This window comes from Sceloporus undulatus, chromosome 3 (genome assembly GCF_019175285.1).
Source record: "Sceloporus undulatus isolate JIND9_A2432 ecotype Alabama chromosome 3, SceUnd_v1.1, whole genome shotgun sequence".
NCBI lineage: Eukaryota > Metazoa > Chordata > Lepidosauria > Squamata > Phrynosomatidae > Sceloporus > Sceloporus undulatus.
The window spans coordinates 162,885,443-163,029,621 of NC_056524.1; positions in this window are offsets into that span (position 1 = coordinate 162,885,443).

The following is a 144,179-nucleotide window of genomic DNA, read 5'->3' on the forward strand; positions in this document are numbered from 1 at the left end:
TCTTTTAAAGGGCCTCAGCATCTCTCAGCTGAAACCTATTAGCTCTCCTCTTGGCTTGTAGCCTGGAAGAACACCTCAAAGACTCCTTGACCTGTCTTCGTTCCACAGGTCCTAGCACCTGCAGTCTAGAGTCTATAGAGTCCGTTTCTCCCTTTGTAACTTCCTGAACTGCTGCTTCCTGAGCTGTAACGTCCTGAGCCTCCTCTGGGACTGCGGATCCAGGCAACCACAGATCTGCCCCTGCCTCCTCCATGTCTTCAGAGTCCGATTCTTCTGATTGTGTCTAAGTCAGGCCCAGGGCAATTCATGACACACATCAAGATTAAAGAGCCATTATGTCAGGAATAAACAGGCAATAAACAGCAAGATATCATTCATGGGATTTCCCCGTGAATGATTTGTTGCTGTTTATTGCCTATTTACTCCTAGGATAATGTCACTTTCATTGCACCGTCATGTGAAAATGTTAATCATGACTGTGTGATTTTCATGGGATAATTGCTGTTTAAACCCCTGATTTTCCCCGTGTGACAAAGTCCTATGTTAGAATTCTTGAGAATTTTTTTTATTTTATTTATTTAAACAAACGATCCCTCATTTAAAAACATTTAAAAAATCAACAAATACAATCAAATCAATCCAAAACACAAATGTTTTAACACACTCAAACCTTCCTTCACCCACATTCTTTAGCCATCTTACGTCTATCCTTCTTTGCTCCTCCCTTCATTTTCTCTCTGTTCTCCCTACTCTACACTTTTTCCTTGTACCATCTTAAACCTTACTCTTACCTTCTATATTTACTCTTACTTTCTGTCACCTAACTGCACTCCTTCTATCTATCTTTTTTTACCTACCACTAACAATCTTCAATCTTCAATTTTCTTTCATACTGTCATTACTTCCTTTCTCCCTAATATTTTTCTGTTTCAATATATCCCTTTTTTTAAAAAACAACTTTGATCTTTTCGGTACACCTGCTATCTTCATATTCTAAGTCATATTAACCTGTCATCTATCACTGATAATTTATTCCTCATTACTACTACAAAAACATACCTTGCTTTGAGCAATCATTCCCAAATATTCCTAAATCTTAATCATATTCTTAATCTGTTACAATTACATTCTCCTATTGCTCCTTCAAAAATTCAAAAACCAACTGCCAATCATTCTCAAATTTATCTGTAAGTTTATTATTTAAAATTGGTGTCAATTTGTCCATTGTTATTATCTCCATCAGCTTCATTGACCATTCTTCTAAAGTTGGGATGTCATTCGATTTCCATGTCTTTGCGAATAATATTCTTGCTGTAGCTGTCATGTAAAATAACATCTTTCCATGCTTCTTTTCTAATTCATGTTCAAACATTCCTAGAAGAAAGCTCTCAGGTCTAACTTGTAATTCTATACCTAATATTTTACAAATTGTTAATTGTATTAATTTCCAATATTTTTGGCATGTTTACAATTCCACCAACAGTGTATATATGTCCTGACTGCTTTCCCACATTTCCAACACTTATTGTTTTTATTTTTGTTAATTTTTGCTAATTTTTCTGGGGTTAAGTGCCATTGGTAGAACATTTTATACCAGTTTTCTCTTATAGCTTGAGAAGCTGTATATCTTGTTCCCTTATTCCACATCCATTCCCACTGCTCAGACTGAATATTACATCCTATAAGTCTCACCCATTTGACCATGGTATATTTCACTATTTTGTCTTCCATTTCCATCTCTAGCAATTTCTTATATAATTTCCCTATCAAATTTGTGCTCCTCTCTTCACATAGAATTTTTTCCAAGTCTATTTGTTTCCTTAATTTCTAAATAGTTTAAAATTGAGCATTGTTCTTTCACACATTTGCCTATAAGCAAACCAAAGTCAAATCCAAGTTGTTGTAATTCCCCTTGTGTTTTGATTTGTATTTTCCCCATACTTTTTTTTTTTTTTTTGTAATTTCACTATATTTAAACCATTTTTCTCTATACATTTCTTTTCTGTATAGAGCCTCCTGAGGCAATACTGACATAGGAAATTTATATATTATTCTGTTTTGTATTTCTTCCAAACTCGTAAAAGATTTTTCTTCACACAGTGATTATTTATCATCTGGTTCACTTTATCTTTCTCGTAAACTAAATACGCATGTAGCCCAAACCTTATTCCCTCTCCCTCCAATTCGAATAGTTTTCTTTTCCTCAAATGCATCCAGTCAGTAATCCACATAAGGCTACATGCTTCAGAGTATATTTGTAAATGTAAATAAACTGATTTGGTTGTCTTAACTCACCAGAGGAAAACTTGTAAGGGAATACTGTTTCGTTTCATTTCTAAATAATTTTATTTTTTAAATATTTGAACATCTTGGGAGAATCATAGCTTGAATCCTACTATTAATCTAAACTAGATTCCTCCCACTCAGTCAGCATAATTTACTTTAGTGGTGGCTGTCCAAGGTATAATTGATACACAGGGTCTACTCTGGCTAGGACTAATAGGATTTAGGCTCATGTCTCTCTCCCCCCACTGTCCTTTTGTACTCTAATAGATAAATATAAATGTAAAAATAAGTGTCCAAATACAGTAGTTCCATGGTATATGCACAGTGCTATATGTTCAGGGGAAGCAGGGAAATAGAATGGTGCGCATACAGTACTATATTGTTTGGGTTGCTGTTAAAATTGTGATTAATAATTTTTGCTTGCTTCTTCAGCTATATGTGTAACACTGAAGAAGGTGCTGGAATGCAGGCTTCATTTGCACTAGAATAGAGGTAGGCAACCTGGCACCTTATAGCTGTTTAGGACTCTGACTCGCATAAATCCTAATCAGCAAGATCAATGGATAGCGATTATGGGACCTCTAATCCAAAATATCCAAAATATCTGAAGAACATCAGCTTGCTTGCCATGTTTTAGATTATCCATATGTCCTACCTTATGGAAGATACTCTTATTTGAACGACTGTCAGAAGACATTCATATATTTAGAGGTATTCTCCATTTGATGGTCCATCAGAAGTCAAGAGACTAGACACTCTAATGTTGCTCATCAGCTGTAGCAGTAGGATATTAGAGTGAAGTATTTCTATATAGAGTCACCCCTCCATAACCATGAATTCTTCAACCATCCATGGTTTGAAAATATTTTTTAAAGAAAATAAATTCCAAAAGGCAAACATTGATTTTGCCATTCTGTATAAGGATCACTATTTTACCATGTCATTAATGAGACTTGACCATCCATGGGTTTTGGTATTGGTGGTGGTGATGGGGCCTTCCTGGAACCAAACCCCAGCAGATACCAAGGGCCCACTGTATTCCTCTTCATCCAGAAACAATGTGATACATGTGGAAGCACCTTACCCAGAAATAGGATGTTAGAGATTAATCAGAAATGATGGAAGATGGTAGCTATCAGACAACCAATAAACAATTTTTCACATGTTGTACATATATTAACCTAAAAAGACTACTTGACACACAGTTTTGTATGTTTTTTTTAACCGAAAGCTGTGCCACTGTGTTCAAAGAAGTATAAAAACAAAATCTCTATATTCACTTGGAAGGTGTGGTTTGTTTGTTATTATAATTGTTGTTGTTTTAAAAAGGCCAATCAAAATACTTCATTATCCCTAATTAGAAGGTTTGTTGGGGGAGATGCCCATGCCACAAGAGATACTACGCCGTTATTCTCCCATTGTGGATCTGAGCTGTGAGAAAGATGAGACACATGGGATGGAGTCACTGAGATGGGATAGCCATGAAAGTCATGGAGTTCTGGGAGTTGTCCAAAAACTGTACACACAGAGAGAGAAAGAGAGAGAGATCTGGTTAAAGCAATCCTTTGTTAAAGGAAGACATGGCTCAAAGCTACTTTTCTTGGTTTCTCAACCCAACAGCTTCCAACCAGTAATACTGTTTCAAGGCAGTGTTTCTAGAGAGGTGTCTAATATTACAGTTTCTGGGATGTATAGCCAAGACTAAAAACCTCAAGATTGATTAGTGGCAGTCAGTCCACTAGGATGGATGTACCATGTGTATTGCTTTTGTTACAAAGTATTACCATAGAAGGAACGGCATTTGTAAAATTTACAGGGCTGTCATTTGTCAGGAAGATGTTTATTTCACACTTAACTGTGTGGCAGTCCATAATTCATATTTGCTCATATGAAGGCACAGACCTGTGCACAAAAACACATGTGTACAGTGGAAGAAGCTGCATAAAAATTGTACTGGAAAAAAGTATCCTTATATTCCACCATGCTAACACTTCTAAATCCATGAAACATTCTCATTTCCTAACCATCAGCCTGCCATTACTCACTTGTCAAAGAAATTATATCCATATGTTGTCACTTTCTGGAACTTTGTTCAATATTCTCTCTATAATTCTCTCTTATGGCAGAATATGTTTGGACTGTTCCTCACTTTTCATTATTTTTAAAGTAACTTTTTCACACCCAGGGTGTTGTTGTTGTTTAAAGTATCACAACACTCAGGAAGAGACATTTTTCTCTCTGAAGGTGTCAGTCACAGATACAGGAGAAACATCAGAAATAAATTCTTCCAGAGCATGGCCACATAGCTCGGAAAACCTATCAAAAACTATAGAGATATTTTTGTTGTCTTGTAAAATGGATTTTCCTACCCCTGTTCCATAATTGCAGTGTGTAATGGTTTGTAGAACACTGGACTGAAATAAGCAGTTTTCAGTCTCATCTAGCTCTGATATGCAGACTCTGGGTATCTTTTGATGACCAGCATCCTGATATTAGTTGCTCTAGGGCAGCACATTCTCATTTTATTAATAAGCCATGGGAATGAGGAGACCAAGGAGATTACACTCAGGCTGTATCTGCACTCCAGCAATAATCCAGTTTGATACTATTTTAACAATCATGGCTCAATGCTATGGAATTCTGGGAATTGTAGTTGGCTGTGGCACCAAAACTCTCTGACAGAGAAGGCTAAACTCTTCACACAATTATAATTCCCAGAATTCCAAAGCATTGAACCATGGCAATTAAAGTGGTGTCAAACTGGATTATTTCTGCAGTGCTGATGCAGCCTTGGTGCCTCTGAGGATGAACATCAGCAAAAAGACTAGTCTAGGCTCATACATCAGCTGAAGAAGAAGCAGCTGCAAGGAGCTTTCTTTTCCCCTTTTCTTCCAGAACAAATGAGGCTTATCGCACAGGCCTTGGAACGGGTCTGTCGTGTTCCAAACGGGGGCATGATGGGAATGGGTGGTGGCATGGAACTCTATTTACCACACAGGAGAACGCCAATGCTGAAAGTTCCCATCACGTTCCAGATGCCTCCTAGAGGGGGCGGTTTTCAGGAACGCTTCTAAACTGTTCATGAAAAGTGCCCCCTGGGGAAGGCATTCAGAACGCAATGGGAACTTCCAGCGGTGGCAGCAGCGATCTCCTCTGTGGTAAACATCGTTCTATGCTGCCTCCCGTTCCCATCATGCCCCCTTTTGTAAGGCAACAGACCCATTCCAGGGCCTGTGCAATAAACTCCAATATCCTGTACAACTGAAACCAATTTGGCCCATCTACAAGCCATAGAAAGTGATGCATTTGCTGTACACTTCCCTCCACATATATTTTTGCTTTTGTAACAAATCTATTGGAGTGTGAGATTGGAGACAGGGATTGTATTGTCTTTCAATACCTTACAGTGCTTAAAACACTTGAGATACTTTCTAAGTATTAGCAACAACAACCAACAATACATGCTGAAATGTTCCACAAGTATCACAGGCAAAAGGGGTTTATAACAATTCTGGATAGGAACACAAATAGTTTGTGTCTGTAAAAGCTGAAACATGGGTAGCATGTGTAGCAAAATATGCACAAGGGAGGCACTAACTTATATTATGGTGTGTACCTAAGCCCTATTTGTCTTCAGAGCTGATTCCTCCTGTAATACAGAAAGCATTGTCAGTTTAATATTTTCTTTTATATTCCACTAGCTATCTGTCTTACATGGAGAAAAAGAATGCAGTGGCCCTTGTTGTGCACTGGGCTTTGGTTCCAGGAACCCCCCCCCCCCCCCCCATGGATAACAAAATCCATGGATGCTCAAGTCCTATTAAAGACAATGGCATAGCAAAATGATGTTCTTTATATGAAATGACAAAATCAAGGTATGCTATTTGGAATTTATACTTTGTTTGAATATTTTCAAACCATGGATGCTTGAATCCATGGATAAAAAATCCATGGATGAGGAAGGCCGATTGTAATTTTTTATTATGCCCAACTGAATTTAGTTCATCTGAGAAGAGTCAGGTTTATCATCATAAGTCTAAACCAGATTAAGAGGATGAAAGCAAAGTGCACATATTCAACAGAGGTGAATCAAACGAAAGTGTTCAAAATGGGTGCCCATCTGAACTCAGTGTCTCATTTTGAAATATTTGTTATCAAAGCAAATTATGGGTTTCTTAAGTTTCTTTTTAAAATTTACACTCTCAACCAGTGCCAGTCTTATAATGCCATGTTTCAGAAAGATGGTTTGATCTGTAGATTTCAGAGCTATCAGGGTTTAAGGCTCTGAGGTTGCATTCAGATTGTCAGTTTGATGCTGAGAAGGGAATACAGTCCAAATCACCTGCTGGGATACATTATTGTTTACATTGGACTTACTGTGTTTTCACACAGTGCTTGTACTTCTTTTAAGCATCACCAGCTATTTCTCCAGCTATTATTTTGCTCCAGTTAAACCATCACTACTGAAAAATTTCTTTCCTTTTAACTTGAATAAAATAGCAACAATTGTGGATATAACTTCATCTGCTTTGGTTGTGTGGGTGGTAAGAGGTAAAGTAAGCTGCTTTATGAATGCAGGAAGATAGATATCTATTTTTACATCTTTTAAATTGTTCCACTAATCAGTTATCATGTAGTGTATTAAAAACAAAAAGCAGCTCTGACCAAAATCCTGCCATCAGGAGATGTATCTTTGGCTAGTAGTTATAATACTGTATGTTTTCTCATGCAACTTCCTCAAAATCCACATTTGCTCAGCTGCAGATTTCCCCTTAAAATGTCCATTTCCATGTCAGTGGGGAGTAGATGGAGTAACAGAGATGCACCTGACTATTTTCTTCTATCTGGACACTCTGTAGTAGTCATCCTTAGGGATCGCTAAGGGTCTTCAAGAAATCTATGAGTATGACATTATTGTTGTGTGTCCAGCTAGTGGCAAATAATTGGACACATTACGGCTGTTTCCCCTGGTCTCCCCCAGCATAGAAATGACTGTCTTGGGAGAAATCTTTCAGCAGACAAAGAGTGGGTTCAGGTAGATTTGGGCTGTTTTTTGACCGCAAAGGTCAAAAAAGTGGGTGACAGTGGTGTAAACTGGATTTACATTACTGTAACTCACTAAAGGAATGCTGGCCAGCGAAGACGTAAAACAACAACTAAACAACTGTCTATAAACAAAGCAAATTCTCCCTTTAGACCTGCCCTGGGCAATGCTTACTTCTTGCACTACATGAATAGGACTTGACATTGTCCCTTGCTCACTACAATCGTCCCTCGACATTTGCTGCTTTGACACTCATGGTTTCAATTATTCATGAGGTCAAGGCTGCTGCACATACACTCCTCTTGGCTTTTCCCTTGGGGAGAGAAAAAGCCCAGGATGGAGAATCCGGGAAAGGTGCATGTGTCAATCCCGTCCCTTTCCAGGACAGAGAGCTGCCTCTTTCCCTAAGCAGCTTTCTGCCTTGGGAAGAGGCTTGGGGAAAATGAACGCACCCTCCTGTCTGCTGTTTCAAGGCTTCAGGAAGCTCCCTGGATCTCCCTGAAGCCTTGGAAGGGAAGGAGGGAGCCACAAATGTGTGCTCCCCTGCCCTTCCAGTACCCCAGAGAGTTTGCTAGAACTGTTTACGGTTTCATAAGGGTGATGGTGGCATGCACACATGCACTGTTCTCACCCTCCCACACTTTATTCATGAATTTTGACTTTCACGGGGGTCTTGTACCCCTAACCCCCAGGAATGTCAAAGGTTGACTGTACATGCAAGCAAGGACACCAGGAGGAAGATCATAGTATTATTTCATCCCCTCTCTGTGATGTAAGTTTGTTGAATTCAGGCAATACTCCTGTGCAGAGGTGGCATTCATCATCCTCCAGCATTGATTACCTTGGCCTTTCAAAGCTGATTAACTACATGGAAAAGATGCCTAACCCCCCCCCCCCCCCAATGCTGATGGTTGAGCTGTGCAAAGCATGCAAAGTATGCATGGCATACTGTGCAAAGTATGCCATGGGTCATCGCAGAGGTGAGTCTTACACTGTCAAAAACATGTCATTTTTTCAGGTGTGGTTTTTAAGGCAGAGGTTGTTGGTAAGCAGAAGGGAAGTGAAATGATGGTGGCCTTGGTTTTGTTGGTGAGTTTCCTGTGCCTCATGGTTTCAGGAACAAGGATGGAAAGAATAATAAAACAATGTTCAGGGGAAAATGGTCAAAAGCATTCTACCCCCTTCCCCCTTAAGTATCAAGAAACCTGATGAGAAAAATCCCGGACTTAGGAGGACTTTCTCAATTCCAAACTTATCCTATGGAAAATTCATATGTGAGTGCTTTACACTGAAACCAGAATTTTCTGTACAGGGAAAAACTTTTTATGAAGATAAAATAGTAGTTCTATAATGAAATGGTTTTTTTATGGACAGAAAATTATTTCTTGTGTAGATAATTGGAGACGTAACCTGTGGAAAATGCATGTTTGCATGATTTGCATACATAACAGCTTTTCATCTGTATGGAACAGGTTTTTCTGCAAACGAATATTGTTTTCTGCAGAAAAATTCTGCTTTCTTTTTATTGATTGATTTACTGATTGAATTTATATCTCCACCTTTCTCCCAATATGCAAAACAACCAATTCAGGACAGAATAAATCCTGAATTGATATTAGACTTCAGAAACACTGATTTTGAAGACTTTCTCACAGCAGGAAGAAAATTGCTAAAACTGCTTCCTTTGAGAAGGAATGTACTGAAAAGTTATTAATTCCCTATTCATGAGTTTGCTGAATTGTGTGATATGTAGTGATAAATGCTCACAAAATTTCTGGCTTTCACTAAGTGAGGCTATCTTGATGTACAGAGACATCAACTGCAAAAATCAGCAGCCTCCACGAGAATTCTCACCTTGAGCATGAGACCAAATAAGAGAGGCTTTTTGACAAGGTTCTTGTAATTTGTGCAGAAATGTTCCTTTCATAGAATCATAGAATCATAGAGATGGAAGAGACTGCAAGGGCTATCCAGTTCAACCCCCTGCCATGCAATCAAAGCATCTCTGACAGATCGCCATCCAGCCTCTGTTTGAAAACCTCTAAGGAAGGAGATTCCACTACACTCCGAGGGAGTTTGTTCCACTGTCGAACAGCCATTACTGAAACAAAGCACACACAGAGGAAACACTGAAGGAATGGCATTAAACAGAGTAGGAAGATGCAAATAGGTCATCCATACTACAAAGAAGCACCTACTACAGTTTAGTTGTGCAGTTTGCACAATAGATGCCACATGCACACTACTTGTGCAAAAAATTGTTCTTGCAAATGTGAAGACTTTCTTGAAACTGAAATGGAATATCTTTTACAGACAAGGAGAAAAAATGATGGGTTATCATTTTCCTGTGCATATGGAACAATGGGTCAATGAGGCTTTATATCCTTAATATGAAAAACAAGTGTATATTCTTATAACCTGTTCTGTAAAAAATCTTACCAAGAAAATGCCATGAGTAGGCCAGAAACAACTTGAAGGCACAGAACAACAACAACAACAACAACAAATATTCTTATAGTTGTGATTCTTAATTTGATAGTTTCTCAACAATACTCAGTTTCTGAAAGATGAAACAATAGCCATTCATTCTTCACTAGCCTCCTCTTTTTATCAACAAATGTTTTAAAACCTATAAGGTAAAAGGAGAATGAGAAGGAAAGTCAAATAGAAACATTTCAGGTCAACTTCAAGAGAAAGGCAGAGGTTTAAATCCGAGCTGAATCCCACAGTCTGCCAGGGAAACTGTGTTATGACTGCTGCTTGATTCCAATGCCTTTCAGCGGGTGTGACATTATCTTGCCTGACATTACACCACTGGGCACACAATGCAAGATGACATCACGTTGCATGTAATAAGAGAATATTGGATGAAAAAGCTGGAGCAAAATTGACAAAGCCCAGCCATCTGAGAATAACTACCCCACACACTAAGAAATAAAATCTTTAAAATTTCCAAACAAACAGGGCAGTGGGGAGAACTGGAAAGGAAGACTTTTTTGAAAGGTGCATTTGGGGTCATACAATTCATCTTCATTACTGCAAAGATGAGTTATAGTTTGGGGGGAATCAGACAGACAGCTATGCCTCACCATTCTCCTCCCTTTGCCTTCTACAAGTTCACATATAACCAATTTTTTTTTTTTGTTTTAGCACAGAGGCTTTTAATGTTTAATGATGATTACAGAAACTCCCAGATAGTTCAAGTAAAATGAGGCGATCCTTTTGATTAGGAATGCTGTGAAGATCCCAGGATTTCTATCTGTAAAGTATATAAAAATATTTGCTGTTCCACATAGGTTCCCCCATACAAGCAGCAAGCATGTTATTTTATTTATACCATGTCTACAAATGGGTGCATTATAATTAGGAAAAAAACATGTGTGCCCCCAGCCAGGAATGCATAACACAGAGAGAGAAAAGGGGAAATAGAAGGGAGAAGAATTAATAAGCTCAGCAAAACACCAGTCAAGAGTGTGAGGGGAGAGAATCAGTCTGAAAAAAGAAATCAGCCTTAAGAAGTCATTTGAAAGCAAATAGTGAAGCAGCTAAATGTGTACTGATTAAGAATGAGGGAACAAATTCACCGAATTTGCATTTCCATACAGAAATATCCAATTTTGAACCTCCTGAGATGTCATGGAACACATCTTCACCTAAAAAAAAATTGACACCTTTGTATGATATGTTTTAGAGAAAAATGCACCCACAATTATTTCACAAGGGGGAAGCATCTTGCATTCTGATATGGGAATGGAATGGGACAGGGATGCTAGTGAGGAATTCAGAAATTCAAGAACTGAAACTTTTTTATTACTTCCAACTAGAATAGGCCCATTTAAGCAACTGTTGAATGGTGAGTCAAAGGAGGTAAATCCCATTGATTGAGTTGGTTTACTCTACTTGGGAGAAAGAATAGGATTCAAACTTTTGTGAGATTTTTCAGATGACCTGAGTAATGTCAAAAGGCTAATATCAGTAGGAAGAAGAATGGAAGGCTATGGTAGTGGGTGATCTTGTCTGAACAGAAAAAAGCAGGGGCAGAATACCAGGTAGTGAATGTAGGAATATTTGGTATTTGTATTAAGCCAAGTACAGCAGGGCTAGTGCAACATGAGCTTGTGGCAGAAACAGGAGAAATCACTCAGGATATTCTTCTAAGGTAAAAACAAAACAAAACTATTGTCTTGGGAAAGTCATTTTAGGGTAGGAATGAAGATAGACAAAAGACATTGACCTATGCTTGTTTAGAAGAGTCCCTAAAAACTTGCTGTTATCTGTGGGTGTTTCTTGTATCATAGCCTGTACATGATAACACTTATACACTATCAATTTCTCCTTTCTGTTATTGTTGGTATGAGGACTCTATAGAGTACTGATGTAAGATTGTATGTTAGGTTATCAGACAGAATTACCACTAATTTAAAGTTAACAAAATTTTCCAAGTAAAGACTTTCTACACTTATTCCTTTTCCCGTTGTGTATAATATCCACATATCAGTGTAGTCTTGTATATCATCATCTTACATTTCGACACTTTCAGGTATCTGTCTACTTTGATCCTGGGAAAAGCGGTCAATAAATAAACAATTTATTATTATTACTTCTTCTTACCAGTTGTCTACTTCTATAACATATAATTTCCTGCATATACACATGTGTAAAAATATTGATTATTACTATTTTATATTACCACACCTCTTATATAATTTGCTACTAGAAAGTTCCATGATAGGATTTTCCATCTTTTATTTTAATTACAAGCTTTCGCAGAGTGCACATGGGAACATGATCAAGGAAGTGGTACTGAAAGGAAGCACTCATTATTTAATTGAACTCGCACACCTCACAAACACACATCCAGAAAGCTGCTATTAGACAGAACATTGAAAATTTGACCATGCTTCATAGCCATGTTGACTAGGGCTGCTCCCACACTGCAGAATGAATGCAATTTAACACCACTTTAATTATTATGGTTTCATCCTATGGAATCCTGGGATTTGTAATTTGTTGTGGCACCAAAGCTCTCCAACACAGAAGGCTAAATAGCTCACAACACTACAAATCCCAGAATTTCATAGCACTGAGCCATGGCAGTTAAAGTCATGTCAAACTGCACTAATCCTGCAGTAGATGCAGCCTAGAACCTATCATGCTGTTCTCAATGCACTCTCTGACTGGGAGAGTGCTATAAACATCACTTCCCAGTGCCACAGTCTGTAGCACATCAGAAACCCTTCAGTTGTGGCACTGGCAGGTTGGAAAGGTTAGTTCTTAGGAATTGGCATCATCTGATGCAACTACGATGATGGCAATCTAGCAGCACAGTTGTGTCTGACAATACAAGATCTCAGCTGATGTTTTTGCACAAACAGTTTTTTAAAAAAGTAAAAGAATCGTGAAGTGCAAAACACCATCATTATATGTAACCCCCTCCCAAAAAAGTCACATCACACCACCTCTCATAATCTTACCCAGTGCAGAGAAAATATTTCATATGATTCATTCTTACATGCAAGAATGGAATAAGCACAGGGTTACACCCCAAAATTGAGAACACTTTTCCATCAACCCTGTGTGATAGAAAGGCACCAGCTTGTATTCTTCTCAGGCAGTGAAATGCCCTAGAATTGACCTGCTAAGTAGAAGAAACAAATAGAACATTTTAAAAAACTTTTCCCCCTTAAATTAAGGCTAATAGATGTTTTGGGGGAAGCAATTTAAATTGGGGGATACTGCAGGGAAAGTTGTTATTGTTGTTGCTTCTGCTGCTGCTGTTACCCATTTAACCTTCCTCCCTAATCCAAGTTTCTGTCACCAGTTGTGAAATACAGTTTGTCCCTCAACTTTTTGAGACAATATCCAGTTATGGTTGGACCTGTATTACACCACACACAAATATAGTGCTTTCAAATGATACACACTAAAGTAGATACAATTAAGAGGGGAAGTTTAAAAACAGGTAGGATGGGGAGAATGTTGTACATTTAGCCCATGGATATTTTTTTTATCCATGGCTTGAAAATACTTTAAAAAAAATATAAATTCCAATAACGAAACCTTGATTTTGCCATTTTATTTAAAGAAAAGCATTTTACTATGCCATTATATTTAATGAGAGTTCGGCATCCAAGGAATTTGGTCTCCATGGGGTGGATATCAAAATTTGTGGATGTTGACATCCCATTAAATTACAGTGGCATAGTAAAATGTTGTCCCTGGAACCAAGACCCAGCAGATGCCAAGGGCCCACTGTATTTTCCTTCCTTAGCTATATCGCATAAAAGATAGGGGAAAATGGGAAAAGAGCAGCCAAAAATATGTAGAAAATATTCTGTCTTTTGGAACAATGAATGCAATGATTTTAAAAGAATGTTTCAAAGCAGCATTTCTGTGGCCAGTTCACACTCCTGTAAAACCACTTAAGCTCCAAGAGAATAAAGGGAGTTGTGTTTACTTAAACTCAGGTCTGATGAAACATAAAATGTAGCATTGTGCATGATTTGTAAAGGAAAAAGTTTCATTCGCATAGCATCTGCCTAAAGCACTTTTCTCCCAACAGAGTTCACTTCAGGTACCAGAGCTCATCTAAGAAAAAAAGCATCTTAAAACATCTGAAAGCATCAGATGCTAGTGGTTCTAAAGTCAATTGGACTATATCCTTAAAGAAGATTCAGGTAGCTCCTTTAAAGTGCCAGCAAAAACCTGGTCTGACATTTGAGGAAAAGAAGGAGAGGAAACATTGAGAAAGTAAGTCTCTACAATGAGACTGACAATAATGCAGATGTGTCCTAGAGTGCCATCCAATATTCACACACTTCTGTAAAAAACTTACACCTTAGCTTGTCTTTTTATTACATGTATATGCTGCCTTTCCTCCAATAAGTTTATTTTTTTTATAAAGAACTTTACTGCATTAAAAAAACTAACATACATAAACTCCTCCAATGGGTTTAAATGGTATGCATGGTCTCCATCCCATTTTGTCATCACAACAAACCTGTAAGGTAGGTCAGGCTGAAAGAGTTATATGGTTTGTTCAATTACCCCGAACTAATACTTAAAGACATAATCAGCCACAATACCAGCCTATTACCAGTCATGCTGGCTCATTCAGATAGTCGTTGGTGAGAAAAACCTGAGGGTGAGAAAGAAGCAAGAGCAGAAGTTATGTACAACATAGGCAATACTATTGCTGCTTAGTGGAGTTTCCACAGTATAAAAGCTGACAGCCTTTCAACTGCATCCAGCTTCCAGAATGAAATGTTTTTTAAAGGCTGCTCTGTCCATCAAGTAAAATGGGACAGCATTTTAAAATATGCATGTGCTTTCCCCTGAACTCTGCTTTCATAGCCTCTGCAGGTGTTTGGCAATTAAAGTCTGGTCTACCCTTAGGTTGTCTTACTTAAGCTATCTGAGGCCACTTTGTTCAATAACAACAGTGATTTGTGCCAGCAATAAGAAACAGCAGTGATGCTCTCAATTGCAGGTCTCAGCTGGGTTAGAAATTCCAAAATGCACATTGTATACCCCATCTCCATTTTGCTCCATTTTCTTGTGACTGCTCCCAGTTTTTGGATAATGGACAATCCCAGCAACTCACTTTTATTTCTAGTACATTGATCCCAAAGCTAATCCCTTCTCAAAGTCCGCCGCTCTAATCTTCCTACCCCTGTTACATGTTTTCCAAATGCAATTTAAGCCATTAGGGCATATCTACACTCCCTGTTTAAACCGCTTTCTATTTTAGTGCTATTCATGGAATCCAGGGAATTGTAGTTGAACCACTTCTGTTTCCAAGCATTTCAGAAAAGGGAAATGCAACCTGTAATTTATTTATTTATTCATTCATTTTACATGTGAAATTGTTTTAAAATGATCAATTTTTTATTGCATGATTCTCTGGGGTCCTTGGATTTAAATAAATAAATAACTTCTATAAATTAAATCTGTGCTGTGTATAAGGAGTGAGAAGTGGGAGGGTGGAAATTATCCCATTCTGATTTTCATGGATTGTGATCAGTTATAATCTTCCAGATCCAAAACACAACAGGACTCAATTTGTGTGTGTTTTTTAAAATATATATATGTATTTCCAAGTTTTTGATTCTACAAAAAGAAAAAAAAGCATTCAACAATATGCAGACCTTTGGGGGGAAATCAAAGGAAACTTTATGCAATTCTAAAATACATACAAATTGGTCTTCATTTAATGAAGGAATGCACACAATAATATGTACCTTTAGAAAATAAACACGAAGAATTATATGCATTTGAAAAAAAACCACAACTAAACATTCATATATTTCTGTGCAAAGAAAAAACAGTGCCTGTACAGGGCAGATATGGACTGAATGTAAAGATAGAAAAATTAAAAACTCAATGAAAAGTCACATGTCCCTAATGAAGAACTGTTTCATTTCACCTATGCTGAAATTTCCAGCATTCTGTTTAAGGGGTGAAACAGACTGCCCTACATGCCGCAGCCCCAATCCACCCCGCAGCTAGCCCAAATAGGAACAGAAAAGATCCGCTCCTATTTGGGATGGTAAACAGCCACCTTAGGATGCCCCTCTGCAACAACAAGGCAGCTTCAAGACACTCCGAGGGCATATTGCATCAAAACGCCACACCCCCAGAGCAGCTTGAAGCCACCTCCATCTAAATGTCTGGGCGGCTTCCTTGCAACTTTGGGGTGTGCATCATCAAAATGCATGGCCCAAGCCACCAGGCAGCCAACTTTTCCAAGCCGTCTATTCAGCCTCTAAATGACCCTGAATTCCAATTTTAAGAGAATATGAGGGGGGGAAATCTCCCTCCGTCCCTTAGTCCCTCCCTCCCTTCCCCATCATTTCCCAATTCCCAAGTCTTTATACTCAAAGTATCTTGGAAAAATTAAAACAGCTACAATTAAAAGCTATTTTTATTCACAATATCATTTTCTCTCTTTTTGCCTTCCAAGCTAAAAAGACGCAAATGTTGCTTTTTGTTGTAAGGAAGGCCCCATACAGACAGGCCAAAATAAAGCTACTGTGGATGACTTTGGAGGTATGCTGTTTAAATAACGCATGCGTACTAAGAGCCCAGAAGCTGCACCAAAGTCACGATCCAGTCCTAAGGACTGGTGCACAGCTTTGGTGCAGTTACCGGACTCTTAGGGCACATGCATCATGTAAACAGCATACCTCCAAAGTGACCTGAAGCAGCTTTATTTTGGCCTGTCTGTATAGGGCCGAAGTTTCCTTAGCTTTCCCTTTCTGCACCTTCTGATGCTGTGTAATATCCCTATTAAAATTTGTCAACAAGAACTGTATACACTTTTCCAAATATGATCATTCCATGGACGAAGACATGAAGAGCTTATATCGGCAAATTCAGTTTTTTTACTCCTTTTCCAATTGCTTTAAGTGCAAAAAATATGTACATTCCATGCATACTTATTTGGAAGTAGGTTCCACTCTATTCAGTATTCCCAGGTAAGTCTGCATAGAATTACAGTTTGATATTTCACATTTCTATTCAAAATAAGCCCTGCTGAACTTGCTCAGATGTTCTCTCAGCTTTGCTTGAACAGGATTGCAGCCTGAGACGTCTTTCAATGAAGCCAATGTAGCTTCCTAAACCATTTCCACTTCCATGCCCTTTAATAATAATAATAATAATAATAAGATTTATTTGTATACCGCTTTTCTAAAATGAATTAATCAAAGCGGTTTACAGCAATTCGCAAACAATAACATAATACAGTACAGCATATCTCAAAAACATCATAACATCATAACATCAATGGCAATACATCTCAATACAAAGGCAACAATATAATTCACAGTGCATATCACAAAACAGCCAATGTTACATAACAACAATAACAATATCCAAACAGCAATTAGCCCTCCAACCCCCAAAGTTACCACAAAAACAAAAGACTCCAGATTGCCCAGATGGTATCAGGGCACAAGCCACAGTTCTTCCGGCCGCGCTAGCAGCAGCGGCAGTGGGGACACCCCAAACAGGCGCAGGCAAGTCCTCTGGCCTCTCTCCCCGATGGCGTGGGGTGTGTGGAGGCGTCCTCCGTCGGAGCCGGCGAGCCGGGATTTTATAGAGGCCACTGCCACCGGCCTCCTCCCAGTGGAGGGAAACGCCCCAAACAGGCGCAGGCAAATTTCTCTGGCCTCTCTCCCCGATGGTGTGGGGGGTGTGGAGGCGTCCTCCGTCGGGGCCGGCGAGCCGGGATTTTAGATCAGGTGGCAAGTATATGCTGCCCTCCATATATTGCTGGTCTGCCAGTCTCATCAGCCCAAAGTAGTACCAAAAATAGTCAGGCATAATGGCAACCACAATCCATTATCAGGAAGGCCATATATCCCTTGGCCCTGCTTCAGCTCATGTACCCATTACCCAGTGAAAAGCAGATACAATGATCAGGTGGCAAATTGTTCCATAGGCATTGCCCACTGGATGGTAAGATGGGAACTACTGTGGCAGCACAGTGCAATGGATGCACAGCAAAGCAGCCAACCTAGTAATTTCTGCAGGATACCCTAAATTTAGCTGAGATTCTCCCTTTCATATACGTTTTAATTGCAGGTGGTGGGAGGAATCTGATGTAATCTTGTTAGCTTTCAGACCAGGGTTTCTCTCATACACCTCTCTCTTTCTTTGCAACCTTTCAGTTTGGCATTTAATTCATTCACCTATTCTTATGACTTTTTTATTTTTAAAAGTTGCTTCTCCAGTTTTTCAGGTAATGTTTGTTCAACTTACAAAAGGGAAAGAAATAATCTTATTTCTTTCATCAAGCAGGATGAGGAAAAAATAACATGACTGTAGAGCAATGTTGAATAAAAGAGATTTCCCCTTTCTGAAATGTTTTCACAAAGCTTGGTTATTAATACTTTCAGAAGAGATTGGACAAACCTCTTCAAAGTACTGATGGAGTAAACATTTGTAAATATTGAGAGTTTTGCCTTGTTTTTAACAACTGAGAGACAGACTTCCTTCTAACACTGCATTAAGGTGGTGTTTTCCTCAGTTAACATGAGTTTGATAGAAGAGGCCTGACCTGCTTTAGAACTCAAAATGATCCCTGTAAAGGAAAAGTTTTATGAGACACCATATGTGTGTTCATCAGTTATGTATAAAAATCTTACTTTGCTACTTGCCATGGTGAAACCCACTCTTTTACCTTCCTCTTGCCCCCTCCTTGGTGAGGAAAACAGATTGCAAACTCAGTCTCAATTAATTCCATCCTGTCAGACATTTGCCCATTTTTGGTGCTTCGTTTGAGGTCAAGCTGATGCAAAATTCAGACATGCCAACTGTCCTGCATGAGAACTGTCAGAATGATTTAAGTTTCCAGTCCTGATGAAACTACTATTTTGTCAAGAATGAGAAACACTGTGTTGAAAATGCTGCCCCAGCTGATGTGCCCATAGGGAGAGAAGATTGGCACTTGGCCACAGTTGATCCCATTGGCTTTCCATTTTAACACTCTTATGCCCTCTTTTTAAAAATGCAATATAAGCAGCTGTTTCTCATGCGGTGACTGGGTTTAATTAAATCCACAACTTTCCCTGTCTCACTTCATGCATGTGAGCCAAGGCAAAAAATAGAAAACTGTGTTGAATGTGACCAGACAACACATAGTTCCTGAAGTGTCAACAAGGATCTGATGAACTTGTCACCCTCTGCAGCTTGCATGAAACAAATATGTTTTTAGAGCAATTTTTTTTAATTATAAGATAGACTGGATCAGTTTCTGCAGCCCAAACAGTGGCTATGCAAGTAACAAGTTAGCATTCTTATCTTAACATCCTCAATTCCTTCATGATTTTCCTCACATTTTTCCATTAGAAAGTAAAAAGACAAGATCTCTTACTAAAGACCTGTCAGCTTCGATGGGGAGACCAAAGGATGGATGGTGAGTAATGATGAACAAACGTGACAGTTTTACTTTCACAAAACTTCAATATCAGTTTCTTTCTGATTAATTTTTTAAAATGTATTTTCAAATGTTACACTTTTGGTGGTCCCCCCCCCCTTTTCTTTTAATGAATGTTTCCATCACTTATGCTGGTCACATGGAAGAATTACAGCTATTTTCTGTTTGTGGTTCTAAGATGTAGCTTCTGCGACATTTCTTTTTTCTTTTTTCACTTTTATTGGTTGTACAGAATGTGGGTACAACACATTGTTTATTTATTGGAAACAGTAGATGTATTGATTTTGACCAGTGCAGACACTTGGGAATTTTATTTGGAACATCTTTATAAGAAAATGTATAAGAAATTTAATGTTTTTTGGGCGGTGGAAGTGGGTAAGGAAACAGAACATTTGAGACATCAAAATGACAGATTTACTATGCCACTATGACACATATACCTATTTCTATGGCCTGCCCAGCTGTCTTGACAGTGAATGTTGTTCCTATGAGTTCTAACCAGCTTTTACAAGATTCCAAACATCTTACAATATCCCCTGAGAATTATTATTATTCGCTTTATTTATAAAGTGCCGTAAATGTACATGGCGCTGTACAAAACCAAGTAAAATCAAGAATATATAAAAAGCCTGCCTGTGGCGCACAATCTAAAAGTTAAAACAACAAATTCAAACATCATAAGAAACAAGTTAAAACAGCAAATATTCAGTATTGAGTCAAGCATCAGAACAACCAGGACACAATCACAGACTCCCTGGGAACGCTTCCCTAAACAATATGGTCTTTAACTCGGCTTTGAAGCTGGTTAGAGACATGTTGAGTCGTGCTTGTAAGGGGAGGAGGTTCCAGGAGTGAGGGGCAGCAAGCGAGAAGGGACAAGAACTAAGCCTGGAAGGTCTTGTCATGCCTGGCCATCAGTAGATCAGAGTATTGTAGCTCCTGGACTAGCAGGGAGTTTTCCAGGCAGCTGGGGGAAGGATTGCTGGTTCTGGCTCATGTGATGCAAAAGCCCCTCAGATGTAGTTGGGGGGAGCACAGCTATTAATAGCAAAAAAAGGTCAGTCTTTTATTTGACAAAACAACCTCATCTGCACACAAAAGAGAAATGCAGCCATCCGACTTACTAGGCCGGCCTTGTTGCAGCTGGGGGGGTGGGGGAGACCCACTGGCTAGAAGCATGAATAATCTACATTTGGTTCCAGGCCCCAACTATTTTCTAATATAGGATTTTTTAAATGGGATACTCTTCTAGGTGGAGAAAGACCTTCCTTACCCAATGGTTCCAAAATCTGGAAACTAGTAGCAGGCTTTGTTCCCCTCTCTGCACTTTCTTAGATTGTACCTTATTCTTATTCTGACTCTTATTTATATCCCGCCTTTCTCCCAGTAAAGGGAACCATCATAGGATGTTAAAAGCCAATTGATTTTAATCAATGTGGATACTACTCTGTTTGTATGATTAAACTGTACTTCACATAAAACGCATTGCATATAAGAATTCAGTGAGTGCTGCTGAAAAACAAGCTGGTTCTATCTGCATACCTCTGCCTTTTGTTATGTTTTCATATTAGGGTGCAACAGGCTGTTGAAGACAGAAAGGCATAATGTTCATGCCTGAAATAGACAGGCAGACACTACTTATGAGCCATTCTTTGAGCTATGGGACATCTAAGGGACAGAATTCATACCCAATATGAGTGGTTGCACTTTTTCCAAGGTCATCCAGCAATGATGAGAGAAGACAGACAAAAGCTGCCAGTTCTGCATGGCCCATGTATCCAATATTTTATTCATAGCCCTTTCCCACCTGCTGCCATTACCTATGCTCAAGTAGTTATATGAGAGTGTAATGCTTCACTTATAATATCTCTATGGTAATATTTTTTCTGTAAAGAAAATGCTGTGTTCTGCACAAAAATGTTGTTTTCTATGCAAAAAAACTATGCACAAATTATGCCTAGAATACTTCCTCAACTGTGAAAATTCTCATTAGACTAGCATTCTTCTCATCAGGTCTTCCTGTAACTTAAGACAGACATTTTAACCCCTTACAAAATATTTTCAAAGATTTTTTCCATCCCTATGACACTTTCCCCAAGCTTTGAATAAGACTGGTTATTTATTCTAAACTTGCACAATGTGGAATAGACATTTACACAAACCAACAAATTCTATATACATAAAGGCCTTTTCAATGTCTTTAGCAAAGGAATATGTTCTTCCAAAAAGCATAAGGCCAAAGAATTTTGCCCATTCAAAACTATTCCCCGTTTTCCCCATTCAACTATACTCTGAAATGGTACTTCTGTTTGCATTCACATGATCGTCTTTATCCTCTTCATCGTCTGCTAAACATTAACTTTCAAAGGTGATGTATCATTGCTGGGAAAGAATGAAATGTTTCCAGCTGCCAATGAAATTCCCTTGGTTAATCTCCTCAGCTGCTTCATTTGTTTTATATGGATTCAGTTTTAAATCTCATTTGATGGTGAATGTTTCAGAGAATTTTTAAAAAGTATTTTTTAGTCTAACCTTAAACCACAATATATTAAGTGTGCATAATAAGATTTATTCACTTATCTAGTATGACTAGCTGGAAATAATTGTTTGGTTCAGCACTGGAAGGCTTGTAAGCGGCAAAGAAACCAGACAGAGCAAAAGGAATCCTCAGACCAGGTAATGTTTGTAAACGAGAGCAAATGCCATCAAAGGGATGCAAATCCTGGTTAAGATCTTTCCTAAGTGAACAAGACATGTATAACTCAGGTTCCAATTGATTCATTTGTGTGCATACAAACCCAAAGGCCTAATCAAATCAAGGCACAATGAGTTCCTTTGCTTCAGTCTCACAACTTCCAGACAACTCTTCTGGATTCCTGAAAATGCCCAGTGTCACAGCATGTCAAGAGCACAGAAGTTAGTGCTTTTCGAAATGCATTCTGGTGTATCATGGGATTCCACATAAGTTTTAGAAACAGTTTTCCAACGGGGAAAAATTAATGGCAGACTAACTTTTCTGCGCAAACAATTTCCTATTATTATTATCATCATCATCATCATCGTTATTTGTATCTCGCTCTTTTCCCAGAAATGGGACTCAGAGCAGCTTCACAACATTAAAAATAGCACAATTAAAACCATAGAAAGAAGTACATTAAATGGGAATTATTACAGTCAGTATTAAAACAGATAGTTATTAAAAGAATAAAACATTTAAAAATAAAACTATATATAAAAAACTATATCAATTTTTTTAAAAAAATTTAAAAATCCAATATACAGTTGTTTAGAGTTGCATTAAAGTGTACTCACAGTTCACACATGGAAATGATGAAGCAGTCAGGCAGGTCTGTCTCATGTCCCTTGTGAATCTTGTATAGTCTAGAATGGTGTGGGCAAAGTGTGGAACTGTGGCTATATGAAACTCTTAAGACAGTTTTGGTGGCCCTCAGTCTCTCTAGGCTTCTTAGAAATGCTCAGTTTATGGGTAAATCAAAAGGGGGAATACCTCCCTAATTTTTTTTGTGGGAGTGGTGGCCATTTCTGGCAGTCCATGGGGCCTCTGAAAGATCTCAAGAGCAGACAAAATAGATCCTGGGCCTACCAAAGATTCTTAACCCATGTTCTACCATATGTGCAATAATTCTGTTCAGAGGATTCAGGGCAGATGATCAGTGGTTCCTCAGAAAATTTCAGTGTGGAAATGGTTCTTTGAAAATAAAACAGAATGAAAATTTCTGGATTATTGGTCAGTACATCCATCCATCCCAAGCATTGGGGGGAACACTTTTGGTCCAGTTTTGCACTCCATTGGGTGCAGATACCATTTGATCCCAGTATCAAAGTCCAGGGAGGTAATAGAAAATTTGAAATGTTGTCTGGAAGAAGGTTTGGGGGTGGATAAACACAAACCAGCTAAAGCTACATCTTGACAGGACTGAAGTTCCTATAGGTTGGAAAAGTGGCCAATTCTACTGGAAATATGAAACCTATTAGATAGAACTGTGCTTTCTTTGAAGACCCATGTGCACAGTTTTGAAGTTATCCTGGATTCATTAATCTCAACAAAGTCATGAGTAGCATCAGTGGCTAAAAATGTTCCAGCTGGTTTCCTCACTTTCTCCTGCTCTGATTATCTCTCAGCTAAATGAGTATTTTTATTTTTCTATTTAATTAATTTTTACCCAATCTTTCTCCCTCCAAGGGACCCAAGGAAGCTTACAAGTTTAAAGAAAAACTTGAGCTTAAAATATTCTATTATAAATGTTTAAAAACCCAGACATCCATTTTATTACAATCATATACTTAAACACTTTAAAATATATTGAAAACATAAAAACAAAACCAGATGACACCATTTTGAACACTGCTTTTTCCATATGATTAAAATCAGTCAAAAGACTGTCTAAATAAAAAGGTTCTATAAATGCTGGTGGAAATGAAGCATGATGAGGTAACCAGACTTCACATGGAATGGAGTAGCCACTAAGCTCTCTCTCATGTCCTCAGCAACTATGCCTACAAATATGATACAAGAGAGAGAAAGCCCTATGCCAATGAGAATAGAACATGGGCTGGCTTGTATGGAGAGATCTAGTGTGGGATGTGTCTACAGATGGTTGAGAAACTGCCAGCTGCTGTGTCAAGTTTGGGAAATGTAACAGGATGTGCTTATACTGCATCAGTTCCCTCGTCTTCATGTTTGGTTCCAAAGCTCAGTTTAAAAGTGGTATTGTTAACATGGGAATCCTAACATAGGTTAGGATTTGGCTACCTGAAGGGATGCCTGTATCTACAGAAGCCTACCTGTGCATTATGATACATGAAATAAATTAGTTTTTTACAATCACAGTATGAAGCACTTTTTTTTTGAGTCTTCAACAATAAGATGTCAGTTGGTATCAAGAGCAGAACTTTATCAATTGTGACTCCATATTTGTGGAATTCAGTGCCCCATGCAAGATTGGTATCATTCTAGAATTTGATTGTTGTTGTGTGCCTTCAAGGCATTTCTGGCTTAAGGCAAAGCTAAGGGGATATAGAAGGCCAAACATATTACAGCGTTTTCTTGGCAAGATTCGTTTGGGGGGGGGCTTTGCCTTCCTCTGAGGCTGAGAGAGTGTGACTTGCCCAAAGTCTTCCAGTGGGTCTCCATGGCTAAGCAGGGCTTTGAAACCGGTTCTCATAGTCCAGTATTCAGATCATTACACCACACTGCTTCTGATTTATTCAAAAAGCTCTCAAGGTTTTTTATTTCAAACTGAATGTTTTTAGTTTCATAAATTGCAAGTCCTATGGATTGTATTGTTGTCAATATATTTGAAAGAGTGAATATTTTAAATTTATGCTATTGTTCTGTTTCAATTGGTGTCTTTCACACAGGTCCTGAACAGATAGGCCAAAATAAAGCTGCTTCAGGTCACTTTGGAGACATGCTGTTTAAATGACACACACAGCTTAAGAGGCCAAAGCAGCACTCCCGTATTTAGGACTGGAGCGTGGCTTTGGCATGGCTTCCAGTCTCTTAGGATGCATGCATGCCTCCAAAGTGATCCGAAACAGCTTTATTTTGGCCTGTCTGTTTGGGTCCATAGTTTAGAAATGTATTATTTCCTTTTACTTATTGATCAGTTGATCAGTCTAATACCAGGCAATTGCCTTTTTCATTCTGTTTAAATCCAATATTTTGAAGAAGGGATCATTCTGTGGTTTTAATGCAGCTGTTCTATTAGCTTGATAAATGTTTTCAATATGAATTATCTGCCACTTGGCATACTATTTTTGTTTGTTTGTTTGTTTGTTTTTCTCTTTTATCATTGTTAGAATGTTCTTTTACAAAACTGTGACAGTAATTATCTTGTGGTTGTAAATCATTTTATGTTCAGTAAGTCTGCATTTGCACTGTGGAATGAGTGCAGTTTGACACTGCTTTAACTGCAATGGCTCAATGCTATGGAATTCTGGGAATTATAGTTTTGTGAGACATTTTGTCTTCTCTGTTACTGAGTTCTGATGCCACAACTACAGTTTCCAGTATTCCATAGCATTAAGCCATGGCAGTTAAAGTGGTGTCAACCTGGGTTGTTTCTTCAGTGTGGATGCAGCTTTAGTCACACCAAGGATATGGTTATGTGAACAAGATGCCCAACAGATGGCTGCATTCTGGTGCCATTATTCATTGTCCAATACAGGACAGTTATTCATTAGTATGATGCAAGGGTGTCATGGCACACTAGGAGATGGGGAATGGGGAGCTGGTATTTAAGATAGCTCCATCCCTGGCCCTGACATCTCCACACTGTGCTTGGCATATACACTCTCTCTACTAAACAGTGGAAGAACTGGCTGGTTGTTTTGTGGCTGAGTAGTAATTTTGTCTCTCATCCTGACAATGTTTGGATGGGGTTCACCACCTTGTACTGTGTTATGCAAGAAATCATGGGGTACTTGGCATGTATAATATCATTAAATACTTGTTACAGTGTCGTGTGACTGAGTTCAGAGAACCACCATTTAGTCAAGCTCTCCTTTGGACCATAGGGCTTTAAGATGGATCAGGTCCTTATTTTAAATAAAAGGATTTTGGGGATCCCTGGTATGAGGAGGCCTTCCGAGCACATTGGTCAGCCAGGTTCAAACCAGGATGGCTTGCTCATGAAACGGATGGTCCACGAAGATGCTACCCTTGTCTTACCACCAATTTTTTAGTCCCTGTTTTTAGTTTCTGCCCCAGATATATATAAATAGTTAACAAAGTGCAGCCCTAGGCAGTCTATTTCTTGTCTCTGCCGCTTTCATCCACATGGCTTTGTGATGATGGCAGCTGGTGGGCAAATGATAAATAAAGTAAATAAATAAATAATGTCTATTTTATTCCAATAGCAGTAGTTTTGTTATAAGTGTAGGAGTGTTAAAGTCCTGTTATTTGCGTATAATCTCATCTGAATTCAAAGCCTAATTTATTCAGCCCATTTAACACGTTCTCATTTTGTTCACAAATTGCCATTGAACAGAAGGCTAATGTTCATGGACATGTTATTCAGAATTATGACACTAATGTGTCATAGAAGCATAAAGTTATGAATTGCTCCTAAGCAATTCACTGTAATCCATGTATCAGGTAATTGCTCTTCATATGAAGTATGTGCGGTTTGCAAATATGTTTTAGGACTGATTATTTATGGCACATACTATTGCTTCCCCTTCTTAATAAGACACAAGCTTTCAAGGAAAGGAAAAGCTTGAACAAGCTTTGGCATTGCAGCTATACCAGTTCAATATAATTCTACTTGGTTTTAAGATGGATAGACTTTTGTCTAGAAACTTCGTTTCACAAAGTCAGTGGGAATTTTAGATTTAAGCGTCCCCCCCCCCAAAAAAAGGGGGACTAATTTCAGCAGCCAAAGGGAAAGCTACATTTCCCATGAGCCCCAAGCTTTTTCATTCCACTACATCAACCACCTTTTATCCTATAAATCTATTAAAACGGGAGGATAGACATTTTTGAAGAGACTATTACAAATTGTTTTGAAGGATGGGAGATGATAGAGAGACTCAGTAAAAAAAATTGATTTTGAGAAGAATTTGAAAGTTTTAAAAGTATTCATCTGGATGAATTTCACCAGCATACCTATGCAGAACTGAATCCTGGGAGGATCCTAAGCTGGGAATTTTTTTGTCATCTCTCCGCCATCCATGTGTGCCATCGCACAAACATACCATCAGTGACCGTCTGCTGCCTAGATGCAATCCTGTTGGATGGCCGTCCCTTTGATCAGCCATATAGTCACACCTGTGATCCCCAACCGGTACAGGGCATTAGAGCATCAGTGTGCCCAGTAAAACACTGGCAAAGCACTATCATGGAGACCCCCACTACATACCCCCTTCACCTCCCTTCATTTCATGTCTCCTCTTGGACTGACAGGTTTGTGTATGTTGTAATTATATCCATTGGAGGTGTCACACTTTCACTTTTTTGCATTGCGTTCTGACCTCTTGGGTATAGTGGCTCGGTCCTTTTTAAATGTGCACCTGCATCACTGCATTTATGTGCAGCTTTAGTATTAGGTTTAGGATGGATCACTCCTTTAAGAACTGCTCTGGTGTTAGAGCATTTATATGCAATGTTGAAGGTGCACATTTCTGGGCTAAATCGAAATACTCCAGGTTCTTTTTGCTCCTTTTTTAGCACCAGAGTGCAGCTTCAATCTGGTTTCTGCATCATCTAAATGCCCCACCTTCAAAGCACCTTGAATCCACTTTATTTTGCTAATGTGTTTCATCCCATGGATATGAAACCATAGCGGACTGAAAAATAAACTAACCATCCTAGGCAAAGCAATCCATCTCTAAAACTACAGAATTAAACACTGTAAACCACTTAGGGAGTGCTGATTCATTCATAAGTGGTATAGAAATGTACTTGATATTGCTATATTGCTGTTAAAACATTTTGACACCATTTTAATGGTCATGGCTCCATGATATGGAATCCTGGGATTTGTAGTTTGATGTGGCACCAGAGCTTTCTGACAGAGAAGGCTAAATATCTCACAAAATTTAAAGTAGAATCATAACACAATAATCATGGAGTATGAAAAAAGGCCCTGGTGATCAATATTGTAACTTCAGGATTGGCTCTGTTATTGGACAGTTACTGTGTGTGTGTGTGTGTGTGTGTGTGTGTGTGTGTGTGTGAAATACACTCTTCCTGCTACAAGATATTTTTCAATAAGAATGTAATTCTTCTAGAATTTAGATCTTGGAGGAATCGATGAGGAAATGTAACAGGATGAGGAAATTTTAGAAATTTTCCTGTTATGAGAAATACTTTGAAAACTGCACAGTTTTTGAAGACTGATAGTTATTTAGGACTTATTCTGCACAATTTTTACACATTTTGTGTGCAGTAAATAATGTATAATGTTTTCTGCACCAAAACTGTTGTATTTCAGAACTTTTTTTTTCTGTGAAAAAATGTATGGTTTTTTTGTGTGTGTGTGTGTGAAGAAAGCAGAATTTTGCACAAATAATTTAACATAGTTTTCAGCACAAAAATGTGAAATTTGCACAAAATAAGTTCTGAACTGCAAAGGTTCTTGTTAGTTCAGAATTTCCTTCATTATGTTTCCCTGACACTCAATAACCATTTTTTGAACATATGTGAATATTTTCAAATATTCTTTCTATTCCTATTGCAGAGGGTAGAGGTTTATGCAACAAGCCAGTCTATTTCTCTAACACAGTGTTGTTTATTCTGTTGTTGTTGTTAACTGCCCTTGAGTCAATCTCGACCCATGGCAACCCTGCTGATGAGACATCTCCAAGACCCTCTATCCTCCACTGCTCTGTTCCATTTCTGCAAACTCATACTCATGATCTCTTTAATAGAGTCCATTCATCTTGCATGCGGCCTTCCCTTCTTTCTACTTCCCTCCACCTTTCTCAGCATTACTGTTTTTTCCAATGATTCACGCCTTCTCATGATGTGTCCAAAATAAAAAAACTGAGTTTTGGTATCTTGGCTTCTAGGGAGATTTCTGGCTTGATCTGCTCCAGGACCCATTTGTTTGTCTTTTTAGCTGTCCGTGGAATCCTTAGCATTCTTCTCCAGCACCACATTTCAAATGAGTTGATTTTCCTCCTATCCTCCTTCTTAACTGTCCAGCTCTCAGATCCATACATGGCAATAGGGGGGGGGGTGGCTTGTATGATTCTAACTTTTGTGCTCAGTTGTATATCGTTGCATTTTAGGATCTTCTCTAGTTCTTTCATAGCTGTCCTTCCCATTCTTAATCTTCTTCTGATTTCCTTGCTGCAGTCTCCATTTCTATCAATGTTTGGTCCCAGGTATGAGAATTCTTTTACTATTTCTATTTCTTTGTAGTCTCCAGATTCCTAGGCAGAAGTATTTTATATAAGCTGTTTACCTCAATTTTTCACTGTAGAAAACCTAGGGACAAAATATGGAAAATTATTTATACGTAGCAAATTGTATACCACTAAATTATCATCGCTTTCCAGAGAAACATGTAGAAATCACTGCAGCTTCTAAGTGTGGTGGGTGATGGTTTCCAGTTTCTGGGGTTATGAATCCATTCTGGGTTTTGAATTGAACTTTAAAGTTCAGATTTTGAAAGTTTTAAAATCAAAGTGCTGAACCTTATCTCCAAAATGTGTTAAGCCTCTTAGAAAGCTAAAGGGCTAAAATCTCTCTCTCTTTCTCTTTCTCTCTCTCTCTCTCTCTCTCTCACACACACACACACAGAGCAATCTCAGTGCCCCATTTTTAACACTTACAGTGGACACTTGTTATACGCTGGGGTTTGGTTCCAACATCCCCCGTGTATAACAAAATCCATGGATGCTCAAGTCCCATTAAATACAATGGCATAGCAAAATGGTGTCCCTTATATAAAATGGAAAAATCAAGGTTTGATACTTGAAATTTATACTTTTTTTGAATATTTTCAAACCATAGATGCTTGAATCCGTGTATAAAAAAATCTGTGTATAAGAAGGGCCGACTGTATTTATTCTTGCAGGAACTAATAAGCTTAGTCTGCAAGACTGGAAGAGACTTTTCAACAAGCTAAACATTAACACATAATTGCATTGGGAGAAGGTGCATGGTAATGTCATTAAGAACCAATCCCTCATTCAGGAAACCTGTTGGTGCGTGGGATCGATGACACAAGAGCAAGATGTGGGCAAGATGCAGAGCTCTGTGTCAAGGAAAAAAAGGTATTCTAATGACTATGATGAAGGCCTGTCTGCCAAGGGAGCTCTCATCCTTGAAACACTATTATGTAATGAGTAATCAGAACAGCAGTGTTGTAATGATGGCACATTCATTTACACCAGAAAGGCTTTATGTTTATGGGCCTGAGAATTTTGGAACAGAAAATGGAGTCTAGTTTTCAAGCTCTTATTTTCTAGGGCTACAAACATAAGTCCCTCTCTTATCCTTTGTGGGTGACTATTTTCTGGTGGCAGTATAAAACCATCACAAATGAAATAAGGTATGAAGTATCATGGTACATTTTCTCTTCCTTGCTTTGAAGCATTTGATTTCCAAAAGGGGGTTAGTTGGAATTAAGGAGGGCCCTCCCCTGCATTTTTATTTTTTTGGTTGAACTAAAAAGGAGGGGGAGAGAGAGGGACAATGCTGCAACCTTCCACAAGCTGCCACTTAACCAAGATTTAGTGTGTGTTCACACTTCACAATTATAGCACTTTGATACCACTTTAACTACTGTGGTTTATTCCTATGGAATCCTGAAATGTTGTAGTTTGGTGAGATAGTTTTAATTCTCTGCTAGACAGATCTAGTGTTTTATGTAGGGGTTTCATAAAGTTTTAATTATCACCTTTAAAAAATGTTGACAGAAAGTTTGTTTTGATTTGTAGTTGTTAACTTTTCTCTACATAGTCACCATCCAGATTTACACATTTTCCCAGCGTTTCTTGACCCTCTGAATACCATTATTGTAGAAGTCTGCAGATTGTGCCTTAAACCACTCTTCCACCTCATGAATGACATCATTTGTGTTGTCAAATCGGTGATCCCACAATAGATTTTTCATTTCTGGGAACAAGAAAAAGTCACTTGGTGAGAGGTCGGGAGAATAAGGCAGATGCTGCAAAATCTCAGTCACATGCCCTTGCTTTGTTAACTGCAACTTGAGATGAGTGAGCTGGTGGATTGTCGGCTAGGAGACAAATACCTCAGGAGAACACAGTGCAGTGTTTCTTTTTCAGAACATCTCACAACTTGTCCAGAAGATTACTGTAGTATGTGCCAGTGATGGTTTGTCCCTTTGCAAGGTAATTGTGAGAATGTCTCCATGACAGTCCCAAAAAGTGAGAGCATGACCTTCCCTGCTGATGTTTGCCTTTTAGGGGGAGAGGAATGGGCATTCTTTCACTCCATGCTCATGGTTTTGGTCTCTGGATCATACTGATAGATCTATGATTCATCCATGGTTACTAGATGACCAAAAAATAAATCTTCTTCATCCTGTTCCAACAGCATCAACATGTGTCTTGAAAGGCCACACTGTGTTCCTTTCTGAAAAGGGGTTAGCAAATGTGGAACCCAATGTGCAGACACCTTAGACATGTGCAGTTCATTATCCACACATTACCATAACTGAGACCAGTTTCATTCCATCATTTGGATGGTTCTTCATCTGTCTTCCAGGATTAAACACTCCACTTTCTTCACTGTGGCTGCATTGTCTATCAGTTATGGTCTTCCAGATCTTACCTCGTCTGTGAGGGACATGTGACCAGTTTGGAAATTCCTTTTCCACCTCACGATAGTGTCATAAGATGGGTAACTGTTTCCATATACTACCATTATCTCATCATGAATTTGCCAGGAACTATTACCCTTCAAATGCAGAAACTTGGCTGCGAGCCTCAGTCTTCTCCATCTTACACTTTAGTCACTTCTGGCACAACCTGTAACAAAAACAATGATCTGATTTTTGTCAACATCATGCTCTTAGGGATCAATGATGACACTGACAAAATTTCATCAATATACCACAATAACTTCCAGGCGATCATTATTACTTTATGATATCTCCTCGTAGTTCAAGGGGTGTACTTTAGCTCTTTAGCAGAGACATCTGAATCCCTTGCCACACTACAAATCCCAAGATTGTATATGGTATAGCACAGTAATTAATATGTGGCCAGGTGCGGAGAGATTTATGTTCCTCCAAACAGCTACTTCTGAAGCCTTCCTGCTCAGCTAAAGTAGGACAAATGTTGTAGACTTTATGTTATACCCTTTCTCCTATCCTCAGACAGTGGTTTGTGAAATGTAGAGCAAGAAATGGGGAGTGAAAGTACATCACTGGGATCAAGATGTTTAGCAATTGAAAGCTCCAGTAAGTGACTTGACAGAGAGCCAGGATGGTCAAGAAGTGCCTAAAAATTTCCCTGTTTTCCTGGAATTGCCCCATATCTTCTGATTTCTCACACTAGTTTCTACCAATCACCTTTTTAAAGAATTAATGCTTTCCCCTTTTTATCCTTAAGGCAGCCACTATGGTGTAGTAGCTTGAGTGTTGAGCTAGCATGCTGGGAGGCCAGAATCTGAATCTTCACTCCACAAAAAAACATGATTTTGGGGAGTCATAGTCTCTCAGGCTAAGAGGATGGCAGTGGTAACCCTGCTGCCCCACCCCCACCCCCAATAAATCTTTATACAAAGGTGTCTTGTAATACCTTTGAGACTAACTGAAGAGACAAATTGGTAGCATGAGCATCTGAGGAGGTAGGCACAAGTCTGTGAAAGCTTATGCTAGCAACTTCTTTCTTTCAGTTAGGTCCAAAGTGCTGCATGTTCCCTTTGCATACTGATTTTCCAGACTAACAGACTAGATTAAATAAAATTTGTTTAGGAAACCTTAGTATACAGTCTCTTCTAGTCAGATTTGCACTGAAGGCATAGAACAACAATGATCAACTCATCCTTAATGTTTTTGCATTATTAACTAAAGATATAAAAATTTGCCCTTGTTGTCCTTAAAAAGAACTAAGAACCAAGGGGAATAGAATCCAAATAAAATTGGTTTATTTTGTGAGACAAACTGGTCCCCTGCTCTCCCAAAATGCCAATTTCTCTCACTTGGCAGTGTGGCAGCAGTAAAAGCAGAGCTGGAATGATGGGTGGAAGGTATTACTTTGATCTTGTCACTTCTCTGTTCTTTTGTCTTGGACAGAGACCTCTATCCTCACAATTTTGTTGCCATTTTCTGATTTCCACCTGAGGTTTTGTCCCATACTTCTTTTGGAATTGTGAGACTTTGTTTTTAATTCCTGTATGGAAGTTTGGATATCTTTGGTCTTGATTTTAGTGGTAGTCTCAACTAGAATACACTCACTGAAGCCATTGCTGAAAGGTAAGTCAACACTTATGTAAATCTCATTGGTTCAATGGATTAACTCTGGTTGAGACTAAAAATTGGACTATGGACTTTGCATGTGTTTTTCTTATCGGCTATAGAATGTTTGTATTTTTAGTTGTACATATTTTAATGCCTCACATTTTTAAAACATATGTTTAGTTTTGTGTAGTTTTTATTTCACAAGCCTCATAAATGATTGAATTTTTGAAGCAATCTCTAGAGAGAATTCATTTTATCCATAGTACTGAGATATCTAGTTTACAAGTGCACCTGGGCACTGTGTCCTGTGGAAGGTGGAGCATTAAGGTTTTCTGTCACCACTGTCCCCCACTCATCTTTGAGGCCCTTCAGAAGAGTCACAAGCTATGATCTTATCAGTCTGGGAGTTTCATAGGTATGAAGTCCATAGGTGCATCTTAGAATATAAAGGGGTTTACATTTCAAAGCCAGCATTTTTTATTGTGTTTGGAATGGGCCTATCTATTTCAAATTCATCAACATGTATTCCATGTGATTTGTACTGGGTAATAATTTATTTGCTTACTTTTGATTAAAAGCAAAATCTCCATCGAAATGACTTATTAGCTTCATAAGAAAATTTTAAATTTGTTAGACAATTTGAAAATCTAAATTAATTAGCATCCCTTTGCTGTTTGTATTTGTACAAACCATCAGAGAAGATTGTCATTACAGTATCCAAACCTATTTAAGATGGTAGCACTCATCTGAAATAATATGGTGTACTATATGAGGCCTTTTGTGGGACGGGGGTCAGGGGGTATCTTCTACTGCAAATGGATGAATTGATATCTTCATAAGAGGCTAAAATATTCTGCCCAAAACCTTAGCCTAGAGTTCAGCAGATTTTAGATACTTTAAAAAAATATTCACAAGGTTTCCAAACTGCTAGTTGACAATCCTTGCTTCAAAGCTTAAAGAGAAGTAGATGATCTACTTGATGTCTTCTGATGTTATGATCATCCCAGTGGAGGCAGGCAACATGTTACAGTCACAGAGCATTTGTTTATGTTCATGTATCTCTCTAGCCTAGACAGCCCCCTGTTGATGATAATGTTTGTATTTCCTTAGGTACTTGACTAGGATCGGTTCAACTGCACTGTTTTACCTGACGTTCAATCATTTCTCCTGATATTTAAAAGAATTGCTTGTATTCATGAAGTTTAAAAAGTAACAGCAGGAAGGCCAAAGAAGCTGGAATGACCTTTAGATGTAAGGTGGAACCCAGCTGTGCATCACATTCAAGACTATCCATGAAATGCCAAACTGTGGAGAAAACTGCTTGTTTCTCTCAGGCACACACAATATTCTCTCATTAAAGATGCCTTTGTCCTAATCATTTTTGATATAATCATCCATAATATCAAATTGGTAATTCTGCTAAAATGACTTAGAGTCACCACAGATCTTAAGTACTGATATCGGCCTCATTTGCTACCCAGGTCTATAAGGCAGGAAAATTCAGTTACTTCATCCAAAGACGCAAATGTCTAACTTGGGAAAGTTTACTTTAGAGTTGAATACACCAAATATAGAGGCATGAGAAAAAAAATTCTAAAATTTCAGCATATAATTATATACAATTACACATAAAAATGATTAGAAGAAGTAACAACACCTATTTTCATGCTGCATATCATTTTCTCCTGGCTAAAACCTTCATAAAGGTGAATAATAAAATTTCTCTGGCTGCGTTTGCACTGCAGAAATAATACAGTTTGACACCACTTTAATTGCATGGTTCAATGCTATGGAATTCCAGGAATTGTAATTTATTGTGGCACCAGAGCTCTCTGACACTATAATAGAGAGACACCAGCAAGTGTGTCTGATGTGCATTAGTGTGTGATGAACATCTGTAGTGAACATTGAGGTGCATTGTGCACTGATGTGTATTGAGGATTTTGCTGGTTCTGCTATGTAGTAACATAACAGCAGGCCTCTGTTGGATTTGGATGTTACACAACTGCACAATTCTAATTCCCACAGATGTAACTCCACTTACAAAGATGTAAGGCTCCAGTAGGATTCCACCAGCACATATATACACTGGTTTTACTCAGTGGCATCACTAGAGAGGTGCAGGGGATGTGGACTGCATCAGGTGACACCATAAGGGGGTTGACATGACTGCCCCCCGGACACCTGCCCCTTGGCAGAAATGGGCTGTGGAATTTGCCTGTGTCCCTTTGAAATGCTGAAGAGAAGGTGTGAGTGGGGTGAAGCTTAGTGGGAGGAGAAAGTAGAGGCTACAGATTTTGAATTTTAAAATTTAAAATCTAATTTTAAAAATAACTATTTTTTAAAAAAAAATTAAAAAATAAACATCACATTTTATCAATTTTTTTACTTCAACCACACGAAACTATGTCTATACATATGCAAATACATTTGTTGTTATGTGCCTTCAAGTCATTTCTGAATTATGGTGACCCTTAGGAGATCCTGTCACGAGGTTTTCTTGAATTGTTTATTCAGAGGAGCTGTGCCATTGCCTTCCATTGAGTTTGAGACAGTGTGACTTCCCCAAAGTCACTGAGTGAGTTTCCATGGCTGAGATGGGATTTGAACCATGTTCTCCCAGTATTCCAGTCCAACACTCAAGCCATTAGACCACACTGACAGTGCATATAATATTGTAATTTAAAGGTATCATTTTAATTTTGCTAGTTGTTTATGTCACAACTATTACCATTACATTCAGTAATATACAGGAATTATGATTAATGAGTAACATTTGTACAAAAAGACATTACTAATGAGTAACATTAGCACAAATGGGAGGATGACTGCACCAGGTGACACCAAACCTAGTAACGTTGTTGGTTTTACCAATATTGGTTTTACATATCTAGAGAAATATTTTCTGTGTTTTATTATTATTTATTATTATTACACACACACGTACACACACTGTGTTGGTGTGTGTGTGTGTATGTGTAAAACATAAAATCCACAATAATAAAATACTGAATAGAGAAAAGATATCCAATGATATATAAAATCAAAACTAGATCACACTTTAGTGAAAGCCTGAATATTCATAGCAGAATCACACTTCAGGGAAAGCCTGACCAAAAAAATAAATCTTATTCAAGTGCTAAAAGTAAAAACTGTAGGTGTCTATTGATATTAAGAGGGAGATAATATTCAGATAAATTTGTGGAATACTGCAAGTTGGACGTGTAAATTGCAGGTATTACAAAATATTTGCTATACACAAAATCCTATATTATTGGTTTCCATGAGATGTGGGTACTAGAGGCTAGGGCCCTTTCACACTACACAATTATAGAACTACAATTCCACATTAAGTGCCACAGCTGCAATCTATGGTATCTTGGGACTGATAGTTTGAGGAGGCACTTGAGTTCTTTGGCAGAGAATTTGAAAGACCTAATCAAATCTTAGGCTTCCATAGGGTGGAACTATGGCAGTTAATGTGGCATTATGGTGTTATAATTGTTATAACTGTGTGGTGTTAAAGGGACTTAGACTGACTTCAGATCAGAGTAATTAAACAATTGATCTAAAACCAGGATTACAAAAGTGTGTGTGTGTGTGTGTGTTAAAGGAGAAGTGGTTGGCATCTTATAGTGCTAAGGTTGACTGGCTCACAGGCAGCTGTTGTTCTGGATATGATCATAAGTCAGAGCACTTATAGCTAGCAATGACTACTGTTTACTCTAACTGGCAGTGGACAGAAGTAGACCATAGTCCACACAGACTGTGGAGCTTACCCTGAAAAGGATGAATTGCTTGCTTCTCAGCCTAAAAGACACTTGTGGCTTTCCTCAGACCAGGTGGCTGAAGTGGTTTCCAGAAGAGATAAAACTTGGGACCTCCCATATAAAACACTTGTTTTGTCATGGAGCTATAGACTGATATAGGTATTCAGTGCATGGGCTTGAAATTCAGAAAGTTAATTGTCTTCCAAAACAGGTGCTGCTACGCATGAGTTAGTTATTGATCACGCTTATATACCACCTTTCTCCAAAAAATGGGGTGTAGAGGGGCTTACAATAATTTTCAAATATCCAACTAAAACACTGATTTACAAAAGTTTAAATGCAATTAAGCATTCACATTATTAAAACGTGTTTCTATTATTTTATCATTAATGATGTATTATTGTTTTTCGTTGCTGGGCCCCTCTTATTAATTTTACTATGTTGTTCTGTTTGTGTTTTTTGTGCCTTGACCTTTTTATACTGTTTTTGTATTTACTGATTGGGTCTATTTTATATTTTGACGGCTTTTAGCTTATAACAATAAACTTCTGTATTATTATTAAAACATAATTAAAACAGCTCAAACAATGAGACAGATAAAATATATTTTAAAAATTCACTTTCTCTCTCTTCACCCCTCCACTCCAACACTCTGGATGGTCCCTCCCAGCAGGTTCGTGTGTATATTAATGTTTATGTCATAACTATTCCCGTTACATTCAGTGATACACTGGAATTATGATTTATGAGTAACAGTAGTGAGATTATGACTGGGTGATAGCAACCCTAGTGACACCATAGCTGAAGTGCAGTGTCATCAATATGCAGATGACACCCAGCAATATTACTCCTTTCTACACCAATCTAAGGATGCTGTCTTGGTCCTAAACTAATGTCTGTCATTAGTAATGGCCTGGATGTGGGTGAACAAACTGATACTTAATCCAGAAAAGAAAGACTTGCTTCTGGCCAGTTGTAAAACAGATCAGGGAAGAGGGCTTCAGCCTGTGTTAGATGGGATTACATTCCCTCTGGAGATGCTGGTTTGACCTTTAGGTGTATTTCTGGGCTCAGCTTTGAACCTGGAGGCTCAGATTTCTGTCGTAGCCAGGAGTGTTCTTGTATATTTAAAGCTTGCGCTCTGACCATTCCTGTTCCTTGAAATGTCAAATTTGGCCATGGTAGAACATGCCATAGTGTTGCAGATTAATTTAAAACCAGAATTTTAACCAGGGAAACCAGGAGCCATTTGGAAAGGAAACATAGGTGGGTTACAGACCGTCATTTGGGACGTCCTTAGGGTGTTCCAGTTTAAAAAAGGGGCATCTCTTCTAGACGCCTCTACTCCTGTTATGGACTCTGTCCGTAACAATGGCAGCGGCCGTTCCACACGGCTGGCGCCATTTTGACGTCTTGGACGCCTAGTGTCCAAGCGTGTCGTAAGTGACGCCGCGAAAGCACGCCTTGCGCTTTGCGGCGCCACTTCCGGGGCCCAGGAAGGAGCACAATTTCCGCGCTCCTTCCTCGCAGCGTCTGGGAGTCCAGTGGTTTAGAAGCTGCAGTTCCCAGACGCTGCAAGCCGCGGCGGAGCCAGACCGCTGCTTTTCAGCGGTCTATAACCCGCCATAGTTTATTTTTGCTGCAGTGTCCCCAGAGGTAAACACTTCCAAATTCCAGGGCCCCAATCCCAAAGAAAACTACAAATCACATTTCATTGATTACATATAGAATAAACATATACACCACTTTACATTTCATTGGATGTTCAAGTATTACACCTAAGATATGTCTCTAACCCTTGTGGGGTATCCATCAATCAAACTATTATCTGTATGTTTAGTTTCACTGACCCTAAACTGTCTCTTCAGTGACTTTTATTATTTGGGTTAGCAACTTAAGTTAGGAGCCATTTCCAAACTGCTTTACATTCCAGACAGAGGATTTGCCATGGTCTGAATTCCATCATCCTGGCAACCTTTGTTCTCAATACATTTCAGTACTATAATTTTCAACTCCAGAACATAAATAAAATTCCAGTTCAAATCTACCTTCTACAAGAGTAATATCCTGTTTGGACTACTGTGACATGATCCATATGGGGCTGTCTTTGAAGAATGTTTGGAAACTTGCTAGTTCAAAAAGCTGCAGCCAGAGTGTTAACTGGGCAGGCAATAGGGACCCCTGTTAAAACATTTCCATTGGCTACCAGTTTGTTTCAGGAGTCAGTTCAATGGTGATTATGACCTATAAAGCCCTATATGCTCAGGTCCAAGCTCTCTTCACATTAGCCATCTCAGGGCCTGAGATCACCAAGAGAGGCACTTTTTTCAGTCCCATCACCATCACAAACACAGTTGATGGGGACTCAGGAAAAAGACTTCTCAGTTCCCAGCCATTCAGATCAGATTTGCTGGGTGCATAGGAGAAGGTAGAAGGAGGGAGGAGAGTAATTGATTCTGGTGGAAGCTGTGGGATCCAGCTTAAGTTCCCAACTAGATCCTGGTCCCTGTTTTGACATCCACTCCTTTTTTGCATTTTTTAATATAACAAATCCTGGACAGAATTTATATGGAACTCAGGCATCTAATGATTGGCTCTAGGGATGAACAGAATTCAAATGATTATAATTTTTGATATTATTTCTCATGAACACATTTCCACCAAACACATTGAGCACAATCTTCACACCGCTTGTCGCCATTGTGTTCAGCTGCCCAGGTATATTTGCAAAGGTGTAAACATTTTAATTTTGTCCATGTGCCAGAAGGCCATTTCGATGAGCTGATGCAGACTCATCAGTGAAGAAAGGAAACCTATCCTGATGAATTTGCACTTAATAAATAAGGACATCACCCTTTAATTTCCTGGATATTTTTCTGGAGATAATCTGTTTCTGTCTATTTTTGCTATATAATGAGACCTCTTGCAGTACTTTTTTTTTAAAAAAAATGCAGAGGCCAAGTCTATTCTTTGTTTTGAATAAATATATTTATTGTTTCTTGAAGAACACAGTGATTAATCATCATTAAAAAAAAGATTGTCTAATAAGATGGAAAGAGAAAAGAAAGAGATAAACAAGTCTACTCTGAGGTCAAAAAAGATTTTTCTATCCGTCCCCAACAGTTTATGTATTTGAGTTAAATACTGATGAACTTCCTGTAATTCTTTATCTTTTAAAAAACAAAATCTATAAATGTGAAGTTGAAGGCTTTCAAGGCTGGTATCCATAGTTTTGTGTGGGTTTTTTGGGCTATGTGGCCATGTTCTAGAAGAGTTTCTTCCTGACGTTTTGCCAGCATCTGTGGCTGGCATCTTCAGCCAAAGAATGTCTCATCTGATCCGAGAAATTCAGTGAAATACCACCCTGAACACAAAAAGGGTAGAAAATTTTAGGAATCCATTTTCACCTACAAATGCATAAATTCTTGGTAGACGAATTTGTTATCCTTTTCTATCCTGCATCCAATGTGAAACAATGCTGCTTGGTGTTGGTCAATTCAAACTGAATAACTAACAAAGTTGGTCAATTCTCTGCTGTATGTGATCTTCCTGTGAATTTCTGCTTCAACACTTGCCCGTCTGGCAATACCCTCCAACTGCCCTGATTTGACACAGACAGTCTTGATAAACCCTTTGTCCCACTTTTTCAGCTATATTCCAGTTTCTTTCTCTTCCACTAAATTTTCCCCTTTTGACCTCGGCTTACTTCATTTTCTGCATTGCAAACTGGATTCAAAATGCAAAAATAGTTTGCAGGGAAGAGAGGAGAGGGGAAGGGAGGATGAGGTCTTGCCCTTTTTAGTAAACTCAGACAAAATGGAAACGCTGTCTCTCCTAATACTGGAACATAATATCCTGTGTTATGTGACTACAAAATGATACTTGAAGTAAGCAAATGGAATAAACACATTTTGTAAAAGTCAGAGGACACCACTGTCCATTAAAAAGAACTTTTCTTGAGGAGAGCTCTTTAAAATGACAACACCTAAAGAGTTGTGCACTGGGCACTCTAACAATCCTTCATTGTTACAGACATGGAGAAGATTATAACATGTGGCTTTTAAATTGCAATTAAAGTCTGAAAACATTGTCTTTGGGAATGCTTATTGCACAACGTTGTCTCAGCCTTGTTGCTGCTGTGTCTCTGAAGTGTTGTTAGAGTGCACCATTTAACTGCTATGGGAAACCCATCAATAAGCTCACAATCATGCTGCTGTGCCAGATAAAATATGGCAGTTCTGACATTGGGCAGTCATGTCGTATCAGTCTTCTCCTCCCCCTCACTATGCCTGAGCAGGCTGGCTTTCTTTTATTTCCCTCCCCACATCTTTTCTGTGTTTCCATCATTGTTTTACTACATCACATTGCGATAATTGCTAAATAGTATTATAAATAAAAATAAAGGCATGTGGGGTAGGACATAGGTCAGTATCACACACACTTTTCCAGCAGCTACAATACGCTTTGAATGACAGCATCCTGGGCCTTCTTATCCCACCGCTGTTTCCGAAATAAAATAGACCCTTTTAAAAACTCTGTGTTTCAAAAAGTAATGCGGTTGTGATTCACACTGCAGACAAGCTTTTAATTAAAATAGAATCAAAACTTTATTGAACAGGTGTTTCAAATAGATATTACTTGAATAGGTTTAAAATAAATAATTGTTGGTTCAGGCACTTGTGTTTTCTTAGTCCAGTTGGTAAGATTACTTTCTTAAGGTTAATTTTGGCCCGGTACACAGGGGCAGGAGGCAGTGTGGCGGCGCCAATTCTAGGGTTCCAGAGCACACAGCAATTGCACACTCCATACCCCTAGACTGTACGGATGATGGCATCATGGCAACCTCCCTTCCACACAGGGGCTGCCATGATGATGACGCTGCCGTACAGCAATCAGATATCGCTGGCAGGAACTGGCATCATGATAGTGCCTAATGGAAAGAGATCTTGCCCAACAGAAGATGTTTTCTTCTATATTGGTGGAGCCTCCTTCTTTCCAAGTGATTTCAGGGATCCTGGCTTCCCATCCACCAGGACAGTTTTCATTCAGGCTCTTTACCAGACACCTCTGGGTTCCATTGGAAAGTCCTCACCTTCTCTTCTGACACTATCATTCTAAAAGGCCAGTTGAACAATGAAAGAATCTTAGAACTGGAAGAGATGCCATCAGCCACCTAGTTCAACAACCTTCCATGGAGAAATATAACCACCTAAATAATTCCTGAAGATTGTCCATCCCACCTCGGTTGAAAGACCTCAAAAAACAGAAACACCAGCACCTCTGAAAACAATTGATTTCATTAAGAGATACCAGTAGGTCTTCAGCTGATAGGATGGGGCACCCTGAAAATGTAGGACACTTACAAATGTAGGACTTTATACATTCACACCAGCTCACCAGGGTTTAGGGTTAGGGTTTAGGGTTAAGGGTTTAGGGTCTAAGGTTAGGTTTAGGGTTTGGGTTATTGTTATGGTTAGGGTTTGAGTTTAGAGTTAGGGTTAAGGTTATGGTTAGGATCTAGGGTTAGGGGTAGGGTTAAGGTTACAGTTACAGTTTAGGATTTAGGGTTTAGGATTTAGGGTTAGGGTTTCAGGTTTCGGGTCAGGGTTAGGTTTTAAGGTTTAAGGTTAGGGTTAGAGTTTAGGGTTAGGGTTAGGATTCTTGTTAGGGTTAAGGTTAGGAATAGCGTTAGGGTTAAGGTTAGGGTTAGGTTTAGGATTTAGGGTTAGATGTTAGGGTTAGGATCAGGGTTGAAAGACCTCCATAAATGGAAACACCAGCAACGTGTAAGTTAGTGGTTCCCAACCTTCCTAATGCTGTGACCCTTTAATACAGTTCCTGATGTTGTGGTGACCCCCAACCATAAAATTATTTTCATTGTTACTTCATAACTCCAATTTTGCTCCTGTTATTAATCATAATGTAAATATCTGATTAATTAATTAATATTTAATTATTATCAACAACCAATTATTATTAACTGCTAATTAATTAGTGTTAATGACTAATTATTAATAATTATTGATTATTAATATTAATACTATTAATTCCATCCTCCACTGCTGCCACTCTGCTCTTTCTTGGGAGACGGCCAAGCAGTGGAGGAGCCTTGAGCAGAGAGACCAGATGTCATAACCAGAATGGAGGGAAAGAAACCACAAAATGTAGGACATTCAAGAAAAATGTAGGTGACATTACAAAATAAAAGCTAAAAACAATAATATAAATTCACAAAATATATAAATATAAATGCACAAAAATTTGCCTTCCTTTGAGTTTGAGAGTGTGTGACTTGTTTAAGGTCACCCAGTGGGTTTCCACGGTTGAGCAGGGATTTGAAACTTGGTCTCCAGAGTCCTAGTCCAAGCTTCTACACTATGCTGGATTTTGTATTCATGTTAGGAGGCAGGATATACTGTATCATTTTACTGCACGCCCCATTCATGATTGTATTTTGTAAAGGTCTTACGTTACTGTTATATATTGCTGGTCCTCACTGTTGTTGTTGTTGTGTATTTTGATATTCGTTCCAACTTATGACGACCCTAAAGCATATCTGTCTTGGGTTTTTCTTGGAGAGTTTCTTCAGAGGGTGTTTGTCATTGCCATCCTCTGAAGCTGCGAGAGTGTGACTTGCCCAGGGTTACTCAATGGATTTCATGGCTGAGTGGGGATTCTAACTCCAGTCATAGTCCAATGCTCAAACCACCACACCATGCTGCTCCTCATGTACAGCCTTGTAATTTCAAGGCAAAGGTGAATTTTTCACATTCATCTTTCTCAGTGCAATTTCTGAAGCTAGAAACAGAAATAAACATTACAGCAGAAGCATGAAGTTATCATCTGTGATGTTTGCAACATCCTGAGGCCAAGCCTGAAAGATCCACCTACGATTCATGCATTCATTTTCCAGATGTTCCAGCTTGCAAAGCTGATGGGGACATTGCCTTAAGATACTTGATGGGCTGTTTGGTGAATCAAGATTTAATTTCTTGCCAGAAGCACCTTTAACTATCCTTTGGGATATTTGTGCAGTGTTCATCTCTAGCAGAAAGAGAGATAAATAAATAACTCCACCTTCTTGGCTTCTGCCTTATTTCCCTGTGCTTAAATGTGTATGATTTCAGTTGGATTGTCAAGCACAGTTTAAATTATAGCAAGTTAGAATCCAGGTATAATATGTATTGGTTCAGGCCAGGGACCACTCATAGAGACACAATGGCTTTCAAACAACTGGATTTATTATACAAAATCCAAGCAGCTCAGACAGCAACATTTCTAATGGAATCAGTTTGCAGAATGCTCTTACCTGTTTTCGAAGGAAGTATCATTTGGTCGGGGGGGAAAACAAGCATGTGTGTGGCCCATGCCTTGTGCTTTCCCCACTTATGATGTATCACTATTCTGAGACACTGCTCTGAAAAATGTTTTTAATATGTCACAAAGTATCAAAATATATGCAACAATAGCAACCATGGCAATCTGTTAGGGCCATCCTTAAACTACCAGGATCCTATCGTCCAAGACAAGGGACCATTTCAACAGGCAAAAAGAAGCCCTTAAAGTAAACAAAGGCTCCATACAGACTGCCAAAATAAAGCTGCTTCGGGTCCCTTTGAAGATATGCTGTTTAACTGATGCGTGCTTCCTAAGAGTCTGGAAGCTGCACCAAAGCTGCACTCCAGTCCTTAGTTTGGCTACCAGTCCTGAAAAACACCAAACTCAGGACCCAGCAAATGCAAATGAAAACCACCCAGGGTGAGGGGGATACCCAGTACACAATGGATCATTAAGAAAATGGACAACTGTAGGCCTTGCTGTTCAACAACAGAACAATGCACAGATTAACATGCAAATCACCTCCTCTCAACCAACAGTATATATACCCCACTCCCTTCCTTTCCAGCATTCTCTGAAGATGCCAGCCACAGCTGCTGGTGAAATGTCAGGAATAAACTTTTCTGGAACATGGCCTCATAGCCTGAAAAACCCACCAAAAAAACCTATAAAAAGTTATCTTTTTGAACAATGCTCACAGTATATATAGATGAAAGGACATGGCATTCTGGAATGAAATCCACAAGCATCCCGTGACTCCCCCCACCAATTTTATTTCCAAAGCATTCCCCCCTCAAGCCTTCTAAAATGGTAGCTAAGGGTGCTGTCAACCCATTAGCACAATTTTTAGATCTATAAGGCAGCTTTTTGAAGTACCTTATTATGCCTGAGAGCCATTCTCTTTAAAGATATTTGAAGACACTTTTTCTTTTCACTTCCTATAAATTTTCAGTTTAATAATCACATTTTTTTTAAAAAAAATGAGAAATCTAAATATAAAGTATACCCTCATTATGCCTGATTTATTTTCTCTTGGATAGTTCTCAGAAGAATGCCACGAACATACTGCCACCTCAAGGTTGCTTTATATGAAAGATGTATTGAGTTAAATATGCACAATCTAGAAGATAAATAATTTTGAACATAAGACTAGGTCATATGTCTGATCACTGTAATCAAATATTATATGGGAGTAATGCTTACTTTCAAACGAATATGTGCAAGAAACTCCCTTCTTGCATGAGCATTTTCTTCTCATTAAACTCAATAAAAATGAACTTCAAGGTGAGCCCTGACATACAGAACCTCATTTGCTTTATTAAATAAGCTTGCCAGCTTCAAACAATAAGAAATTCCAATCTACGTTCATCTATAATCATAAGTAGCCATGAGGCACCCATTATTTCTACTTTTATTGTGACTTGTGCCTGTCTGTATGTGATCTCTCTGGAAAAGCAGGACAGAAATAAAGATATTATTATTATTAGTAGTAGTATTAGTAGTATTATTATTATATGTTGGTAATGTAGAAAAAGAAGGAAAATTGAGGAGATTGAACCCTTGAGTCTAAATCAGACCTGGGGAATCAATCTGGTACCAATCCAGATCTCCACTGGATCACTGCTGACTCTTCACTGTGGCTTGAATGACACTACAGAGCATGGACACACATTCCTCAACATCAGGGAAGTAGCCATGCATCCTGATGTCACTGAATGCCCAGCTGAAATGCCCAAGAAGACAGGTTAGGGACTTCCATGTTTGTGATGTGGTTAACTTGTTCTAATTCCATTTCAAATTTTAAAGGAGTTACCCAGACGTGTTCTAAAAATACATTCAGCACCTTGAATCGCTTCTTTAAGGACTGATATTAAACCCAGCACAGATTCTCCACACCACTGAAATGGAAGCCATCAGTTATTTTTCTGACTAGGGATAGAAAATGGAGTCCCTCAGGTGGCACTTTCATATTCTGCTACAAAGATGGGCAGCTTTGTAAGGTCTGGGGGCATTTTAATATCAAAGGGATCCTCCAAGAGCTGTCATGTGTACAGTATTTATGATATTGTGGGATACAGGTGTAGCAAGAATGCTGGCATCTGCTGCCACTACTGGGTGCATTTGAATGTGTGCCTAGTTACCAAAAAATAACTCTCCCTCTCTCCCTCCCGCCCTCCCTTCCCACGCTGAGTTGCCATATTGCTTGGTTAGCCAGGGTTTGTGCAAACATGGGGCCCAATATCCAGACTGCACCCAGGGCACTTTCATAATCAGCATTTTCCAGCACAGTTTCCAGTACTTCCTTCGGCAAAAATCCGACCCCTATTTTATCACAAGGGAGTAAAATAATCTGTAGGGCTTGGCCCATGTAAATTCTCTTGCTCAAATGAGTCTAAAGGAAAACAAAGCCACCAATTATGCAGTTTATAGCTTTACTGATTATAGATGATGCAACAGATATAAAAGCAAGAAAATGTTATAATGTCTGTTCAGCCAAATACAGGAATATCCTTATGTGCAAGTGATCCCCAAATGTGCATAAGGATGTCATGCTTAACTCCAGTGATTTACAGACAATGATTTACAGTGCTGGAATTATCTTTTCTGGGACTATGACAAAAGAACTTTATGTACTTTAACAGGTTATATACTTTAACTGGACTGGCTTTATAGAAGCTACAGTGATACTCATGGGTTGGGGAGGGGTGCTCTGCCTTCTCCCTTTTGTCTGGGAGAAGGAAAGGATTCCTGTTCTCAGGGAGAAGTGTCTGCATCAGTACCAAGACTGGCAAGGTCTAACAACTGCACAACTATTTGAAATTGGCAATCATTGGCATATTTTGCCATTGGCAGCATCTAAGTTTATCTCCAGATGTGTCAGTAAAGAGGCTTCTCAAGGAATTCACTGTATTCTGCCTACAAAGTGGCTTGTATTCTCAAAGGAACTGCTTTTGTTCCTAACAATAAGAAAAAAAAATAATTTTTTTTTTTTTTTAATAGTTTTTTTGTTTTTTTTTGGTTTTGGGGGGGGGGGTGGGCTATGTGGCCATGTTCTAGCAGAGTTTATTCCCGACGTTTTCCCAGCATCTGTGGGTGATATATTCAGATAATGCTGGTACAGAAGTGAATGGGGTGTGTGTATATGTATGTATGTGTATATATATATACACACACACACACACACACACACACACACACTGTGTGACTCTAGGTTGGGAGGAGTGATTTACATGTTAAGCTGTGTATTGTTCTGTTGTTGAATGGTAAGGCCTCAGGGTGCGAGGATATGCATAGCGGATTTGTTTCTGCTTAATTGGTGGTCGATTGTCTGCTGAGAAAAAACCCTGATCCTGAGTGGTTTTCATTTGCATTTTGCTGGGTCTTAATTTGGTGTTTTTCAGGACTGGTAGCCAAACTTTGTTTACTTTAAGGGTTTTTTTCTTTCCTGTTCAAGTTGTCCACGTGTTTGTGGATTTCAATGGCTTCCCTGTGCATTCTTACCTGATAATTGTTGGCATGGTCCAGAATTTCAATGTTTTCAAATAGCATTTTATGCCCAATATGTTCTGCTACTGCTGATTTTTCTGGCTTACTCAGTCTGCAGTGTCACTCATGTTCCTTGATTCATGTTTGGACACAGCATTTGGTGGTCCCTATGTAAACTTGTCCACAGCTGCATGGTATGACTGAATCCTGCAGCATAGTGGAGGCTCTCCTTGCAAAACATATCACTTTCCATAGATGAAGAAGACTAATATGTGTAGGATGTTCTCTAACTCACTGCCTTCCTCAATTACTTGTTTTAGGTAAACTACTGAACACCTAAAGAGGCTGCTCCCCCTCCCCAATATCTCATCCTATCTGGATTTGGCCTTATCTATGATACTTTAGCCCCTCTGCAAAATGCTTACTACATCCTTCCCCTTCTCTGTACACTATCATGTAGCCTCATGTATTAACAACTACTTGATTCACTTATTTTCATCACCCATTTTGTTTTTCAAAGAGATTCATCCCCACTCCTAAGCACTTTCTAGTTTTGAGAGAATTTTTGCTATTCATTTTCAGCATTCCAGCTGACCTGGTCAAGGTTTCTCAAGATGCAATGGATGATAATCTAGGACTCTAAAAAAATCAAGAACCTCATAGAATTTCAGATTTGTTCATGGAATCCAACCAAACCTATGTACTACTTTCAATACACCGAAAGGTCCCTTTCAAGACAGTGAGAATCCCAGGGTGAATACTCATTTGGGATCCCCATTGTCCCAACCACACCTTCTATCAATGTCAGCTCTAATTCAGAACTACAAGCATGCGAGATACATAGAAATTCAAAACCAGGCTTTTAAGAATTTAAGAGCCATCTTGCCTGGATGTGTGAATCTGACAGATTTATTTTTCCTTGCATTCACTTTTTAAAAACTGAAGTTCTTTCTGATAAATTTACATGGGAATCTGTGAACACCAGAAAGTTCTTCTCTAAAGTCTCACCCATCCTTACATACTAAATAGTGTATTTTTTATCTCCTAAGTAAAATTGTAAGAACTTCCCATGGGTGAAAGCTTCCTCTTTTGTTCCAAGAGCACAAATAACTTGTTTTTGAAGTAACTTTTTTGGGATTAAGAGGGAGGTTGTGGAGTGACACACAGTAGGGAGAAAGGATAGAGAAAGATGAACATCGTCAAATATCTTTTTATCAGGAGTATCCCTTTTAACACAATATGAGAGTCTTTCGTAATTGTGTTTTATCTCAGAAATATGTGGAAGAGGGGTTTTTTTATTGTTGTATTCATTTAGTGATCATTACAAGAAAATTACACCTCCTGGCAATCAAATGAGATTTATCTGTTCCCTCTATGTCAGTTAAAAACATTTTATATATACCTCATCCCAAATTGGCACAACTTCTTTTAATTTCCCTTCCAATGGAGGGGAATAATCAATACTCCATAGCTGCATATGGTGTCCTTTCAGAATGTAAATGCTAATGGTGCTATCTGGCAACATTTGCTCTGTTAGACTATAAAAGATAACTGCAAATTGGAAATTATTTGAACTTTCAGATTTGCTTTAGACCATTACACTTCTTATTCCTGGAACTATGTGCCTTTCTAAGTGATTCCTTTGTATTTTATCTGTAGCAGGATTACCAAATGCAATGTAGGAAACCATTATAAAGATTGAGGCTACTCTCTCTCTCTCTCTCTCTCTCTCTCTCTCTCTCTCTCTCTGTGCCTTCAAGTGACCTATCAACTTATGTCGACTTATGTGTGTGACTGCCAGACCCTTATATGGCACATTTCCTTAGAAAATGAGAAGGACTTCAAATCAGTTTGATGGGGATTCAGTCCAGTTGTAGAAAATAAAACTCTAAATTCCTGATTGATACCCAAAAGCTCTTTCTATGACTAGAAGGATCTCTTTGGAGCCCAACTTTTTCCCCCCAAGACACTGATTTCCAGTACTTTCCTTTTGCCATGAGATTTTTGATGAACAAGAAATCACAAGCTGATATAGTCCAAAACTGAACATCTTCATAGTAAGCAAATATGTTTGTTTTTTTAAAAAAAGTTTAATGTGGCTTCACTTGTCATCAGGGATGAATATTGAACATAATTCAGCTGAAGTGGCCAGGTGGCAGATGTGTTGATCCCAGGTGTGCTTTTTACACAGCAGGCTGGAGCATATTGGATGCAGTAACAGTAGTCTGAAATAATTTAGACTACTTTCCTTTTGGGTAATATTATACTTCTGCATGGATAAAGTTTATTACCCTGGGAATTTTCTGTTATCTATATGGGGTGTCCAGATCATCTACATTCATATTAGATGGTTGCAGTTAGTTATGTTTGATTTGGGAAGGTGATGAGGGAATAATGGCATTTGTTTCACCAAATAATGTTACAACCGGTGACATGTTGTTGCTCAGTGACATCTCACTGTTTTTTGAATAAATGTGCTCCTCCCAAAAAGTAGCATTAACTACATCTTTTAAAAATATTCTTGGGGGGGGGGATCTTTAAGTTCGCCACAATATTAAGGGCAGTTTCTTCCTTGTTTAGATGGAATAAAAAGAAGCAAGGATCTCACTGAATAATAGACTCCAGTAAATCTCTGGAGTAAACTTAAGGAATGAGAAATAATGAGATGAAAAACTTTAAAATAATACTATGAGAAATGGTAATGGAGGAAAATTGAATATGGAGGAATTGTAACAGTTCTTTAAATGTAACTTTTGAAGCTCTGGAGCTTTGGGGATTTGGTAGAGACTGTCAGAAGCAGAACAGAAGAGGTAACATTCTGAATTGCTAATATATCTCTATGGGTCTATGGGGCCAGCTTTAATTGAATATTGCAAACGCAGCCACAGTTTAAGTCCAGTCTGCATATACAACATTACAACAAATATGCACTGTCACAAAATTTCCAAGCATCCACTGAGGCATCAGTGCAGGACCTCTGCTGCTCAGTTGTATTTCAGCATTTGAAGGCAAATGGGTGGCTTCATGACATTCCAGCAGCACGACATTTACATGCTGCACGCCAGTCATGAAGCTGGCTTCTGGCCATGGCGCAAGCAGCAAAGCCAGCTTTTTGCCAGCCAAAAAGGAAGCAGGTCTTTGCCACTCCTTTTTTGGGCAGCTTCATGGCAGATTGGGGCTGTGTGTTCAGGAGAAGAAAACAATTATTACACTAACAAGAAACTAAAAATAAGAAATTATATAGATGAAATTCATAGGAATAATGGAAACAAATGGATTTCAATGTGATATGGTTTACTCACATTGGAACTGGTGGACTTTGGCAGATGCTCTATACACATAATCACCATTGGAGAAGAATTCAGAGCAACAGTTGTAGTTTTCAGAGTGTCTTCTCTCCACTTCACACCAGTGTCTCTAACTGGGTATTGCAGCATGGCAGCATCAAACAAATCCAATGGCACATATATCTTGCTGTCATTATGATGTCACAATGATCATTTTTCTTCATGTAGCAGCAGTATGATATCAAACAATGGATAATCACTTTCTTTTGAGGCATGCAATTAACAATAAGTATGAAGCCTCAATGACCAGTTTCTCTCCTTCAGGCAGATCATATCAACACAAAGTCAGAATGACAAGTTTTGCTTCTTCAGTAGGAAGCCACAGACTTTCTTTATGGGGTCAGGCAAGACAAGCATATATTACAATGGACGTCTCAACTTCAAGCAGGCAGCATCAGCGTGACGTCAAGGTGAGCCATTTTGCGTGCTATCATCATGGAGTGCAATATCAGCATAAAGTCAAAATGGCCACTCTCTGACAGGCAGAAAACATATGTATGAAGTTACAATGGACAAACTCTTTCAGAAAACAATATCACTTTAAAGTCAAAATAGCCATTTTCTCCTTCACACAGGCAACAAGATACAGTGTCTCAGTATCCTGTCTCTCTTCTTTGGATAGGTTGTATAACCAATCTTCTCCTTCAAGCTGTCTGCATCAGCAAGAGATAACAATGAGGGCAGATAGGATCAGATTGAGATCACAATGGCCAGGCTTTCTCCTCAAGGTAAGCATCATCATCACAAGGACAGGCTCTCTCCCATTCAGTAGGTAGCATCACAATGGAAGCTTCTGTTCCAAGCTCAGAGCATCAGCACTAAACTGCATTGAAAATCTCTCTCTTTAAGGTGGATAGCATTAACATGATCTCACAATAGACATTCTTTCTCTTAGGCAGGCAGAATCAGGGCAAGGAAACATTAGTTATTCTGTCTCTTTTATCAAAACAAGAAGCAGAAATATGCCAACCTAGTGTTTCTTACTTTCACAGGCAGTCATGGGAGTGCAGAGATAGTCTTAATCTATTCAAGGTGGGCATAGTCTCTCCCATTATCCTACTGAACTGGGTAACAGCAGTGTTCCTTTCCCCATAACTAAGGTATGACTTTGTTGTTAGCAGCCTTCGAGTTGACTTTGACTCATGGCTACCCTGTGAATGAGGCATCTCCATGACCCTCTTTACTCTCCAATCTTGTAGGTTCAGACCAGTGACCTCCCTGATTGAGTCTAGCCATCTGGCATGCAGTCTTCCTCCTGTTCTACTGCTCTCTACATTGTATTATAGTCAATGTGGGATAAGTACATTCCCTCTGAGTTGCAACTATAAAGCTAACCTTTAATTTTGTTTGATAAGTAACCTAAAAGTAACTTTTATAATTAACGAAGAAAGAATATTGCATGGCTGAAGTCTTGGCTGGTGCTCCTAACTCAAGCTGTGCTGAATGTGTTGAGGCAACAGTGAGGTGAATGGGTAAAAAATGTTTCATACCAAAGGATAGTGGTTTGTGGCAGGCATTTTTTAAAAAACAATCTGAAATTAATTACAGGTTTAGACTCCCTTATTTTAAATGCTTGGGACCAGCAGTATTTGGAATTTTGGATTTCAGGATATCTATATTTGCATGTAAGTACACAGTATCTTGGAGATGGGACCTAAGTCTAAACACAAAATTCATCTGAGTTTCATATACACCTTATAATTTTATACAATATTTTAATAATTTTGTACATGAAACAAAGTTTGTGTATATTAAACCATCAGAAAGGAATGGTATCACTATGCCAGCCACCCTTGAAAAAGGTTTTGGGTTTTGGAATATTTCAGATTTTGGAATGGCAGATAAAGGGAGACTCAACTTGTAAGTAGTTGAATTTCAGACTTTTTTGGGTGGTGATGTTTCTGGTAGCAAACTAGTTTTGAATGCCTTGGCACTGTGTTTGTAACTAATTAATCTTGCAAGGTACTTTTCCAAGCTCTGAGACAACCCTATGATCTTCAGTGCTGAGTGGGGATCTGAAATAGCATTTGTCTAGTCCAAATCCACATCTGAAGACTACAGCACACCCTCTCTCAAAAGCTGATCACATATTTATTATAAATTGTTATCCCAGTGTGGCATCTCTTGCCAAAAGCCACTTTATATGATTATCCCAAAAGCCATCAACCAACCTGAGTCAAACTTAACACGGCTTTGAATCTGGTTCCCTGAATCTCAGAAACTTGACTGAGAACCGATTTTCCTGGGGCTGGGGGCTGGAGAGTTAGACATTAAAGAAGAGATTAGTAATTTCATCAAAAAAAAAAAAAGACATGGAAGTCTACAAATGTGCTTGTAATATTGTGAAGACTCTAAAATCTTAGCCTTTGTGTTTGCAAAATGCCAGGCTTGATGACCAAACCACACATTCACTGGTGAAAGGTGTGTTATGAAGAGAAATTCATAATACCTGAATTATATTAGCAAGTCTCTTAATTGTTTTGATGAGCTGAGTGTAAAGCATTGATTAATGTTCTCAGCATGTTTGATCACAATACTAAAGAACATCTGTTTGATCATATTTGGCATTTTTATTTCAAATAAAAATGAACAAAGCTGGAGTGACAAACCTGAGAGTCAGAGAAAGGAGGCACAGTCACGGCTCATGTTTAATAAGGTAGAATTGCCTCACATAATTAAATTGATGAACTAGGATATCAGAGAGTTTGAACATCAGCTGATGTTTCAAACATTCAATGAGCGGGACATTTTAGGAACTGAACTTCTGGGTGATCTTGGAATGATGGGAAATGTGACATAAAGGGGCAACACAATAATGATTGAAGCACTTTCTGTATGAAGTTTAGGGGAGGTTAGTTTAGAGAACAATAACGTGCAATCATGGGATATATCTACAATAATAAAAGATGCATCTGTATGTGTCTGCCAGAGCCATTTGTTTAGAAACTGAAGACTGAATATATCACAATATGCTTTCCCACTTCCCATAGCATCTTCTCTAGTCATTATCCATTGGCAATGAATAATGTTTCAATTGTCCATATTGCAAAAATTCTCAGTAACAGAGGGATCGAGGCATCTGGAGATGGTGTTGAAAAACATAGGCATAAAAAATCAATAGAAAAGGGAACTTTCCTTCACCCTAGAGGATAAGGCTATCAATAACTATTAGTCACAATCACTATATATAACTTCCAGGATAAGAGGCAGTAAGCCTCCGAATACCAGTTGCTGGAGAACATGAGCAAAAGGCTGCTATTAAGGATGGAAAGAATTTTCATTGAACTAATCTTTCATTTCATTGAATCACTGAACAGTTTTGATGAAAATAAAGTTTTTGTACCTCATGATGCATATTGCAAGAGAATGCACCCCTCAGTAGGGATGTACTTCTTCACTAATTTTGTTCTTGAAGGAAGGAATGAGTAATTTTAGCAATTTTCTTCCTATTATGATAAAGTCTTTGAAAATTTTGCAACCTGTTTGCAATTTGGGACTTATTCTCAACAGATGTTTCATGTTACATTTTTGTGCAAAAAGCAACATTTTCTGTTCCAGAAACAGCATTTTCTGCAGAGAAAATAATAGTTTCCTATGAAGAAAATGTTGTTCTCGGCACAGAAAAGTCTTATTTCTACACAAACACAAAAAGCCCTATGTTCAGTTTTGCACAGAATAAGTCCTAAACTGCAAAGATCCTCATCACTCCAAGATTCTTCACATCAGGATTTCTCCAGAAACACATTTTTGACCCTTCCCCCCCACCACCACAATATTTCCATATATTCACCTCTTTACTTTTTCATGCCTTTCATGGAACCTTTGGTGGACAATAACTGGGTAATAGTAACATTATTTTTTCTGCAACTACTGATGGTTGACAATGACCAACTGATGTCTGCCCACATTCCCTGCTCTGCCTCCATTGGCTCAGACATTTGCCAGAAGAATGGAGTGGGGGGGGGGGAGTCAGTGCTCCTTTGTGACTGTTAGCAATCTTCACCATTTGGGCATTCACAGTAATAGCTCTCTTTCCAATACTGACAACAAGAATCGACACTTTATGACCATCCAGATGTTTTGGGACTGCAATAGCTAGCAGTCCACATCAGTATTATCCAACGGTTAGGGCCTATGAGTTGAAGTCTGCAAATGCTGGTTCACATAAGCTGGAATACTCAGCCAGTATTATTCAGCACTAGTGATGTCAGTCACAGGATGTTATTACAGTAAATATAGAAGACCAACATCTATTCCTAGAGAAAACGTAAAGAAAACAGTACCCAAGGGTAGGACAAGTGTTCCTCTAGTTGCTCAATATGCATAGGCAAAGAAAAGGGGTTTCACCCAGGCCTTTGGGGGGAAAAACAGAACTATTGATCTGAACTGCAGAGGGCACACAAATGTTAAAAATAAAGCCGTACTCTTTTCTTCCATCTGAAGAAAGAAATAATGTGTTCCTTCCCTCCGCAGCAAATCAAAAGAATGAGCAATTTATTAGCCAGCATAATAGAACTGGCTTCTAATGTGCCTAATTCGTCACTTGCTAAGGGTCTCTATACCAGACCTGTCATTAATAAAGGAGGACATGATTGATCTGTGATTCAGCTGGCACCAAAAAATGCAGCAAGATATTTAGATGAGGATGCTATCTGACAAAGGGCTACCTGAATTCATGCTATTGTCAAGGAACTTGAAGCCCTTTCTATGCTTATGTGGCAAGAATGCTGGAGATTTTGAGTATGAGAAAATTGGGGCTTCACTATGCAAAAGGGCAAATCCCATGTGGCATTTTAAGAGACTAAGGTGTAGCCTTTTTCAGTTTTGGAAGAACATATTATCAAATTGACTGTTAAAAATAGACATCTAGATTACTGTTCTATGCAATCAGTTGAGACAACATTCCCACATGATTACCTACCTAAGAATCCAAGACTGAATTAGCTAAAGCAATGTTGATCTAAAGTTGAATAAGCTGTAATAACATTGATTTAAAACCCACTTTCAAAATTAGCAAAAGAGAAAATATTTCATAGGAGTCTTCCTACACCATTCCTCCTCCAAAATTTCTAGTTTCCTTTCCAACAGGTCCAATATTTTGACACTGAAAATATGTCATACGATCTTTTCCCCACCCCAGTTTCCTACATTCCCAATACTTTCATTTCAGATAAAGATGTGGTGGTCACAAAGAAAAAACTGGAGGAAATACTTTCCTTTTCCTAAATTTTCCCATTTCCCCCCTGGACCTTTAAACCACTGCATATGTCATTCTTAGCAGGATCTTGACCCAGATTTTAGTCCAAACTTTCCTACAGTGGAGATAGAAGCACACGTAGCTCTCCAGGTATTGTTAGATTGCAAATCCCACCACCATCTAGCTGGTGTCACCAATACTGAGACCTACAGTCCAACAACATCCAGATTATGGAAGCTGTGATAGCTGAAGGTGCGTGCATGGACACCACACACATATGCTGGATGGTCTTTGGAGGTCCCTTTCAGCTCTAGCATTCTATATATTTCTGCATGGCAGAAGGGGTTGGATTTGACGGCCCTTCATGGTCCCTTCCAACTCTTGGATTCTATATAAATGCAAGCAGTGCTCTCTAGGACTCAACTCTTTGCCCCTCTGGTGCTACAAGGCCAGATATCTGCCTACAGGGGTTGCAGAGGTAATAGTCTGTGTGCGAGTTCAAGAAGCCCATGAATGTATGGGGAACCTGTCAATTGCCTAGGGTTTTCTTAAGTGAGGAATCCTCCAAGGTGATTTTGCCAGTTCCTTCCTCTGAAAGCTAGCCTACATCACCTAGTATTTTTTCCTGATGGTCTCCCATCCAAGTACTAACCAGGGCATACTGACTCTGCATAGCTTCCAAGGTCTGGATGTTGTTGGATTGCAGCTCCCAGCATTCCTCAGCATTGGCCGCCCGAGCTAGGGACTGCTGGACCTTGCAGTCCAACAATAGCTAAACTCCATAACTCAGTTTAGTGCAGTGTATGTGCTGAAAAGGCAGGGTACAGAAAGAAAATTAGAGCTTGGAAAAAGAACTTTGGATTACAGCTTCCATAGTCCCCCTTTCAGCTATAGGACTTGTTGTCAAAACTGATCCCAGCTTGTCTTCTTTACTTTGTCTCTCTCAGAAACCAGACTTCACTCCCATCCTCCTTTGTGTGACCTTTTCTGTTTGAGCTTTGACAAATGGGAATCCAGTCATTGCAAAAACAACATCTCACTGGCAAGATGGCTTTGTATGTGACATGAGTGTGAAAATTAACACATTCTTGCATTTATGGCAATGATGCCATAAAATAATGAAACAATTTGGAACAATGAAATTCAAAAGGAATTTCCCCATCCCTTACTTCATTTTCATTTGAATTAGGTGAAAGTGCTCACACCTATGTGATCATGTGGCAAATTTCTAGGCTTGTACGTAAACGGGGCTGAGAAATCAGCAATTTAAATCTTTAGCGTACCATGATGAATAATCATCACATCGCTAGCCAGGAGTGCTTTTGCTCAACTTTGACTGGTGTACCAGATGTGCCCTTTTTGGGGGAAGGCAGTGATTCATGACTTAGCTACCTCTCAGACTACTGTACATGGGCTGCCCTTGAGAAGTGTTAGAAAGCTATAGCTAATGCAAAATGCAACAGTCAGATTGGTGTCAGGTGTGCATTGTAGAGATGATATAAGATTTGTGCTGCAAGAACTACACTGGCTTCCAATTTGCTTCTGAGCTCAATTCAAGGTGCTAATGTGAAACTACTAAGCCCTAAATGACTTGGGGCCAAGATCTCCAAAAGGCCACCTCCTCCCCTATGAATCTGCCAGAAATTTGAACTCTGTAGAAAAGCCTCTGTTGCAAGTTCCAACACCTCATAAAGTCAGGCTGGTGGGTACATGTATCAGGACTTTCTCTGTGGCAGCACCTCAGCTGTGGAACTCTGTACTCAAGGAAATTAGGCAGGTTCGGTGTCGTTTAAGCTTCTGTTGGGCAGCCAAAACTGTTATGCATAGAATTCAGCGTTTGAAACTGGTGTTTTAAATGTTTCAAAAGTGGATTCTGGGATTGTTTTTAGACTGCTTTTAGGGGGTTTTTAAGAGTGTTTTTATCTTTGTATTGTTTTAATTGGTTTTTATTTGTTCATCACTTCAGGACTCCTTGTAAGCTAGGTGATGATACTGAAATACTATAAATAAATATGCTTTTCAACATATACATGAAGCCGTTGGGAGAGATCATCCAGAGGCATTGGGGTGGGGTGTTATCAGTACGCTGATGACACCCAGATATATTTCTCCATGTCTCGGTCATCAACTTTGACTTCAGATGGCGTCTCTCCTCTCAATGACTATCTTAAAGCAGTAATGGATTGGATGAAGGAAACAAATTGAAGCTGAATCCAGACAAAACGGAGGTACCTACAGTATCAGCTCCGAACCCAGGTATCGGGATGCAACCTCCAGTCCTAGAAGGGGTCACACACTCCTCAAAGCACTGTGTTCACCTTCTGGGGGTGTTCCTAGATTCGTTGCTTCACATGACAAATAGGGTGAATGTGACAGTCAGGTGTGCCTGTTATCAGCTTCGGCTGATACGCCAGCTGCACCCTTCCTGGAAGTCAGGGACCTTGAGACCGTAGTACATGGCACTAGTAACCTCACACCTTGATTTCTGCAATGCACTCTACATGGGGTTACCCTCGTGCTTGGTCCGGAAATTTCAATTAGTTCAGAACATGGCAGCTAGACTGGTCTCTGGTACATCCAGAAGAGACCATATAACACAGATCTTAAGATCACTCCACTGGCTACCCATTAGTTTCCGGGCCCAGTACAAGGTGTTGGTTGTTGGTTACCTTTAAAGCCCTAAATGGCTTGGGTCCAACCTATCTTCAGGACTGCCTCCTTCCATATAATCCTCCCCGCACACTTAGATCTTCAGGGAGGAATTTGTTACAGCCTTATAAAACAAGGCTATTCATGACCTCCCAGAAGACTTTCTCAGCTATTGTGTCCAGATTGTGGAATGGCCTGCCAGACGAGATCTGTCATATTACCACCCTAAACAGCTTTTAAAAAGCTATAAAGAAAGATCTCTTCTGGCAGGCCTTTCCTGAACAGTTCCCCGGCCACTAGAAGAAATCTAACTGCTGAACTCCGACCTCATCTTAGTCACGATTTATTGTTTATTATATCATTTTAAAGTATGTTTTAATTCTTATATTGTATTGGGTATTGAGAGTTTGGGATTGTATATTTTAATCTTTGTAAGCCACCCCAATTGCATTTTGTAGAGGGGTGGGATATAAATTATTATTATTATTATTATTATTATTATTATTATTATTATTATTAATAATAATAAATAAAATAATTATGTTGAGTGGAAGAGACTGGGAATAGCTGGTGACGACTGCTGAGTATTGCCATGTGCATATTCATCTCTTGCAAAGGGAGAGAGAGGGCATTTTGGATGTCCTCCTGGACAGGAGGGAGAAATGGAGGATGTGCCTTGGAAAAGGAGGGCATAGAATCAGACAGGCTTATGAAACCAGCCTCTTTCTCTCTCGTGTATGTGAGTGTTTGTGTGTGGCTTTAGGAGTTTGCAAAGGGCAACTTCATTCTGCCTTTCTCTGAAACACCTTTTGGGGCTTCTGTGGCAAAGAGGATTCCCCTCCCCTCCTCTCTCCTCCCTTCCCTTCCCTGGAGCATGTATGTGTGTGTGCACTTGTGGAAATGACAGTTTGGAGCATGCTCAGAGAAGGTATTTCTAAGCAGGCAATGAGGATTTGTCTGTCTCCTTTTGATAGTCAAATTTGCATTGGGCCCACCTTAATGTGCTTTTAACCCCTTGTTGTGCTCTGTGTGTGATAACCAATAGCAAATGGGATTGCTTTTTTGGGATGCCACCACTTTAACCATTTTTAGGATGGAAGCACATAGGACCTACGTGTGATAAGGTCTTGACCTGATCCTCCCAGTAAGGCAGGATTGGGTGGGTTTTATGATCTGCTCTCTAGGTCACACATTCTAAACTGCAAATTTCAGTCCCAATTAATTTATTTTATTTTCCTAGAATTTAGTACCCAAAATGGTATTTTCATATCTGATAAAATCTTCATAATCAAACTGACTTGGAAGACAAAATCTCTTCTATATCTGGTTCTTTCATACTGAAATATTTTGAGAAGAGATTTCCATCCACAGCTGCTTACTGGTCTGAAGAATGTGAGAGGAATTCATCCTGCTGGTCTGTCAATAGTCTGTAAAATTCACTTTAAAAGATGAAAGATGTCATATTTATATAGGTGGTTTTCTGATGTGGATGAAGCAACAATGAATGTATGAAGCTTTAAAAGAAGCCTCTACACACAGAGAAAGACAAGTCAATACAACTTTCCATTATAGTTTCATCATGGTTTGAATGCAGAACAGATAATAATCCTCACCACGAGTGAAAGGTTATTCATACTCTTCTTTTAAGTGGTTGGTTTCTGCCTTTCTGTCTGTCTCTTTCTCTTTTCTCAAGCACTCACGATCCTTGTATAATTCAGAAGAGGAGGGCTGTGAGCAATGTTTGTTGCTTCTCACATATAGCTAATAATGATGGCTCAAAGCTTGTTCACAGACTGGGAAGCAAGGAGTAAACAGATATAATCCTGGATGGTGTGTTTATTTTGCTTTATGTTTTATTGAACCTAACAGAGATTACATCCAGTACAAGATGCATTATGAATGAATTCAGCTTCAGTACACTGATATGACTCCATCTTGTGAGTCTTAATACAGAGTAGGAATGGAAAGAATATCCAGGTTGAAAAACATGGTTCAGTTGAGAAAGCTGATCAGGAAGAATAATAGACCAGTGAGAATCTTGCAAAATTTTCTCCCCTTCTTTGAATGTTCCAAAATGTTCCAGAAGAATTCTTCTCTTTAGAAAAATACATTTTTTTCTTTTACAAAAATGTGTTTTGTTTGCAAACCCCCACTGGGCAGAAAAACTGTTCCCTGCACAGGAAACATTTTTCTGTGCAAAAAACAGTGCCGTGTCCACATGGACAAGAATACTCTGATTCATTCTTGCATGCGAGGATGAAGACTGAGTGTTATCACCCCAGAGTTGCCTCAACACCTCCCCTATTACCTGGGCTGTTTGTGTGCCAGATAGCTGTTTGCATGTGTGTCTTGCTGTGCTGCCTTGTGCTGCCACTGCTGGCACCTATCACTCACTTTGAGCTCAAAACAAGGCAGACAGCATTGATTACATTGCTGGACAATCTCAGAGAAGCCATGATAGTGCCAGGTGACCCAGTGGAATACATTGTAAACTGCTGTTCAGTGTTACAACTGAGGCTTCTAGATCTTCTGGAATTTTGGTCTTATTTTGATCTGTATACAGTATCAATGTTATTCTGGGAAGATCCAGAACAATTGGTGGTGGGGGGAGGGTTGTGTGTTTGCGCTATTTTAAGGAGGAGCATGTGGTGACAGTGCTGAACTGACCAAATGTCATCCAAGAAGTTTGCACTTTAATTGGGGATTGGGTCCTGTGTCATCAGAAGTACTCACCATGAGAATAGGAGGAGTACATTTTGTTTGGCCTGTGCAGGCAGCCCCCCCCCCCTTTTTTTTCCCACCCACCATTTTTTTTTCTATGGAGGACCCAGGCAGCCAATAGATGAAGATCTCCACTGCCCAGCAGAGACTGGGAAATGTGGTTCCCAGCGGGCAGGCGGAGGTCTCACCTCTTCCACTGAAGCTGGCCAATCATGGGCCCACCTGCACCCACAAAGCATGCTGAGGCGCAGCTGGGCCTGCAGTACCCTGCAGAGCAGCACCATCGCCCTAGCAGCAACAAGACTGGCCCAGTGAGTTGGGTGGCCTCATTTCTGCCATGACATTTAATGAATGGGTCCTTCTGCTAGTAGATTCTCTGGCAGATATGGTCCAAGCACTATCTATTATGGACAGGGGAAGTGATTTCAGACCGGAAACAAGCCAAAGGCCATATAGAGTCATTGAAGTAGGTGTTTTATAATAAAACTGATTCAGATTTTTCTTAAGGGACAGGGCAGGGATGACGGATGACCTGTGACCTGCTTGATACAGTATCTCTGTCTGTAGCAGATATAGGCTAGTTTCCTGCTTGGCCAAAGCATAGCCTAAATTCCTGCTCACTGTAACAACCTCCTGAGGGTTTGGTTCTGGACACTGCCTAAACTAGATCTATGCATGGCATAGTGGTTTGAGCATTGGACTAAGACTCTGGAGACCAGAGTTATAATACCTACTTGGTCTTGGAAACCCACTGGGTGATCTTTGGCAAGTTATACACTCTCGGCTTCAAAAAAAACCCCTCTGATAGGGTTGTCTTGGGGTTTTCATGTGTCAGAGGTGACCTGAAGTCACACAACAGCAACAACAACCAGACACATTTAAACTCTTAAAAAAATCATATGTTAATTTTGACAATGTCATTTATTTTTAGCCCCCAAGACCATTTTTGCACGTAACTCCCAAGACCATTTTTGTGGGCCCCACTGCCCCCATTTTCTGCTTTAACTGTAACCATACCTCAAAAGTTGTGGCTTTCTGACTGAGAAGGTTAAATAGCTCACAAATCTACAAATCTCAGAATTCCATAGTATCGAGTCATGATGCTTAAATTAGTGTCAAACTCCGTTAATTCTGCAATCTAGATGAAGCCATAATCGCTTTTGCCACTCCTTCTAATTTGCCATTCTAATGACTATCTCAACTCACTGGCTTACATACTTCATTTCTGAAGGAACACTTTAGAAGACCAATGAAACCATGTTGGGATATCTAATGCACCACACATAATTTAGGTGTTATTAACAAAATGCCTTGCTGACCAATTTCCAAACTTCTGTAGTTGCTTCCTGCATGCCGTGCAGATCCTGCATTGCATGGGAGATCAGACTGAAAGGCTTCTCACACTAGTCTGCCAAGTTTTGACCATTTAATGGGAAAGGCAACTGCTTTGAAGATCTGAATGGGAAAAAGAGATAACTCTGTCTTCAGTGACTGGTGAAGTGCCTTGTTTTTCTTACTGGATGACAAGTTGAGAAAACTTGCAATATTATTCATACCTAGTTTTCATATTTATTATTATTATTATTATTATTATTATTATTATTATTATGCTTTATTTATATGGCGCTGTAGATTTGCACTAGAACACATTTTTCTTGTGTTCTAGTTATCCATCATTATCACCACCACCACCAATTTTAATCCTTTATATCCCACTTTTCTCACAACATAGGGACTCAGGGTGGCTAACAGCAAATTTATTTACAACAGTACAAGTGGTAGCTGATGGTTTCCATGCCACTGAACTTATTTTTGATCTATTGGGGGGATATTATGGAATAGGGTTCATTATACTGAATAGCTCATTGAGATTCAAACCTGGAGTGGATTCACCAGGCTACTGACATAAAAGCCGCCAGGCACAATTGAGCATTGTCCACTCCCACAAGAACCTTGGTAAGCAAATTCTTAGCTATCAGAGGACTTTCTAGGAATGTTGACTGTTTCAGGCTCGTCTGTGGCTATATGTTTTAATTTATAGAAGACATGACTATATTTGGAGGACCATTAGAGGACAGTATATCAGGTGAAGGACTATCTGGTCCAAGTCAGTTTTATGACAAATAAACCTAAGAAAGGAGAGTAGGAGTGGGGAGTTAGCACCTGAACTGGAGTCTGAGCAGCAGGAATGGATGTCACCCATTTACAATCTCTCCTAGTCCCACTATATTGAGGTGAATTTTTATGTAAACCATATTAACATTTCCACATTTGCATTCATACAGTCAATGCAAGTCTATGTCCTTTTATGTCCTCTTTCCTTGTGAAACATTTTCATTTCTTTGGCAATATATCTGTGCAGTGCTTACTTCTGTACCTCTTCCTCTGACCCCTGCTGCTGAAACTTTGATGTCATAGGAACTTTTGGTTCTTTTTTTCTCTTTGCAAATGCAAACTCCACCATGACATGTCACAATGTGCTTCTGAAACTCCCTTCTGTTTCAAAAGACAAGTGCTGTGTCTGTTTTTGGGGAGCAGAGTGCAGGTGTGGAGGAGGTCAGATCAACACAGAGAGAGAGAGATTGAGAGAGAGAGAGAGTGTTCTCTTGATTGAAAGGAATAAATTATGGAACAAATGAATTATGTAGTTCTTTGGATCTAGACCAGAGTCATTTACCTACTGAGACAAATCAGGAGGACACAGACATTTTCGGTATGAAGTGTGGATGTGGGATATGTAGAACAACACTGCTGATGATCAAACAAGCAAAGTCACCATTTCAAAGGAAGCAGAATCCAATCTAATTACATTGAAGGCCAAGCAGGGAAAAGGATGAGCATGACTTCCATCTCTATTTCCCATGGCCAAGGAACCCAGTGCTACATTTGAAAGGAGGGGATGCCAGAGCTCTTTTTTCTTCAATATGAACTCTTCAGATAAATCAGAATCCTTTATAAGGGTATATTCTGTGCCGCCTGTGGAGTGACATGTGAAACTGTCACATCTTCTCCAGCTCTCTTGCTTGGTGAGAAGTTCACAGCACAAAAGGTAGCCCCAAACAGCATGGATTTACTTAGACTAAGTTGGAATGCTGAGCACAAAAACAGGAAATGCTTGTTCTCTGGAATGTTAATGATGAGTAGGGGCAGAAAGAGAGAATTGGGATGGTAGAAAAATATCTATGCTACTGTTATATCCCTAATAGCAGAGACCTTGACCACCTAGTCTGTTGCCTCCTTGTTGTTAAACTGTCATCAGAACATATAGTAGATCTGAGACAGGCTTAGTGATAACACAAAGCCAAAGTAGAAAGGAAAATATGGGTTCTTTCACAGTCAGAATGCAGTTCTCTTTGTGTCAGTGATTACCAAACATTTACTTAGGAGCCCACATTAATGGGATAGTGAATGTTAAAACGATTGAAGCTTTAACCGTAAGCTGCTCAGGGTGGGAATTATCTGCTATGCTTATGTGTGTGTGTGTCTGCCTTCAAGATGCCTGTTGCCTTATGGAAACCTGATAAATTTCATAGGGCTTTCTTGGCCAAGGAATACTCAGTGGTGGTTTTCCCAGTTCCTTATGCTACTCTATAAAAAAAACACACCAAGATATTTTCACAAGGAAGATGTGAGAAGACTGGAAGAGGAGAATCCAAGTAATAGAGAAAGCAGAGGAATATTGTTCAAGATTGCAAGTTTGACTAGAACTGGAAAGGCCACAGCTTAGAACCTGCAGAGAGGTCAGAGCAGCTCATAGGACAAAGGTAAAATTATCAGTCTTGCAAACAGGCCTTGTACTCATCTTGGTTTTTCTTATAAGCAAGGATTTCTGCACATATCTCATCTGAAAGATATGATTTTTTACAACACTCATCCACCTGGTAAATCTCTCCCTCCTCCTTCCCAGCTTTTCCACCTATGAAGTGTTCAAGATAGATTATATATGTTTGGTCTAAATCCAATCTGAATGAAAAATGTGAGTAAACTATTCCTCTGACTGAAAGTCCATAAAGCAGAAGAGAGCAACATGCAATCCATGGAATGCATGTAGCCCTTCCTGACTCTCTGTTTGCCCCCCCCCCCCCATGGGCTGTTGGGAGTGAGATTTGGGCCCGTACAGACAGGCCAAAATAAAGCTGTTTCGGGTCACTTTGGAGCTATGCTGTTTAAATGAAACACACATCTTAAGAGGCCAGAAGCTGTGCCAAAGCTGCGCTCCAGTCCTTAGGACTGTATTGTGGCTTTGGCACAACTTCTGGCCTCTTAGGATGCATGCATCATTTAAACAGCATACCTCCAAAGTGACCCAAAGCAGCTTTATTTGGGCCTGTCTGTATGGGCTGCTATGTCTGGCAGGTAGTGCACTTGCTCTCCACATGCTTGGATACCCATCAAAATCTCTCAGGTTTTCTAGGTATATTTAGTGGTGGTGACAATGTTGGCAGGGAAGGATACACTCCTGAATGATTCTGGGTCTGTGAAGTCTATCAAAACCAAAAAGTCCTTACCTATCTCATAATCATTTGCTGGAAAACCAGTGCATAGTATGATCTACAAATTCTCAGTACTTTAAACAGCAAGAACACAAAAATGTCTGCTCTTATTTCCTTATTTGCTACAATAGAACACTATATATGCTTCTCATCTTCAGTTTCAATTGTCTAATCATTGACAAAAGTGTCCCTTTAAATGCAACCTTGAACTTTGCATTGTTCATAGAATGGGAGACCCAGATACAGTTATGGAAAGAGCCATGGTGCAAGATTTTCCCTCCGTATCAGCCTTAAAGTCAGATGTTTTCCAGTTAAGTAGCACTCAGATCCACTAGTTATACTCTCATTGTTGCATTATCTCTCTAAAAACAACTTTGTTGCTCCATTCTCTCTCCCTCCCTCTCTCTTTCTTTCTTATTTTCGTGTCTGTCTCTCTTTGTTTGTCTGTCCCCCCCTTTCTCTTTCTTGAGAAAAATTGTCATGGGGTAAGAAAAAGTCATGGAAGGTAGGTAAGAAGGAAGTTCTTCATGAGTGTCTGCAGCTAGTCATTCTTGCTACAACAACCTGGAGGCTTGTGGACATGTGGTTCTGATCTATAGGCTGCAATGTGAGTCAAAACTTTATGTAAAACCCTTTCCCAAACACTGTCCGCCTCTGATTTCCTCCTTACATTCCCTCTAGAATTTCTGTGTCCTGATGCTCAGAGACTGACACGCACAAGAAGCAGATTGAAGGATCACTGCACATGTGTCAATAGAATTATGCAAAGCCCAATATGAGCCCAGACATAGCCACACAAACAGCAAAATTTAGCAGACATGACTTGGGGAAATTCATGCATCTCCAATGATTCCAATCTGGCTGTCTCATGGGCTATTTTTATTCTCCCACTCCATCCTTCCCTCTCACTCCCCTGTCAGAATGTCAGAAACAATCTCGCATTCTTGTCATCATCATGGCTGTGGGCTCTCAAATTAGGAACCAACACACCCTTCTCCACCCTCCCCAAAACAAATCTAGTTTTACTTTGCTTTCTCCATCCTAGAGAGTGGCAGTGGTGGCCTGGATGATTCTCCAAGACATGAAAGCACCAACGCCCACTGCTGTCAATGGGAACTGCAAGCGCATGGCCAAGAGGGAGAATGTGGGCAGCTGAACAGAGAAAGGCAACATCAACTAGACAACCAGCTTGATTAAAATATTGCAGTACAATTTATCTGTTGCATTTTGCCTGGCCTATAAACCTCAGGGGGCAGACTTAGCCTTGGATGGGTCACTCAGTCCTAATGGCACTGAAATCTCAGAAGCATATTTCAAATTGCCCACCACATCTTTTGCCCTTTTCTTGATTGTACAAGACTAAATCAGAATTTCTATTAGTAGCTGAGAGGGGATAACTTTCAAAAGTAAAGCAAAAAACAGAGTTAATATTTTCTGTGACAAAACAAGAGTCCAGAGATGCATAGATTTTCTTCCCCCAGAGGAATAAGGCCAGTTTTGGCAACTGCACTGAAATTGCCCTCATGTTCTGCTTCAGTGGAAATGTGGCAGCAGCTCCAGGTAAGCCTCATTAAATAAAGATACAGTCATAGAGTAAATGATTTTAAAGGGGGGGGATCACACCCCTTAAGAAAATCTATTCCAGGGATTTCTTTGCAAAATTTGTTTGCAAATTATTTCCTTTTAAGTTGAGAGGGTGTGACCTGCCCTAGGTAATCCAGTTGGCTTCCATTCTGTTTTAATAGCTGGTCTTGTTTTGTGCTTCAGTTTTTTCTTTTTATTACATATTACAATAAGTTGACTTTAGTCAATTTATTTTGGTAGAATGGCAAGATGTGTATCCAGTAAGTAAGTAAATAATCATATAACCACCTATTTCAGAGTAAGCCTGATGAGAGGTCAGTGGGAGTTACTTAGCAAGTCATGTATTACCAACAGGCCAAATGGATTACCTTAAGCATGCAACTCAGAATAAAACAAGCAAGGCAAATCAAGAGGTCTAGAGCAAGGATGGAAACTCGATAGCTCTCCAGGTATTGTTGGACTGCAATGTCCAGCAGACCTAGTCAGAATAATCAGTAGCAAATATGCTAGAAGCTGTGGCCAAATCCATCTAGAAGACTACATTATTCCCACCTGGTGAGAGTGGTGTAAAGAAGTGAGTTATAATTCTTCACTACTGGTGTAAAGAAGTGAATTATAATTCTTCACTATCATCTGTTACAGACTGCCAAAATAAAGCTGCTTCGGGTCTCTTTGGAGGTATGCTATTTAAATGATGCATGGGTCCTAAGAGTCCGGAGGTCACACCAAAGTCACACTCCATTCCTAAGCACTGGAGTGCAGCTTTGGTGCAGCTTCCGGATTCTTAGGATGCATGCATCATTTAAACAGCATACCTCCAAAGAGACCTGAAGCAGGTTTATTTTTGCAGTCTGTAACAGGCCAAAGTTACTTCTCATGCATATTTTTTTTTCTCTCTCTCTCCCTCCCTCCCTCCCCCTCCCTTCTTTTGTGTGTCTGTGTGTGTGACTTTCTTTTCTATGCCACATGTGAATTCCAGAATAAGTCCTGAACTGTGAAGATTCTTATCAGTCCAAGATTCTTCTCAGAGGGTTTTTTAAAAATCAAAACCCATGTTTTTAACAATTTTTCAAATAGTTTTGAATAGTCTTTCCATCCCTAGAAACTTAAGCTCCGATGATAATACACCTCACTTGTTGCCACATGTTGTTAGCTTTTGATGTCTCAGTGTCCAGTCACAGCTAGAACAATTCAATAAACTCCCTTAGACTGCTAATCTGGCTAAGAAATTGAAACTGAGAGGAGCCTGTGGTTATTGTCTCTCCTACCCCTGCAGTTTGCAAGAACAGAGGAGCAACAATGGGCTTGTCTACACTGGTGGAAAACCTCTTATTTATCTTGTAGCAGCTACAACCTCAGTATAGGATGTTCCTCAGAATTCACAGGCAATGTGGGGCTGTGCTCTAAAAAATCCAGAGAAAAAAAGAATTGCTTTTCACCTCACATTTGCCTGGAAAATCCAGGTAAATGGTGAGGACATGGTGGTGTGGTCTGAAATATTGTGCTCTATAGGACACATGATAGTGCTATAGGATCTCCCATTCCTTCCGAGTTACTCCAATCTCTCCATGGTGACTGTGGTGTTATCAGAATCACTGTGGACTGGGAATCTCTGCTGCTGCTATGGAGGTGAGTAGCAGATTTCCTGCCGGTGTGCATAAGACCCGAGTCTGTTTGTTAGACTGAGGGAAAGTGCCTCTGTTGTCTGTCACCTCCTCCTGCTCCACAGTAGCAGAAAAGAGGAAGAGTAGACAGGAAATGTGGTATTAGGCATGATATATCCTGGGTGTGTGTGTGTGTGTGGGGGGTAAATGTTGCTGGTGGTGCTAGGAGTTGTCAGCAAATAATCTGGTATTATGGAAACACTGGGGCTAAACAGACCAGCATTAAATGCCAGCATCATGCTGGAGTGGGGACATGGTAACTGCATTTTGGATGCCCCAACTCCTCCCTGATGCCAACATCACACCGTCTGCTGACCCACAGTGTGGGCAGCATCACGTCCCTTCTTCAACACAGCATTTAGATGCGCTGGGCTGAAGAACTACTGAAAAGCTGCTGCTGCAGCGACAAAGACAGCTTTTCACCTCTTTAAGAAAGAGGCATTTTGCTGGCCCTTTTTGAGCCAGCAAAGCGCCAGATTGGGGCCGCTGCATGTGGTTGCTGTAGCCCCAATCCAGCGCTAAAAGGGGGGTTGGGATGCCACTCCTTTGGAGATGTCTGGTTACTTATGACAAAACTAAGAACTACAGCTACAAATACTCCAGCCTCCAACAAAAATTGTCTAGCCTGGGGTAGATTTAATTTTTATTAATAAATCAAGGTCTCTTCCAAATATTTGGTGAGGTAGGACATAGATTTCAGAGAAGCTGTAGACTGCTCTCTCCTATTCTCACAAAAGCCTTCTGCTTTGGGAGTTAAAAGGAAGAAGAATCCGTGGATTCCTCCTGCACCCCACTCCCAAAGCTGGAGGTTGTTGTGTCAATGGCAGACAGCAGCCTTCCTCACACTCCCTCCCTGATTCTCCTGCCTGTTTCTCCCTCTCTCACTGATGGGTCCAGGCCATACCAGGAGGATGGAGGAACCCAGAAAGTCCTGCCCTGTCTCTTCCTCTTCTCCCAGAGAATGATTGAAGAAAATTCACACACACCCTCCCCACCAAGGGCTGACCAACTAAAAATCTTTATCTTGAAAGAACATATTCACATTCACAGTAAATGTTGAAAAGCCATTATTCAAAAGTGTGTACAGACATTGTGTGTGTGTGTGTGTGTGTGTGTGTGTGGAGAGAGAGAGAGAGAGAGAGAGAGAGTTCAGAATCACATTAGAATATAATTATATTCTGTTTTTAATCTATAATTAGTCATGCTTTGGTTGATTCATTATTATTTTCTTTGAAATTCACCCATTTTACAATGGCTCTGAAACACAATAAGTAAATCATAATGCTACTGAGAAAGAGTAGAATTTTTGCAACATAGGCAGACCCACAGCCTTCTTCCAGGCCCCAGTAATTTGTGCTGGTTCCTCCTTCCACCACTGAGCCCTGAAGGTGGTCAAGATTTTTTTAAAAAAGCATTAATGGGGGTGTCAGGATCATTTCAGAAATGTGGAAAATTCAATTGAAGCAATTTGGTTGATCACATCATGCCAGAAGTGGGTAATTTTGGAACAGTATAACCACATATGGATATAGGTCCCTAAGACTAGACAACCTCTCCAAAACAAAGGTGGTATAGATTTTATCATCTGTGATTTCCTAACAGGGGTCCAGATACCATTTGTGTACTAGCTTTAGAAAGTTCTCTCTGGTTAAAGCTGATCTTAACTTCAACACAGAAGATGACCAAATAGCACACCAGTCTGATTCTGGAATTGGTATATTTAGTTCACTTCCCCACAATGTTTTGATACATACGGTAAAAGATTTTTTTATTTCCTGTCTGATACTGACTCTATGGTAACTTGCAAGACTTCTCTTTTTGCCTGGCAGCAAGGAAAATTTGGGCAAGACATATTGCTGATATTGCTGTTGATTGCAGTATTCTTGTTTAAGTGCTTTAACTGTATTGAATTTTTCAAAAATTATATGCAAGATTTATAGACTATTTATATTAGGTAATACTTTTATACTGTTGCTCTTCCATGTAGTATTGTATTTTATCACATTGTATGTGAATGGCCTATGGTCTAAGCATTAAGAAATGAATGCTGATGCTGATTCTCTACCCCTCTCTTAAACTGGTATAAACAAACTTACCTTTTGCTCTGAATTTTGTAGGAAAACTTGGATCACACTGGAGCAATGCTGGGCTGCTGTCTCCACACATTTCCAACTGTGTTGCCTGGTACCAGTGCTGCTGCTGCGAGTCACTCCTTCTGAGGAGACAGTGGGGCACCCAGCCATGTAACTGATGCTAGGTTCCACATTTCTGACTTCAGAGGAAGCAATTCATGCCAGCAGCAGTATTGCTGAACACAGTGGGGATGTATGTGTAGACATCCACTGAGCATTGCTACAGAGTATGGAGGTAATGGGGGAAATCTGGGACAGCTCCGAGGTCAGCATATATTAAGAGCAGCTTGGAGTATTCTGGCCGGTATAGATGAGTCCCTAGTTGGTGCGATTTTGTATGCTAATATAATGACATTATTTTATTAATAAGGAAGAGTCCAGCTTTCTGCAGTTTCACAAGTAGAGACATTAGATTTTGACCATATTTTGAATGTAAGCTTCTGCTGGTTGCATATAAGTTATATCCATGTCAGATTCTATTATTAAACTTCCTCTTCCATTTTTCCACTCCTGCTTTGACATCACCCCAGACTGACATCTGCATCTATTTGATGTGTATTAAATTGGATTCTGAGAAAGCCACTCTTCTAAACCAAGTAAAGATGGGCTGATTGAGGATAATTTCAATAGTGCCTCCTCACTGAAACCTCAGGTGACATGACTCAGAAATCAATGCTAAAGGCAATTATGTTGATAACAGTTCAAGCTTGCAGCTATTGATGCTGTCAGTGCTTTAAATGTATCCATACTGAAGGCCAGAGAAATGTAATGGCTTGTATGCCTTGATGTATTGGTAGTGTGCCTGTAGGTTTCCATCCTTTGGAAATGTAGAGAAGAACAGTAACCAAATAAATACATTAATAAGATGGAATCTAGTCAAGCCCTCCCTCTGAGGAAATTACTTCCATCAGTAGAATTATGTGTGTTGGTGAGGAGGGGGGGGGTGTCTCGCATCCCATTCCATCCATTCTCAAAATATGATCAGAGGTTTTGGAAACTCTTCAGAACATTTTTTTCAGGGCACACAGGGAGCTGCTGGAGAAGTAATGGAGTTAGTAGGGGTGTGTGAAGTCTGTGACCCACATCCGTTGACACTTCAGAAGACCCAGTCTGGGCACATCCTTCCCAGTTTCCCCCTGGTGGCAGCTCTCTTCGGAGGAAGCAACCACAGCCACAAAGGAGATGACAAGCATGCCCCTCTAGCAGCCCCCTACACACCAGATGTGCAGACACTGCTGTGGGGGAGAATAATAAACATTCACATGGAGAAGCAGGCATTCTCTTGCATGGCATTGGGTTCTCCCCCCCCCCCCCCCAAAATGTTGCTATGTGCCAAGCATTTACATGGGACACTTTTGATTTTCAAAGCACTTTGGATAATTAACTCATTGATCACTATGACAGTCTTGTATGGTAAGTCTATAATAATCTTCCCATCGCAGACAAGGGAGTTGAATCACAGTAGTTGATCTAAGGTCACCTTGTGGGTTTCTGGCTAAGTATCAGACAGACTTCCCAGCTCACACTTGTAGAAACTACAATACAGCTACCCCAAGAGATAATTGGGGTGGTTTTTCCTTCTCATTAAAATAATTCACAGCAGTGGGTGGGATTGGAACTGCAGCTTCACACTGCAGGGTCCAAGGCAAAACCAAAAGCCTGCTTTATTGAAAGGAAGCAATGCAAGGAAGGGCCATGACACTACTGTGCAAGGCCTGTTTCACTTCTTAATAACATTTGAGTGGCTGGAGAAAAACATGAAAAAAGGAGAAGAATCAGCCAGCAAATAATGCCTAGGAAGAGAAATAGATGAGAGCTATGCAGGGTCAGCCTTACTCTTCAGCAGGCTGAGGCAGTTGCCCCAGGACTCAAATGATGAGGCAGAGATTGGCTGCAAAGACTGAGGTGACATGGTCCACCTTGCCCCTTCTGGTGCAGTGCAAGACAGTAACGCACATTGACAATGCCAAAGTAAGGTTGTTTCACTTCCATATATTGAGTGATTTTTTTCAAGTCAGGAAACAAATAGCATGGCCCCACTGCAGGCTGTGCTCTATTAATGAGAAAGGGATTCAGGAGGGAAGGGAGTGAACAGTGTTATGGCAGTGTCAGTCATTGGCTATGTGTAAATATTACATGCTATCTGTGGGCATGGGTATATTATGGGTAAGCAGTGTGCATGCATGTGTGTCTGACTATATGAGTGAAATGAATGAATATTTGCAAGAAAGAAGGAGCTGCAGATGGAGCTACCGATTAAGACAAGGTATTATAAACACAAAAGCACATCCAAAAATATACTCAGCTTCCCTGTAGACTTCTATTTTTCTCTCCTGTCCTGATGTTTCTGTTTCTTTTGCAATATGACAGCAAAAGCTGCCCGCACATGAATCTACAAAATATATGTCTGTCCATATATTAAACTTACATTACAGTGGGTGTACAGGCAAGAGACACAGATTCTAGGTTTTAGTAGTGTGGGCTTAATCCAGTTAATTTACCCAGCCTAGGGACTCTTTCACATGGTGATAAGTGATGGGAGCATAACAGGATGTTCCCATCATTATTGCACAATAGTTTGAAGATTATCAGACAACGTCACATGACATCGCCATAATCACGTCATTATCCTTCAAATAAAGAGTAATTTTATCACCACTTTACATTCACGTGAAGGTCCTGTGAATGAAAAGCAGCTCTAAAATTGCTCTTTATTTGTGGGATAATGATGCTATTATGGCGACGTTGTATCTTCAAACAATTGTGCAATAATGATGGGAGCATCCCGCTATGCTCCCATCACTTTTCATCGTATGAAAGAGTCCTAGGAAACAGACTGTTTTCCATCTCTTTGGTGTGATTGTTTTCATAAATAAAGGTGAGGTGGTCAATAATCTATATACCCTACAGTTTCATTCAGTATATTCTGTCTCAAGGGTTTACTTCTTCTGAATGATTTTATCAGTTGTGCAGCTTTGGTGTTCTCCATTAGTCAAGAATTAGTGGACTCATCCATCCAGACATCTTCACAACTCAGGGGCCATAGCAACCACACACTGTGGCACCAATCTTCCTTGAAGCCACCTGAAAAAGGAACAGGAAAAAGTTTCTCCTTTTTGGGAGGTGGCTAAAAGCTGGCTTTTCCTGGCTGCCATGGCCAGAAGCTGGCTTTAAGACACTCCAGCAGTGTGCAGCATGTAAACGCCATGCCGCCAGAGTGCCCAGAAGCCGGTCCATGAGTGAGTGGCTGCCTGGCTTGAAGCCAGCTTCTGGGCATCTTGGAGTTGTGCGTTGTCTGTATGTCATGCCCCCAAGATGCCAGGAAGTTGGCTTTTTATGCTGGTGTGTTTCACACCTTCAGTTGACTTTAATGGTATACCATAAATACGATTCATGTTGTGGATAGGAAATAAATGGAGGAATGTGCAACAATAATGTAGTATGCTATAATCTGAAATCACATTAAGTATTCATTCCACAAATGGTAATTAGAGATTGCTCCTACGTTCATGCACAAATAGGAAATCCCTTGTAAAAACTTCAGCTACAAAAACTGAATTACCACTTTGCAGAAGAAATAAATTTGTATCATTTGGTGTTCGAAAGGGAAATCCGATTTCATTCCTAATAAAAAAAGTTTTTTTCTGCCTTAGTTTCCAATGATATCCTGGATAGGCCTTCCAAAGGCATATATTATTTGGATTCTTCTATCTTATCTTTCCGTGAAGAACAAAACTTGTAAAAGTTATTTTTGGGGCCATAACTCTGCAAATCTCACCCAACACAGAGGCCAAGAAAATAATCATCATCAGTGCTTCCAAACTCTGTTCAAGAAGGAAGCCCAAGCCATTTATGTAAAGTGGGGTTGAATTAAACAAGAGAATGAAACCATTAATTGAAAATAAGCAATTAAGATAAATTACAGCATATCTGGGGGATGTGTGGTCTTCCAAATCTTGTTGGCTACTGGCAATTTTGGCTAAGCCTGTCAAAAGTTGCATACCAAAAGCATCTGGAAGGTCATGTATCCAGCTCTTGAACTACATAATTTCCTCCTCTTTTACAAAAGCTTGTTCCTTTCCAGTGCTGATGGGATGCTGGCAGCTACTGACTAGGGAAGTATTCTTGGGCTTCTTGTAGATAGTTGAGTGGAAATGGCCCATTACACAATTGGTCTTAAAAAGTCAAATATCATGTTGGAAAGGAATCAAAAATAAAACAAACAATATAATGCCACAGTGGCTTCAGATAAATCTGCTAGTTATGTCCTTAAAATAATATGTTGCTTGACCTCATGTCCTACTTTAGTCCACATCACAAGATAAAATGGAATTTTTTTTGAGGGAGTCAATGTGCTTTGGAATACTCAAAGTGCAAGTGAGGTGAGTCTACTAATAACAATTTATCATCAGGGAAAATAAGCCTTCCTTCAGCGATACACTACACTGAGGAAGGTGTGCACATAATTTCAGGGTTTGGATGGTTACTTTTTAAAGGAATTTGTTCTAGACCTGAGTCTCCCAAAAGAGTTATCATTACAGATACATTTAAAAAATAACTTGCTCCTTTCCCGTTTCTTGATAGCAAGTGAAATTCTTTGTCAACTTAATTTTAAAAAGCTGAAGGCTGCAATGGAATGGTAACTTCTTTGGTGCAAAAAAAAAAATTAATTATGAATAACTACTTATTGTTACTGCTAAGTTCTGCTTTTTTAATATTCTACTTCTGGTATCCACATTTATGAAGTCTGTAAAAGAAAGTAGATGATTCTGCCTTTAAACCAATTATTCTTTCTCTCTGTGTATTTTTCAGGGTTTATAAGATTTATATATATATGGCAGGGGGGAATCATCTTTGTTTCCAGAAAGATCATTGCTTCAGCTGTACATCCCACCTCATCCTACCACATTTTCCCCACCTTGTGTCAGCATCCTGGTGGCTGTGGAAATGATTAAGCTGTCATAAACACAAATCAGGTGGGAAATAAGTGTCAGATGAAATAGAGGAAACAAAAGTTCCACCTCTGATGCATACAACTGGGGAAATAACAAAGGAAGAACAAGAGAGAGGAAGAAACATTACATGACTTTTGTATAAATTTGAGGACATGCCTTTTAAAAAACTTTTAACTCCACATTGTTACTTCCCCCCAGAATGCATTGTGAACCCATGAAAAGGAACAGAGTAGGATAATATCTACACTGAAGGCTTCATTGTGATTAGGGCATGATGAGACATTTTGCAGGTTGAAGCAATGCATAAGATGGCACCCCCTCTATACACAAACACTGATTAGAGTTGTAGTTGCATGTGAAACTAAGGCATGTTACAGACTGCCAAAATAAAGCTGCTTTGGGTCTCTTTGGAGGTATGCTATTTAAATGATGCATGGGTCCTAAGAGTCCGGAGGTCACGCCAAAGCCACACTCCATTCCTAAGCGCTGGAGTGCAGCTTTGGTGCAGCTTCCGGATTCTTAGGATGCATGCATCATTTAAACAGCATACCTCCAAAGAGACCCGAAGCAGCTTTATTTTGGCAGTCTGTAACAGGCCTAAGAGGGTAAATAAGAAGGCATGGTCCATGGCTCTCTGCTCCAACATTTTGCTGCCAACTTCAACTGTGGTGCAGCTGATGTGACAGTCTCACTTTTTTCAATGGTAAGGCAGGACTCTTTGCATCATGAGTTTAAAGATTCTGCTACTTTCACATTTTTAGCAACACAAGATGGCCACATCTTTATCTAAAGCACTGTAAAGCATTTTGGAAACAATATCAAGGGAGTGTTTTATTTTTATGCTAATCTGTTTTCTTTCTGTGCCCCACAGTACACATTCTCTTTGATCTGTGCCTCACTAAGAACATAAAAGAGTCCTCCTGGATCAAACCAAAGGCCTATCAAATCAGGCATCTTGCTTCTTGCAGTGGTGAGCCAGAACCCTCTATCTATGGGTGCATCTACAATGGCTGCTTAAGCTAGGATCATTTCATAGTATTTTGCCCCAGACTGGCCCTGGACTGACCATGATGGCAACCACATTAGTGGACCTTATTTAGTTTGACACTGCATCATGGTGCACATGGGTCAGCCAGTCCAACCTACATTGACTCCACTGGTACCATCCCTTTTGGTGCTACAATTGCTGCCTCCACCACTGCTTTGCTGGCTAAGCAGCTCCTTGAAAAAGCTTGGCTGTCACCATCACTTGTGCTGAGTTCAGAATGGGATGTCCAGATATGGGATGAAATGAATGCTCTATGCCACCCCTTGTCTATTGCATGGGTGGTCTGATCTATTATGACCTCAGCAAAAATGATGGCAATGGTCAGGCTGTGGCAGGAATCTGCTTGGCCAGTGAAGCAGTGGCAACAGCTGCTCTGAAAAGGATCTAACTCCTTCCCTGAACTGCTTGGTGTAGGGTAAGGGTACTGTGTTTGCTCTCTGGATAATTGGATCAGGCCAACTTGGATCCAATTCAGTTGTCTATTAGCCAAGAAATCTAAAGGCACTCTGGCATTTTCAGGAAACTCCAGAGTAAACCGTGAGTTCTCTTAAACCATATTAACATCTTAAAATAGTGGTTTTGCTATGGATGTATTGTCTGACATATCACCACCCTGGGATCAGGGTGAGACTCATGTATATATCCTTAGTATAGACAAGCCCTGTGTCTCTTTGTCAATTATTCTTTATTCTTCCTTGTTTGGACTCACCTCTATTCCTATTTCCTACCCACAGGTCTTTCCACACCTCTGTTTTGCAGTTACCCCTTCTTTTTAAACAGTGTTCACCTTGAGCCATCACAGGTTTCCATTCCTGTATCTTACTTTCCCCCTGGAGAATAATTTTTCATGAAGAAAACATGTCTTCTGTATATGAACCTATGGTATAAAACTAAGTTATGTTTTAAATTGGAATTTTGTAATTGTGCTGGCCAGATGGCTGTAATAAAGTTATTATTATTAACATGTCTTCTACCTGTCATGAAATGTCCAACTGAAAGTCATCCCAGCTCAAAGGATAGAACATTTACAGGTGAAAAGAGGTAGTCCCCAAAAGAGCTAAGCACAGCTTACTCCCATTCTTTGTTTGCTTCAAGTACCTCTGTATTTCCATCATCTCACAGGAGAGGGAAAACATTTCCTGACATATTAGTTGCCCTGAGTGGGCATCATGGAGATGTTTTGGATCATAGCTCCCAGTATCAATGATTACTGGCTGTGCCAACTGGAGCTGATGAGCATTAGAGTACAAAATGTCTAGAGGACACCTCATTGGAGAAGGCTGTAACAGACAGATCTACTCAGTCGCACATTTTCCATTTACTGTTCTCTCTCATGCACACACACACACACACACACACACTTGCTGTGTGGTACTACTCAAAACTGAGAGCCATGTTGCATTGAATAAAAGGCCTATGTAGTCCTTCATTCTGTTTAGAGAATGATCAATTAATTTCTTATGGGAAGTCCACAAGCAGGATATAAGCACATGAAAATCCTCCTAGTCCTATTATCCATAGTTGACACACAGAGAGAGACCATATTTGATGATGGCTGTGTCATATATATCAGTGATACTTGTTTACACACCTTATAAACTTATTTGTTGAATTTAATGCTCCAAAAGGAGACAAAAATATAATATATTTATTTTTTTTCTCTTTTAAAGAATGGTTTCTTTTCCTAAAATGGAATAAGGGTTCTGTTCTATTCTGTTCTGTTCTGTTTTGTTTTGTTTTGTTTCAGACAGATATAAAACTGCATTTAAAAAAAAATAAATGTAAAAATTGATATGATCAGAAATCAAATCAAGTTTTATTTACATCAAATCAATGGCCATTAGATTTAACAGAAAAGAATTCAGGCTGGAATCCTGTATTGAGAGGTTTCCATGTGGCATATAATTATACACTGCGCCCTTGGCTTATAAGGGGGATCCATCCGTTCTGGACTCTCCCGCATAAGCCTAATACTGCATATGCTCGAGCCCCATTCAATTGAATGGGGCTCATGCATGCAGTGGCATGGTGGTTCAGTGCCCCGTGCGTGCACCATGGGCGTGCAACCCATTCATGCTCCCATACGGCTCTATGCAGCTTTGTGTGTAAGTTCAATGCTGCGTATAATGCAGATGCACTGTATTTCTATAACTACATCTCCATGTGCTACCCCCAACCCATATTTCAAGTGATGTAGTTCCTGCAAGATGGGCATTTCCAGAGCAGGGAGCACTGTGGAGACACATCCAGCTATTCTCTTGTAGCTGGATGTGCTTCAACAGGCATCTTCAACAGGCATCAGATCCTTAGGAGGCCCCTGCAGTTGGTGTCTTTGCAGCACATCCACCAACAGGAAAACAGTGGACATGTTTTGTTGATCCAATCCACTCCAATGTCACAGAAATGTCTGTGCTGAGAGATCTAGATCACTCAAAACTGTGGTTCTCAAATTTTGGTCCTCCAGATGTTTTGGACTTCAACTCCCTTAAGCCCTGACTGTTGGCCAGGCTGGCTGGGGATTCTGGAGGTTGAATCACTGACTTAAATGTTGGGTTTGGAAGGATTTTTGTTATTGTGCAGTCAATCAAGCAATATTTATTGAACAGCCCTAGGGTCATCTCAAAATACCTCAAAACATAGTAATACATACAATAACATTCTATATAAAGTCTATAGAGAATATAAAAAGATAGAAATAAAATAAAATATATAAAATATTAATAAAATACAAAATAGAATATACAATATATGTACAATACAATGTAAGTACCTATGAATGCCTTAAAACGAACAACTTATAAACCCACTATAGAAACCTAAATAAAAGATAACAAATATGAGCTAAAAGATATAAAAGTGAATGGATAAAAATAGAGAAATTAAGACCTTCGAGCAATAATATGTAAAATAATTACAATAACAAGTAAAATAAAGATAATATTGAATATCAAACATCAAATGTCAAATCTCTTCATCACCCCAATTGTGCAGTCAGTAAAGTATTCAGACCTCTATAATGATTAAAAAACCCTGAGTGAAAATATTGCAAGTCTGATTTAAACCATCACACTTCACCAACACAATTCAGTACATAGCACAATTAAATAGAAGGTGTATCCACACTACAGAATTAAAGCAGTTTGACACCACTAACTACCAGAATGTATCCTACAGAATCCTGGATTTGTAGTTTGGTTAGTTATAGCTCCAGAACTCTCTTTTAGATCATGTGAATACCTCATCAAACTACAAATCCCAGGATTCTGAAGGATCATGGCATGGCAAATTAAGTGATGTCAAACTGCTTTAATTCTGCAGTGTGGATGTATCTTTAGCCCTGTTTCGTGGGGAGGGGGGTGATTAGGATTGACCCATAACTTTCTCCTACTCTAAAGTCCAGACAAAGAGGCCTGCTATCACCCCTTCTGCTTGCTTTTATGATGGAACCCTTAGAGAACTTAATCAGGTCCAATATAACTGGTCTTTAAATTAATGGTCATCAACACGAGGCCACTCTTTATGCGGATGATGTGTTGGTCTTTTTGTTGAATCCAGAAACATCTTTTCTGTCACTAAAGGAGATACTTGGGAGAATCCTTGCAGTCTCTCACCCGGTATGAACTTTTCTGTACTAAAAATACACCACACATTAAAGGTATGGCAGTGTGCATATATGAACACCTAAGGGACCATACATATGGGCAAGGCCAGGCTGTACACTCATTTTGGCAGTCTGAATTGAAATTGATGATTCCAGATTCTGAATGGTTGTGCATCTGGTCCTCACCCCCATATAAATCAGATCAGCATCTATACAGGAAAATTTCCTTAAAATTATACACAGGTGGTATCTCACCCCTGTCCAATTACCTAAAATGAATAAGAACACCCTCCAATTGTTGGAGGGGATGCAAAAATAAAGAAACATATGTTCACAAGTGGACTGACTACCCCAATGTAAAAGAGATCTGGGACATGGCTTTACATCAAATATCAATTATTACCCACCAAACTGTATATTTTTGTACCGCTTTAATTTTGCTTTTGATATTTGTAAATGTCAGTCTCAAACACAGAAAATTGATTGTTTTCATCATCATGGCTGCATGATTAGTGGTGGCCAAATGTTGGAAACATAGAGACTTAACTACGGATGATCAGTTGCAAAAAAATATGGAATATGTGGTTGATGGTATAACTTGGTAGCACAATAACATTTTGTAATGGACAAATCAGACCAGACACGTTTCAAGAGGACTGGATACTTTTTATTAACTATGTAAATGACCATTCACATTGATTTAAACCTCCAGACTCACGCAGCATCTTCTGAAAAGACACCTTACAAATGGACATGACATTATCGCAAACTCCTGAAAGGACTTAATCAATGGACCCTACTGCACAATACTTGTTGACCAATTCCACATCTTTTAGCTTTCTTTTATTCTGTTCTGGCTCTTTTATTGTCCTATGCCCGTGTTATGTAATGTTACCTTGAATGGATTTTAAAATTTATTTAAAAATAAATGAGAAAAAATATGTTACATGAGGAAGCTCCCACCACCTTGCCAGGCATCTCCGAATATTTGGTTCCTACAGAGAGAACAGATTATCTAAAGTTGCCTGACTGCAGTAGGTGTTAGCAAAAAACAACCACCAAAATGTCTTCACATTTAACTTCCACTAACAAACTATATGGGATATGGCTGCAAAGGGAATAAGTCATCCAGCATTTCTGCTTTAATCACAGGTATGAAATCTTCATAATGAGTTTTAAAAAATCAGTTGTGTGATTACTTCTCCAATTTCTCAGCGGCGTTAATCTTTCCCACTTGCTCTATATTCAGAAAGGGTGTGAGGAAGCTCAAGTGGATACAAATTAGATTTGTTTTCATATCTCAGCTCTCTCCTAAATATGTGATTTTTGCAGGCTCTCTTGATACTTCTGATTTAAGTACCTGCAGGTAAAATTACAACTGTATCCACAATAATGAGCAACAGACACAGGAATGGCCTGCCATTCAATTCAAGTGGAAGCGGAATGTTGCTGTATTTTGCATGATATTAAGAACAAATGAAATCATAATAAAATAATAACTGTATCAAAGATTTTGATTCCAGATTTCTGCCCTGTACTATTTACTTATTGTGGATGGTTTAAGTGAGTTAAACCCTGAGTTTCAAAATGTTTAGGTTAGCAATTGATTCACTTGTTGAAACAACCACAAAGATAAGATAAGGTAAGATAAGGAAATGTGAATTAATGATTTGTATATTTGAATAATGAGTGTGTGTGTGTGTGTGTGTGTGTGTGTGTGTGTATGAGAAAAGTGCACATTTTGAAGACTATTCACAGTTTGGGACTATTTCTTCACAAAATTTGCAATTTCTTGCACATAAAGCAGCATTTTCAGTCCAAGTAACAGCATTTTCTGCACAGAAAACAATAGGGGAAATGCCATAGCTGGGCACTTATTCTGTGCAAAATTCACATGTAGCTTTTTATGCACAGAAAAATACTTTCTCCAGAGAAATTTTAATTCTATGCCAAAAATTCTGTCTCTTGCACCAATAAATAAAATAAAACTTTAATTTATATCCCGCTTTTTGTTTCCACAGTCAAAGTGGCGTACAACCTTTTAAAAATACAATATATACAATTCCCCTCCCCCTTAAAAAGGATTAAACAATTTCATCCATTAAAATTACAGATAAAAATCTAAAAACAACACTACAATAATAAAATAACAGTGGGCAGAGTCTTAATTTGTATATGTCTGTGGGGTGAGCGTTACATGGCCGGGATCTATTCCGGGAAGGCCTGCTGGAAGAGATCTGTCTTGATAGCTTTCTTGAAACTCTCAAGGTTGGCAATTTGATGGATCTCATCCAGCAGGCCATTCCATAAAGTGGGAGCAATTGCGGAAAAAGTCCTCTGGGAAGTCGCCGTCAATCTGGTCTTTGTGGACTGTAAAGATTCTTATCAGTCTAGGTTTCCCCTCATCAGGGTTTCCCGAAACTCAAGAAACATGTTTCTTAACAATTTTTTCAAATATTTTAACTATTCTTTTCATCTCTATGGTCGCTGTGATGGGAAGAGGTTTGAAATACACAAGGCCTTCCTTTGCTTTATTGCGATCTTGATGGTTTCTTCTGTTTTCAACTTTAACCTTTTGCCTGTTCCTTATAAACTGTCAAAAATGAAGAAACTAGACTTACTGCTAGTATGCGTAGTGGTCTGAGCTCTGGATTGTGACTCTGGAGACCAGGGGTCGAATCCCCACTTGAGCATAAAATCCCACTGTGTAACTTTGGTCAAATCATACTCTTTCAGCTTCAGAGGATGGCAATGGCAAAAACAAATCCCCTTTGAAGAAACTTGCCAAAATTCCTATGATAAGTTTGTCTTAGGATTGCCATAAGTCAGAAATGACTTGAAGGCACATAACAACAAACTAGACTTAGAACCCTGTTCATTTTGCTATTCACATTTACAATTATTGCACCAGTGAGCAGTAGTGACAAAATCCCACAGGTGTCCCTGCTGTGATTTGCCTCACCAGAACTCACTGGTGGAAGAGGGATGAATGCATCATCCTTCAGTGCCCTCCTTGCTGGTGCTGAGTTTTGGCTAAGATATTAACTCTATCAAATTCCCCGAGTAGGACATGGATTAGGATTGAATTCTCAATGTTGCTAGGAAGATGCCACACAAAGTCTTTGACCAAGGATTCCAACTGTCAGTGCTTTCCCCCAGCCTAGCTGAGAGACAGAAGCTGGTTGGATGGACAAACCTTTGGGCTGAAACAGACAACCCTTTTGGTCTGCTGTCGAGGCGGCTTCAGAGTGCGGTGTTTATACATCACATGTCCTGAAGCTGCATTGAAGCCACCCTGGCTGTTTACATGTGGCCAGCTTCAATGCTTTCTGGCAGCATGCAGTGTTTATGTGCCACACGCTGCTGGAGCATCTAAAAGCTTTTTGCCAGCTGAAAAGAAACGGCTCTTTGCTGCTCTTTTTTCAGCTGGGTTGAAAGCAGATTAAGGCCACAGCAACCACACACCATGGCTCCAATCTGTCCATAGAAGGGGCAGCTTCAAGCCGCCCCTTCCACCAGTCTATTTCACTCTTTTATTTGGAAGCATCAGCAATTTATCAAAATTTCATTGTTGCATGAACAGACAGGAATTGTGCATGGGCAAAATGATGTTTTGCATAGGTTGCAGGGCCTTCTAGAGAACAGAGTCTGTAACCTTTCTAGCACAAACATCATCATTTTTGTTAGATAAATGGATGTTCTCACTTTAGGACAGTCAGTTTAAAAATGTTCTTATTATATTATCTATGGCATTGACCCTGGACACAGTTCTTACAATTATAGCTATTAGCAAGAACAAGTGAGACAGGCTTAAAAATGGATTTCAGAGAGTTTAACCTTTAGGATGACTTCATTCTTAAGGGCTTAGGAAATCAGAAATAAATGAGATACTTTTGCACCCAACAGCAAAACTGTAGAACTTCATCTGTTGGTGAAGCTGCCTTGCTTTTTAGGTAGGTTTTTGGGGTGGAGTGGGGGCTCTGTTCAAATGATGCATCATAACTACATCATAGTAGATATGTCTCTCCACAGAATCTCAGTCTCACCCTTATTTCATAGCTTGGTTTTAATAGCTTATTTATCTGTTTTCTCATTACTCTTCAATAGTAACATGGATTGGCTTTTAGCCATGTTCTCTTTTACTTCTGTTGTAGGCCACCTTGGCGGGTTACATACCGCCGAGAAGCAGTGCTGTCCCCCCACCACCGCTTGCGGCGTCTGGGAGCTGCAGCTGCCACATCGTGGGGCTCCCGGACGCTCAGAGGAAGGAGTGCAGAAATCGCACTCCTTCTCGGGCCCCGGAAGAGGTGCCGCAAGTGTCAAAGGGCGCACTCACGGCGTCACTTCCGGTGCGCCACGTGCAGACGCAGAGTGTCCATTATGTCAATATGGCAGCGGCTGTGTGGAACGGCCACCGCCATATTGTACGTATTGAATACATATTAGGGTTAGGGATGTGTGGAAGCACCGCCCCTTCCTAACCCTAATACGTATTCAATACGTATTTTTTGGTGGTCTATAACCCGCCTTTCTGCACAACTCTAAGATGTGCCATCTGAAAACAAAGCAGCAAATTTCAGTAGAGGACTGACTTGAAACTAAGGACTGATTTGTAACGCACTGCAGTTTTGAAATGCTGTCATATATATTGGTCTTGGAACCACTGAAAAGTTTTGAAGGATCAGGATGCCAGAGAGAGAAAAACACAGAAGTCTTGTTGTGTTGATCATTCTTTTTCATTGCCCATTAAATGCCACAAAGCCACTCTGATTCTACTAATGAGGTGCATATAAATTCTAGGGCCATCTCAGGGATTGCTGTGTCACCCAGCTTGCCAATTACAGCTAATGATAAAAACCTTGATCTTCTGTCAAAGCTACAAAGTGAGCCCCTCCATGCTTTCACCAACAGCTGTCAAACATGAATGGATTTGCATGGAAATGAATGTGTGAGGTATGAGGATCCAAGATGTCTGCTCCCTCCCTGGAATGGAACCAGTTTCCAGCCTGTATCCCTTCTGTCCCATTCTTCCTCATGAGGATTAATTAACATCAAGGATGTATGATTTCAGCTATAGCCCTCAAGATCATGAGAGCTCCAGGGTGGACTCATTAAAGTCAGGAGGAATATGCTGAACATACCAGGACAAGAATTGTTGCTTGTGTGCCTTACAGGAAATTTTCACATGTTTTAATTTATGCATTTGAATGGCAATCCCCCCATGTTTTGTCTAATGGAACAAGGAGAGGGTTAATAGTTGCCTGCTGTTTAGGTAAGATTAAAAATTAAAGCATACTTCATTAAAACCTGAATTAAAATTAATTCCAATTAAAATTAAAAGATTGAACACTATGCTTTTCCTTGAAGTAGGAACTGGTCTTCCAAGCTTGGTATCTCGGTTACATGGAACTCTGAGAAAATTAGCCACATTAGTTACTTTTCATTCCTGCATTTGTACATTTAAGTTCCAGTGTGCTTCAGAAAAATGGTGGGCAATTTATTGTGATTTCTAGCATTGCAGAATGAGAGTCTAAGAGCTCTTATATTTGCAGTGTTCACATTACCTTGCTCACTTTTCCTTCATGAAATTTGGGGATTGATGGAATTTTTTGGTGGGGGGGTAGGATTCCTTTGGGATGGTAATACTCTCATTTAAAGCCCCCATAACTGCATTCCTAGGCCACAACCTTCCTTTCCCAAAGATGCCACAGAAATTCATCATGTGTGGGGAGCACACATACTCTTTCCCAACAAAATTGTGCATCCATTACTTTAATAAACAATTATTTGGCCAACTTCCAGCAGCCCTATTTTTGCAGAGACATGTGAAGGGGGTCACTCCCACATGACCTTTCTGAAGCAAAATCACTATTTTTAAATATATATATATTGGTGGCACTGGGTAGAAGGTGGGACATGACAGCATGAAAGCATAAGAAGGAAATGGAACCTATGACATGAAGCCCCATATGGCTCATGTCCTAGTATTTCTGTGCTTTCTGAACATCATCTGGAATGAGCCTCAACATTTTGCAACTGACTGAACCCAAACCAAGGGCTTGATAGAAGTCAGTCCCAGAGCCATCTTGTGAATCATCATTATGTTCAGGTCTTGATCTGTGGATGGTGCACATGTGCTGAAATTCTAATGAATCACCAAACCTGTCATAAAAATATACTAAGTTATATTATTATATTTTATAAAAAGCAGGGATGGGGAGGGGCAGATTGTCCGTGACTGCCCTCCTATCTCTGGATAGTTCTGCCAAGTCCCTGACATTGTGAGAAATGTGAATGTTTTTGCATATGAGCCATTCCTTTTGCAGTTTTCAACTCTGTACCTGTTTTATTTATTTTTTTTGGAGCTTTTGTTGGCAGCAAAGGAAATGGACACTGTTTTTAAAAAACCAGATAAAAGCCCAGCTTGAAGAGAATGGTCTGAATTTTAAAATAGGGAACCTATGGGCGTGCAGATTTATGTCTGCTGATTGACTTCCTAGTTAACATCTCTGGAGAACTGACAGTGCATTGATTACCTGCAGTCTTAGAAAGACTTTTGAAGTGAAAACCAAAGCAGGGTGGGGGAAAGCAGTCTTCCCCCATTGGATTGCTTCACCATTCACACAGTACTGCCCAGATTCTTCTTTTTCAACTGAGATTTAAAGAGTGAAGAAATGACTGAAATGACAAGTCATGCACAAGAGACATTTCTGGGCTGGGAAGCATGCTGTGAAGCACGCCACAGCCTGTGGTTTCTTGGATAAGCAAGGTGTGGGGCAGGTATCAAAAGCAGCATACTAATGCTTGTCATTTTCCCACACATTTGGATAGGATCCCAAATTGCCTCCAGATAATAAAGCTGTAATTGCAGAGGAAGTTGGATTTGTAGCTCTTTCCCAAAGGCTTGAAAGTGCTCATAACATTTCCTTCAATCAAGGGCTAGATGGCCTTGTGGAGACATTCGGAATGGATCTGATGAAACCAGAAGCCATTTGAGGTAACTTGACAATTTCTTTCACAATTAATTATTTTATATTCTCTTTGATGGTAAATGCACAAAATATCAAAGCTGTGATACCATAGTTCTCAAGACTTCCATTTACCTATTCCCAATGGGCTATTAATGATCTTGGGGCGGAGGGAGATCAGGGAGAAAAGATACATTCATTTGACAGAATAGTGCCATTCCAAGAGTTGGAAAATGAGAATAAAATGGAAAGAACAGTCACAAATATTTATTCCCAAGCTTAAAAACAAATTTCCTGACAGTCAGGAAGAATAATAAAATAGAAAGATTAGTTTGAGCAACTTTCTTCTGGTATTTAGTATCCCAAAGTCTAGCACAGGAATTATTCTGGAAAAAAAAAACACTTTTTGTACAAAAACTTGTTTTCTGCACAGATTGTGGGTCTACTGAAAACAGAGTAGTTATTTTTTCCTCACAAAGCCATATTATTTTCTCCAAAGAATTCATGCAGAACACATTTGAATGGATAAATGCATGGAGAATATGGTGGAGGAATATTCATTTTTTCCCCAAACTGAGGAAAAATCACCTCATTTATTTGTCTTCACATGTAAGGATGAAGTACTAATTTACATCACTACTGGAGGACCTCTTACTTTCAGGTTACAAATAGACCCCTCACTCTTATTCCACACAATCCAACTTTATGCTACTTTATGCTAAAATAGTGGTACCTGATGAGTAATAACTATGAACTCTGGTTCTCTTTCAGGGTCAAATGCCACAAGGGCACCATGCCTTCTGTTTAGTATAAGGCATGTGTGATCAAAACACAGGTGCCACAAAGACAAGATAAGACTAAGGGCCCCAACAGATGGGTCCCAAGGGATGGCTCCATGCCATGCTTGGAAGCACCAGATCAGGGCCACAGCAACCACACACCATGGCCCTGATCTGGCCTTTCCATGGCACAAAAAATAAGCCAAAAAAGGGGCATCCTAGCTGCCGCAACCATGGCTTTTCTCCACTTCTTAATGCAGTGTGTGCAAACGCTGTGCTGAAGACATGGCATGACACCACCCACTGTGTGGTTGTTTGGGTGGAGTCACGCCAAGGTGGGGGCAGAGTTGGGGCAGCCAGCGTGCAGTCACCATGCCCCCACGCTGCCGCCACGCTGGCTCTTTATGCCGGTCTGTACAACCCCTTAGATAAACTATCCTAACAACAATATTGTTTTCTTCATGGGTTTATTGAAATTCTCACAAATAGGAGACAGATGACAAGACCATGCCTGGGTTTCACCACTTCAAATGCTGTGTTCTGTTCCTTGACAAAGGGAAAAGAAAATCTATATTCAGAAAATCAGATGTTCAGAAGAAAACCTTAACTTCAACTAGATATATTACATTTCTGGATATTTTTCTTGTACTAGTTGCCAGCTGAACTCAACATTTTAAGTAATATAGTCCAGACACAGCTTTACATCTTCAGTTACAGGCTATGGAAATACGTTGTCTGGGGCATCAACAGGGAAGTGTGACCCTGCTTGTGCTCTTGGACCTCTCAGTATCCTTCGATACCATTGACCACGGTATCCTTCTGGAACACCTGAGAGAGTTGGGAATTGGGGGCTCTGCGTCCATTCCTATCTCTCAGGTAGATTCCAGATGGTGATGCTGGGAGACTGGTGCTCTTCTAAAAGAGAGCTAGTATCTGGTGTCCCCCAGGGCACCATACTGTCTCCCATGCTGTTTAACATTTCCATGATGCCGCTGGGTGAGATCATCCAGAGACATGGGGCACAGTGTTATCAGTACGCTGATGACACCCAAATTTGTTTTTCTATGTCTCAGACTGCTTCAGTGACCAAGGAGGGCATCTCCCCTCTGAATGACTGTCTGAAGTCAGTAATGGATTGGATGAGGGAAAATTGACTTAAGATGAATCCAAACAAAATGGAGGTACTCACTATAGGCAAACCTGAACTGGGTATGGAGATATGCTCACTGGTCCTGGACGGGGGTCACACTTCCCCTAAAGGACTGTGCTCATAGTCTGGGGGTACTTCTGGATTCGTTGCTTCAGCTGACTTCTCAGATTGACGCAATGGCCAGGAGCATCTGTTATCAGCTTTAGCTGATATGTCAACTGCGACCCTACTGAAACAGGAAAACCTAGAAACGGTTGTACACTCACTGGTAAACCTCTCGCCTAGATTTCTGTAATGCGCTCTACATGGGACAACCCTTGTGCCACCTTCGAAAGCTGCAGTTAATTCAAAATATGGCAGCCAGGTTGGTCATAGGTAAATCTAAATACGACCCTATTACACTTATTTTAAAATCTCTACATTGGCTGCCTATTAGCTTCTGGACTCAGTACAAGGTGTTGGTTTTTATCTATAAAGCCCTACATGGCTCAGGTCCAGATTACTTGAGAGAATGCCTCCCCCCATACAATCCTTCTTGCACATTCAAGTCCTCTGGGAAGAACCTACTACAGCCAAAGAAAACCAGGCTGGTGGCAACTTCCCAGAGGATCTTTTCAGCTTTCACTCTGAAAATATGGAACGACCTGCCAGAGGAGATCCACCAAATTACATCATTAGAGGCCCTTAAAAAGACGATAAAGACAGATCTCTTCTGGTAAGCCTTCCCAGACTAACTTCCAAAATGAGAACCATGAACTGCTCACCTACCCACTGTCTCTCCCTATGACTATTCCTGTAAACTCTTTTCCTATGCACCTAATTTTAACTGCATTCTCTATGCAACTGGGTGTAATGTGTGATATTGTTACTGTTATTATATAGTATGATCTTTATTTGTATTTTAGCAGAAGGAGGGAGGGCTAGGGGGTTGGGAGTATGTTATTGCTGTTTTTAAATTGTTACATTGGACTGTTTTTACCCGCCTAGATCCTCTAAAGGGAAAGATGGGATATAAATATATTATTATTATTATTATTATTATTATTATTATTATTATTAACTAATAGATTTTTCCTAATTTGTTTGGTTGGGTTTTTTGCAAAAAAAAAAATAACATGCTATTTTAATTGTTAAAAGCCAGTGAGGTTAAAATTTTGAGCCATGATTATCATTTTGAATTAATTTTATTTGATATATTTGGGGCATCATTTGGAAAACTTCACTATTTGGGGCTATTTTAAAATAAATGTGAAAATAATGTCTTAATAACAAATTAATTTTGTAAATGTTCATTGTCAAATCAGTGCTAATTAATTATTTTTTAACAGTTTTAATTTTAATACATTAAGACTGGTACCAATGTTAACATTTTGATGCTCTGCTCATTTGTTGTCTTTAACTATTAATCTTGAGCAACTTAATAGTAATGTTTTAGGTCTGGGTCTATTTGGTTTGTTAACTCTGAAATTTAACTATTTCCCCCTATGTGAGATCAATGTTGAGAATCTGTTTATAATCATCTTTAAGCCACAAGATGGACTGTTACTGTTTTATGCTGTCCTAGTCAAAAATATGGTCCCTGGACCAGTGTCTGTCCTTGAGTGCTTGGAGCACCCTCACTATTGTAGCTTCATGCACTTTTCTGACAGAAGGAAAAAAATGAGCCATTATGACATTAGGTTGATGTTGCCACAAGAAAGAGAGACACTTCATTCACACTGTCAGCTTGCTCATATCACTAATCATAAAGAAGTTGTGCCATTATGGCTTCATGTTGAAGTTCATGCTGAAAGAGAGAGACTAGACCTTGGCATTCATGCTGGTTCCCGATACTGTGCGGTAGAAAGAGAGATTATCCATTGTGTGATTTCTTGCCATAGTGCCAAGCCCCAATACTATAAAAATAGTTTTTAAATTCAGTTATGCTCCAGATGGAAGTATCTCTCACTAAATCATAATGCTGTGATAGCATAGTCACTGGGGAAAAGTCTTAAAATACGGGCAGCTTTTTATATGTAGCTAGTTGCTTTCACAATCTATAGAATTTAAAGTCAAACTCCTAAATGTTGTCAAGTATCAAACAAGTTCCAAACTTTATCACACATACGTGCACACGCACACAGAGTTTTGTGCGGGTTTTTTATACCTCCAAAACTCTTTCAAAATGTCAGATGTGTTATCCCACTCTGAATTTCTCAATTCTGCTGAACTTCATCTGTCCCTTGCATCCTCGTAACCTTTTATTATGTCAACCACCACCTGCAAATTAAAATATAGATAGACCACATTTCCCCACTGTGAGTGGAGCACGGAAGCATTCTAGTCCAGCTTTTTTACACCCCAAGTAATGTCTTGTGATTCATGTGAACTCTGCAATTTTTGTTTTGCAAAGAATTGATGCATACCTGCTCTGAAATCCCTCTTGCTCTATAATTTTGCAGTCCTAAGGCCTTGTTCTTACAAAAAGTTAATGGCATCACATGTCTACTTCTGGACTGGGGGGTGTCACATGACTGAATGATCCCACATTTTTTTTTAATGGAAGAGAAATAGGAAGGAAGAAAGTATCCAGTTTTCTCTGATTTTTCCTCCTCTTTGTATTCCCCATAACCCTTCTTCTGAGCATTGTTTTGGGAGGGCCTTATTTTAGGGAAGCCTTTCAAGAGTGCAAGGGGTTGCACTTCAGAAGGAAAAGTGGGGAAAATACTGTCCCCCACCTTCAATCAGGAAGAGCATTCTGTGAACAGAACTTCACTGACTGGACATTCCTTGGACATTAGTGAAAATCCAAACCATGGTTTCAGCATGTGGTGTAGAGGCAGAAAGGGCTGTAGACCCATATTAAAATATTATGTAGGGAAGAGGTCTTCTTTATATCCTTCCTCCCTAGTGTGTGTGTGTATGAATGAGAAGGAAAATGGAGGAAGATATTTTCCCCAGTTTTCCCTCCTAAATTCAACCCCTTACGTTCTTGAAAACCTGCCCTAAAAATTTTAGGACCGTCTCAAAACAATACTGTTGGGATTATGGTAAGTATCATGGGATGTGAAGTCAAAGGCTTTCATGGCCGGCATCCATAGTTTTTTGTGGGTTTTTCGGGCTATGTGGCCACGTTCCAGAAAAGTTTCTTCCTGACATCACTGAAGATGCCAGCCACAGATGCTGGTGAAAGGTCAGGAAGAAACTTTTCTAGAACATGGCCACATAGCCCGAAAAACCCACAAAAAACTATTGTGGGATGGAATCACAGAAAATTGGATGCCCCCCTCTCTCTTCCTCCAGGGAAAATATCCAATAGATTAGAATCCCTCCCACAGATGGAAGGAACTCTGGCAAATATCATGCACAGGTTTGCCACCTCATTTTGTGAGAATCAAAATAAATGTCTGTGAATTCTCAGAGAGATTTCCCAACATCATGTTAATTACAACTTCCATAAATCCAGGGCCTGGAAGATTAGGTTTGAAAAATAATTTCCTAATGCCCAAGTGTTTAAAATTGGAAAATTAATTCACTCCTAAAAACAGTAGTATTTGAAATCATTTAGTTAATTAAATTATTATAAATTAACTCATTGATCAAAAATGTGTATTGGGCCAGACTGTGGGAATTATTTTAACAAATGGCATGTAGGTTGTAATTTGCCCCTGTTGACCATTGAAGAACACATTTTGTTTTAGGCTCATGTAAAAAGGCTTTTTTTGTCCTTTTATGTTTGGCTTCCTCCAACCTGAATAACTCCTCCCTATGCACTACAAAGTACACTATATTAGTGTTGCCTGGTAATGGTCCAATACCTGTGACAAATGTCATGTTGGGAAAAGGTGTCACAAAGCATGAGATTTTATCTGGCAACCTCTTCAATTGAAGGTGTCACTCATCTGCATGTACACCAACATGTACACTCATTCCACTCCCATACACACATTTCAAATGACTTGATTGTTAAAGGTTAATAAAGAATGACCTATTTAAGGTATCCACCACAAATTCAGCAATAAATGGATAGCTACAAAGATTGATCAATGAATCAAGAGTGAAAATTTTGTAATTTGATTTTTTTTTTTAAGAGTCACTGAGCATATACAGGACAATGGAATATCTTTATCCATTCTGACTAGCCTCTTCTTATCAGAAAATATGGGTTGCAAAACTCACTGGTGGAACACAGGTTTTCATGCAGGAGTCAAATAACACAAATTTAGTCAGTGGTATCTTCTGCTTAATAGAACAGGTAGTTAAGTAGTCCATGTTTCATTGCTTTCATTTTACTGAAGGGTATAATTCAAAGGTATGGTTGTGTAAAACAGAAAGCAATAATAGTAAGGAGTGGGTGAAAAGTGGAATGGGAGAGGGAGGGAGAACCAAGAGAAGAGAGAAAGAAGTGGGGGATGGATTCGGGGGGGGGATCTTTTCACTTAATTAGCCAAGTGCATTGCAGTGTGTAAGAATGATTACAAAGGAATTCATTGTAGTTTACACCAATAAGATTGTGTATCTACCTTGAATCCCATTTTGGGCGAAAGGAAGGATATAAATCCCATAAATAAATAATGAACTAAATATATTATACTACAATATACAATAGAAACCATTTGAGAATATAGTAAATTGAAGAACAGAGAGCAATGAAGAGAGTCACAAGTACTCCAGAAAGACTCCACACACTCTCTTCCATACAAGCCCATGGTGGAGGGACACTCACTTTTCTAACCTATAGGCCCTGACATTTGGAAAGACCCCATATGATACTGAGGGCTTTGGTCTTCTGCTAAATAAACAAATCACTCCTCTATGCAGTTCATTTCTATGATTAACTTCTTTCTTTATTTCCTAAATTCAGCTCTTCTTCTGTCCGGCAAATATAGCACTTCTGCTCTGAACTGCAGATAATTTTCTCTCTGTCCATACTCCAATTTGCTGTCTTCCCAAAGAAATCATGTAGATTAGTTTGCATAATAACAGAGCCATGGGATGTACTGTCCTGACATCACTGTCCTGAGGATTCAGGCTTTTCCTTGTTTTCACAGTCCATTTTGACTCTTCATCACATACACAAAGAAGAAAGCACCATAGACTTAGGACGTTTCACAGTAACTGTCCGGGAAAGCTGCCAGCAACACTGACCGTAGCTGATAACAGAGCCTTTAGTTCAGTGGAAGTAAAGCAGACCCAGCAAAGAAGCAGTCCGAGGGCAGGTCAAGAATACGAGCCGAAGTCAGGATTCCAGAGATTCCAACGTTCCGAAAGTCAAGCCGAAGTCAGGATACCGGGAAACAGCATTGTCAAACAGTCCAGGGTCAAAACAGCCAAGAGATAACATAGTCCGGTCTGAGGTCAAGGTAATCTAGATACTAGGAGCTAGCAGCAATCACGCCGAGGGATCATGCAATAAACTCTAGCAACCAGCATTAGTCTCTCTCCCACTTAAGTAAGGGAAACTCTCCCTCGTGCCACCTGAGGCTGGTTGGCTGATTGCCTCTCGGCAATCCTCTGTGATCTGCGTCTGCAAGAACTCTCGGCTCTTCTCTCTTTGTAAGAAGGCACCTGCAGGCAAGCTTCATCTCCAGACTCACCACTAGGCTGTGGTACCGAAGGAAGCCTCTCTGTGGCACTAGGGCCTGGTTGAACCTCCTCCTCTGGGACTGGAGGATCACAGCTGGGACCTGGCAGGGCAGGAACAGCACCTGGCGTTGCCTCAATCAGCCCTTGCTCTGGAGGAGGCTCATCCTCATCCTCATCCTCCGAGAGCTGATCTTGGCTGGCCATGACAGTAACATCTATCCTTGATTTCTCATGAAACTGGAGCAGGATGCTGTTCCTCCCAGTTGGTAAACCCTTGTCTTCCACTGCCCTCTTCCTGTACCTATAAACCATACTTTCTGAATGTGATGTCCATTGGATGACTATCATCCCCAGACATTGTAGCCAAAAGTCTATGTAGGGGAATTAGAGCTATGTAGCTCAAATTGAGAGGGGACTGGCAATGAGGACCCTATGAAACTGTTTCCCACCTGTAAATTGAGGGGTGCTGGATCCAAGAAATGATGCAGAGGCAGAAGTCTCCAATTAAAGCATATTTTTATTTAAATGGGGAAATTACACAGCAATTCACTATCACACACTCATTCATTCAAGGCTCAGGAAATCAGGGGTTAGCTTGGGAAAGGCTTGAAGCAGAACTAATGGAGATACTTACACAAGCCAAGACTTGCTTCAGGATCCAATTGGTTGAGGTGGTGTGGGGCTCAATCATTCTGTGAGTGCTGAGTGAATGGCGGGGCTGGAACTAACTCAGAGAGCATGGTAACAAAGTGTCCCCATGAACTCCAAACTAACTCACTGAGGGGAGTTTTTCAGGGGGTTTTAAGGGTGAAAACTAGCTGTAGGGCTAAAGTGTTAAATGGTATGGGGGTGAGGTAATCTAGTCTGTCAATAATCAATGGAAATGGGAAGGCAGTTAAGTCATTAGCCGACTCATCAGGTGAGACATCTAGAAAATCACCGCTCATTCTTCTGATTATTGGAGGTGATGGTAGTCCCATTTGCAGCTCCCAAACTGCCTCCTGTCTTGTGATGGGATTTTCCATGTGGCCTTGGTATGACCTGCCTGTCATCTCCTAGGTGGTAATAGGGTCATCTATAGGGTACATCTAGGATCATGTGCAATACCACACAGACACCAAAATTCATGAAAATGCACTATTGCTAACACCATATAGACACCAGGCATATGAAACAAATGAGGGCTGTTTTTAAGGCCTTTAGAATGTACCAGATTGGACAAGGCCTCCATAAACTTCACTGGGATTAAGGAAAGGAAGCCAGTGGAACAGATGCTCAAATTTCCATCTCTTCTGTGGAACAGGGAGCAAGAAAATAAGCATATAAGAAAAAGGTTCTGTCTAGCCTCTCTGTTAGCCTAACACCCCCTTACTGGTTTATGTGTCTTCCATTTTTCATGGTCCCATTCTCCTTGCTGCTTTGCTGTTGGTAAAGGATGAAGGAAGCGGAGATGTATATGGAGATAATGAACATTGCCCTATGTTTCACCCGCTGCTGTCTTCCCCTCATTTTCCCCCTATGACCTGCTTGTCATTCTTGAGGATGAAATATTTCTGCAGACAAGTGAGGTCAACTCAAATATATGAATCATAATTAATATTTGCATTAACAAAATCCAAAGCCAATTTAAAGTCAAAGGAAGGAAGGTACTGGTAAGATTTCAAGAGCACCTTTCTTAGAATAGTAATAAATATCAGGGATGCAGAAACAACTTCATCTGGACTAGGAATAGAAATCTAGGGAAAAAATAGAAGCTATTTCGACCAGAAGCCAAGCATGCTCAGGGGATTGCTTGCTAATGCAATTCTGAAAAATGCTACTTTAAGATCTCTGAGCCATAAATAGGTGCTTGGATGTGTTTTGTGTTTTATTTTTGTTTTTGTTTTTGTTTTGTTTTTTTGGGTGGGGGGGGGGGGGAGGTGTTAGAAGGCTGACTCAGAAAGTGTTTGTTGCAGCTGCTTATATTCCACACTAAAAATAGCTACAGTACATTTTTTTCTTGCTAAAGCAGCATCACCACATGAAAATGAGGAATGTGGTGGAGAGAGAGTGAGAGAAAAGAACCACAGAAGTGTAGCATTTACTTACTACATTTGTTATCCCAATGTTCCCCCCCAGTAGTTTAAAGTGGTCTATATGTCTCCCTCCCCTAATTTTATTTGCACAACAGCCATGTGAACTAGATGAGCATGAGACACAATGGTTAGCCAAGATGATTTTTTTAGCTTTACAGTTTTAACTACTTGAGAACGAGCTCACAACTCTTTGAAAATGGACATTTCCATCATCCTATGCCGCCACCAATTCTACAGAACAGTGTGCTGTTCTGGAAGAAGTACAGTCACTGCATTTGTGTACTGTGATGAGCATAATTGGCTGCAAATTTATTTATTAGTTACACTGTCCAACAGGACCATAGGGAACTGCCTTATGCCGATTAAGTCCACTAGTCCATCTAGCTCCATAACTGTGGTTGTGGGACTCTATGGTTTTTGTTTGGAGTGTTTCTCAGTCTTATCTAAGCTATTGCCCTTTGCTACCAGTGATGTATTCAAGCCTTTTACTCCAAGTTTCAGGGTGATTAACATCTCTGCCTCATCCCATGGGAGAGCAGCAAACAGCCCATTCCACTCCACGCCTTCATCATTCGTAGGGGGGGGGGGGTTGCCAGTAGTAGTGTAGTTATACTGTCCATAAAATACATCAAATGAGAACTCAGGTCATATGTTCTCCGAGAAAACAATAATCAGGCTCTGATGTCAAAAAAACCTGGAAAGACTTGAGAAACTTAGAAACTTCTTGTTGTGTTAGGTTGTTATTCTCCTTTGTTGTTGCTTACTGGAAGGTACACAAAAACTACTACTACTACTACTACTACTACTACTTCCCTATAGCTTTGTACTTCCTATCATAGGAGTCATGTAAACTGCCAACATTCTCCTCTGGCTGCAGTGCACAAGGAGAGATCAGAAGTCAGCAGGACTATATTTTACAAAAGCTTGTTAATCCATAGAACAATGGCTCAGAAGTAGAGATGTATATCTTTGCATTCCTCCTTCTCACATTCCTTGCTATTCTCCCTGCTGCAAAAATATACAAGTTTTTTATATAATCTTTGAATACTTTCATAAGTCAGATATATACATCTCTCTGTATCTGTAAGATATACATTTTCTGCATGGAATATCTCTTTCCTGATCAAGAAATAATGGCTGCTGACACACACTACACCACTAACTGTCATGGATCCATCCTGTGGAATTCTGGGATTTGTAGTTTATTGTGGCACCAGAGCTCTCTGACAGAAAAGGTTTAATATCTCACCAAAAACAAATCCCAGAATTCCATATCATTAAGCCATGGCAGCTAAAGCATTGTCAAAATGCATCAGTTCTGCAGTGCAGATGCAGCCAACATCTTCCTCACTCCCAATACAGTGTTCCCTGTTCAGGTAATGTATTTTCATTGCAGAAAGCCTACTTCCTGTGCAAAATACCTGGACAGACAGTTCATATGGTATTTTGCAAGGTGTGAAGAACCTCACAGTTTTTGTTATTCCACCCAACACATAGAGCAACAGGAGAACCAAAGGGATTTTCTTTCCCTTCCCTTGAAAGTGAGCTTTTTTCATAACAGACCCTCTACTGATATTCAGGAGGCAGCATCTAGTATGTATACCTACTGAGGAACCCTAGTTTGCTAAGACTTTAAAAAGTGCTATTTGCTGCTTTGTCCTTGTAATGCATAATGTTATTTTCTTTGCTGTACGCTGTTTAGGGAAGATTTTTAAAAAGAAACAGTCTAGATAAATTACTAAGCTGCTAAATGAAATAAATAAATTACAGCTCTTTTCCAAGATAAACTTCCAAGGAGGCACCAAGAATACAGCTTAGGAACCTCAGGAGTTTGTGATTGTTAAGAATGGAAACTCTGCATTGTCTCCATCCATATGACCTCAACCAAAGTTCAAAGTCACAGATACATTTCTGTCTGAACATGTATAAGAGAACATTGGTTTCCTTATCCTGCTGAGACCCATGTGCCAGTGGGCAGCTGCTAGCAACACTCTAGTACCCTGTGGGTGAGCTCTGGTTGCTTGAGCTTAAATATTTTAAGAAAACACTCTGAGCATTTGTAGTGAGCAGAATTTGGACATGTGCCCCCAGCAATTCTCTCCTGTGAGGGATGACTTCAGGCACAGCTTTGATGTGCCATTCACATTCTCTTCTTCACAGTTAGTTGATGCAATTATGCATCAGATACAGCTACACAGTCACCAAACTATTTCTATCAGCTTCTCAACTTAGTAGCCAATTAAAAAAAAAAGGAAGTTCATTCTCAGTTTTGAAGAAGTTTCCCTCCCCTCAAGTCTTTCTTCTCTCAGAGCTCTGGAGTTGCTTTTGTCTTAAGTGGCTTCCTTGCCTCACTGTCTCCTTTTCTTGTTGTCACCAGAGGCTGTAATTATATTCTTTCATCTCCTTCCTGCTTTTTTCTCAAAGACTCAGAAGGAAAAGCCTCCAAGTCAGTCCTCTTTCTTTCTTTCTTTCTTTCTTTCTTTGAGTCATTCTCTACCCTACTTTTTCCATCCAGGTGTGTTTGGAGTTATAAGGATCCCACTTTACAAGTTAGTGGTCCCTCTGGCTGGTGGCTTTTAATGTCTCCTCATCAATGGGTGGTTTGTGATCAAGTGAGGAGTTCCATCCATCCATCCATCCATCTTTCAGTCTACATGTACGTATGGTTAATCTGACAACAATAAAATAATCTTTCTAGAAATAAAAATAAAAGATAACGTGGCTTCCTATAATGCCATATTGGTGAAGAGTATTAATTTTGTCTGTCTCAACTTTTTAAGAAATCTTCCTGGTTCATATACTGTATTCTGCTTTGGTCAGGCTTCACCTGGAATACTGTGTCCAAATCTAGGCACCACAATTCAAAAAGAATGCTGACAAGCTGGACCATGTCTGGAGGAGGGCGACCTAAATAGTGAAAAGTCAAAACCATGGCCTTATGAGGTTGGATATGTTTAGCCTGGAGAAGAGAAGATTAAGAAGTGGTATGATATCCATATTTAAATAGTTGAAGGTATGTCATATTGAGGATGGAGCAAACTTGTTTTCTGCTGCTCCAGAGACTTGGAGCCATGGATGTAAACTACAAAAAACAAGATTCCACCTAAAAATTAGGAAGAACGTCCTGACAGTAAGACCTGTTTGATAGTAGAACACATTTCCTAGAAGTGTGGTGGAGTCTCCTTCTTTGTAAGTTTTTAAACAGAGGCTCGATGGCCATTTGTTGGGGATGCTTTGATTATGTATTCCTGCATGACAGAGGATTGGACTTGATGACCCTTGAGGTCTCTTACAACTTTTCTATGATTCTATATGCATTGAAGACAGTCATGATGTTCAGTACTCTCTATTTGGGCTGAGGTACCTTCCGAGAATGTTTGGTGGTCTTCTTATCAAGACACTTTTGACATTCCTCAAAATTCCTTGGATGTTTTGAATGAGGAGGGCTCTCTAACCTCACTTCTAAGGTTGCTTTACATAATGCCTGGTGAGGTGGAGTACCTAACCAGAAATGTGCAGAATCCTCCTGAGATACTTCAAAACCCTTCAGCTTTCCTTCAGAAATCTCTCACATGTTCTGCCTGAGGAGCTCTCAGCTCCCTTCATTGGAAAGAAGGGTGTTTGAGGAGTGTGTGGTAGATCTTACTTGATGTGTCATTCACCTGTGTAAAATCACCCAGTCACTGCAGCTACCAGTTGGTGGAGATGCTTGCGTGAGTGCTGAAACAAAAACATTAGATCCCATTAGCATAAAATATGAAACAGCTATCTATGAAAAACCTTGCCATTTTCATTTCATTCTGAACATATAAGCTGAGGCCTGAATCTGATTGCTAATCCCCATTTCAAATATGTCTGTTGGCTCAGTTGCTGTATGATGGATCAACACTTATGTAAATACATTGATTCAGTAGGCATACTTTAGTTAACATTTGAATGTAGGACAGAATCTGTTTACATCTTGTCAGATTGAATACCACTAGCAAAAAATAGGCATATACAACTGAGCCATTGAAACCAAATGGACCAAAAAATAGACACTGAGACATTTAGTTGCAGAAAGCCAATTATTTGATTTTAAATTTGAGAGCTATAGAGAAACCAAGGTCATCAACTATGGTACATAATCCTGCTTTCAACATACCTCCTGGAATGGGTCATTCAAAATGTTTCCCTGATGTAAGAGCAACAACTTGTGCTTTTAGTAGTAATTGGATTGTAATTCACAATATACAGCTGAAGTGCATTAAGTACATGAGTAACTGTGCAATGGAAGGGGGGGGGAAGAGAACTCTATGAAACATGACCTTGGATGTAAATGTCGAGCTACATCGTTTTCAGGATGATGGAGGCTAAGAGGGCATCATGTCACCCATCAAGCTGAGCTTCTTTGACAAACCATTTAAATGATCAGAGGAATGGATGGCATATTTTGAATTTCATTTTAGTACCATGTGGGTAGTTCCATTGTCTCACACTACTTTCTCCAGCAACCTCCTATTTAATTCTGTTTTAAGGACTTTTGATGAGAGATGAGAGATGATAGCTTAGCATCTTTAGATGCTAAAACAGTGCCAAATAGCAAAGTAGGTCTCCTGGTGGTGGCTTGTCAAGGTGTTCGAATTTCAAATTGAAAAGATGGATGACACAGCACAGCAAGGCATACAGTGATTTTATTATTACTGACATGGAAAGCAAAGCCAGCTACAGATTCCTGGCAGTTCTTGGGAAGTTATTTCTGAAAGTAAATAATTATGTTAAAATTAATTAATTTTCCCTATAGTTATGCAGAGAGCCAGCATGGCATTCTGGTTTGAGCATTAGACTATGGCTGAAGACCAGGGTTCATTTCCCAGCCTGGCTGTCGCAACTTGCTGAGTGACCTTGGGCTAGTCATACCCTCTGAGCCCCAGAACACCCCATGACAGGTTCGCCTTAGGATTTCCATAAGTTGGAAACTACTTGAAAGTACACAACAATGACAATAGGTATACAAGCAACAAAACTTTAACTCTTCATTTAACTTTTCTGGTATTTGGTCCAGAACTCATGCACCTCACATCCACCTCAAAAGTCACAACTAAGCATGAGGAAGTAGCATTAATAATAATAATAATAATAATAATAATAATAATAATAATAATAGTAAATTATATAGAACAGCCACACACATCTAATTATAAAAGTAATTAAACATTATGTTTACACCTGAAATGGAGTGGTATCACCCTCCATGGGTTTTTGTACACTCATAATGTAATGCAGGTATACTTTGTTCTTTGCATTATTATTTCCAAACTGTGCTTCTTAGCTCCCAATATATGGTTCCCTTGTGCATATCCCAGTGAGATACACAGAAAGTTAAGTTGCCACACAGTCCCACACCTAAACCTTAATTTTGTCTAGAGTTGGAGCCTGTCTAGGCCCTGGCAGTTCCCTTGTGAAAGAAAGAAGGAGAGACGCACACAACCCTTTCTTCTTTTTCCCATTTAAATGCTACATGTGGGTAGCTGGAACAATGTTACACAGAGAAATAAACATTCTGTCTCTGGGTCTCCATGGAACAAATCCAATTTTCCTAGAAGTGATTGGCATCCAAATCCTCATTCTCAAGTTGAAATGGAATCCTTCCCTTTACTGAATTTAAAACAGAAATGGAATTCTTCCCTTTATTGTATTTGAAGCAGATCTCTGAGTAACTAGTAGCACTGACTCAGTGCCAGGCAAACGACAATCAAACAACACACTTGACACCACTGTGATATAATTGTAGTAAGCAATTGTAACAAGAGCAAATGCACTGGGAAATGTTTAAGAGATTACAACTCTGGTCCATCCCTGTAAACTCACACACAAAGTCCAGCACTATCTAGAGAAGTAGTAAAGGAGACCTCCCTTCTTGTAATAATTTTGTCTTTGCTAGCCAAGAAATAATGCTAGATGAATTAACAGTTCTGAACCTGCATCTAGAAATCAATAATCACAAAACCTTGTTTCCAGTATTTTTTTTTCCTATTAGCAAAGGTATAACAGTATTAATTCATTGTTCTAATCACTTTTGAATTACTTTTCTGGCTTTGAAAAAAAATCTTTTTAAACAACTGAAATGATAACCAACTAATTAGTATATAGGGTTTTCAACAATGAGGTTAGTTATAATTGTAACGTATTACTTTAAAAAATTAACCTTTCAAATTCTTCAAGAGTAGACATTTAAAATACAAATGTTTATGTAGATTTTTTTTAAATATTGAGGTTGATGCATGAATAGTATAACATAGAACAGATTGATGAGAGAACAAATGTGATTGTGACATGATTAGATGAATTAATTTACCCATCCCTACTGCCCAATATTGACAAGGATTTAACAACTCCCTGATTTCCTATGTTCCTTATTTGTGTAAATGGGCCATTAAAAATTAATTTCATTGGGTATGACAGGATTGTATAGAATTATAGGTTAACCTTTCCAAACTCAGTATCCTCTAGATGTGTTGGACCACAATTCACTAGAAATGATGGGAGTTATAGTCTAGCATATTAAAGACATACTAAACTGAGGAAATCTGATGTAGAACAATGATTTTCTTCCAGGTTACAGCTTTGTTTGTTTGTGTCTGATGAGATGACAACAAGGTAGATAAGATAGACAGAGGGCTGTATGTTTTGTATCATAGGTAGCATTCAGAGTTTTTTAAAAATATAGCTAAATGCAATGATTCAGTAACTAAATGCAATGATTTAGTTACATCTCAGAAATGGGAAGATCATTTTTGGAAAGTAACTACGTATACTAAAAGTGAATTGCTTTAGTGAAGTAAAAAATATTATTTTAAGTAATTATTTTTAAGGCAATTTTCTAAGATCTTTTCTGAAGTAATTTTCTTCTCTGGTTGCACAAATGTACCAACAGGTTCTGCTAAACTGTAACTCTGTAGCAGGAACTGATTTATTTCTGCTGTGCAGCTATACCCACTCATAATTTTGTTCCATCCTTTTTCTTCATAAACCTGATTTTTTAAAAAATACCACAAAAACATTTGCACTTAAATGTATACTTCAGTGTACAGTTTCACTAGTTCCTTCTTCTGAAATGTAGTCTACAGCCCCTAGTATTCATTCACAGTCTTCCATCCAAGTACTAACCAGGATGACCCTTCTTAACTTCCAAGATTAGACAGGATCTGGTACTTTTATGATGAGTTACTTATATTGATGCCTCCCTAGATTTGAAAAATAGTTTGATCTAGCCCTAAATACACATAGACCTGCATGATACCCAGTTTTACTTAAAATACTGGAACAGCATATACATCATAAGGCAATATAATGATTGGGAATGACACAGAGGACACTGAGTTCACAGGACCAATGCAGGCCTTTAAATAGTATTCAACCATTTAAATAGGTCACACTATAATCTCAGAATGTACTGTTTGTCAAGACTAGGGGCCTATATGCATTGGCCAAAAGGCCCATGTTTCTCCAGCCCAATGTCCTGGCAGACCAGATGCCATTCTGGTGGATCCAGTATGAGCATGGCCCAACTGGCCCTTAGTGAGGTCTTTGAAAAAAATCAATGGTTGTTTAAAGTGAAGTTTCTCAGAAAGTCTGCTATCACAACTGATAGACTGGATGCTTGCCTGCCCCCTTACCTGCTGCTGTGGCTGTTCTACTTGCAGGCCCAAGTCATGGTCTGTGAGGTTGGAAGGTAGTATCTGGCCACGTGGGTGAAGCCAGATCTCCCGTTTCCACCCCTACTGGCTACAGTGGGGGACTGCAAGTAAAATGGGTGGTGTTGAGCGAGGAGCTGATGACTGTCACCACAGTGGGTCAGGTAGGTGATGGGGCAGGAATGGTCTGGATCCATGGGCCGGATACAGTGGGATTGGCCCATTGTATCCTGGCTGTGTACAGTATTCATCACCTTGGACATGGACAAGAGTCCAGAGCAAATGAAGGCTGAGGACTAAGATGCAACCTGAAGACAAGACTACGGAACAAACCAGCAGTGAAAGCCAAAATGTGTGTTCCAAAAGAAGTAAATCTCTTTGTACTCCTTCCTGCCCATTAGGAGAGAAAAGGCAGTTTCAATTGTCCAGTTAAGATTTTCATCCTGACATGAACAGGCATGTATACAAAGAAATGTGGTGCGGTGGCTTAGTGGTTAAGATGCCAGTTCTGATGATAGGAAGACTGGAAGGTTGGCAGTTCGAGGCCTGAGTGTTGCATGATGGGGTGAGCTCCTATCACTAGTCCCAGCTTCTGCCAGCCTAGCAGTCCGAAAGCATGCAAATACAAGTACAGTAGATAGATAGGTACCATTTCTTAGTGGGAAAGTAACAGCATTCAGTTCAGTCATGTTGGCCACATGGCTACCACGGCAGTCCTCAGACAACACTGGCTCTTCAGCTTAGAAATGGAGATGAGCACCACTCTCTACAGTCGGTTATGACTAGACATTCATGTCAAGGGACTACCTTTACCTTTATACAAAGAAAATGTTAATGTTTTAACAACTGTCCCAGTGTGCTTTTAATTCAAATTCCCTCATTTTAAGTAAATTTATCTCAGTACTCCATTGTCCTAATTTGATATGTTTATCTGAGATGTAAAAAGAAATATTTCATGAGAACACTGGGTCTTCAAGCAGAGTTTAACTGACAATTTTTTTTCTCAAAAGTAAAATCAGCATGCAAATTTTGCACTGATTTAAAATGACTCATTTTAATCACACACATATTATACATACGCATACACAAGAGATGACACTTGGATGAACCATTTGCTTCAAGGGAAAAAAAATCTTTGAAAGGCTTATGGATAGGAAAGAATAGCAAACATTCAAATCTGCATTTAAATAGGCTCGTGATGTGTGACAGCTTGTATCAATTTTCCTTACAGAAAGGTTTAGTGCATTTTGTGTTCATCATACACAACTTAAATCTTCCAAGCTCATTATAGATTGTTAGTGCTCAACACTCAGGGGAATGTCAATTAATCTCTCCTTGGTATGTTTCTTGGAATATGCTGTAGACTGTGTATCCATTTGAGATTTAAAGGTAAATCAGAAATGTTCCGAAACTAATGGCCTGATCTCCAAATAAAGAGATGTGTTCTCTCTTATGGATTTAAACACAAAACAAGCCAATTATGAACATCAGCGTCAAGTTGGCTTCCTCTTAATGATTATATATAAGAGAGGTTGACAGACTGATTCTGTTTTCAACCCCAGTGGTCAATACAACATCAGAGAGCTAGATACAAAATTTAGGCCAAGATTCCATCAGAAGCTGGTAGACCAGTGTAGTTACACTGGAAGTTCAAATGGTGAATGGCAGTTACACAGCAAGTGGGTGGGTCCCACACTGGGAGAAAGGAGATATTAAATAAATAAATAAAAAATAACTGTTTGGGATGAGGGCAAAACTATGCTTCACTGGTATCTGGCTGCCATTGCAAGTAAGGAGGAAGATGTTCTGGATGCCTCCTTGCACAGTGGCTGAGAAAGTACTTACTCTCGCATACAAGCTAAGTCAAGTGTTTAGCTATGGTGGAAGGATGATGGCACTGCTCCTCAATAAGTCTACCCCAAAATGAAATTTTCTTTCAGTCCCCAAATTCCTAACACTCTAGTTGGAAGAAAAATTTCTAACACAAGATTTGGGTTTAATATATTTTCCCCATAAGCTCTTCCCACAGCAGTCCAAAAGCTGTGTTTGGTTGGCTCTATCTCAGGCTTCCCAAGCTCCTCTCTTTACAACCTGTTAAATATAAAAACAAATTTTAAAGGTATGGTTACACCAAAACAGAAAATGACTGAAATATCCACCTGTCAAGTTACCATTAAAATGCAACATAGGGCACATCTACACTGCAGAACTAAAGTAGTTTAATATCACTTTAACTGCCATAGCTCAATGTGATGGAATTTTGGGATTTGTAGTTTTGTGAGATATTTCAGCTTCTCTGTCAGAGAGTACTGGTATCACAACAAACTACAAATCCTAGATTCCATAGTATCAAGCCATGGCAGTTGAAGTGGTGAAAAACTGCATTAATTCTTCAGTGTGGCAGCAGGTATAGCTATACCTTTTTAAACAGGAAAGGAGTATTATGTTTTAAGTAAATTTATCTCAGTACTCCATTGTCCTAATTTGATATGTTTATCTGAGATGTAAAAAGAAAAATTGAGGAGCCCTGATGGCACAGTGGTTAAATGCCTGTACTGCAGCCACTCACTCACAAACCATGAGAGTGCGAGTTCAATACCAGCAAAAGGGTTCAAGCTTGACTCAGGCTTGCATCCTTCTGAGGTTGTTAAAATGGGTATTCAGATTGTTTGGGGCAATTAGCTTTCACTTTGTAAACTGCTTAGGGAGTGCTTAAGTGCACTGATTAGCGGTATAGAAATGTACTTGCTATTGCTATTATAGTCAAAGTCTACTAATAATTTGTAATGGATTTCTTCCTTGCTCAGAATGAAAAAATACTTTCCTAACAGGGAAATTCTTTCATCTGATTGTAATTTGTTTTTTAAAGAGCTATATCCCATTTGTATTCACCACCATTGCTTGTGTTATTTTTTTCAAAGCTATTCTCCCTCCGTCCCTCCAATGGCTAACCCAACAAGAGCAGAAAGGTTGCTGTGTGTGTGTTAATCTCTACAGGAGACACAGTCAAATAGCCAATTGCTGAAATCTCTCGTAGAAAATGAATGGCATTGCTTCTCAAAAAAGAGACAAATATGGACAAGGAAAAGTATGCATTACAATGAGGCAATATGAGTTATGTGTTATATTGTAAGCATTAGTGAGACCTTTTTGCCAGATGTCACAGTACATGCACAGCATTGTTAAATGCATTACAGCACCACAAAAGTAGGGAGGACTGGACAATTCAGTAACATTGTGCCTGTGCTGTGGATGTTGAGGCAATATTGGGATGGATGGGGAGTATAGTAGTGTTCAGATGGTTTGTAGTGTTCAGAGGTGTGTGTATTTTGTAAAGCAACAAGTAAAAAGGTATCTATGTAAGTTACTTTTGATAAATGATTGTTTTACTTTTTAAAAAACTGAAATTATAATACATCTAATCTTTGGGAAGCCTGCTACACTATTAGTTATTTTAAAGGAACATTCTATGTTCTGACATTCTGAAATGCACACACACACACACACACACACACAGAAATTTGTGCAGATTTAGAAAAAAATGCAGATTAAATGTCGTAAAGTGATGGAACAAATATTGGGGAGAATGCATTGTTGACGCAATCAGATAAACTGATTCACCCCTCTGCACTGCCAAGAAGAGAATTTGACAGGTTTCTTGCTTTGTGTGGATAGGCTGTTAGTAAAATTAAGAATCTCCAAATCTTTTGGTAATACGATGCAGCTCAGCCACCAGGGTTGCAAATTTTAACTTATTTTAGTGTTGTGTAGAAAAAACAAATTAAGGATTTCTTAGGTTCTCTTTCCTTTGATCAAGATTATGAGAATGTTGTGCATTTTTCTTTTCTTTAGGGAAGTGGGCATTTAGGGACTTTTGGTAAAAAGAAAAATAATTTGAATGAAAAACTGGTTTTTGCATTTTAAAAAATGCCTGCAGAAAACAGTATCTTTTGTACATGATATTGTTTTGTGAAAAACCTAGGTATCTGTGTGAGAGACATTTTTGACCCCAAGTATGAAGCATAAACAAATAAATCATAGCATTTGACCATTTTGTTTCTGCAATGTCCTGATGTGTCAGTACACTTTCTCAGGAAATGCATGGCAATTTCCAAGTGTTCTCCACATCTTTTCCCCAATTTGATGCCTACGGGATGCATAGGAGATACATCTGAAAATTGAGATACATCTGACAAATGGGAGAAACTATTTCTGTGCATCCGCATGACATCAGAAACAGAGAGGGTCCAATAGACTCTAGTCCAGTAATGGCGAACATTTTGAGGCCACATGCCTCAACTACTTTTTTTTATGGCACTGGGCTTTACCCGGTCCCGGGGGAGGGTATTCCGGCCTCTGGGCAATGGGGCGTCTGCCATTTCGGGGGGGAGGATTCTGCTCTCCAGGGGGCAGGGCTTCCACCCACCTTTTCCTGGCTTATAACTGTCTGCCCCCCTCCCCCAGCATTTGCAAGACTCTAACGGTCCCTTTGTGTCACTCAGAGGCCGGCAAACGGACTTTAGTCACCACCCTCCATTGTTTCCTGGCCTCTGAGGGTCCCTTTGGGTCCCTCAGAGGCAAGGAAATGGGCTTTGGAGAATGGCTGCAAGAGGAGGGAGCCTCTGGTCACTGCCCTCCATTGTTTCCCAGCCTCTTACAGTCCCTTTCGGTCCATCAGAGGCAGAGAAATGGGCTTTGGTTGTCACCCTCCATCGTTTTCGGGCCTCTGAGAGTCCCTTTGGGTCCCTCAGAGGCTGGGAAATGGGCTTTGAAGCATGGCTGCCAGAGGAGGGAGCCACTGGTTGCTGCCCTCCATCATTTCCCGTCCTCTGAGGGTCCCTTTGGGTCCCTCAGAGGCAGGGAAATGGGCATTGGAGGACGGCTGCCAGAGGAGGGAGCCTCTGGTTGCTGCCATCCATCATTTCCGGCATCTGAGGGACCCTTTGGGTCCCCCAGTGGCCGGGAAATGGGCTTTGGTCACAGCCCTCCATCGATTTGCGGTCTCTGAGGTTCCCTTTGGGTCCCTCAGAAGCCAGGAAATGGGCTTTGGGGAATGGCTGCCGGAGGAGGGACCCTCTGGTCGCTGCCCTCTGTCTTTCCCCAGCCTCTGAGAATTGCAAAGGGACCTGCAGAGGCCAGGAAACAGGCTTTGGAGGATGGTTGCCAGAGGAGGGAGCCTTTGGTCGCCGCCCTCCATCATTTCCCTGTCTTGGACGTTCTGTCTAATTCCTTCTGAGGCCAGGAAATGGACTTTGGTCGCCACCCGCCATTGTTTACGACGCTTTAATGGAAAACAATGGAGGGCTGGGACCAGAGGCTCCCTCCTCTGGCAGCCAGGTCCCTCAGAGGCCAGGAAATGGGCTTAAGAGGACTGCTTCCAAAGGTGTGAACCTCAGCTAGCCTCCCTCCCTTGTTTCTCCAAAGGGTCCCTCAGAGGCCGGGAAATGGGCTTTGGAGGATGGCTGCCAGAGGAGGGAGCCTCTTATAGCTGGCCTTCCATCATTTCCCGGCCTCTGTGGTCTTCAAAAGTGATAACTGCATGTCCTCCCAACTCAGTAATGCAAGGACAAAGTGACTTCTGCTCTTAAGACTTTTCAGAGAATTTTAGACACATGGGAGCATATACTGGGTTAGGCATGCAGACTCATTCAAAAGGTACTGCAGTTGTTTGGAACAGACTCATTCAATTTGTGACAAATTTAAATCCTATTATTTTCAGTAGGTCTTTTCCATGTATGATTAAATCTGGATCCAATTCAGTGTATAGCCCACTGTGTTCAGTCTATTGTTTGATCATACGTTTATATAGAGAACGAAAAAAAGACTCAATTCAGGTTGCACTTTTCAAACATAGATTCCTTTTTCTGGTTACTACTGAGATCACAGGAGCCATAATTGGAAGGGGGTTAATGGAGGAGTTGTTCATCAATAATTATTAGCCAAGATAGCTAAATATCATATCTGCAGAGAGTATCAATAAAAATGGCTTTTTATGAAAGCTTCTAAAGAAAATACAGCTATGCTGGATGGAATCGAACGTCTGACTAGGAGAATATTTGTCTAATTATATAGCTCATCTTATGTGAGCAATTCTAATATATTCTCAAGTCAGGAGGGGGCAGGAAGTTACATCTTTAATGCAGGGGTGATGCCCTATATACTGCTGAAGTGGTGCATACACTTGGTTGTTGTGGGCCTTCAGTCATTTCCAATTTATGGCAACCCTAAGAGAAACTTATAATGGGGTTTTCTTGACATGATTTGTTCAGATGGGGATTTGACTTTGACTTTGCCTTTGCCTTCTTCTGAGGCTGAGAGAGTGTGACTTGCTCAAGGTCACCCAGTGAATTCCAAACAGGGATTCAAACCCTGTTCTCTATAGTCATAGTCCAGTGCTCAAATTACTACACTACACTGGCTCCACACATACAGTAAAACCCTATAATTCTTTCTATTATAACAACTCTGAATTATATAATAATAAGATACATGCAAAAATGTCTGTGCAATAGGAAAACAGCTACACAAAAGTTAATAGAAATAAAGTTTAAAAAATCATTAGACTAGGAAAATTGCTTCTAAAAAATCAGACCTATTTAGAAAATAATAATAATCAACCTTCCAGATCTCTTCATATCAGGGCCTTATCATCACTTCCCACTTATTTGGTTTAATAATTTAGATATAATTTTTCAAGTGTTATTTGGTTTCAAGTACACTGATTCAATAATTCAATTTAATTCCTTACGTAGGCAGTATACTTACTATCATGCTAATGTAGAAAGAAGACCTAAGAGAAAATTGCACAAACTTATGTTTACATTTTTGGCAAAGCTGTGTACAGAACCATGTGCATTAGGAGAAATACACAAAAATGCACATGAATGTTCATGTGAGCTTTGAAAAATAATAGTTTTCAAACTTTAGAATAAACCAATTATTGACTGGGGGGGAGAGAGAGAATGAAGTTGTAAGGCTTGCTCCTCAGTATCCTCAAGACTCCATTAAAGAGAGGGAAATATTTTCTCTGTATTATGCAGCAAGCATTGAAAAGTCATACAAACAAACTTGGGTACATGATTCCGATAATTTTTAACAGGACTTGCTACAGTGGTCCCTTCCTATACGTGGGGGATCCTTTCCGCACCCCCCCCCCCCCCCACACGTTTGAGAAAAACCATGTAAAGTTAAATCCTTTTATTTGCTATGGCGGCACATTTCTGTGGGCAGCACCATGTAGGCACCTGTGGCACCCACGGCATTTTGTCCTCCACGGGCTGCCATACGTATAAGCTCGAATCCATGTGCAGTAAGCCTGTGTATGCCACAAGCACACTGTATAACACTTTTATTAGGAATGTCCTGATTATGAAATTATGATTTGATGGAATTTCCAAGTTTCACTTTCTTATGATGATCCTTGTTTAGGAAAATGTAAAATTTTTAAATTTTTAAAATGTAAATGCAGTATAGAAGACAAACCCAAGATTGTAGGTCATACTAAGAGTCAATACAATAGGAGGTGGGTGGAGTTGATCAGGAGTATGGAAGAGAAGAGACTGTTGAACCCCACTCACATATTTGGAGGGACTTGTGATAAGGAAAATTCCCAAACTGGTGTGTATCTATTTACTTTTACTAACATGATCGTGTCAAGAATGGCTGTTGTCTGATAATATTGATAGTGTTGGAAGAAACCACTAAGATGATCTTTTTCACGTTCTTGCCATCAAGAATATAATATAAAAGTAAGACAGTCCCTATCTTATTTTTATATATTACGGCTGGCCTGGGGGTGGAGTCAGGCCATGGCGTCCATATGACACATGTCCTGACTCTTCCCCCATGGCATCACATCGCTCCTCTGGCAATGCATCCACATGGCACAGTGACAAAGGAACACCTTAAAGTTTTTTGCAGCTTCTTTTTGCACCCGGGAAAGATCTGATCGGGGCCGCAGCGTGCAGTTTCCACAGCCCTAATCTAGCACAGGTGGAGGTGGCTGCTGGCCATCCCTTAGGGGCGGTTTGCACAGCCTCATACTCCTGAAAGATAGCTATTTGACAACCTCTGTTTAAAGGCCCTCAATGAAGAAGATAGAATTTAGGTAGAATCTCTTTTTCCACCCATTCCATTGTCAAACAGCACTCACAGCAAAGACATTCTTCCTAATGTTTAGGTGGAATCTATTTCCTTATAATTTGAATCGATTGCTTTTGTGTTCTAGTCTCCATAACAGCAGGAAAAAAAGGTCACTCTGTCTTCTGTATGGTATCGTTTCAGATATTTAAAGATGGCAATTTTTTTCCACGTAAAACATACCTAGCTCCCTATGTCATTCCTCATAAAGCTTAGTTTCCAGAACTTTCATCATCTTGGTCTCCCTCCCCTGAACACATTGCAGCTTCTCATTATCCTTTAACTTTGGTGCTTAGAATATGATACACCATTCCAGAGATTTGACCAAAACAGAGTAGAGTAGTGCTCCTATTTTCTCAGTCTGGTAACTATACCCTTGTTTATGCAGCCTAGAAATGCATTGTAGATTTTTTTTCCCCCAGCCACATGTTGACTCATGTTTAGTTTGTGGTCTACTAGAACCCCTAGATTCTTTTCACATTTACTGCTGTTCTAATTAGAAGGGAACTTCTTTTTAAAATTCATTTTTTTCATACTGATGAACAAAGAAAAGCATTTGAGGAGAGAAAGTGGGCTTATTTTAATTATAAAGTGCAGTGGCTGTTTTTATTTCATCTCTGGTTAATTACTATATTAAATCTGTCCCTACTGTATTACTTTGGGAGATGGAAATGGAAATGTTTAACAGGGTTAGAACTATCTCTGTTGTGTATGGGTGTGGGTTGAGTTTTTGTATTTTGGCTAATTATCTCACTTAATGCAGAACAACCAAATGACAGAAATCCCCATTTCTGGGTTAGTTAAAGATGTCACTCACTGTACAGTGCTTATATCTCTTATTTTATTACAGTGGATATTAAATCCACTTAAAGGTCTTATTTACTGCTTCATATACTTCATTCAGCTGTTTCAAGTGGGAAAAGCTGTAATTAATCTGCTAATAAGGAAATACTTGCCAACAGACTTTTTAAGAGTTTTGTTTATCAACTCAGGAAAAGCACTTCCATATATCCTCACTTCAGAAAAGTTTTTCCTCAGATATTTTAATGATCCTGTTTTCCTTTTTTAAAAGATGCATCTGCTCATTTAATTTTTCTTCCCCCAGGAATACTTATTCTAAAAATAAATTTCTCTGAATCTCTTATATTTATCTTACAACTCATTAATTAGTCATTTTTAGTTTTCTGTGGGCTTTGCATAGCACCAGGAGGAGCAATGGAAGAAGAGCGGTTCAGTTTGGGCCACAGCGACAACTTGGTCAGACTGAGAGCCTAAGTCAAAATGAGGAAATTTATAGGATCAGCTAGAGTCTTGTTGGGTCTTTTTGCCACCTGATCATTGCTGAGCTGGAAACAACAGCAAATCGTAGCTTCACAACAATGCAGAAGAGAACAAGTCAGTAGTTCCTTCTTGAGCAAATTGCCATAATGCCATAATTGCAGAGACTAAAAGCCAGAACAGACTGGCAAGAAGGAGGGACTTGAAGACTCTCCTTCCAAAGATGGATTGGGACCATGGCAACCACACACCATGGCCCCAATCTACCTTGAAGCCATCCCAAAAAGGAGCGAAAAATATACATTCTTTTTTGGGGTGGGAAAAACTGGCTTTTCCACCCCCCACAGAAGTCCAAAACTGGCTTCAAGATGCTTTGGCAGCATATGTCGTGCCTCTGGAGCATCTTGAAGCTGCCTACATCTTGGCGGCCACACAACTTCCAATTGGCTTCAGGGTGGCTTTGGAATGTGTGGTGTCTATACACCACACTTTGAAGCTGCCCAGATAGCAGCTTTAAAGGGCCCTCTGGTCAGGCCCTAAGATGCCCTAAGATGCCCTAAGATGGCATTATGGCAATTTGCTCAAGAAGGAACTACTGACTTGTTCTCTTCTGCATTGTTGTGAAGCTACGACCGTGTTGCATTTTGTTTGAGACAGAGCAGCAAATGTATTCCAGCTTCCAAATCCATGTACATTGCACTGTATCTCCATCACTGAGGTTATTTAGGGCATTCCCAAATACCTTTCAGCCAAGGTTGGAAAAATCTTGAGAGAGATAGGGGCTTGGGACATATGGCACCTAAACCTCTTGCTGTTCACCCCACCCCCACCCCCCAAGTGTGCCAAAATATCCTACTTTCCTGCTTTTCTCTCTAATGCCATACCATTTTCTGTTATAATTTTGAAGGAGAAAAGGAGGGGGAAAGGTATTTGAGAAGAAACAGGAGTCTGAGAGGGCTTGGGGAAAGGATTTTTTTTAAAAAAATGTTTCTACACATGCAATTCTGAAATGATTTGCCTTTGAGAATCATGTTGATTTTTTTAAAAATAGGATCAGGGGATTCAGAGGTATATGGAGGGCTTCAGGGCCTGCTAAAGTTGCATCCAACCGGCTGCACTTTCCCCACCGTTCTTAAACCAAAAACATGGTGAAAAAGTGTTTCAGCCCAATACTGTTTAAAAAAAGTATCCAAGATCCAAACAGGGCTAGGAAAATTACCATTAATACTGCTTTATCTGGTGTATGTAGTAGGTATATGCGTGGGAAAGAACAGATGAAATAAATTTATTTGTTAAATGTATTTCCTGCCTTTTCTTCAGTGAGGTCTTTTCAGTGAGGTTTCCTTCTAGCTGGTTCACATTCACAATATGTCTGTAACTTGATGAGACAGAATTTGAGTGACTTGCCCAAGCTCCTACAGTGATGTTCCTAACTGTGTGAAGAATAGAATCTGGATCTCATAAGTGGCAGCTAACACACTAATCATTACTCCACATTGTTTTGAGGATTAGTAACATAGGGGCTCTCCAGACTGCCCCCAAAAAACGGGCTGGAGGCGCCCAGTTTCCCTCTAGAGGGACGCCACAGCAGCCAAACTGTGTGGATTCTTTTTCGGCGTGCAGGGATGACATCATCTGTGCACCAATGGCACACTGATTACATCATCCCTACACGCCAAAAAGAACCCACACAGTTGGGCTACTGCAACGTTCCTCTGGGGACTCATCCATGATGCAAACACGGCCCCAGAGGTGCAGAGCAGTGCCGTGCTTGCATCATGCACACACGCCATGTATGGACAGCACCACATAAAGATGAGGCCATCCATATGTATAAGGGTTCTGGAGCTTGTGGATGCTGTATGCTCCGGAACCCTAAATTTGGCCACAGGCCTCCACAAACCAGTGGTCTGTTCTGGGCCATAGTTACTAAGTCTACTAGGCTAAGGTCTAGTTTTCTGAAATCTTTTTATTACAAACCTATTGCTATTTTTATATTTGAAAGATATGTTAGAAAAAGATTGCTATCCAAAGTCCTTTTCTTTCAAAGGGGAAAGTTATCCCTTCTCAAAGGTTGGTGTGCAGGATCAATACTTGGCACTGGCCCTGTTCTAACATTGCTAAAATGAAGAGTCCATCTTGTGATTCATAATAAGTGACTATTCCAGTTATAATCTCCCTTGAAGAGGAGCCAGAAAACTATTTCTTATAAGGAATAGGTTTAAAGGAAAAGTAGCATGCTTGGCTTTACTCTTTTCCTCTTAACAAAACAAAAACAAAATTGTATCTGCTTTCTTTGGGATTTGCTGAGAATTCATGAAAATGGAATTGTTTTCATGGCATGACTTGCTTACTATAAAACTGTGTTGGATTTGCAGCCAAAATCCCATTAGATCTTCCAACCATTAATTTTGTCTAACAAATTCTTGCCAGCCTGTGACTCCCTAGGAAGGTAGAGTAAATAAGTTCTGCATCTAGTCAATCAAGGAGCTTGACCTTCAGCAGGGCAAGAAGGAAGAGGGCAGAAGACTGCTAGCTTGGGTTTCATGTAGCAAAGGCAGAATTGCGGCCTACAGGACATGAACATACTCTCAGGGAAGACAGTGGTTGTTCTGACTATGGTCTGTGGCTGAGCAGATCATCTACAGAGCAAAGCAGACCTGCTGAATATTCAAAGTCCATCTGTAGGTGAGAGCTTATAGGTGAACAGAACCAAAGAGCACTCTAGTGTTATTTGCCTTCCGTTGTAATCTCTGTCTTTTCCAAGATCTTGGGGTGGAAGTCATCTTGGGATGGTTGATTAGTTGCAAGAATCAGAGATTCTGGCTGCAGACAAGAGGGACCTAAACCTCCAATCATTTGAACATAATTTGGCTTTATTGAATCATCAGGAAAACTCATCTTCAAAGTGTATACTGTAATCCCCACACCATAACTGTGACTATACTATGGCCTTGGAGTCAATGTTTAAAGCCTGGTACAGACGGGCCAAAAGTGGCATGGCAGTGCCAAAACTAGGGTTCAGGAGTGTGCAGCAACTGCATGCTCCCGAACCCTAGTACGTATGGGTGCCACCATCTTGATGTAGTGCTGTCCATATGGCGCACACATGGCACACACATCCATGATGTGTCTTGTGCGACACGTCCAAATGGCATAGCGCATAAGACACAGCACCACAATGCCCGAGGGCGCAAATGGCACCTTGGCGGCATCACGAGGAGCTCCATTTCAGAGCTCCTTTTTGTAGTGTTTCGTTGCCGCAGCCGTGTGGTTGCCACAGCAACGATCCGGAGGAGAAAGAGATGGCCTATGGCTGTCCCTTTCTCCTAATCTGTTCCAGGCTTATGATACTAGTAGACTGGAGATAACATGGGACCTCTTTGAACCTCCATTGGCTCACTGGACAGGGTTTTTTAATCCCCACTTCGAGCATTTTTCATGTCACAGTTATGCCAACAAGTTCTGTTTTGCCTTTGCATGGCACACCCATTTCATGCAAAATGACTTTATCCATGAATTTTACAAAGTGCTTTGTTTGGCTGCGCTACAGCAATTATTATTAATTAAATATTGATATCTCTCCAATGGAACTCAGTGAGCTTCTGTGAGCATAATGAAACCTGGATATATGCTTGGCATGGCCTTATCTCAAAAATTACAGAAACAATGAGCACACAATTACTGCCTTATTAGAGCAATAAAGTTGAAAGGACTGTTTAGATGTTTAATGGCTGTCAAACAATGCCACCGTTGTGTGTTAACTAGATCACAATTAGCGTAAAATGTTGACTGACATTTCAGAAGTACAGGAACAGATTGCTAATTTGAAGATGTCATTCAATAAAATTGACATAGTATCTCCTCAAAAGTCTTTATTCCCTTCTCCCAAATAAGCAATCCTGTCTCACTGCCTGCAAGTGATCTGTGAACATTTGGGTCACAGAGAGGCCTATAAGTATATCAACAAAACTAGAGAATGTTACTTTTTAGATATCCAAAGTTATCCCAGCCAGCATGGTGTACCACCATACTGTCAAATGTATTCTGGAATCTATTGTTCATAATGAAGCTATGCCATATTGAATCATACCAAGGATGTGTTAAGCACAGCCCTGCCTACTCAGGTGGAGTCCAATTCCACCTCTTACTATTGTTGTTATGTGCCTTCAAATAGTTTCTGATTTATGGTGATCTTATAGGCGAACCTATAATGAGGTTTTTTTGGCCAATTTGTTCAAAGGAGGTGTGCCATTGCTTCCCTTGAGGCTGAGATCATGAGACTTGCCCAAGTTCACCCAGTAGGAATCATGGTCAAGCGGGGAACTGAACCCTGGAGTCATAGTCCATCACTCAAACTAATACACCACACTGGTTCTACTACATAGCTCGACTACCTACAATGCACACACTTTACAACTGAGCTATTTTGCCTTCCGCTTAGAAATAATCATATGCACAGATTAAGGAAAATTATTATAAATTGATTTGGAAATGGCATTTCACACCTGTGAGATTATATAATATAGATAAGAAAAATTCAAAATATTGTTAGAGAGGTTGTCATGAATTAGGATCATATATGCATATGAGATGGCAATGTAAATACAGTGGTGCCTCGGGTTACGAAATTAATTCGTTCCGCCATTCCTTTCGTAACCCGAAAATTTCGTAACCCGAAACACTTTTCCGTTAGCACTGGAAAGCCTATAGCTGCACTTTGCAGCATTTGAATTTCGCGCCGAAATGAATTTCGTAACCCGAAAAATATTTCGTAACCCGAAACAGTTTTTGCCAATCCAACTTTTTCGTATCCCAGAAATTTCGTAACCCGATCATTTCGTATCCTGAGGCACCACTGTATGTACAAAAATTTTGGGAAATAGTAATAGTAGAAATAGAAAATATTATGAATATAAACATAGATAGAAAACGAAATATAGTTTTGTTATCATTATATAATGATGTAGATTGGAAAAAAAGAAGAAAGAAATCTCATAACAAATTTGTTTACAGCAGCAAGATTAGTTATAGCAAGACTATAAAATAAATGTGGAACTGGAGGATTGGTATAAAGAGGTTTGGAAATTAGTGATTAATGATAAATTAACATGAAAATTGAAAGTAAAAAAAAGGATTATGGAAAAGAAATGATTTTGATGAAATATGGGGAAAATATTGAAAAAGTATTAAGAAAAGAAGATGGGAAATTACCTTCACGAGATGAATTAAAATTTTGGATGGAGTATAAGAATGGAAATGGCTCCAGGTGAGGGGTGCACTGAGGTGATATTTAGTTATAGAATAAGAAGAATGTAAAAGTATATATATGCATGAAGAAAATGTTATGATTGTATTGTAAAACTTTGGGAATATTTTTTTAAAAGAAATAATCATATGAATGTAGAAGATGTTAACAGAAGATGAGACAAATTTATAAGGCTTTCAGTGGTTAGTATTCAGAATAGCTATGAATCCTACTTCCAGGCTCAGAGGTAGCAAGACACTGAAAATGTCTTGTACAGTATTGGGAAACAGGAGCAGGAAAAGGCTATGTCCTTCATAGCACGTGTTCCTGTGGACCTGGTCAGCCACTGTAGGAGAAAATGATGACTTGATACACCACCAAACCTTTGTTAAAACAATGGGGTAGACTAAGGCAGATTGTGTTGACCTGCAACATCCAGCTGTCTTCACCACTGGACATGCTGGCTGGACTTGCAATGCAGCAGCACTTAGAGGCCTGCATGATTCCCACCCTGTGATTAAAAATAAAATAACATTTATCATTTCAATACATTTTAGACACTTTTAAACATAATGGTCCTTCCTTGAGGACATTCTGAGTAATGTAACTGTCCATTTCAAATGTACGTACTGTGGAAAACTGAATCAGATATCTTCAAAACAAAAAAAATCTGCACATAAAATGAGTTCCCTGTATGGCAACAGGTGTGTGTGTATGTGTGTGTGTATGTGGTAAAAACTCCTACGTTTTCCTCTATAGAATAATTCCTGCACAACTATTTAGATATTTGAATATGTGAGAAAGACTGTGGAATAACATTTGTTTTTCTCCTGCAGCATGCAGAAAATGACTTTCTATTCATCCTCTTGTGAAAAGATGAAATAGCTGAGGATTGACCTCACTACATCACCATTCGGTTTTCCCACAGTGGCTGACCACATTCCACTGGGAAGTTCTCAGGGTGATTGATATCAAACAGATGGATGTTAGTCTGATCCAACATAAAAATGAAAAGAGGAGGGACAGAGGAAAGTAGTAACTGACTTATTTAAGTGTGACAGTTGTGTAAGATGTTAATGTGCCAAAAGACCATTGTCTCTGTTACTATCTCTGCTAATGGTTAAGAATTTATAAGTATATGCACATTCAGCTGTTTCTCTTTCTCATCTTTCCTTGACATTCCCTGTCCCACCCCTGAACTACTACTTGAAGGTCATTGATTGCATGTCTAGTAAGATTAAAATATTCTCCCATGGGTTTTTAGGATCATGCCATTTCTAATATCATATTTGTGTCCATTTATTTTCTTGCATAAAGACTCTTCTGTTTGTTGAATGGTTTCTAGGCCATATACTAAAATATGGGTTTTCATCACAGATATACATGTCACAGAATAATTCTGTATGGAAAATGACTTTCAGGTAAGCAGATTTTATTACATTCATGCTGTTTATGTAAATTGCCAGGCTCTTCAAAATCATGTTATCATCTTACACAATTCTTCAAAAGTCTATGGCCAGGGTCATTATTAACGTTTTTATGTATCTTATTTTGATCCTAATCTTACAATGATGTAAGTGTGCTAATATACCTACATCTTTAATATTCTGCTGCATAGATGTATCTGAAGAAGTGGATTGAAATCCATGGAAGCCCATGGTTAAATAAATCAGTTAGTCTTAATGAAGCTACTAAATTCTTCCCTGGCCCTTTTTATTTAGAGGAAATATAAGCTCACTTTTGTGGGGAAACACTGGCAATGTGGCAATGTATCAGTATTGTCATATTATGGCTATAGTATGGCTCACAAAAAGTCTGTCTGTCTCTGTCTCTCTCTTTCTATGTGTATTAGTTAATTATTTAAGACTGGAGGTCAGAAAACAAACAGAGACTAAAAGAAAGAGAAGCTGCCTTTACAGGGAAGGTAGTTTTCTCTCAGATGCACTCTGAATGTCAACAAGTGTCATTAGGTTAATGTGGTGTCAAAATTAACTTAAAATGGCCCCATGTGGTGTAAATAGCATGTTTCTTTGGGAAGTGCCCTGCTTTGTTACTCCTCCTTTTTTATCAGCTTCATTCCCTAAACTGCTTTTGATGTGTTACATACAACACTAATTCAGATAGCTTAAAGGAGCCTCCTATAATCATCATTGCATTCTCAGAAAAAGGGTGGCGATGATGGGGAAGGTATTACCACATGCTGCAACTCATAGAGGCAAGCTATTGTTTGCAGCTAACTATCTCTGAGCTAAATTACTGTCTCTCAGAGAAAATGTGCCTTTGCTTAAAACAGTCTAGCAGAATAAGCTAATTGCCTTTTGTAGGGATAATGATATTCACAAAGCCTTAATAAAGTTAGGGTTGTAACCTTTCCTGCGTGGCTTTCCTGTGTTTTTAGCAGCTGTGTGATAGTTTGGTATTCAGGAGTCAAATCTTTGGGCTGTAAACAGCTGAACTTGTTGAATTTCTGCATGACAAATGGTAGCTGTCAAAACTCTGAAAAGCAATAGTCAAAAGCAACCACCAAAAGCCTAAGAGCCCTACCAGGGAATTGGTGGCAGACCATCGTTACATTGTACAACTGGTGATCTGGCAAGCTAAATGCAGCCTCTCAGTCATGTTATGGTCTGCTCTGGGGATTGCTACTCCACCCTAATACTGTTTTTTCAGTCACAGCATGCAGCAAAGCTGGGTTTACTTAAGGATATTTTATGTGGGTGGTTAGTTGCACCTGACTACATGATCACTAGACTATTCATTGTTTCTCTAGATGAGGATGGGTTTAGCAGGTACAAAAACCAGTTTTTTGCCTCAGATTCCAGAGCTCTGTGGACTGCCAAAAATTCCAAGCAACAAACAAGTGGAAATGGCCCAAAGTCTACTCCTGCTTTCAAAAGACTGATTTTGTTTCTGATATTATGATATGCATGCATGCGTAGGATCCTGTGACCTAAAAGGTGAATTGTTGCTCTTCGAGAACTCTCCAAGTAGGATCCTACTTATATTTGTTGTATTTAGTGAAATATAAGCATTTTGAGAAATCTTGTATTTAGGATTTCTTTCTGACGTCTGGGAGATGCACTACTGAATGAAGCAACTCATTTGTCTCTTCAGCTCGTTCACTCCTCTTGTTTGAATACTGATGTAACAGAGCACATGTATCATGATTTCTTCAAAAAGTGTACCCAAACCCTGTTTCTTTCCCCAGAAGAACTCTCTGCAACTCTGCTCCTTTCCCCTGTTTGCCATCTGTGAGGGAACAAGGTGAATGGATGGTTCACAGTACTCACATCATGCACTGGAGGTAGTTGGAAGGCTGAAACAAGAAGGTATTTCCCAGCTCCCACTGCAACGCAACAATTGCTTTGGCTTTTGGATGGTGAAATAATTGTTGGAACAAATCTATAATGACTTCAATTGGAGCCCTCTGGAAGCACAAGCAAATGTCATTTCCAATAGGAATGACCTCTATAAGAAGAGACAGACCTAAGATTCTGGATTGTTCCTAATGGTATTTTCTTCTTCCTTTTGACAGGATAAAAGAAGGAGTGTGAGGGTTTAAGTGCTTTACATCTTGCCATTCTTTCTGACCTAATACATTCTCAACCACCAAGGAAAAAGAGTCTATTTTCTATTATGTTAACAAACTATGATGAATGAGACTGGATGCGGGTGGGACCTCATTTCATCTCTTGTTTCGGTATGTTTGCTTGCTGAGCCTCTCAGTTCCTGAAAAGATGCATTCCTTTTCACCTCTTGGAATTCCTGTTAGAAACATCCTGTTCAACCATGTTTTTTGTCAAATAATCTAATATAATAACAACTATGATGATGGTGAAGGCAATGACTAGAATATGGATGCCATAGATGATTAATTTGTTATGTGTATCAGGTGCAGTGTAAGGAGCCACACACACATATATGCCCCTGAGAATTACAATCCCAGTCTTCTAATCTTAAAGGTTCTGGTGGAAACCTGGGGAAAGGCATGTTCTCTTGTGTCACAACTGTGTCCTCTGCATCCAGCTTTCCTTGGTTTCCACTGCAGTTATCCTCAGTCAGAATGACCCAAGATCGAAGACAAGAGAATTGTAGCCCAACACATCTGGATGGCACCAGTTTGGGCAAGACTCATTTGTTGAATAATAATTCTCAGGCTAATGGCTCTGACTCAGAGTGATACTAGGAAGGAAATCACCAGCAAAGTCTCTATGACAGTGGTTCCCAACCTTCCTAATGCTGTGACCTTTTAATAATTCCTCATGTTGTGGTGACCCATACCCATGAAATTATTTTCGTTGCTACTTCATAACTGTAATTAAATAGGTGTTTTCCAATGGTCTTAGGCGACCCCCTTGAAAGGGTCATTCAACCCCCAGAGGGGTCCTGACCCACAGGTTGGGAACCACTGCTCTATGAAAAGGGGAAAACCTTATCTGTGATTTCTTTTGGTTGTTTTTTTCCTCCGAAATTAATTTTGTTTTGAAAATGTAGAAACTACCTTTTGATCCAGAAGGGTATTTCAGAGCAGTTCCAGGTTTTTATTTTATCAGATAAAACCTAAAATCTCAGCACCAATAAAGTAACACAAAAAAAGCATTCAAAAGTACTTTAACCCTTTTAAAATACACATGTTAATTTGTATTATTATAATAAAAAACATGGGCCTTTGAATGAAAATAGGAAGGTGAGTTTTTTTTAACCTTCCCTGCAATCACTTGGGGGGGGGGGCATCTTCTGTACCTTTTATAGATCAGCTTGCTGTTTTATTCCTCCCCACGTTTACTCAGCCTGAATGACTCCATGTTCAACTCCCAACTCTGATCCTTATGTGTTCAAATGCCAAGGAACATAATCTCAAATGCTAACTGAATCAAATAACCCTTCTCTGCAAAGGAAAAAATGTGAAATGTATTATAATTCATGGACTATGTAAACCTGTAAGTTACAACACGTGGCATTTTGTCTTTTACATATATCAAAGCTTTCCAAAGAATAGGCTATGAATATATTTGGTTCATACCAATCTTAGTATTAACAGGCCATTCAAAAGTGCTTTTCCCCTCCTAACCTCAACATCAATGTTTACATGGGCCAAAATACTATGGGAGCAGCCTGGAGTATTTTGGCCCCAAAGCTGCTCCAAATTCCCCTATTGGCTGGACCTTCCAGAGTGATGCTGGGTGGCTATTCACATGTATGTCTTACTGTGCCACCAACTGGCTGTAGCACTGGCATGATTTGCTCCTTTTGAGTCCAAAAATTAGGGCCACATATTGGCACCAGAACTGGGAACTAGGCCCTTCATCATCTGGACTGATCACCATGAGAACAAGAATAAAGGATGTATTATTTGGTCCATGCAGACATTGCCATAGTATCTTGGTCATTTTCTACAATAAAGATTCTATGAAATTAACATTCTATGCGGCACCAAAATATATTTTAGGCATCCTATTGTTGGATGCCTATGGTTGCTATAGGGATGAAACACTTTTTTAACTTCTCTGTCTCTAAAATCTGTTCATCCACATCTTTATATTAACTAACAGCTTTGTACATATTTTTCATGTGGAGAAAAGAAGGGGGAACTGAGAAATGGGATGAAAATGAAGTGGGTTGGGCAATACTACAAACCAATCAACCAAATATACATTAGGCAGAATATTTCACACAAATATACAATAATAATGTGTTATTTTAAACCTCCCTTTCCTTTAAGACAGAAAATGCCAGGAGGAGAAGCCTATCAGATCTATTCCCCCCACCCCCCCAGCCCCCTGCCGACACTTAGGTTTTAGAAGGATAGGGTTGTTTGTTTGTTTGTGTTTGGTTTTCTTTTTTTATATACCTTCTGATCCAATGGGATGGAAAGCAATTTATGAGGTTATGCCAGTTAAATAAAATATTAATAACTGACCCATAGATTGAGGCAGAGGCACAGCTAAACTGTCATTTCTGTTAGCTAGGTGAATATACTCATAATTGTATCATTTTATTCTATTGTATCAAGCATGATACATGATCCTACCTTTCACAAGCCAAGCATGTTTTATTCGCTAAAACCAAATAAGTTAAATTCTGGAAATATCTCCTCGACTCAAACAAATAGAGATGGAACTGGAACCAGGGCCCGGTACAGACTGCCACAAAGTGCCAACCTTAGGCCGATTTTAGGGCTCAGGAGAGTGGACCCCCATGATGATGAATATGTGGCACAGCCTCCAAATGGCACTGCACCACATGGATATCAGTGCACGAGAGGGCACCAATGGTGCTGCGCACGCACCCTAAGAAGAACCCACCAGGAGCGGGTTCTTTTTAGGGCTTCCAGAGGCCAGGCCGTTTGGTTGCTGCGGCCTCTGTCGGGGGCAAAAAGGGGCGTTGTCTTGCCATCCCCCCCTCCCATCTGTATCCTTCCATGGTCATAAGAGCACAGAGATGGCATGATATTTGGGAGTTGGCACAACTTTAATCACTTGATTAAGAAACAAAAGGACCCAAGGACACTTGCCAATGTCCCATGGAAAGCTGTGGAAGGATGTTTATTTTAGAACCTAATAAACAAATCCTAAGGGTTTGATCCGTTCCTCCAGGATGAAATTGATACCTTCATGTGTACTTGGACATTCTTCTACCCTTCTGTGGAGAAAAGGCAGATGGCGAACATCCAATTCACTGGCAACATCCAATTGGATCTTAGCCAAGAAAAGGTGGGGGCTACTCTCAGGAGTGGGTATAAACAGAATGAGTGAGGTGTGTGTAGATTACTTAGGGAATCGAACAGAATGAGATAGGGAGATAGGGACCAAGCTTAAACTAGAAAGAAAGGTTTATTTGACCCTGAGGAGGTTTTTATCAGCCAGGGAGGCTGAGCTATACTGCTAAGAGGATAGTTGGATAGGGGTTTTGATTATTCAGGTTAAGGACTAGGAGAGTCCTTGGTAAATGGTGTCCAGAAAAAATCCTGAGGGATCACAGCCAGGGAAAGACTGGGGAAACCTAACATAAACCATATGAGTGGCGTATGTCCTTAAAAGAGGTCAAGTGCGAAAACTGAATCGGTCTGGCCAGGAAAGTCATAAAGTAGCAACAACATTTTAAAGCTCAGAGTCTAGTCAAAAGTTTTATGTAAAACTGTAACCTAGGGACCACTCAGAATATAGTAGCAGAGACAGTAATACTTTGTAACTGTTTAAGCAAATAAACCCCATATCAATTCTGAATACCATCCATAAGAAAAATTCTGTAAACCATTGTATAAATAGAGTTTTCTCTCTTTTTTGAGATATTTTGGGAAAATATAAATAAAACACTACCAAGAATTAACAGTTCTTTTATTGTTGAGAACATTCAAAATAGCGAGTGGTCCATCTCCCCACAGAGTGGCCCAGAAGCGAGGAAAAGTCACTCAAGCAAAGGATCCGGGTTTCAAAATCTCACAGGGCACCCCATTAGTTATTGGTGGCAGCTAGGGAGGTAGCCATCACACCTTGTAATTATTTTAGCTTGCTTGATTAATTGATATGTTTTGCCTGTGGATGTTATTGTCTTTGGCTCATGTTAATAAAATGATAAAAGACAGTTTATAGGGTTGATATTTTATAAATAAATAAATAAAAGTGTACCACATATTCAACTCACTGGCCATTGCTTACCAATAGCTCCAGTTTTTGAGGGGGCCTTAGTACATCACAAAACTCACTGCTCAACAGCAAGACCATATTGCAATCCATGAAAAGTATCTTTCGTATAACCCCTTACAATCCAGTCCCCTGTGTATTTATGCAGACATGTCCCACTGCATTCAGTGGGGCTTATTCCCTAGTGCCATGAGGGAGAACCTGTGGCACATGTGCCCCCTCTGGCATGTGAAGCTGTCTCCAAGGGCATGCAGTGGCCACAGCAAGTGGTGGCGGGGAGGTATGTGTGGCCTTCCTTCCAAGCAAGGTACAGAAATGCCACTGAGTTTGGAAACTCAGTCTCGAAAAGGTTCGCCATCACTGCCCTAGTGGGTGTGTTAGAACTGCAGCCTGTGTTGAATCCTATACATGCCTATTGTGAATTAAGTCCCAGTGAGTATTTGTGAGGGATAACCTCTCCAGATTGGCGCTTTTATCCTTAAGAGCTCTCCTTGGATCTGATATTTGGGCACCAAGTTGACCACTGTGCTGGACAAGCTGACATGTTTATTGTTGGCTTTAGTTTGTTAATGTGTAACCAATTATCCTCAGTAATTCTTAAATGGAAATACAATAAAGATGTAGAAAGAAGAAAGACAATATCAGTCCGGCCAGAGAGAGGAGAAAGAGAGGAGCTGCTTGGCAGCCATTTTGAGACCGTGTGCTTGAGACCGTGTGCTCATTGCTGAAGGGGAGGAGCTTCTGTGAGTCACATCTGTGAGTCACAAGGGGGCAGAGCTAGCAGACTAGCTTTATATACCAACTTCCAGAGCCTTCCAGAGCAGTCCAGCCAGAGAGAGGAGAAGGAGAGGAGCTGCTTGGCAGCCATTTTGAGACCGTGTGCTTGAGACCGTGTGCTTGTTGCTGAAGGGGCGGAGCTTCTGTGAGTCACACCTGTGAGTCACAAGGGGGCGGAGCTAGCAGACTAGCTTTATATACCAACTTCCAGAGCCTTTCAGAGCAGTCCGGCCAGAATTTTAGTAGTTCTTTAACTCAACAACTCTGCTCAAGTGGCATCAGGTTAGAATCAGATATTGAAACAGAACCTTCCCTTTAAGTGTAACATAACAGCCAGTACATTCCTTTAAAGAAGTATTCCCAGTAGATTGACCGTTATATTCATTACTAAAGACTTTGCAGTATGGACAACGAGGGATCTGCTGCAGTCACCTGCAACTCTTGTGGGATGTTTCTCTTCTTGCCTACAGAAGTGGACAACTTCACATGCACCAAGTGCAAGTTGGTAGCACTCTTGGAGGAGAAAGTGCAGCAGCTGGAGTCCAGAGTAGCTACACTTCAGCATATTAGAGAACAAGAGGATTTTCTGGACACAATAGAACTAACTATCTTGGATGAGTACCACGCAGAGGAAGATGCTAGGGTGGAAGAGGTCACTTGCCAAACAGAGGAGGCAGACAGCTGGAGGAATGTCACAAAGAGAAGTAAGCCAAGAAGGAATTGTTTGGGGAGTTTGCAGCTAGAGAATCGATTTGAAGCTCTTTCCCTTATCAAGGAGGATGAAGAAGAGCAGCATGGACAGACTTCAGGGACAGAGCAGGGGAGCTTGAGAGTCCCACCCGAGGGAACAGTCGCTGCTAAGCCTCGGAGGAGGCGTGTGGTCGTAGTGGGGGACTCCTTGCTGAGGGGTACAGAAGCAGTGATTTGTAGGCCTGACAAGATGTCTCGAGAGGTGTGTTGTCTTCCAGGTGCAAAGATCCGTGATGTGACAGAGAGGCTGACAAGACTGGTCAAGCCTACTGACAAATACCCTTTCCTTTTGGTCCACGTGGGAACTAATGATACTGCAAGACACAGCATTCAGAACATCAAAAGGGATTACGAGGCGCTTGGTAGGAACCTGAAAGGAATGGATGTACAGGTTGTCATCTCGTCTCTTCTGCCAGTTGAAGGGCATGGTCCAGGAAGGGAGAGGAAAATCGCGGATGTGAACAACTGGCTTCGCAGATGGTGCAGCCGAGAAGGATTTGGATTCTTCGATCATGGGCTGCGGTTCCATGAGGAGGGACTTCTTGCAACGGACGGGTTGCATCTCACGCCAGTTGGAAGAAATGTTTTTGCCAACAGTCTCAAGAACTTGATCAGGAGAGCTTTAAACTGAGTTCCGAGGGGAAGGGAGACAATATTAAGGAAGGCGAAAGGGATGGCGAAAATAGTCAAACTGACATAGAGGAGACAAGGCAAACAGTGCAAGGACCCAACAGTGGGAGGCAAAAAAACTTGCACAGGCAGCAAGTAAAAGGGAACCATGGTCTGCGATGTCTCTACACTAATGCACAGAGCATGGGAAATAAGCAAGATGAACTCGAACTCCTAGTACAACAAAGCAAATATGATATAATAGGCATCACTGAAACCTGGTGGGATGAGTCTCATGATTGGAATGTGGAAATAGAGGGGTATAACCTTATTAAGAGAAATAGGCCAAATAAGAAAGGAGGGGGAATAGCACTATATGTCAGAGATATTTACACCAGTGAAGAGATCCTGGACATCAATCATGGAAGCCAGGTGGAGAGCATCTGGATAAGAATCAAAGGGGAGAGAAACAACAAGGATGTTACGGTGGGAGTCTACTACAGACCCCCAAGTCAGACGGAGGAATTGGATGATATCTTTCTAGAACAGATGACCACACAGTCAGAAAAGAGAGATGTAGTAGTGATGGGCGACTTCAACTATCCTGATATTTGCTGGAAGTCAAACTCAGCAAAATCCTCAAGGCCTAGCAAATTCCTCACTTTCCTGGAAGACAATTTCATGGTCCAAAAGGTGGAAGAGGCAACAAGGGGGTCAGCTATTTTAGATCTGATCCTAACCAACAAGGATGACTTGGTTAATGGGGTGCAAGTGGTGGGATCATTAGGTGGAAGTGACCATGTTCTCCTGGAGTTTGTAATACAGTGGAAAGGAGAAGCCAGGCATAGTCAGACACGCATCTTAGACTTTAGGAGAGCGGATTTCAGTAAACTTAGAGAAGTACTGAGAGCGATTCCATGGTCAGAAATACTAAAAAATAAAGGAGTTCAGGACGGATGGGAGTTTCTCAAAAGAGAGATACTGAAGGCACAATTTCGAACAGTTCCAGTGAGAAAGAAAAATGGGAGGTGTCTGAAGAAACCAGGATGGATGACTAAGGAACTTTCAATTGAGCTAAGTTTTAAACGGAGCATGTATAAGAAATGGAAAAAGGGGGAAATCACAAAAAAGGAATTCAAAGAAATAGCAGGCATGTGTAGGGGTAAAGTCAGAAAAGCTAAAGTGCAGAACGAACTCAGGCTTGCTAGAGAGGTTAAGAACAATAAAAAGGGCTTTTTTGGATATGTCCGCAGCAAGAGGAAGAAGAAGGAAACAGTAGGGCCACTTCGTGGAGAAGATGGCAAAATGCTAACAGAAGACAGAGAAAAGGCAGAATTACTCAACACCTTCTTTGCCTCAGTCTTCTCAGAAAAAGAAAAGGGTGCTCAACCTGAGGATAATGGAACAGAGGACAGAATAGGGGAATTTCAGCACAGAATAAGTAAAGAGATAGTAGAGGAACACCTTATTAATCTAAATGAATTTAAGTCTCCGGGACCAGATGAACTCCATCCAAGGGTATTAAAAGAACTGGCAAATGTAATATCGGAGCCATTGGCAATAATCATTGAAAACTCCTGGAAAACAGGAGAGATCCCAGCAGACTGGCGGAGGGCAAACGTTGTCCCCATCTTCAAAAAGGGGAAAAAAGAGGATCCCAACAATTATCGTCCAGTTAGTCTGACATCAGTACTAGGAAAGATTCTGGAGCAGATCATTAAACAGAGAGTCTGTGAACATCTAGAAGGCAATGCCATAATCACAAAAAGTCAACATGGGTTTCAGAGAAACAAGTCATGCCAGACAAACCTAATCTCTTTCTTTGATAAAATTACCAGCTTGGTAGATGAAGGGAATGCTGTGGATATAGTATATCTTGATTTCAGTAAGGCCTTTGACAAAGTTCCCCATGACATTCTTGCAAACAAGCTTGTAAAATGTGGGCTAGACAAAGGAACTGTTACATGGATCTGTAATTGGTTGACCGGCCGAACCCAAAGGGTGCTCAACAATGGCTCCTTTTCATCCTGGAGAGAAGGGACCAGTGGGGTCCCACAGGGCTCTGTCCTGGGCCCAGTGCTATTCAACATCTTTATCAATGACCTGGATGACAGAATTGGGAGCATACTTATCAAATTTGCAGATGACACCAAATTAGGGGGAATAGCTAATACCCCAGAGGACAGGATCAAGATTCAAAATGACCTGAATAGACTAGAAAGCTGGGCCAAAGCTAACAAAATGAAATTCAACACAGAAAAATGTAAGGTATTGCACTTAGGGCGGAAAAATAAAATGCACAGATATAGGATGGGTGACACCTGGCTGAATGAAACTACGTGTGAAAGGGATCTAGGAGTCCAAGTAGACCACAAGTGAACAGTGTGATGCGGCAGCTAAAAAGGCCAATGCTATTTTAGGCTGCATCAATAGAAGTATAGTGTCTAGATCAAGAGAAGTAATAGTGCCACTGTATTCTGCTCTGGTCAGGCCCCACCTAGAATATTGTGTCCAGTTCTGGGCACCACAATTCAGAAAGGACATTGAGAAACTGGAGCGTGTCCAAAGGAGGGCGACAAAAATGGTGAAGGGTCTGGAAACCATGCCCTATGAGGAACGACTTAGGGAGCTGGGGATGTTTAGCCTGGAGAAAAGAAGGTTAAGAGGTGATATGATAGCCCTGTTTAAATATTTGAAAGGATGTCATATTGAGGAGGGAGCAAGCTTGTTTTCTGCTGCTCCAGAAAACAGGACCCGGAACAATGGATGCAAGCTACAGGAAAAGAGATTCCACCTGAACATTAGGAGGAACTTCCTGACAGTAAGGGCTGTTCAACAGTGGAATGCACTCCCTCGGAGGGTGATAGAGTCTCCTTCCTTGGAGGTCTTTAAACAGAGGCTGGATGGCCATCTGTCAGGGATGCTTTGATTTGGATTTCCTGCATGGCAGGGGGTTGGACTGGATGGCCCTAGTGGTCTCTTCCAATTCTATGATTCTATGATTCTATAACAACTGAATTAAACAGCACTAGACTGGCTCCATACACCAGGCAGTACAACATTTTTGTTGAAACAAAACAATGGTTCTGCCTGAATTCTTTCCACACCCTCAGCTCCCATTAAACCAAAATTCCTGTCTGGTCCGCATCAAGCTCATCTCTATTTCTGAATGGCCCTATCTGACAGTTTAACAAGCAAACCTCTGTTTTTATGTGTTTCCTGCATCTTCCACTGCATTCTGAAGGCTGGGATTGGCTGAGTTTACTCAGGCCATGGAGGGTAGTAATTTGTCCACTCATCATCATTTTATTGGAGGGGGGCGGATTGCTTCTGGGTAAGTATACACAGGATTATATCTTCAAAGATTTGATGGTTGAAACCTCTGGGAATTATTTGCCTGAATATATAACACAGGGATGTGTTAGCCAGAAAGATTCCCCCTTCCCAAAACAATGTTTGTGAGCTAGAAACGTTGATGGACTTATTCATAAGGCTGTTGATAGGGGGGAAATACTATTATGCTTTTATTTTCCTTTATATGTCTAGTCCATTTTCACATTCCTTATAAAGCCATATTCATTTATCTCTAACCTGGGAATGCACTGAAATGAATTGTATATCAAGCAATGATAGACTGGGGCCTAATACAGTCAAGATCTTCTTGTAAAAGACTGTGTCCATGGGCTACTCAATTGCCTTATAAACACAAAACAGACTTGAACAGTGAATTATAGTTTTGGATTTAATCTTCAGCTTTTAGTTGGTATGCTTGCTTCAGTCTGGGTCCCCTCCGCCCAGCCCTCCCTGCTGCCCCTTAACCTCCCATAGCTATTTACCAATACAATGAAGGCTTGTGGGAACTTTTTTCTTGTAAAGTCAGGCTTGACATTAACAGATAGGAATTTGCCACTAATATAGCAAGAAGATTACAGTGCTCAGGTGTCATGGGAAGAAAAGGATTACAGTAATCTTTTTCTTGTTCTACACAGCGTTATGTAGGAGGAGAAAGATTGCACCATGCTGCCATAGGAACATGAAAATGATGGGGAAATTATCTGCAACATTTTGAATAATGATTTGGCATACATTATAGTATTGTTCCGCTGCTGCTTTCACTGGGGAATTGGGCGCATTGCATGCTGGTGGGGTTGGAACAATGCTAAAAGGACAATGGAGAACTACTGCTTGAAAGGAGGTTTGAAAAATGGATACAACAAAAAACAACAACAGTCACACATACGGATGCTTTGGCGTTTAGTAAAAAACATTTTGAATCGTGTTTCTCTTTACAGAAAATAATTATATTTAAAATAAGAAAAATTAAAATAACCTTATTTAATGCATAATGTTCTATTTCTTCAAAATGTACTCTTTAAAAAAATCTAAAATGCCCATGAGAACAAATATATATGCTGCACTGAATGGGTCCTTGCACATATTACATTGCAAGGAAGATGTTTGTGGACCAGTTATAACAAAGTAGAAAATATTCCTGTTTTTTGTGTCCTCAAGGAATCATATCTAGAACCGTTTCACTTGGAAAAGAGAGGAAATACCTTTCTAGCATCCAGATGTATAGCTTAAGGTCTATTCTATTCTAAGGCATGGTGGAGGAGGACAGGAGTAGAGAGGTCTTGGATTCCAAAGTCATGACACAATGGGTCCCTAAAATGAAAAGGTCTAACAAAGATTGTAGTAGTGTCCAAAGATATAGCCATATCACTCTGTCACAGCATAAAAAAGAAAATAGGGAATGATTAGTAGAAGGGATGTTATAGCACTTTTGTGATTAATTTGTTTGTTTGTGCCTAAGCTGGTTCAGTTGGTCTGATAGAATACAATATTGCAGTGCAGGAATTTAGTACAGTTATTTAGTTGTGAAGGGGGATCAGATGTCTGGACAGCAATATTGTACTCAGTCGTTTCAACTAAGGAAGTGGGTCAATGCCTGTGAAACCTCATACTGTCAGAAACTGGTCTCTAAGGTGCTTTTTCGCACTCTCCCACATTTATTCTAGCAAAGAGGTTGTCAGAGACAGAGTCAATTTCTTCAGAGACAGAGGCTGCATCTGCAGTGAAGAAGTAAGGCAATTTGATGCCACTTTAACTACCATGTCTCAATGCTATGGAATTCTGGGAATAGTAATTTTGCGAGATATTTAGTCTTCTCTTTCAGGGAGCTCTGGTGCCACAAGAAACTATAAATCCCAGAATTTCATAGAATTGAGCCATGGCAGTTAAAGCAATATCAAACTTAATTATTTTTGCAGTACAGATGCAGCCTTATTCGCTGTAAAATACACATTTTAGGTTGTTTTTGTTTGTTTGTTTGTTCTGAAAACAGAATTTTCTGTGCAGGAAACAGCTTTTTCAGCACATCAAAATATTTCAAGCAGAAAATGCTGTTTCTTTCCAAAAATCCATGGGTGAAATTTGCAAAGAATAAGTTCTGGAGATTCTTCCCTGTCATTCTTTCCCCAACATTTGAGAAATATAGGTTTTTACCATTTTTTAAATATTTGTGGATATTTTTTTCAAGACTAACGAAGGATGATGGGAGATGCAGCCCAGGAACATCTGGTGAGCCATGTATTCTTCACCCATACGCTAGTGAATTCTTTCACTTTTAAAAGAAAATTATAGGGGAGAAATTGCATGAAACTCTGCCAACTCTGCTATTGACCAAAAAGACTTTTGGTTTGCTTCTCACATGAGCAAAACAAAGTGAACAACACAACACACTCACAAAATGCAATAGAACTCATTGCTAGCTAAGAATGTTATTGCATGAGGCTATAAAAATGGAATTTTAACAGGATAAAAGCCTGGAAATCAAGACGATCAAATTGAGGCCGTCAAACTGGCCACATTATGAGAAGACACGACTCATTAGAAAAATCAATAATGCTAGGAAAGATGGAAAGAAGTAGAAAGAGAGGAAGATAGCATATCAGATGGCTACTTAATCAGGGAGATCATGGGTCTGAATTTACAGGACCTAAGCAGACATTGAAGACAGGAGGTCTTGAAGATGTCTCATCCACAAGATCACCATGAGTTGGGGTCAACATGAGAGCAGTTAACAACAACAATAAAATCATTTTATCACATAATTTCATGTCTGAACTGCTGCCACTTTGTATTCCATTCATTACTGTAGTGCCTGATTTATTGATGTGCAAACTCCATCAATATGCTCTCAATCTTGCTATTACACCATTACTGTCTTTGGCCAATAGGACCACTCCACTGTATTTCTGCTTCTCATACAGCCATGTGATGTGAGTGGGGATGATTCTGTTCCTCCTCCCTCACAGCAATTGCCATGGCCAACATCTCCCTGAAGTTGACTGCTGTGTACACATTCACACAACAGCCAGCTTTGGGAGGTGTTTGGCAGGTGTGATTGCTCATTCCTACCTTTCCTCCTGGAAGACAGTGTTTGGTCATGCAGAAAACAGGTCACACTGCCATGGATTGTCAAAGCACCGTTGTGGGGAAAAGTGTGGTTAGAAATGATGCCAAAATGGTATACAGTACCTCCATTCATAATTGTGGTGGAACAGCACACTGGTGTGATAAAGTCCTAAGTGTGTACAGGATTGCAAATAAAGTGATATTTTATCTCCTTCAGACCTAGAGGAATGACCAGAAATCTTTACAACTCACAAAGAAAGCAAGAGAGCAAGAGGGAGAGATTACTGTATATACTTGACTATAAGTCAAGAAATTTATGCCCCAAAATTGACCCTAAAATCCTGGGCTGACATATACACAGGTCAATAAACTAATACTACTTAGAAAAGTCCTGAAACAAGCAAGCCTGGTCCTCTCTCTCTCTCTCTCTCTCTCTCTCTCTCTCTCTCTCTGTGTGTGTGTGTGTGTGTGTGTGTGTGTGTGTGTGTGAAAGAGGTTTCCAGTCCGATCAGCAAGACTTCTCTTCCCATGGCAGAAAACCCCATTTACCTCCTCTTGCTTCCCTTCCCAGTCCAGTCTGCAAGGCTTCTCTCCCTATGACAGAAACTCCCCATTTAACACCACTTGCTTCCCTTCTGAATCTAATGTTAAAACCTCTTATCCAGCACATGGGAATCCATGTTAGGTGGTTGGAAGAGGTCCAGAAAAGAAGAAGCAGGGACAGAAGTGGTATTTCCCCCTTTCCATCCTCTGTTATATAGCCCCTTAAGTTTTACCCTTGACTTATCCATGGGTCATATCAAAATCCATGATTTTGACCCTGAAACCTTCCCTCAACTTATACATGAGGTCAACTTGTACATGAGTATATAGAGTATATTGTATTGTATTGTATAAGTTATATTAAATTACTGACACTCAACGTTCAGAATCCTGAGAGCAGAAGTTATACAGTTACCTTTAAAATTTATTAAGTAGTACTGTTATAGTACCAAGGGTCAAAATATAGTTAGTTACCAGTATAATTACAATTTTAAAGTAGTTATATGACATTTCTTGAATTTAATGAAAATCCCATCAAAATAGTAGTTCTAAATATAGAACAACAATATAACATCTCCCCTACATATTTACTTACTTACTTACTTATTAATATAATTTCTATCTTGCCTTTCTCCCCGAAGGGACCCAAGGCAGCTCACAATAACAGTTCTAAAAACATATTGTAATAAAACAATTAAAACACCAGGTAAAACAGTATAAAATTACCAACATTTAAAACACAATAAAAAGTGGTGCTATTTTTCATCACCCCAGCAAATTAGGGGGAAGAAAGGGCCATAGGGGGCACAAATATGAGCAAGGGAAACAAATATATTGGTCATCTTGGCTATACAGATTTGATATTATTTAGCGAGAGGAACCTTATTTGTGGTTTTAGAACATCCATAAAACTATGTCACAAAGAATAGCACAACAAAGCTTTTTTAGTCATTAGATATATCAATCATGATTTGTTTAGACTGCTTAACACTCCATCAGCTTCCTAATTTATTTTCCTTCAACCATTCTGTAGTGAGTGTCTTCTGCAGGGTCTGAAAGCCCTACTTACTGAGTTAACATGTTTTTTTTATAGGACTCATTTATGTGGCTTCTCCTCGTTGATTAGTCAAGAGAAAAATTCAATTACTTTCTGTTTGGGAGTAAAACCTTGAAGGTGGGCTACTCACCAACTTACAAAATTGATAATATGACTAGAACTCAATGTGCTTACTGTGTTAATAAATTCATCTAACACATTTGTATGTCAAAATAAGAATGCTGAGTTTGAAAGACACACACTCAAATCAAGTGTCTACTATATCCAACCTTTACTTTGGTAACCATAGACTGACATGGTAATCCTCATGGTCCTCTCATCAAGACACTAATTGACAGCATGCCTACATTGATTATTTACATCAGTTTTCCCCCACCTTCATGCCAGGACCAGATGAACTACATCCAAGAGTATTAAAAGAACTGGCAAATGTAATATCGGAGCCATTGGCAATAATCTTTGAGAACTCCTGGAGAACAGGAGAAGTCCCAGCAGACTGGAGGAGGGCAAACGTTGTCCCCATCTTCAAAAAGGGGAAGAAAGAGGATCCCAACAATTATCGTCCAGTCAGTCTGACATCAATACCAGGAAAGATTCTAGAGCAGATCATTAAACAGAGAGTCTGTGAGCATCTAGAAGGCAATGCCATAATCACAAAAAGTCAACATGGGTTTCAGAGAAACAAGTCATGCCAGACAAACCTAATCTCTTTCTTTGATAAAATTACCAGCTTGGTAGATGAAGGGAATGCTGTGGATATAGTATATCTTGATTTCAGTAAGGCCTTTGACAAAGTTCCCCATGACATTCTTGCAAACAAGCTTGTAAAATGTGGGCTAGACAAAGTAACTGTTAAATGGATCTGTAATTGGTTGACCGGCCGAACCCAAAGGGTGCTCAACAATGGCTCCTTTTCATCCTGGAGAGAAGTGACCAGTGGGGTCCCACAGGGCTCTGTCCTGGGCCCAGTGTTATTCAACATCTTTATCAATGACCTGGATGACAGAATTGGGAGCACACTTATCAAATTTGCAGATGACAACAAATTAGGGGGAATAGTTAATATTCCAGAGGACAGGACCAACATTCAAAATGATCTGAATAGACTAGAAAGCTGGGCCAAAGCTAACAAAATGAAATTCAACATAGAGAAATGTAAGGTACTGCACTTAGGGCAGAAAAATGAAATGCACAGATATAGGATGGGAGACACATTGCTGAATGAAACTACATGTGAAAGAGATCTAGGAGACCAAGTAGACCATAAGTTGAACATGAGTGAACAGTGTGATGCGGCAGCTAAAAAGGCCAATGCAATTCTAGGCTGCATCAATAAAAGTATAGTGTCTAGATCAAGAGAAGTAATAGTGCCACTGTATTCTGCTCTGGTCAGGCCCCACCTGGAATATTGTGTCCAGTTCTGGGCACCACAATTCAAAAAGGACATTGAGAAACTGGAGCGTGTCCAGAGGAGGGCGACTAAAATGGTGAAAGGTCTGGAAACCTTGCCCTATGAGGAACGACTCAGGGAGCTGGGGATGTTTAGCCTGGAGAAGAGAAGGTTAAGAGGTGATATGATAGCCCTGTTTAAATATTTGAAAGGATGTCACACTGAGGAGGGAGCAAGCTTGTTTTCTGCTGCTCCAGAGAACAAGACCCGGAACAATGGATGCAAGCTACAGGAAAAGAGATTCCACCTCAACATTAGGAAGAACTTCCTGACAGTAAGGGCTGTTCGACAGTGGAACAAACTCCCCCAGAGTGTAGTGGAGTCTCCTTCCTTGGAGGTCTTTAAGCAGAGGCTAGATGGCCATCTGTTGGGGATGCTTTGATTTGGATTTCCTGCATGCCAGGGGGTTGGACTGGATGGCCCTTGTGGTCTCTTCCAACTCTATGATTCTATGATTCTGTCCACATGAGGCAGGACGAAAGGCATGATTGAAGTACAGACTGTCTTCACGTGGGAAGGCCAGTTCCCCATGAAATCTGGGCCATTCCTACTTTTATCTGGTTTTTAAAAGCCTCACAGTTTGTTCCAGATCTTCCAGGAAAATCTGGAGCACTCTGGAATGATGATGGGTGGCTGTTTACACAATGTCCCAATGTTCTACCTGCTGCTACCACCGCCAGCATGAGTCGCTCCCTCTGATTTCACAACACGGCACCCAGCCTTGTGATGATCACAGGTGCCTTGTTTTTGACCGTAGAAGGAGTGACTCATGGGGCAGCGTTGGATGCCACAGTGGCATGTGTACAAAGATTGCTGTCAAGCATTGCCCCAAAGTGCTGAGGTAACAGAGGGAATTCAGGGCAGCTTTCAAGCCAGAATACTCCAAGAGCAGCCTAGAGTATTTTGACCACTGTAAACCCACCTACTAAGTTTACATACATCAATTTCTCCATTTAGTCCTTTTAGAGGACCTCAGGTAAGAAGATCCTTTTGGAATGCCTGGGAGAGTTGGGAGTGGGAGGCACTGCACTGCAGTGGTTCTGATCCTATCTCTCAGGTAGATCCCAAAGAGTGATTTTGGGGACAGCTGCTCTTCAAAAAGAGAACTTAAATCTGGTGTCCCCCAGGAAGATGTGTGTGTGTGTGTGTGTGTGTGTATGAGAATGAAGCTGCTGGGGGGAGAGATCATCCGGAGACATGGAGCAGGGTGGTATCAGACTGAAACTGAATCCAGATAAGATGGAGGTCCTTGCTGTTGGGAGTCCTTATCCAGGTATAGAGATAAGTCAACTGGTCCTGAACAATTTCATACTCCCCTTAAAGGACTGTGTTTGCAGCTTGGGAGTGTTCCTTGACTCATTGCTTCTGATGTCAAATCAGGTGAATGTGACAGACAGGAGTGCTTGTTCTCAGCTTCGACCATTATGCCAGCTGCATCCTTTCCTGGAACTGGTAACCTCATAACTCAATTTCTATAATGCGCTCTACATGGGGCTACCCCTGTACCTAGTCCAGAAACTTCAACTGCTTCAAAATATGGCAGCCAGATTGTTCACTGGGACAGCTAGAGGTGACCATATAACACCTATATTGAAATCTCTTCACTGGCTGCCTATTAGTTTCCGGGCACAGTACAAGGTGTTGGTAATGACCTTTAAAGCCCTTCATGGCCTGGGTCCAACCAACTTGCAGGATCGCCTACTTTCATACAATCCACCCTGCACATTAAGGTCTTCCAGGAAAAATTTACTACAGCCAATAAAGACCAGATTGGCTGAGGTCACCCAGAGGACCTTCTCATCCTCCACTCCCATCCTTTGGAATGGCCTGTCAGATGAGATCTGAAACATTACCAATCTTGACAGCATTAAAAAAAAGCTGTCAAGACAGATCTCTTCTGGCAGGCCTTCCCTGAGTAATCCAATCAGTCACCCGTGACATGGTCCTGTATACAGAATTTCTCTTTGTTGTTGCTGGACTGTCTGATTGTTTTAATAACTGGATGTTATTTTATTGTTATCAGGGAATTTTAATTGTTGTGTTGGTGGGAGGGACAATGGGTTTTATTTTATATGGCTGTATTTTTACTTTTATTGTATGTCACCTTAATTCGGATGGAGAGGCAGGATATAAATTATTATTATTATTATTATTATTATTATTATTATTATTATTATTAATTCCACACCCACAGAATTTTTCAGTATTGGTCAACAAGTCATGTCACCGCCCTAATAACTAGGACTAGTTCTGCTATTAGACAATGAAGCTGTCATCTCAGGCAACATGTCCAGGAGGCAGCAGAAACATATTGGGGACAATGCTGGCTTGCCACACAGTCTGCTCTGCATCCCATTAGCATAAAGCACTGCTTCAGGTGCAGTGGATAATGTTTCTCATTGACAGTGCTGAAGAAAGATTCAACTTCTGTCTCCTTGAGTTGTACACATGGAATGGACAGTGAAGCCATCTTGTTGTTTGCTTCACACATCTAAGTATACAGGGCCAGTTCTGCTAATATACTTGGATGAAGGATGGGTTGAAATGCTATAGATAAATAAATATTCAAGCTAAGGGTGGGCAAAGTTTGTGGGCGCTGAAGTCCCCTGACAATCCCCCAAAGCCTGTTAACACTCCCTCATTTAAAAAATATCCTGTGATTATAGGGATATTTTTTAAAAACCTGAAAACCATTTAAAAATTATGAAAACCACACATTTTGGCTTTCTCCATCCTCAGCCCCTGAAGCTTGTACTCCACCTTTTCCCCCACAGGAAAGTGGTGACTGGAGTGATGAGACATCATGTCTGGTCTTGTGGTACTGAGGAAGCTAGGACCAAAGTCTGACCTCATTCTCAATCAAGAGGACAGCAATTTGGCCTTAAGAAGTTCTTTGATGCAATCTAGGCCTCTGTTTAAAAAATAAAAATAAAGGAGAGAGTGAGAGAGATACTTCTGTTTCATTTTTGTAAAGCAAATTAGGGGAAAGAACCTTTCCAGTTTGCTATCAAGAACTATTATAATCTCCATATTTTTGCTTGATGTTTACTACATGATAGACATCTGTCTCTCATTTTTATCCAGTGATTCATTTTGAGCCATTCTAATTGGCATGTTGTTTACAGTCTCAAGAGAAGGTAGGGTGATAATATCAGTGATTTGATGATGACATGCTTCCCCACAATATATCTATCTATCTATCTATCTATCTATCTATCTATCTATCTATCTACACTTGTCCTTCTATATTTCCAGATTTGATATTTGAGGATTTGATTATTCATGGATTTGATTAAAATGTTCTCTTTAGGAATATCTAGGTCCTCCAGTGCAACTCTATGTTCTACTTTAACTAAAAGTTGCACTGAAGGACCATGAGATTCCTAGAGAGAACACCCCACTAAAGATTTGTAGCTCCTTCAGTGCAATTCAATGGTCAGTGTCTAGCAGATGTTGACCACAGAGTTGCACTGGAGGATCTAGAGATTCCTAAAAAGGTATCCTCTCAGGTAAAAACATGGTGTTTTTTTTATTTGCAGTTTTTCCATATTCACGGGGGTCTTGTGCCCCTAACCCTAGCGAATATGGAGGGACAAGTGTGTGTGTGTGTGTGTGTGTGTGTGTGTGCGTATTCTACCTCCCTTCCCATAATACAGCCTCTTGTTCTGTCATCTGAACAAAAACTTTGCTCTAGGAACTAATTGTCTTTTATTCAGCACTATTACTATTTGGAAGAGTAAGGGAATCGTCTCAAGTAGTAAATAATAATAATAATAATAATAATAATAATAATAATAATAATAATAAATTTATTTATATCCCGCCCAATCACAGGGAATCCAGGCAGATTACAACAATAAAAAATATAATTAAAAATGCAAACAGATTCAAAATAATCCCTTTCCCAACCCCCCATCGTAGTGCTAAAACAAACAATATTAAGAAACAATATAAAACATTAAAATACAATGGCTAAAACTGGGGGGAAATTTGGCGGACAGAGAGAAGCACAATTAATGGTCACATACATATTTAGGGAGGGGAAGCTAAGTTAAGAAGGCCTGCCGGAAGAGATCTGTCTTAAGGACCTTCTTAAAGGCTGTAAGGATGGAAATGCGGCAGATCTCCTCCGGTAGGTCATTCCATTGCTTCGGAGCAGTGATGGAGAAGGCCCTCTGGCTAACTGAAGTTAGCCTGGATTTTTTAGGCTGAAGCAGATTTTTCCCAGAGGACCTTAATGTGTGGGATGGACAGTACAAAAGAAGGCATTTCCTTAAGTATTCTGGACCCAAGCTATGTAGGGCTTTAAAGATAATCACCAACACCTCGTACCTTGCCCAGAAACTAATTGGCAGGCAATGGAGGGTCTTCAAAATTGGTGTTATATGATCATTATGAGAAGTACTCGTGATCACTCTGGTTGCCATGTTTTGTATCAGTTAGAGTTTCCGAACTTGGCACAAGGGTAGCCCCATGTAGAGCACATTACGGAAATCCAATCAAGAGGTTACCAGTGCATGTACTACTGTTTCAAGGTCTCCTGCCTCCAGAAAGGGGCACAGCTGGCGTACCAGATGAAGCTGATAACAGGTACTCCTGACTGTCGCATCCACCTGAGCAGTCAGCTGAAGCGACGAGCCAAGGAGCAACCCCAAGCTACAGAAAGAGTCCTTCAGGGGAAGTGTGGCCCCAAGTGTGACAAGGGGTGTGATTTCCTCTTTTGTTCCCTTGAACCCCCTCATTGTTCTCCTATGGTGTAGGAAAGAACTGGGGAAGCCACATGGCCTGTCTACACTATGTACTTATAGTACTATGATTCCACTATGATTCCACTTTAGCTGCCATAGCCATATCCTATAGAGAGTCTTGAGCCTTCTGGCTGAGAATTCTAAGTA